This window comes from Physella acuta, unplaced genomic scaffold, assembly GCF_028476545.2.
Source record: "Physella acuta isolate Inbredline_101_S28 unplaced genomic scaffold, ASM2847654v3 ptg000387l, whole genome shotgun sequence".
Lineage (NCBI taxonomy): Eukaryota > Metazoa > Mollusca > Gastropoda > Physidae > Physella > Physella acuta.
This window is the reverse complement of record NW_026731906.1, coordinates 248,062-392,240: the sequence shown is the minus strand read 5'-3', so window position 1 is coordinate 392,240 and position 144,179 is coordinate 248,062. Positions and strand designations below refer to the sequence as shown.

The 144,179-nt window shown below is 36.1% G+C and overlaps 7 protein-coding genes across 15 annotated transcripts in view; 6 read left to right on the top strand and 1 right to left on the bottom strand.

Annotated features, from left to right (window-relative positions):
- The window catches only part of LOC131942093 (uncharacterized), a gene marked incomplete at its 5' end in the record, with an annotated part of 27,410 nt that extends 983 nt beyond the window's left edge, over window positions 1–26,427 (top strand). The window contains 39 exon segments of the mRNA XM_059301804.1: window positions 476–644; window positions 949–1,128; window positions 1,337–1,485; window positions 2,968–3,219; window positions 3,564–3,702; window positions 4,337–4,513; window positions 5,049–5,150; window positions 5,454–5,585; window positions 5,759–5,896; window positions 5,978–6,219; window positions 6,377–6,636; window positions 6,879–7,112; window positions 7,300–7,448; window positions 7,873–8,000; window positions 8,118–8,327; window positions 8,440–8,658; window positions 8,815–8,894; window positions 9,065–9,267; window positions 9,400–9,584; window positions 9,779–9,942; window positions 10,109–10,200; window positions 10,486–10,695; window positions 10,863–10,958; window positions 11,249–11,427; window positions 11,689–12,014; window positions 12,227–12,366; window positions 12,858–13,025; window positions 13,886–14,119; window positions 15,143–15,266; window positions 15,584–15,792; window positions 16,067–16,208; window positions 16,305–16,467; window positions 16,613–16,782; window positions 16,950–17,185; window positions 17,511–17,619; window positions 18,085–18,274; window positions 18,751–18,907; window positions 19,665–19,826; window positions 26,228–26,427. Coding sequence (XP_059157787.1) covers window positions 476–644; window positions 949–1,128; window positions 1,337–1,485; window positions 2,968–3,219; window positions 3,564–3,702; window positions 4,337–4,513; window positions 5,049–5,150; window positions 5,454–5,585; window positions 5,759–5,896; window positions 5,978–6,219; window positions 6,377–6,636; window positions 6,879–7,112; window positions 7,300–7,448; window positions 7,873–8,000; window positions 8,118–8,327; window positions 8,440–8,658; window positions 8,815–8,894; window positions 9,065–9,267; window positions 9,400–9,584; window positions 9,779–9,942; window positions 10,109–10,200; window positions 10,486–10,695; window positions 10,863–10,958; window positions 11,249–11,427; window positions 11,689–12,014; window positions 12,227–12,366; window positions 12,858–13,025; window positions 13,886–14,119; window positions 15,143–15,266; window positions 15,584–15,792; window positions 16,067–16,208; window positions 16,305–16,467; window positions 16,613–16,782; window positions 16,950–17,185; window positions 17,511–17,619; window positions 18,085–18,274; window positions 18,751–18,907; window positions 19,665–19,826; window positions 26,228–26,380 — 6,772 coding nt within the window.
- Window positions 26,428–27,762: 1,335 nt separating this feature from the next.
- On the bottom strand, window positions 27,763–32,673 carry LOC131942087 (1-acyl-sn-glycerol-3-phosphate acyltransferase epsilon). Its single transcript, XM_059301798.1, has 9 exons — window positions 32,566–32,673; window positions 31,644–31,871; window positions 31,057–31,141; window positions 30,559–30,674; window positions 30,249–30,338; window positions 29,976–30,066; window positions 29,347–29,511; window positions 28,889–29,012; window positions 27,763–28,466 (listed from the first exon to the last, which is right to left on the bottom strand). Exons 2-9 carry the CDS (start codon window positions 31,857–31,859, stop codon window positions 28,244–28,246), a joined length of 1,110 nt encoding a protein of 369 aa, XP_059157781.1. The 5' UTR covers window positions 31,860–31,871; window positions 32,566–32,673; the 3' UTR covers window positions 27,763–28,243.
- Window positions 32,674–40,453: 7,780 nt separating this feature from the next.
- On the top strand, window positions 40,454–41,017 carry LOC131942092 (uncharacterized). Its single transcript, XM_059301803.1, has 2 exons — window positions 40,454–40,799; window positions 41,010–41,017. Exons 1-2 carry the CDS (start codon window positions 40,454–40,456, stop codon window positions 41,015–41,017), a joined length of 354 nt encoding a protein of 117 aa, XP_059157786.1.
- A 4,000-nt stretch (window positions 41,018–45,017) lies between these two features.
- Window positions 45,018–52,182, top strand: LOC131942090 (kynurenine/alpha-aminoadipate aminotransferase, mitochondrial-like). The gene is made up of 13 exons (XM_059301802.1): window positions 45,018–45,122; window positions 45,852–45,979; window positions 46,213–46,303; window positions 47,255–47,323; window positions 48,350–48,482; window positions 48,604–48,678; window positions 48,802–48,961; window positions 49,125–49,231; window positions 49,467–49,546; window positions 49,709–49,805; window positions 50,546–50,672; window positions 51,758–51,960; window positions 52,132–52,182. Exons 1-13 carry the CDS (start codon window positions 45,097–45,099, stop codon window positions 52,180–52,182), a joined length of 1,347 nt encoding a protein of 448 aa, XP_059157785.1. The 5' UTR covers window positions 45,018–45,096.
- A 14,818-nt stretch (window positions 52,183–67,000) lies between these two features.
- On the top strand, window positions 67,001–93,949 carry LOC131942089 (uncharacterized). The gene is made up of 26 exons (XM_059301801.1): window positions 67,001–67,199; window positions 68,013–68,215; window positions 68,386–68,450; window positions 75,415–75,602; window positions 75,980–76,070; window positions 77,596–77,626; window positions 78,159–78,233; window positions 79,631–79,790; window positions 82,502–82,608; window positions 82,821–82,900; window positions 83,032–83,128; window positions 83,311–83,437; window positions 84,366–84,568; window positions 86,124–86,182; window positions 86,926–87,056; window positions 88,047–88,137; window positions 88,764–88,832; window positions 89,096–89,228; window positions 90,014–90,088; window positions 90,466–90,625; window positions 90,897–91,003; window positions 91,862–91,941; window positions 92,144–92,240; window positions 92,874–93,000; window positions 93,286–93,488; window positions 93,637–93,949. The coding sequence occupies exons 1-26, from the start codon at window positions 67,001–67,003 to the stop codon at window positions 93,676–93,678; spliced, it is 3,000 nt and encodes a 999-aa protein (XP_059157784.1). The 3' UTR covers window positions 93,679–93,949.
- A 2,337-nt stretch (window positions 93,950–96,286) lies between these two features.
- LOC131942088 (kynurenine/alpha-aminoadipate aminotransferase, mitochondrial) lies at window positions 96,287–106,328 on the top strand. The gene is made up of 13 exons (XM_059301800.1): window positions 96,287–96,478; window positions 99,002–99,132; window positions 99,921–100,011; window positions 100,296–100,364; window positions 100,614–100,746; window positions 101,436–101,510; window positions 102,178–102,337; window positions 103,105–103,211; window positions 104,597–104,676; window positions 104,884–105,010; window positions 105,361–105,487; window positions 105,744–106,069; window positions 106,278–106,328. The coding sequence occupies exons 1-13, from the start codon at window positions 96,456–96,458 to the stop codon at window positions 106,326–106,328; spliced, it is 1,500 nt and encodes a 499-aa protein (XP_059157783.1). The 5' UTR covers window positions 96,287–96,455.
- A 5,023-nt stretch (window positions 106,329–111,351) lies between these two features.
- LOC131942096 (cytosolic carboxypeptidase-like protein 5) lies at window positions 111,352–135,130 on the top strand. Of its 9 annotated transcripts, none has more exons than XR_009386708.1 (20): window positions 111,352–111,541; window positions 113,850–113,981; window positions 114,284–114,418; window positions 114,607–114,730; window positions 115,466–115,637; window positions 115,951–116,117; window positions 116,432–116,612; window positions 116,846–118,042; window positions 119,403–119,521; window positions 120,027–120,285; window positions 120,879–121,048; window positions 121,578–121,713; window positions 123,404–123,594; window positions 124,304–124,476; window positions 125,766–126,025; window positions 128,199–128,458; window positions 129,072–129,160; window positions 130,149–130,197; window positions 131,101–131,235; window positions 131,488–131,520. XR_009386708.1 is itself a non-coding variant. In XM_059301813.1 (20 exons), exons 3-20 carry the CDS (start codon window positions 114,316–114,318, stop codon window positions 133,250–133,252), a joined length of 3,795 nt encoding a protein of 1,264 aa, XP_059157796.1. In that variant the 5' UTR covers window positions 111,352–111,541; window positions 113,850–113,981; window positions 114,284–114,315; the 3' UTR covers window positions 133,253–135,130. The 9 variants fall into 9 exon arrangements, 7 of the variants coding, with proteins under 7 accessions (XP_059157796.1, XP_059157794.1, XP_059157797.1 ...); XM_059301813.1 differs by lacking the exons at window positions 131,101–131,235; window positions 131,488–131,520 and adding exons at window positions 132,602–132,671; window positions 133,175–135,130 and having other exon boundaries at window positions 114,610–114,730; XM_059301811.1 differs by lacking the exons at window positions 131,101–131,235; window positions 131,488–131,520 and adding exons at window positions 132,602–132,671; window positions 133,175–135,130.
- The last annotated feature ends 9,049 nt before the right edge of the window (window positions 135,131–144,179 follow it).

Below are 144,179 nucleotides of genomic sequence, written 5' to 3'. Positions count from 1 at the left end.
AGGGATTTGGCAAATTAAACTTTTATAAAGGGAAATAACCAAATTTGGGAAGTGATGTAAATTATCTACCCTGAATACAGTAGGCCTTCATCCACATTCACGTAGCGATGTTATGCTTTAAAGTTCGCATTTCTGACATAAAGGAAAGAGTGGATAGATTAACAAAAGTAAAGATATTTTCCCCCTTAAATTAGACCATTGACAAGAGCCGTTATAAAAAACAGAAAAGGAATGATTTACCTTGACCAATTCCTAATGGCAGAGATAGCTAATCATTAAGAAATGCTGTAGTCACTAATATTTAGTAAAATATTAAAATTATATTTATTATTTATTACTAATGATGTAATGTTAAAAAGGATTTAGATTATTTTATATATGGAACAGTGATTAAAAGACTTAATACTTTTAAAGAGTGCAAATTACACAATGAACTTATTTTTAAATGTTGATTTATTATGGAATTTCATTTCAGAAATGACATTGCTTTTATGTACAATGAAGGGGAGGTAGTTAACTACAAAATAGTAATTTCTAACTTAGAGCCACTTCACATTGTGAATATGAAGCGTGGAATGGTCTCACTTATTCAGCTCAACATTGATTTGGACCAAGAATATTTAAGTAACACAACAGTGATGCAGGCAAGTTGACTACTTTTCAATAAATATAAACTGATATAATATATCTTTCATTGTTGCAATCTAATACTTGTATATAACTTTTAGGATTACTATGAACACAAAAAATTGCTGTTCATCAAAAAGTATTTTTCAAATATTAATAATGAGTGTAAGTTAGATTTAAGTATACCATACCATATATGTTCATTGATTCAGTTACCACCAGTGGACTACCTTTAAAAATGCTTAAAATTTTAGGAAAAAAAAAACAAACCTACAACACCTCTGTAAATTAATTATTGATGCATTTCTATTCAAATTTTAGCATGATGTGCTAGGCTCATGCAAGACAGATGTCAAGTTCTTGGAGAACAAAAGGCAGGAGGTGGTCTCACATAGGGATCTTGTTACATGCAACTTAAGCCATGTAGACAGCAAACAATCTGAGTTTCTTTCATTCATAAAAACTCTCAAGGGAGGATATTCATTATCTCCCATCACAGAGGCAAGACTTTTTTTTATATATATATAGACAATTTTTGTAACAAATCTTTCTTGCTGCTGAATTTTTAAAATGAATTATTTAGTTTTACTAGATCTATCTAAATTCAATACAAAGCTAAAAATATAATAAACTTTTATTTATTGATATTTTCAATTTCAAAAAATTGAATCACAACTGTGAATGTTTTTTTATAACTGAAATAAAACAGCGGTCATATCCATTTGAATCAAGCGTGAACTGTCAGTATTCCTTCACTACCCACAATATGTTTAAGACAGCATACTGCAAGCAGAAACAATCATACTCTCCTCTGTCCAGTGATGATAAGGGGCATGGGGCTGCAATGGCCACTATTAGGTAAAGTCAAGACTCTTATAATAGAAATGTTGACATACAGTATTGTTTCAACATCAAAGTTAGATGCAGAGACATGATGTAATCCTAGAAAAGACACCAGTTTTAGCTAGACGGGATCAGAGTCTACTGAATTACTCACTTATAGTGCTTAAGGTCAGAAGTGTAAATACTTCAACCAGTTAGATCTACAATAATAGAATATTCCTGAGCATCCACTTTTATAGCATGTACACATAAAACATGGGTAGGCATGACCTCTGACCCCCAAAAGAACCAGTTGACTATTAGTCGTTGATACACAACAAATACTGTTTTTCAAATTCTAAAATGTTCCTTAATTACAACTTAAATAGTTAAAATAAGTAAAATATCTGTATTATGCTTTAAATTTGTTATGTAGATTTACAAGTTACTGTTTTATATTAACCCTTTGAGCCCGCCAGCCCGGTAAACCGGCTTCAACAATAGGCATATATGTCCGAAAAGCCGGTTTTCCGGCCCGATGATCTAGCGCAGGGGTCTCCAAACTTTTCAGTCCGAGGGCCGCATTAACTATTAAATTTCAGTTCGGGGGCCAGTTTCTTCTAGGCATGTCTCTGATTTTCTGGGCAAAGTTCCTCAGCCATCACCAACAAACGTTTTTCCGTGGACAAAAAGATCTCCGGGGGCCGGATGCGGCCTGCGGGCCGTAGTTTGGAGACCCCTGATCTAGCGTGATATTCCTAGCGGCTGGTATACCGTCTAATTAGTAATTAAATATAATTAGCGGAAGACTGACTAAAATTGCGCATATTTCTTTTTGGTGCGCGATTATGATTCTAAAAATAGATATTAGGAAAAGTGAAAGTGAAAGTGTTTACATTTCGTTTACAATGCCGCCGAAACGAAAAGCTGAACCACAGCCATCGACTTCAGCACATAAAGTTGGTGCAAAAGATGAAGCAAAAGACCAAAATATCAACAAAAGAAGTAGAATGACTGCATTTCAGGCAATACAACTACTTAATCAATGTTTCTGATGAAGAAGATAATATTCCTGGTCTATATTGTGATCATATAGCGTTGAATTTTTAGACTGAACAGTGACATTGAAATTGACAGTGACAATGAAACTGTTCAAGTACGTTCTGATGCACGTGGTGCTTAAAACTTCAGTCTCCTTGGCGTGTTGATAATAATTATGTGTTTGTTTTATATACATTGTTCTGTTCATACATTGTAAAAAAAGAAAAAATTTCAGAATCTTTGTGCATTGTTGTTTGATCCTGAGTCTGGACATCAAATTTGGCTTGATTATCTCAAACTGTTCAAAAGTTATAGGCAAAGTTAGAAGCAGATAAGTGAAAGTTGGTTTGGCCCTGAAAGCTCAGGAAATGGGAGAAACTAGGCAAGGGAGGCCAGGGCTCAAAGGGTTAAGGAAATGAAGTTGGTGAAATATATATATATAAAAACAATGCAATGTTTTAAATAATATTTCTTCAGCCAATATATGAAGCTAGTGTCCAGATCAAAGCTTAAGTCTCAGACACATGATGGGTCAGTCGTAGATGATGGGTCAGTAGTAGATGATGGGTCAGTAGTAGAGGACAGCCGCACAGTGGATCTGGCCATGGAGTTTGACACTGGCAGAGTATCTCGCACTGGTCAGGACATTGAGAGAGAGCTTGAGTTAACCATCTCTTACTACCTGTCCCAAGGCCAAGATGACAAAGTGAAACCAGATTCTGCTCAAAAGTAAACACTTCATTGGTTAACTATTGCATTATGGTTAGATCTAATTCTATGTTACCTTTTTAAAGTAAAATTTAAGTATCTAGATTTTAATCATTTATTTTTTACAGAGGCACATTATTTAATTTTTAAAAAAAGATATCAATTTTCTAAAAATATATTAGTCATTGCTAAAAAAATAAAAAATAAACAGGATAAGGTTTTAGAAACATTTTGACTTGATTTGAAGTGTTACAAAAATATTATCATATTAAAAAATTTAAAATCCATTTCAGTTTGGCAAATGAAAAGCTGTTTTAAAGCTATAAAGTTAAAACTAATCTAATCTAAATGTAACCTATGTTCAGTTTTAGAAAACTAATCCATATAATGAGAGAAACCAAGGAGCAAGAAATCCATGCCATTAAGGATGCCATTTTTGAATGCAGACATTCCTCTCTCTGTCCTAATGATATGTCACATACAGTTGAACCAAAAATGTGGCAGGTAAACTTTTTAAAAATTTTATAACTGCAGGTATAAAAATAATTTTATGAAAATAAAAACTTTACCTTTGTTACTACTTATAAACAAGTTAATTAAAAAGTCTAGTGACATTTATGCGCAATTTCCTTATGTTATCTAAAAATAGCTCTGACTTATAATGCTGGGGTGCGTTCAAGCTAGAAGAACGATCGGTTTGTAGGTGTTTATGTAATTTTAAAATTTGTGACCGAACGAGAGGATATTTTTGAAAACTTTCTTCGGCAATATTGTTCTAAATTATGGCAGGAATCGATTGGTACATGTTTCAAGTCGCTAAGTGGTCTGGTTGCCGAGATATGGGCCAAAAACTGAATTTTTCCAAGTTTTTTTGGCTTTTCCGGGAAATACATGAAAGAAACCCGGAATTTTTATGGCCTATGCTCATTCTCGTAACTTGCTTAACATAATTGCTTTTGGAACTAGTCATCGATATTGCTTCGTTGAGGAGGAGATACGACTTAAAGCCCGGACACACATTCATCCATACATTCATTCATTCATCCATCCATTCCCAGAAATGACGAGTTAATAAACGCAATTCTCCAGAATGGAAATTGCGCTAAAAAGTTATAGAGTAATAATTTACAATTTTCAGTCTATAAAGGAACGGGTGTTCACAAATGGCTTGATGTCTTGTGGTACAGATGCATGCCTCATTGTTCTAGCTGAATGTTTTAGGGATCACCAAATTGACGAAACTGAGGCGCAAAGTGTTTTATTTAACATAGGCTTATTTTATGACCCTTCTGCTAAATTTGCTAACATCATGCTGGTAAGTAGTTTGTTATATTGGTTATTGTAATTTAAATTGCTCAGGTACTAAAAATGTTTTTTACAACAAGCAAATATTGCAACCATTTTGTTTATGTCCCTTTTGACCTTTCAACTTGAGAAATCTTTTATTGGAACAGATTCATTTATGGAACATCAGTCAATTATGTCACACTATTGAGTGTGTGGAGAGGTGAGGGATGGGCCAGATTTGCAATAAATGTGTGAAGGTGGAAAGTTTTGTAAGGGGAAGATGGTGGTTTTAAAAAAAAATTATTGCAAGGTGTGGGGGTCAGAATAAAGTTAGTAGAGGGGGGAGGGATGAATTGGCTGACTGTGATGATTGGTTGTAGGCGTATAGTGATACAAAAGAAGCATGTTGTCTTGAATGGACTACCCCCTTTTCATTTGTAACATCCTGATACTGCCCAACTGGTGCACCGAGATTTACCATGGAAAAATAGCAAACCTTGTATCAGCAATTGTGTCGCCTACTGTTTTCATAACATAATCTAATCAAGTTTACTATTTTTTAGAATTACTGTAAAGAAAATAGCAAGCCAGACTGCTGGCTGTCTTTATCAGCTATGATAAGTCGACTAAACGATACCACAGAAAGGAGCAGTAGAAAACAAGAGGTAATTCACATCACAGTGTTTGTGAATGTAATTTGTGATGATCACTTGATAAAAATGAGGTTAAAATCTCCTAGATCAAAACAAAATCAATTTCCTAATAGTTTTAGATCAACAAGCATAGAACTATTTGACTGAAAATATTATATATATATATATATATATATATATATATATATATATATATATATATATATATATTTATATATAGCCTATATATTACAATTACCAATAAAATACATTGAAAAATGTGTTGCTATGACATAAAAGTCTTTGAGAAATGTTCTCATTTATAAAAATGTCTAGATTGGGAAAGTGTTGCATGAAACAACAAAAACACTTCATCAAATGCTTGACAGGTCTTGCCAGATAAGCAGACTGAAATTATCTCCACATGAAAGTGCTAGAAGGAGTGATCAGCTGTTAATTACTCTTAAGGTACTACAAACACTAAATTAAATACACATTTTAGTATTGCAAACTGTACATATGCAAATATGTATACTTAATTTATTTACATAATATATTATTTAAAGGAAAGCTAATTTTCTTTCTGAATGTGTTTACGCAAATATTTTAAAGTTATTTACTTAAGGTATTCACATTTTTAGGCTATAACCAACATAGGAATGCATGTGGAAAAAGTATATAACAGATACTTGGAGGAAGACAAAAGTCTTGATTCGTCTTTGCTGCAATGTCTAAAAAACAAGCAGCATCATGTAACTATATCCAGAGCTGCAATAAAAGTGAGTTGTTCATATTTCTATTTAACTGTAATATCAAATTATAATTTTTTTTAACATAAAATTATATATTTTTTTATGAAGGCACTTAGTACCATTGGAATCAAATCTACTGTATGGTATAAGCTGTTTGGTATCCTGAATGATGACCAAAAGCCCTTGGTTCTTAGAGCTGCTATTTTTGATGTTCTGTTGTCACCTCCTGATGAAGTGTTGTTGAATGAGCTACTTAGTGTGCTCGACAGGACTAAAATTGAAAATATGCAGTCTTATATTGTATCCAGAATTTACAACATATTGGGCAGCTTAGATCCAAAAGAAAAAAAGTAAGTGCTCTTTCAGATTTTATACTTTCTAAAAAAATATTTTATAAAAAACATCACCTTACAGTAATTTCTTAAACCTCTTCAAAATATGTAAATTAATAATATTATTCCAAAATTGGTTTAATGATTTTTAATAAAAATAACCTGTTTGAAATAGGTTACAGGAAGCAATGAAGAGGGCCCTAGAAAACAGAGTTCTACCAGATTTTGATGAAAATATACTATCCAAGTCCCATTACTCTGAACATTCAATCAATTTTACAGTACCCTTAACATCATTGGAAATTGGAGGATCCCTAGCTCTAAATTTTATCTACACGCCTTCCAGCAACTTGATACAAAGTCTCACTATCAGTGTCGATTGGTTTCTTGATGACAAGCTTGTCAAACTTGTTGAAATTACTGTAGACCTTGAAGGTTTGTAAGTTGTTTTGAATGATTATTTATTAAATTTATTGTTAAAGCCTAATGGCATGTTAAAAATGATTTTGAATTTTTGAAAAGTCTGTTCTGTTTGTTTATTTATTAACAGAGCTTTACATTTTTCTTTGAATTTTTTTCCACTCTGTTATTAATTAAAGAAATCTATTGCTAAATTATGACATCATTTATAACAAATCCAATGGACTAAAATTATTTTTTAATTGAATTATACTTAGGGATTGATGGGGTTCTTGAACTTATGACTAAAATAGGAGAGAATGGACGCCATAATTCCTTTATGGAGGCTTTTAACATTTTGGCCAAGTTCATTAAATCTGGAGCCAAATCAGAAATGCCTAACTTGGCAAGTTTCAGTCACAAAATTAAAGAAACACTTAACCACATTTTTCAAGTGGTCAACATTAAAAAGAACACGTTCCCGCATGTTTTTATCTCATATAAGTTTAAAGGTAAGTTATAAAAATAAGTTTTGAATTCATTATTTAAGCCTACTTTTGAACATAAACATACTGTTGTACTGATATTACCACTAAGATCTAGAATGATGCAATTATTAAAAATTTAGATTAGCTCAAAAACACAGTACAAACCATAATAAATGAATTCTGTCAAATTTTATGGAGCATATATTATCAGGTTATGAAATGGGAACTATTTCTTCAAACTCCGTGTTAAACTTTATGCATCAGATGAAGAAGAATAACATGTATGGGAGTGTAAGTAACATACTAGCTGGTGGAACACAATTTCTGCTACGAGCTTTCACACTTTTTGATTATCATAAGGTGAGCAAGCTTTGTATAACAAATAAATATTTACGCAGTAGCAGTTTTTCCTAGTTTATTTTTCAAGACTTATGAATCAAAGCCATTAAAGGGTCAATAAATAATGAATAAAAGACAATAATATTACATGTAAATATTTAAACAGTAGCACAGTGTTTCTTAGTTTATTTTTCAAGACTTCTGAATCAAAACCTTTAAAGGGTGAATAAATAATGAATAAAAGACAATAATATTTCAATAATGCAAGTTTCTTTATTAATAGCTTCTTTAACATATCATTTCTGTTTTAAAAGTAATTAGTAAAAAATTTATATTTCTAATTTTCACATCCATTTTTTAATGCCTCTGAATATTTAAGTTATGTTTTTAAAAGTAACATTGAATAGGTAAAATAAAAGCCCATTAACATTTGGTCTATCAACAGTTATTACCCACTCTCTCAGGATACACACTACACACTGATATTGATTCTTCTGTTCTTACCAAAATGGTTTTAAACATGAAAACCAATGACCATGCCCATAAAGATTCTGCTTCTATAATAAAACCAAGGTAAAGTAATAAATATTGACAGGATCAAATTATTTTAAAATATAGTTTTTATATTTGTATTGATTTGTGTGTTTATTTTTCTATTTTATCAACAAAAATGTATCATTCTTTTTAAAGTGCCTCAGCCTATTTCCAAGGGAGCATGCAGATATCAATTGACAGGTATATCCAATCAAGGCTTGCAATGAAGACTTCTGGTTTTTTCATCATTGACTGGTCCATCATTTATAAATATTCACAATTTCTCAATCAGAAATTGGATTGGGAACATAATCTGGATATACTGTGGAAAGTTGCAAAACAACAGTTTACTTTTGTAAAAATTAGGTAAAACCATTTTTATACAAATTAAACTAGTTTTTGGCCAACAATAAATTTGTTTTGAAATTGCTTTTTGTACAAATGAATTTAAAAATTTATTTCATTCTTTTTTTCCCAGGAGTGATATCTACCTTCTACACAATGACTATGAGGCAAAAATAAATGTCCCAGAGAAAGAACATAAATATGTAAAATGTCTTCCCGAAATTTATGCAACAATTACTGGAAGAAGTCTTTGTGGTCTGTCAAATTACCATGCTGCTCCCAACAGTGATGGTTTTCCATTTGATATTCTGAACTCTTTTAGGTTCGAGGGAACTCTTTTACCAGACGATGAGTAAGTTTTATAAAAATTTAATAACTTGATTTTATGAATCAACATATAAAATTTATTACTCTTTTCAATATAAAAAAAATGATTTTTAAGCCGTGTTACAAATATTGACATATAAACATCGATTTAATCTCTTTGTTTTTTTAAAATGATTGTCAGAAATCTGAAGATGTATTCACTTCAAGTCCAATGGTATAAGAGAACTGGTCATCATATTTTTATGAAACTGGATGGATCAGGTTAGATAACTCATGCTATGAATGTAATGGTTAAATAATGTTGCTCCTACATAATATTGCTAGAAGACCTGTATTTCAAAATAAACAATACAAAACAAGTGAGTTAATTATGTATTATTTATTTAAGATAATTTAACTGCCCCTTTGAAGTTATTTGTTGCGTTTTACAGGTAAAGATTTATCCCGACAAATTAACATTGAGATTAAGACAGATGATCTGACTGGTGCCATAGATCTGACTTGTCAGGTACCGGATGCTTCCATCAGTTATATGTTTGGATACAACCGTTTTAACAATGGCTCACATTATAATTATACTCTGGCCTCTGTGCTGAGACAGGAAAGCAAAACATTGAACTCTCTAATATTTGAGGTAATTATTACCTATTCTTATTTTCATTTTAGTTAAACATTGTCTTAAAACTAAAATAATCTACTCTGAAATGATAATTTTGTATACATGCTATTCTGTATTTTATTAATAAAGCATGTATATTCTAAACAGAAATTTGGATATCACAGGATAAAGAATGGGATATTGCAGTTTAATAATACGGTGGTTTTTCAAGAAATTGAGCAAACATTCCATCTTAATGTTAGTCTAGGAGTTTTGTCTGTGGATTTCAAAGTGATAGATAGCATACCCATTCCTACAAACCATGTTAAGGATATAGTCTTGAAATATTATTGGTAAAACATAAATATTATTTTTTAGATTATCCTATAATCTAATTATTAATATATTAATATATTTAAATTCCCTAAGCAATTATTATTATTCTTTGTAAATAATTGTTTTTAAAATCAGAAAAATAAATTTTTAGAAATTACTTTGAACTTTTTTTGTGAAACACATTTTTTTTTATTGTTTCATTCATTTAAAGTGAGCCAATACTCAGGCTATTTTACCAGCTACACCCTTCTCCTCAAACTGCTGAAGTCAGTGACCACACATCAGCATTTTCATTACATTTAGAGATGAGTGACTCTCAAACACCTTTGGAAAAAACCTGGAAAGCCTTCTTCAAAAGCATCTTATTATTGCCAGGTTAAGCAAGCAGTTTTAATTACTTTTGGCAGTTTCAGCACACAGTTAAAATAACAATAGTCTGATGAAATAATTGTGTCTATTTTAAAATTTCTGTACATATTTTTAAAGAAAAGTATTCTGTAGATTAAAAATATATAAGCATATTTCATACTTTCTGCTTTAGATCACAACATAACACAAACAACAGAAATGATTGCAGACACAAAAGCAGCTGATAGATTTACCAATGTGACATGGACTCATAGGGACAAACAGGTATGGTTAAACATACCACTTGTATTTTAATTAGTTTTATAATCTAAATATTAAACATTAAATTTACCTATCTATTTAAACAGTTATTCTACAACTGAGTCTTTGTACTGCTTTTACTTTGTTTAAAAAAATAGTAATTGTTCTTTACAGATGAATTTTTATATTTTATTTACTTATTGTACATAATCAGTTTCACAAACAGATTTTTTTTCATCATTCTAATGGTTGACTTTAAAATTAACAAAAAGACTAATCATAAAATATAATTTTATTTCATTTCTTAAGGACTTCTACCAAATGTACTCCCATGTTTCCAATGTGTCAAGCCCAGGCCACATGAAATACAACTATAGTCTTCATCTTGTTAACAAAGAAAAGTTTGATGTGCTGTTGCATGGTCAGGTCATGGAATCAGAGCCTAAGCCATTAAAAAACTTGTTGATTCATTGTGACATCATCTATGAATGTTTAGATAAAAGATGCCAAAAAAAGAATGTAAGTTTTTTGTGTTTTAAGATTTAAGTTTAATATTATAAGTAATGCTTAAAATAGAACTGTTATCTAAAAATTCAAAAACCTTAGTATAATTAGAATTAAGTTAGGTTTGATTTGGTTGACCATTTTGTGCAACAATTTAATTTTTTTAGCAACTTGTTTCACAGACTCAAAAATTAAGCAAAATAGAAAAACCCTTTGGGAGCAATGAACATAATAAAATAACAACATCAGAGACCAATAAACTTCATAACAAAAAGAAGGTAGTGAACAGTTTTTATAGTGTAGGACCACTCAATTATTATTTATATGTAGTGGCTGTAGTAAAATAATGTGTTTCATCAAATATCCTTTCTGATTTAAAAAATAAAAAGAGGTCAGTGTATAATGACTAAATATTTTTAAAAATCTTTATTGGAAGCAAATCTCATACCTATAATTTAATACAATTTTCAAAACTAATTTTTGAAAATTGTCATTTAAAATAATTATGATCTTAATTGCTTTACAATTCCTTGGTGTAACTTTTACATTTTAATATATAAATATTCAGGTTCCATTCTGGTTTTCACCCAAATGGAGTTTAGGCATTGATTTTGAGGTGAAAAAGCAATTTTACAAAGTAGGAGGAAAGATAGCTGGACTAGAGTTTCAGTGGTTGGGTGAAGTCAAGGCTCCTAGAGATGGGGACACTCAACTGCTCACAAATGGAACTGTGTTCATGGGGCAGAGGTAATTTGTGTTCAATAATGTTACTCATTAATTACAATTTTAAAAACCCCCACCTCAATACTCATTTTTTTCTTCTCATTGTTAAAGATAAATTTTAAAAAGTTGAATGCACAGAAATATATTGAGTAAATAAGAATTGTTTTAAGCATCCAATTTCTAATAAGTTTGCTCTAATCTTTTAATAAAATGGTTAAAATAAAACAAGAAGTGTGACTGCCATTTATGGTAAATACTGATCTAACAAATTTTTTTCAACAACAGAAAGTGGATAAGTGGCTTCATATCAGACAACATATATGATTTGAACTTTAACTGGCATGTAGATCACATGATCACTCCAAAGGTGATTTATCACCAGCACAACTGGACCCTGATAGAAAGACGGGATCATACCCTGGACAGGTCTTTCAACTTTCGTCTAGATTTTGAGCACTACCAGCATTTTGAGTATGATGTTTTACTCAAGTCACCCAGAACCAACTTTACACATCATATAAACTACACCAAGGTTTCTGAGTTCAATCATATTGTACGTGCTCATGCTTTGTTGCACTCTAATATTCCTAACTTTGATTTAATATATCACGGTAAGTTGAACATTTCTAAAACTATGAGTGCAGTCACTTCATTTGTAAATTTAAACACTGTGCACTTTTTATTACTATAAGTTTTAAATTTAAAAAAAAATGTCTTTACGTTCATTTTGTAAAATTAAAAAAATTAAAAGTAACAGTTTAATATTTTGTTTTAGTTTTTTATGTAAGTCAAAAGATATTTGTTGTTATTGTTATAATTTTAGAGTCCAGTGATGTTAATAGCACTGACCTGATAACAAAAATGAACATGAGCAACACATTTGTGAACTATTTGATTCTTCTCAAGAAGCACAATGATGTCAATGGTATGAAGATTTTAGGGGATGTAATCGTGGAAGGAAAGGTAACAAATTGTTGAGATTTACATTTTTACACACTATAAAAGTTTATTATGAATGATGGATCAGAGTTAGTTTTGTTAGTCATATGTGTGATGAGGGATTTGGTCAGCTGGCATATAGTAGAGAACACTTGTTGAAAAATTTACAAAAATTTGTTCCTTTTTGTATTCTGTTTTCTGTATTATTGTTTTTAATTTAGAGTTTCCGCTTAATAAATAAAAGTTAAGATCATTGTGAAAATTGTGAAATATTTAGTTTTTTTTACAAAAAGAATATAACAGCTTATGCTCATCGAAAATACACCAGTGTTTTTTGTATGCAACATTATTTACTTGTTGAAAGTGTTGATAGTTGAATTTTTAATAAAATGATTAATAACTTATTTCAAAGGCTTATAGCTTTTTTATTTATTTATTATAATTGGTGTATTTCTATGTATTTTAATATGTAAATTATTCTATTATCATTAATTAATTTAATTACCAAATTTAAGAGTCTATCATTGCTTGGAAATATCAAGTTGGCAGCCTCAGTTAGTTTGAAAAAAAATCAGCCTCCAAAATTTGCTCTAACACTCCTGTACAGTGATGATTCTGGATTCCAACTACAATTTACTGTAATGAGACCTACAAAAGTACAGGTTGAAATGAAGGCAGTATCAGTAAGAGCATTTTTAGATGTCACTTTTAGTTTTACAGTAAAACTTCATTTATTATAAATTCTTTTTATCTTAAGAATTGTCAATAGACATTAAGAAAAAAAATAAAAACTTTAAAATGTAATATATCGTATATATTTTGCAAGTTAAAGATACCGTAGATTTATATTTAGCTTTAGCTTACTTGTTTCTTAAAATATGTACTATTCTAAAAAAAAGCAAACTAAAACATTTTTCTAGCAATTAAAAAATATTTTTGATAACATTATGTTTTTTATTCATGCAGCATATAACTCATCCTATAACTTAAGTGTCAGTAATTTTCTTATTCATATATATTTCCATCTATAACTTAAACATCAGTAGCTGTTTTTATTCATCTATATTTCAATCTATAACTTATGTTTCAGTAGATTTCTATTCAAATGCATTTCAGTCTATAATTATTCTATTATCATTCATCATCATAATCATCATTCCTTTGTGGCCCCTGGGGAGCAAAGGGCTGCAACCACACATTTCCAGCGGACTCGGTTTTGGGCTGCTCATTAATCTGTGCCCATGTGAGCCCAGCTGTTTTCACCTCTTCTTCAACTGTTCTTCTCCTTGTTTTCCTTGGCCGGTCCACCAGCCTTTTTCCCTGGGGATTCCAGTCCATAGTTTGTTTTGCGATGTTTTCTTTTTCTCTTCTTAATTTGTGTCTGATCCATCCCCATTTACGGAGATGTCTTTCTCTATTGGCTGTTGCAATAGTTTTTTTTAATTTATGTATATTTCAGTCTAGAACTTAAGCATTCAATACTATGACTAATTCTGAAGAGAAACCATTGCACTGTTCAGAGCCAGCCTTATTTCATCCCCAGCCTGACGGAAACTTGACTGAAACAAATAACCTTTTAACTGGCACTGTGGAGGTGACTGGGGGTCAAACTTTGACCCTTGCCCTACATTTGTCTGACCAGATTCTACAGCAAAGTCACCAGGTTGAAGAGTTGCTGCTCAGAAAACTCAGCACTGATGTCACCTATTTAGGTCAGATGTTAGCTTATAACATAAGGGCAGAGTTCAAGGACAAAATCATACCTTTTATAAATCAGGTAAACAGACTCACCCGTAACAGTTATAAGATCAAAATGCAAACTTGTAAAAGCAATTCTCCAACACTTTTTACATTAGTTTATTACAGTTGGGTGACCCTCCCTTAACTCCAAGAGCATTTTCATCAGTAAATTTACATTGTAAGGGATAATGCACATATAATATAACAATTTTTAAAAATGACTTTTTTTGGACAAAGTCCAATCAGACATAATTTTTTATATTATTTTATTTTTATAGACCACTACCCTATGTTACACTTCTTAAAACCACCCACTATGGCCAAGATACCATTTGATACTGCTACAACTATCCACAAAAACATGACTTTAGAAAAAATTATATAGGCCTATCATCATATAAAATCTTCATAGGAAACAAATGCAGTGTGGTATTTTATGATTCAAAGAACAAAAGAGTAAGCCAGTGCTGTCAACACACTCATCCATCCATTCTACATAGCAGAATTTTTCAGAAGAAATAAGGAAAAAGTTATTTAAATGCAGTGTTATATGCTCTGCATCACTTTACATCATACAATACAACAGATGATAAGCCACCCTGTTAAGACTGCTGTGAGAGGGCTTCACCTTTCCATACCATTATAGTGGGCATTTCACTCAAATATACCAGACAGGATACTTATTTCTTTATTTTTTAAAATTCAAAGTACTAACATTGTCAGTATATTATATAGTATCGAAAAAACTGTGTTCGCACCAATTTGTACTCACAGAATATGCATCACAACACACCCTCTGTCTCTATCTATGTGTAAAGTAGGCCTACGCAATCCCTTGTGACATTTTCTTATTCTTTAAAATTTCCAATGTTTTTATACTGCTGATAATAGCTTGCACCCTCTTATTTAAAGCCTACAAATCTTTAAAATACTGTGGTATGTTATTTTAAAGTTACGAAATGAAAACAGTAATAGAAATTTCATCCCCATGCATAAAGTGGTTAAGGAAAGAAGGATTAAAAACATACAGGTGAAATTAAATACTGATAATTTTTTTCAGAGCTTTGAAGGCCTTGTAAAAACCAAGCTTCATTGTGCATCAAGAACAGGCATGCCTCCACTGTGCAAGCTAGGCCTTGGGTTGGTAGATAGCTTGAATAAGATTTGGTCAAACTTACCTTCAGGTAAAAATTGGCAGGCTTGAAGTATAAAATTATATTCTTCCTTATTGTTGTCTACATCTGTTGTTATCATGGGAACAAAGGCTTTAACATGGAACAACTCAAACTTGCAATAATATCTTTTTAAATCCCTAATTATTAATGAAATGAATTTCTAGTGTTTAAAAAAAAAATTTACAAAAAAAAATAATGGATATTACAGTCAGCAAATTAAAAAAAAAGTTTTTTTTAAATAACCTAATAAATACAGTTTTTATAAACATTGTTGTTACATTGCCATTACAAAAAAACAACAACCCATTTTGCTACAATAAACACAGTTCAATTCATCAAATCAAGCCAAGTTGATGAAGGCCTAGCTTCTGCTGCAGTCACACTCTCAAAGATGTTGTCCCAGTTAACTCTACACCCGCCCTACTTCGCTCGCCAGTTTGCAAAGGCCTATGTTTACCCAACTCTACAGACAGTCAGGACAACTAAAAATATCACATTCTCTGCTCCACTGTACTTTGTTTCACCATTGTTTTCAGTAAGTTTTTCAAGTTTAAAACTATAACAAATAATTCTGGCCTAAGATACATACTACATTGTATGTAGAAGTTTGTAAAGATAAACCTGAGTTATATCAATCTGAGGATTTATTTGCAGGGATAACAGTTAAGCTATTCCAGTTATAAACTGTCATTTCATATACATAAGGCTGGACCTTTCAATACTGTACATGTAAATATTTTTGAGTCCAAAACAAATTAAAATAGAAAAATGGCATGATATGAAATTCTGATTGTTTTGTTAACAAAAAGAGCACACAAGGGAAACCAAATATAGTGATGATAAAAAAAGAAATACAAGGAGTGATGGATCGCAAAGTAAAAAAGGATGTTGGTGTTATTATGGATGGATACAGAATCAAAACGTTTGATGGCAATGTTTATGATATACAAGGTAATCTAGTACTTTATTGCTTAAAAGGATTGTTTAAAATAAGGTCAAGTTTATACATTGATCTTCAAATATGGAAATCAAAATTGCTTTCATCAGGTCCTCCACACACAAGCTGTACATATTTACTTGGAGCAGATTTCAGACATGGCCAGTTTGGGTTACTGTACACTAAAGATGGTTTAACTGCATTAACAAGAAAATATGGCATCACTCTAGCCAGGGATGGTACTATTGCTTCCATAGGTCATGAAGTTATCAAGTCAGTATTCTCTTTTGTAAATCAAAAGTATTTAATATGTCTATTTAAGATGTTTTAGTCAGTATTATCTTTTGTAAGTCAAAAGTATTTATTATGTCAGTTTAAGATGTTTTATATATTAAATGGTTATTTTTGTGCATTTTAGTCATATTCCTTACACGGATTCCGATGGTCAGATTTCTCTTGCTTTACATGATGGAGAGCTCCACCTAACACTTAGGTCTGGACTAGCTAAAGTGGTTTTCAATCTAAACCATGATTTTTACATTATCACATTGGACAGAATTCTAAACAATGCTTCATTGGGTTTGATGGGTAAAGTTTGTTATATTTTCTTAAAATGTTTGAATACTGTTAAGATAATAACAATAATCTGCAATAGCTTTCTGCTTAAAAAAAATTACATTTAAAAAAATGCTGATATAGCCAACAACATAATGTTTATGAGTGACTTCTCCTACTTAATATGTTGTTGAACACAGGCACCAACAATAAAGAAATAGGCGACGATTTTGTTTTGTACAACGGAAGTATGGCTGAAGATGTGATCAGCTTACAGAACAGTTATGAACTGACACAGAATGAAAAATGTACCATCAACAGCTCTCAGACCTCAACAATTTGTAATGGGTCTGCTGAAAATATTTGTCAAAGTCTCACTGATCTAAATTCAACTTTCATGCCATGTTTCACGGCTCTGGACCCACAACCATTTCTTGTGAGTTTTTGTTATGTAAAGAAGTAAAGATTCCTCTTTGATCCTAACAATCCATTGGGCAGATGTTTTTTCACATTGGCAAACAAAAGGATAATTTGGTCAGCACTATGCCCAGCTGTCTGCACTTTCCCTAACATGAGTCAGTTACCGATCAGAGCTGGCTGGACTCAGGAACATTCCACTGACTTAAACCTAGATTTAAACTTGAGACTTTCGGGTTAGTAGTCTAGCGCTCTTCCGCTAGACCACGCTGTCCCATTTTGTTATATACAAGTGAAAAGCAGTTAAGTGTACAATTAATTTTTTCTTAATTAATTAATTCCAGCTTCAGTGTCATACAGCTATTTGTCAAGGTAAATCTGGGTGTAGCATAATAAATGCTTATGTTACTGCATGCCTGTATAAAGGAATCCAGATCAGCTTGCCACAGACTTGTAAGTTTTAGTTTTATTTTCTCCATTATAATTCTCATGTGATATGACATTAAACTACTAATTCCATACTATGTCTGCTCTGTTAATTTTCTTGCTGACTTGTTTTCACTGATGTTACATTTAGTAGCTAACCAAATTAATTCCATTGTTTGACACTCCAATTGTATTATATTTATATTTAATTTTTTTTAAGTTCAAATTTTAAAAAGTAATTTAGAGTTATAAGACTTATTCGAGTGCGAATCCGGGTTCAAATAAGTGGAACATCTGCGAGTCCACCCAGCTCTGATGGGTACCTAACTTACTTAGGGAACAAAGGTGGCTGGGCATAGTGCTGACCACACTATCCCTTCATATGCAGAGGTCAATGAATCATATAAACTTTAACTCTCATTATTATGTTGTAAAACCAGAAAAAAGTAAGTATTAAAATGAATTTCATATAGGATATAAATATCTTTTCAGGCAAATGTTTTAAGAAATCTGGATTGGATATTGTTTTTGTAATGTCTCTGCACCATTCAACATTCCATAAGCAATTCATTCCAAGCCAGTTACTAAAAAACATGACTCACTTGGATTTAAAAGTTGGCATTGTCACTTTTGGTGGAGAGGGAGAATGGCAAAATCCTAAATCTCATATTTGGAATGGAAAGTAAGGTTCTTGTTAATATAATTTTAAAATCTCCATTATTTCTTGGTTTAAGGTTTACAAATGTAGATGTACATTATTATAAAAACCATGGGAACAGAGTTTCTTGCTGGCATCCAGTGTGAGTGTCTGCCCCCTATAATTTTGTGCCACTTCCATTGAAAATTCTAAGTTCCCCCTCCCTCCTCCCAGAGAAAAATATCTAAATGAAACACTGCCTGGGAAGGATACAGCAAGTGGAATTACAATTATAAAAAAAATCTTAGATTTTAATTTAAAATAAAAACATTGTGACTTATCATGACCAGGCAGCGAAACAGAATAGAAAAAAAAAACAATTCTCTGTTTTCTCATCAGTTATTTAAAACTTAACTGTTTTGCTTCTCAATAGATACAGTTTATAAACAAACATTTGTATAAGTAATTATAAGTATGTTTTGTCTAAAGAAGTAACTTTAACCCAGTCACCTCCCCTGCAGGATCATGGACACAGTGAAAGTGTCCTCTCACTTCATGAGACTGAAGGTGAGGCAGGGCTGGACACAAACCTCAGCAGACTCCGCTCTGTTAATGGCCAGTCAGTATCCCTTCAGGGATGGCGCAACTAAGGTCATCTGTCTCTTGTCTAAACAAGAGGTAACTTAATCTTCAGGCCTCTAAAGCAGTGGTTCTCATCCTGGGTTTGATCGAACCCCATGGGTTCAGTAAGACAGTCTTAGGGGTTTGGCAGGGGTCAAGACACACACCTGACTTATAAGATTCACCGTCAGATTTTGTCATTGCATATGATAGAACTATAAAGAAGTGTTCGCTGAATATAAAACTAGTGGGGTTCAGTATTTTCAAAAAGGTTAAGAACCACTGCTCTAAAGCTATTTTTGGAGTTTAATTAAATTTATTTGAAAATAATTAAATGTTTATTACTAATTAATAGGCCTACTCCTGCATCTAGAATTTTTTTTTTAAAATGTGAAATGAAATTTCAATTCTTTTAGTTGCTGTTTTATAAAACAAATGTATACACATATGACTAACTTACTTAGTTTCTCTGATTTCATACTCTTTCATTATATGTTATGATTTAAAATAACTTTTGTAATAAGATGGCTTAAATTTTAAATATATTTTCTTTATTAAGCTAGTATATCTTTTTGAAACTCTGATGAAACCTTATATCTGTGTGCTAGAAACTTTACATTATTAAAATTAACTCACTCCTTTTAAAAAAAAAATATTTTTCTTTTTTTAATTGGCATTGCACACTTTTAAAACAAAAACTAATAGGGCCTACACTTAAATATTTTACTTCCTCTTTGCAGGTTCTATTGTCCCCACACATAAAACTGTTTATTTTGATGATTCATTGTTCTGTTTTTTTTTGTTTTCTCAATAGTCAGCTCCAGTGGACAACCAAGCAGTTTTAAGCACTCTACAGAAAAGATCCATCACTTTTGTGTCAGCATCCACCTACAGGGACCTGTCCTCTAACCACATTGTTGGTGTTTCAGCTGGTGGTAGAGTCATTGGAGAGAACCAGACATTCCCAGCTCCAGTGGTAAGTTTTAGCCAGTTAGCCTGTAGAGTCATTGGAGAGTCCACACATTCCCAGTGGTAAGTTTTAGCCAGTTAACCTGTAGTCATTGGAGAGAACCAGCTCCAGTGGTAAGTTTTAGCCAGTTAGCCTGTAGAGTCATTGGAGAGTCCACACATTCCCAGTGGTAAGTTTTAGCCAGTTAACCTGTAGTCATTGGAGAGAACCACACATTCCCAGTGGTAAGTTTTAGCCAGTTAACCTGTAGAGTCATTGGAGAGAACCACACATTCCCAGTGGTAAGTTTTAGCCAGTTAGCCTGTAGTCATTGGAGAGAACCACACATTCCCAGTGGTAAGTTTTAGCCAGTTAACCTGTAGAGTCATTGGAGAGAACCACACATTCCCAGTGGTAAGTTTTAGCCAGTTAACCTGTAGAGTCATTGGAGAGAACCACACATTCCCAGTGGTAAGTTTTAGCCAGTTAGCCTGTAGTCATTGGAGAGAACCACACATTCCCAGTGGTAAGTTTTAGCCAGTTAACCTGTAGAGTCATTGGAGAGAACCACACATTCCCAGCTTCAGTGGTAAGTTTTAGCCAGTTAGCCTGTAGTCATTGGAGAGAACCACACATTCCCAGCTCCAGTGGTAAGTTTTAGCCAGTTAACCTGTAGTCATTGGAGAGAACCACACATTCCCAGTGGTAAGTTTTAGCCAGTTAACCTGTAGAGTCATTGGAGAGAACCACACATTCCCAGCTCCAGTGGTAAGTTTTAGCCAGTTAGCCTGTAGTCATTGGAGAGAACCACACATTCCCAGTGGTAAGTTTTAGCCAGTTAGCCTGTAGTCATTGGAGAGAACCACACATTCCCAGTGGTAAGTTTTAGCCAGTTAACCTGTAGAGTCATTGGAGAGAACCACACATTCCCAGCTCCAGTGGTAAGTTTTAGCCAGTTCGCCTGTAGTCATTGGAGAGAACCACACATTCCCAGTGGTAAGTTTTAGCCAGTTAGCCTGTAGTCATTGGAGAGAACCACACATTCCCAGCTCCAGTGGTAAGTTTTAGCCAGTTAGCCTGTAGAGTCATTGGAGAGAACCACACATTCCCAGTGGTAAGTTTTAGCCAGTTAGCCTGTAGTCATTGGAGAGAACCACACATTCCCAGTGGTAAGTTTTAGCCAGTTAACCTGTAGAGTCATTGGAGAGAACCACACATTCCCAGTGGTAAGTTTTAGCCAGTTAGCCTGTAGTCATTGGAGAGAACCACACATTCCCAGTGGTAAGTTTTAGCCAGTTAACCTGTAGAGTCATTGGAGAGAACCACACATTCCCAGTGGTAAGTTTTAGCCAGTTAACCTGTAGAGTCATTGGAGAGAACCACACATTCCCAGTGGTAAGTTTTAGCCAGTTAGCCTGTAGTCATTGGAGAGAACCACACATTCCCAGTGGTAAGTTTTAGCCAGTTAACCTGTAGAGTCATTGGAGAGAACCACACATTCCCAGCTTCAGTGGTAAGTTTTAGCCAGTTAGCCTGTAGTCATTGGAGAGAACCACACATTCCCAGCTCCAGTGGTAAGTTTTAGCCAGTTAACCTGTAGTCATTGGAGAGAACCACACATTCCCAGTGGTAAGTTTTAGCCAGTTAACCTGTAGAGTCATTGGAGAGAACCACACATTCCCAGCTCCAGTGGTAAGTTTTAGCCAGTTAGCCTGTAGTCATTGGAGAGAACCACACATTCCCAGTGGTAAGTTTTAGCCAGTTAGCCTGTAGTCATTGGAGAGAACCACACATTCCCAGTGGTAAGTTTTAGCCAGTTAACCTGTAGAGTCATTGGAGAGAACCACACATTCCCAGCTCCAGTGGTAAGTTTTAGCCAGTTCGCCTGTAGTCATTGGAGAGAACCACACATTCCCATTGGTAAGTTTTAGCCAGTTAGCCTGTAGTCATTGGAGAGAACCACACATTCCCAGCTCCAGTGGTAAGTTTTAGCCAGTTAGCCTGTAGAGTCATTGGAGAGAACCACACATTCCCAGTGGTAAGTTTTAGCCAGTTAGCCTGTAGTCATTGGAGAGAACCACACATTCCCAGTGGTAAGTTTTAGCCAGTTAACCTGTAGAGTCATTGGAGAGAACCACACATTCCCAGTGGTAAGTTTTAGCCAGTTAGCCTGTAGTCATTGGAGAGAACCAGCTCCAGTGGTAAGTTTTAGCCAGTTAGCCTGTAGTCATTGGAGAGAACCACACATTCCCAGTGGTAAGTTTTAGCCAGTTAACCTGTAGAGTCATTGGAGAGAACCACACATTCCCAGTGGTAAGTTTTAGCCAGTTAGCCTGTAGTCATTGGAGAGAACCACACATTCCCAGCTCCAGTGGTAAGTTTTAGCCAGTTAGCCTGTAGTCATTGGAGAGAACCACACATTCCCAGCTCCAGTGGTAAGTTTTAGCCAGTTAGCCTGTAGAGTCATTGGAGAGTCCACACATTCCCAGTGGTAAGTTTTAGCCAGTTAGCCTGTAGTCATTGGAGAGAACCACACATTCCCAGTGGTAAGTTTTAGCCAGTTAACCTGTAGAGTCATTGGAGAGAACCACACATTCCCAGCTCCAGTGGTAAGTTTTAGCCAGTTAGCCTGTAGTCATTGGAGAGAACCACACATTCCCAGTGGTAAGTTTTAGCCAGTTAACCTGTAGAGTCATTGGAGAGAACCACACATTCCCAGCTCCAGTGGTAAGTTTTAGCCAGTTAGCCTGTAGTCATTGGAGAGAACCACACATTCCCAGTGGTAAGTTTTAGCCAGTTAACCTGTAGAGTCATTGGAGAGAACCACACATTCCCAGTGGTAAGTTTTAGCCAGTTAACCTGTAGTCATTGGAGAGAACCACACATTCCCAGTGGTAAGTTTTAGCCAGTTAGCCTGTAGTCATTGGAGAGAACCAGCTCCAGTGGTAAGTTTTAGCCAGTTAGCCTGTAGAGTCATTGGAGAGTCCACACATTCCCAGTGGTAAGTTTTAGCCAGTTAGCCTGTAGTCATTGGAGAGAACCACACATTCCCAGTGGTAAGTTTTAGCCAGTTAACCTGTAGAGTCATTGGAGAGAACCACACATTCCCAGCTCCAGTGGTAAGTTTTAGCCAGTTAGCCTGTAGTCATTGGAGAGAACCACACATTCCCAGTGGTAAGTTTTAGCCAGTTAGCCTGTAGTCATTGGAGAGAACCACACATTCCCAGCTCCAGTGGTAAGTTTTAGCCAGTTAGCCTGTAGTCATTGGAGAGAACCACACATTCCCAGTGGTAAGTTTTAGCCAGTTAGCCTGTAGTCATTGGAGAGAACCACACATTCCCAGCTCCAGTGGTAAGTTTTAGCCAGTTAGCCTGTAGGGTCATTGGAGAGAACCAGCTCCAGTGGTAAGTTTTAGCCAGTTAGCCTGTAGGGTCATTGGAGAGAACCACACATTCCCAGTGGTAAGTTTTAGCCAGTTAGCCTGTAGTCATTGGAGAGAACCACACATTCCCAGTGGTAAGTTTTAGCCAGTTAACCTGTAGAGTCATTGGAGAGAACCACACATTCCCAGTGGTAAGTTTTAGCCAGTTAACCTGTAGAGTCATTGGAGAGAACCACACATTCCCAGCTCCAGTGGTAAGTTTTAGCCAGTTAGCCTGTAGGGTCATTGGAGAGAACCACACATTCCCAGTGGTAAGTTTTAGCCAGTTAGCCTGTAGTCATTGGAGAGAACCACACATTCCCAGCTCCAGTGGTAAGTTTTAGCCAGTTAGCCTGTAGGGTCATTGGAGAGAACCACACATTCCCAGTGGTAAGTTTTAGCCAGTTAGCCTGTAGTCATTGGAGAGAACCACACATTCCCAGTGGTAAGTTTTAGCCAGTTAGCCTGTAGTCATTGGAGAGAACCACACATTCCCAGTGGTAAGTTTTAGCCAGTTAGCCTGTAGAGTCATTGGAGAGAACCACACATTCCCAGTGGTAAGTTTTAGCCAGTTAGCCTGTAGTCATTGGAGAGAACCACACATTCCCAGCTCCAGTGGTAAGTTTTAGCCAGTTAGCCTGTAGTCATTGGAGAGAACCACACATTCCCAGTGGTAAGTTTTAGCCAGTTAGCCTGTAGTCATTGGAGAGAACCACACATTCCCAGTGGTAAGTTTTAGCCAGTTAGCCTGTAGTCATTGGAGAGAACCACACATTCCCAGCTCCAGTGGTAAGTTTTAGCCAGTTAGCCTGTAGTCATTGGAGAGAACCACACATTCCCAGCTCCAGTGGTAAGTTTTAGCCAGTTAGCCTGTAGGGTCATTGGAGAGAACCAGCTCCAGTGGTAAGTTTTAGCCAGTTAGCCTGTAGGGTCATTGGAGAGAACCACACATTCCCAGTGGTAAGTTTTAGCCAGTTAGCCTGTAGTCATTGGAGAGAACCACACATTCCCAGCTCCAGTGGTAAGTTTTAGCCAGTTAGCCTGTAGGGTCATTGGAGAGAACCACACATTCCCAGCTCCAGTGGTAAGTTTTAGCCAGTTAGCCTGTAGGGTCATTGGAGAGAACCACACATTCCCAGTGGTAAGTTTTAGCCAGTTAGCCTGTAGTCATTGGAGAGAACCACACATTCCCAGCTCCAGTGGTAAGTTTTAGCCAGTTAGCCTGTAGGGTCATTGGAGAGAACCACACATTCCCAGTGGTAAGTTTTAGCCAGTTAGCCTGTAGTCATTGGAGAGAACCACACATTCCCAGTGGTAAGTTTTAGCCAGTTAGCCTGTAGTCATTGGAGAGAACCACACATTCCCAGTGGTAAGTTTTAGCCAGTTAGCCTGTAGAGTCATTGGAGAGAACCACACATTCCCAGTGGTAAGTTTTAGCCAGTTAGCCTGTAGTCATTGGAGAGAACCACACATTCCCAGCTCCAGTGGTAAGTTTTAGCCAGTTAGCCTGTAGTCATTGGAGAGAACCACACATTCCCAGTGGTAAGTTTTAGCCAGTTAGCCTGTAGTCATTGGAGAGAACCACACATTCCCAGTGGTAAGTTTTAGCCAGTTAGCCTGTAGTCATTGGAGAGAACCACACATTCCCAGCTCCAGTGGTAAGTTTTTGCCAGTTAGCCTGTAGTCATTGGAGAGAACCACACATTCCCAGCTCCAGTGGTAAGTTTTAGCCAGTTAGCCTGTAGGGTCATTGGAGAGAACCAGCTCCAGTGGTAAGTTTTAGCCAGTTAGCCTGTAGGGTCATTGGAGAGAACCACACATTCCCAGTGGTAAGTTTTAGCCAGTTAGCCTGTAGTCATTGGAGAGAACCACACATTCCCAGCTCCAGTGGTAAGTTTTAGCCAGTTAGCCTGTAGGGTCATTGGAGAGAACCACACATTCCCAGTGGTAAGTTTTAGCCAGTTAGCCTGTAGTCATTGGAGAGAACCACACATTCCCAGCTCCAGTGGTAAGTTTTAGCCAGTTAGCCTGTAGGGTCATTGGAGAGAACCAGCTCCAGTGGTAAGTTTTAGCCAGTTAGCCTGTAGGGTCATTGGAGAGAACCACACATTCCCAGTGGTAAGTTTTAGCCAGTTAGCCTGTAGGGTCATTGGAGAGAACCACACATTCCCAGCTCCAGTGGTAAGTTTTAGCCAGTTAGCCTGTAGTCATTGGAGAGAACCACACATTCCCAGCTCCAGTGGTAAGTTTTAGCCAGTTAGCCTGTAGGGTCATTGGAGAGAACCACACAGCTCAAATGGTTTTAGAAGTAGTAGTTTACCATTCATTCCAATGAAACAGGTCACCAATATGAGATTTCTAGGCTGTGCTATCCTAGGCTTGTTTCTCCAACTGAATCTAATAGTAAACTACCTTTCTTCCAACACAAATCCCTTTTTTATATACCCATGTATTATAATGCTGAATATATTGCCATAGATAGTAACATAAACACATAAATACACCAGCACATTTGCTGCCCATGTGTCTGGGGCTCAAAAAGTTGATGATGATATCAGTAACAGCAGCATTTAGGATGAAGTTTAAACCAGGTGTAAGTCTAGGTTTAAAACAGGCAGTTAAGGATTTATTTTCCTATATAGAAAACTCTTACCCCATCTTTAGATTTATTCAGATAAATTTGCCATACATCAATAATAAAATAACCAACTTTCATGTTACTATTATAAAGAAAATTTTACAAGTGTCTTCCATTTCTCTCTAAATTTTTATGCATAAAAATATTTCATTATAAAAATGTCTATTTTACCAGCAGAAGGAAAAAAAAACCCGGCCAGAATTGCAACAAAATGTTATTTTTATTATAATTTCCAAAAATGTGCTTCTTAAGTCATATGTAAATTCAATTATGCTATAGAATTAAGAAGCCAAATATTGTTTTTGCAATAAAAACTCCATGTGCAATGTTCAGATTTTTCCAAACTCATAAAGACTAAATGTACTGCAGGATACCTACAGCAACATTGTGTTGGCCACAGGAGGGATGTGGCTGGACCTGGACACAATGCAGCATGACAAAAAAACTGGAATCAAAGATGTGGTCTATGAGTTTGAGCAGCTCATGAACAAAATGGAGCCTGGATGTCCCCCACCAGTTTAACTAGCTTTTTTCTTTATGTATTCTGAGTCCCCCATCTACTTGTATTCTGTGTGTTCCATCAGTTTAACAATCTTTTTGTATTCTTAGTCCCCATCAATTTAACTATATTTTTTCTTTTTGTATTCTGAGTCCCCCATCTACTTATATTCTGTGTCCCCATCAGTTGAACTATCTAATTGTATTCTGTGTTTAACAATTTTGTGATAATAAATACATTGCATTTTACTGCACTAATTGTAAATTTTTAATAAAATTATAAAATCATTTAAGTGTTGCCATGTTCAAACATTAAAAAAGTTTTGGCTTGGTCACAATTACATACAGAACTTTACCTTCCAAATCATTTGATAAGTGATTTAAATCACATGACTACCCAACCTTAATGATGGAGAGTGCATGTATTTCTACAAATCTTAAGCTAGTACATATTGGAAGTCCATAATGCAAGATTTGGTAATCATTTATTCTAATCAAAATTCAATATTTTGCTTGATCATAACAATGTATCAAATTCATACCAATAAATAGTTATATTTTTAATGATATTGTTAAAATACTGTGTATAATAGCATAACAAAAGTTGGACTGATCAGATTTTAAATGATAAAATAATATATTAAACTGTAAATAAGATAATTATTACTTAAATAAAACATGGCAGTTTTATGGATAACATAAAAAATAAAACATACAAAAACTAGCAGTTAGAATAACATAATCCTTGATAGTTCTGTCTTTATCTACTAACACATGCAATACACGTAGTGATGAATCAGATTAGTGAATGAATCTACCATAATTTTAATTAAAGCCTTTAGAAATAAAGCTGTTGATTTGTATAAAAAAAAATAAGCTATTTACTTTTATGTATATGCTATATTTCAAATTGTAAATCAACAATTGTATACAACTTTTATCAAAACTATGCACATCTAAAAAGGGAAAATATATATCTATGTATTACAATTATTAGAAACAAACCACAACAATAAAGAAACTGTAAACCATACATAAACAACACATATATTCAGGTAATACAGCATATATAGCAAGGTAATCAAATATACCAACCATACACAAACAGCACAATCAAATACATTAGCAACAAATCAATTATAGGCTGACATTAACATTTGATTAAAAAATCTTGAACAATGATTGGAAGAGATTTTCTAATTGCAGCAGTAAAAGGCACTTCTATGATATTTACATTGATATGCAAGTACAAAAATATATATATATATATATATATATATATATATATATATATATATATATATATATATATATATATATATATATATATATATATAAATAATTTGAGAATAAAGTTAAAAAAAAATATTTCAAACAATTTCTAAAACTATAAACAGAAGAAGCAGATAAATATTTGATGAACATGTAAATCTTGTATTTACAGCAGCTCCTCGCCTTTACAAATGTTATCAGCAACAGTACAGTCTGATCAGTAGACTTAAATTACATACGCTCAGCCAACAAAGTACCCAGTTAATGTTTCAATACTTGCATTGAATTGATTTTTTAACATAAATAACCCCAAAGGACCTATTAAAATAAAATCAATTAAAACACAATAATCTTGCACCAAAAACTGGTGTCTGGCAATTATTACATTAATTGTAGAATTTAACAACCTTATAATTTTTCATAGAATCTATAAGAAATGTTACCAGCACATAAAATGTATAACCTTGACATTAACACTTTAATTTATCCACCTTAGAGATCCCTACAACGAAAAGAAAACGTACACAAGACCTTCTCAATAGTAAGATACCCTTGACACAAATTTGATTTTAAAAACACTTTCAAGACTTCTAACAGAGGTACCATAGCAGATCCTTAAGGTCTAACAGCCATCCAAAAAATTCCAATGCAAGCAAGGCCTAGCCCAACTGACCAGTAGCCCTGCTGACCAGTTCTGAATGAATTGAAAGCAGCAAAGGTTCCACTCCATAAGAGCACAGATGGTAAAAGTGAATACATTGACAGTGGTTTGATGATACGTACACCAGGAAACCTGGCCTCACTTTCAGATTCAGCTGAATAAAACTCCTCCAACAATCTGAAAATAGGAAATAAAAACTAAAATTAAAAATGGCAGGTTCAGGTTTTTATATTTTCTTCTTAGTTCTTTATTGCAAATATTGGATGGGATTTCCTCCAACATAAATTAGTATAACATGCCAACATGTAATGTACTAATGGGCAGTTGGCTCCAATTTCAGCCTGCTTTTCTTTCTGGTTTGCTTCCAAAGCCATTGCCCACCCTAGAACAATCTGCAAGAAGTTGTTTGATTTTTGAGTTATCTCTCCTAGATGAGCTGCTGCCCCCTTCTAACAAGCCTCATCTGCCTGAGGTATGTTCTCTGGACTGAAGTTACACACAACTCTGTTTCAAATGTATCTTTCAGTGACACATTATAACATCTCCAGCAACACCTAACAAGTATCAGATGCTATGACCTAAGTGTAAATGAGACCAACCTGTCTTTCAGCTGAAACCTGGAATAAAGCCAGCTTTTCAATTCTTCCTTTTCTACAGGTACCTCTGAGATGGGAATTCTGTTAATGTGAATATGGACTCTGGGACTTGATCCCATTAAAAAATCTGAAATTGATGAATAATTCTAATGTCATTATTTTCAATTTTGCTTTAAAAAAAAAATTTAATGATTAGAAAAATATAAAACTTTCATCTATTATTATCAATCTGTTTTAGTAACTCACAAAAAGCTGCTTTATTCTATCACTGCCATCAGAACAAACATTATTCAATAACAATTTGTATTTACATTATCATAGATTAACTTTAAATGTTCAAGGCCATACAAAGTTTAACACTTAGGCTATTATTGTGCTGTGAGTCACAGGCAAAACAAAAAAAAAAAACAACTTATAACACATGCAGGAATGCAAGACTAAAATTTTACTAGTTTACATACCCTGCATAGGTGGAGCAGGCAGTCGTTGCTTAGTGCTGAAGTCGTATGTGTTTCCATATGCTATTGTAACATCATAGACGGAATCAACACTTTTTCCTAACTGTTCTATACAAACTTGTACGGCTCGAATTCTTGGAAACAAAACATTCTCAAGGGGCTGTAAGCCTGAGGTAACAAACACAGTTCAAAATGGGGTAGGTTAAAAAATGTTTATGGTTATCTGATGAGGCACGACAAGTGTGGAGTATTTAATGGGATATGGTATTTAAAAATGACACTTCATTATGTTTCATTCAGTCTGTTATTTACGGTGAGGTGAAGATAAAAAAAAATAACAACTGAGAGTTTTTCACAACACACAAAGAGAAGACAATCACTGAATCTTCTTTTTCATTCTTTATGGTAATGTTGGAGGAGATTTCCATCAACACAATGCGTCAACTTGTTATGTGCGAGAGGACATTAACTTAGATTTCAGCCTGTTTTCCCGAATCAATGTCGTGGTTTATAAAGAGGTTTGCCCTGATATATATAACAAGTTGACACATAATACTCAATATTTTTTCTAGGTTAAAGATTCGAGGTATTTTGTAAAAAAAAATATAAAACAACTATTATTAAGCTTTTACCTTGCTCTGTAGCAAAAACTTTACTACTTTCTATTGTATTTATTAGTTCAGGGTTGAAGCGAGTCCCTTCAGGAAAAACAACAAGCCACATCTGTACAAAAATATTTATCACAATTACTATACATCAAGTTAAACAATTGACAATAATGATCCCACTAATAAATCATGCATTCTCACACATTAACTTTTTCTCTAAAACGTAACCAATTTAATAACTTTGAACAAGTTTTTCCTACATCTAGAAGTTAAAAATTTGTTACTGAACCAGCTTACAGGTTTTTTATCATGGGCATCTCGACTGAGCTGCTTTTCTGCCTTATCTTTTCTAAACTTTCCAGCTCGTTTAACGAACAATGATCCATGCTGAAATAAATTTAAGAAAATAGAAAAACACAAATTTAGTCAAATTAATTCCTACTTTGGTCATTGCCACATAAGCTGATCATATCCTAATTATGCACAAGAATCTTGTTCCATATAGTAATTCTTTTTTTTAAATACAAAAAAATAATTTAATTGTGAAGTTACCAGACTATATCGAATCTATGCATGTAGCCTATTTAAAACACAAGTTTCAAATTACCATTCCTAAGTAAAACCCATAAAAAGGTAGAAATTTAAGTCCATCCTTTAAGACATAGCGGGTTCTACCCAAACTTCCACGACGCATAGATATGCAACTAGCTATTACCCAGTCCACTGCAAGTAAAAAAAAAATGAAATACTATTTAAAAGTTAAAAATTAGGTATTTGAAACTACACTATTCACAGATTAGCTTAGTTATAAAGATTTTAAGACCACAGCAACTGCATATTATAGTTTCAAACTATTTTCTAAATGTTTATTCTGTAAAATAAAATTATTTCTTAATACAAATTTGTAATGAAAGCTTCAGTTGAACGAAAGAACATAAAGGTTAAATAATTTTTAAAAATAATTTAAACAGCACATTAAAAATTTTACTTTGTGTGAAATTATGTGCAAAATGTACACACTAATTGCTAGCAATGTAAGCAATCTAGACATTGACAATGTAATTATTAAAATGAAAATGATAGAAAACTATAAATGAGACCTTACATGTACTTTGATGGTTAGACATGTATATACAGTTCTCTCCCTTTGCTAACTCTTTAAGGGCTGTAAGGTCGCCATAAAATATTAACTGAAAGAAAGATAAAAAAAATAGTGAGCTAATAAAACAACAATTAGATTCTGGTTGTTCAGACAAGGATGAACAGGCAATAAAAATACAGGCATCATTTAGGATAGAAGAAACTGAGTTCACACATTGATGCCCATGGCATTATTCTATCTACCAGTTAAGCAGCAACCAAACAAACTGTTAATATACATCACTGTGTTTTCTGTTAATACGTGACAATGGGGTAGGATGAAAGAGAATATGGAAAATATTTATAACTAAGAGTTTTGAGTTTGGACTTAAGTCTGTATGCCATCCTTGAGTCCATCCAGCCTTGATGGGTACCTAACTCTAGTTTGGGAAAGGTAAAAGTGACTGAGCAGAGTGCTGACCATGCTATGTTCAAGAAACAGATGAACTCTACTTCATCTGCCATATAAATGTAAATGTGCTAAATTGAAGATTTTAAATATGACATAACAGGTATTATAGGTGATGCTTGTAGTAAAAAATGAAACCTCACCTCGACACCAGTTATTATTTCAAAAAAGAAAAGCAGATTTCTATGATAGGTTGAAAACAAGAAATCATCTCCTTTGACGTAGACCCATCTGGGGAGTACTGATGACACAAGCCTCCACGCCCCCCACACACTGATGTATGCTGGGGCAGCTCCCAGCATAAAAACTGTGGGAACCATCCATCGCAGGTTCTCAATCAAAATGATTGCAGACAGCATCTTTAGATGAATCTGTTTAATAAGGTTACAGTGGTTGTGATTATAAAGTAAAGTTTTCAGAAGAAATAACTTCAAATTACATAATACATAGCACTTAAAAAAATAAGAGGCTAGGCTTAAGTTATTTTCACATTGTGTTGTTCATGGTACTGCCTTGCAATATATTAAAAGATTGAGAATTGGTTGTACAGTAGTACTAGATCTAGATAGATAAGTAGTAGTAGGTAGGTAGACTAGATTCTAGAATGTCACTGGACCTATACTATAGGCTTACTATTTACTACTTTAATTTAGATCTAGATTCTAGATCTAGATATCTAGATTCTAGATATCTAGATCTAGTTCTCAGAGAGACGCTGAGCTGGCTGAGTGGCAGATATGGCATTCATCAATAAACTTGAATAAACCACACATAAATTCTGGAAATCTAGATTTTAGCTAGATTTTGTCTAGATACTAGTAGACTAGATAGGCTCATCATCAACTAACTCAGAGACAACAAACATTTCAAACAAGATTCAGAGATTCATCATTTCTCACTTCTCAGTTTTCTGACATCTGACATTTCTAATTTCTTTCTTGTTTCTTGATTTCAGCCTTCGGTCATTCCGTCCCGCTCCGCTAGGTGGATATACGATAAAAGTTCCTAGCATATCTTTATAAAATAATGTATGGATAAAGAATTTAAATTTTACAGGCTTCTTACCGGTGTAATTTCACTCAGTCATTTAGAATGATTTAGAGATCTAGATCTATCCTCCTTTCACTTTCTTTCTTGGACCTGCTTGTAGTTTTTGCATTGGGAAGGTGTGTTTCCGGTGCCAAGGTCAAATTTGTTTTGCACATTGCACAGAAGAGCTCAATAAATGAAAAACAGCATTAAGATAGGCCATAGTTGTCGAACTTGTTTGGCCTGCTTCTTATAATCTTACTAAACCAAATTAAATTTAAAAAAAAATTAAATAAAAAACCACATAGTCAAACAACAATATTATATGCACAATGTTTATTCCGATACTATTTAATAAGAAGCCTAAGACAAACTGTTCATTGTCAAATCCCCACTCCTCATTCCCCAACCGCAGAACTGCTAATTTCCATTGTGACCATTTTTTAAATTCTAAAAAATAAAAATTGCGGTCTAGATCTACATACTTCCCAGTCTCACATCTGTTTAAAGTTATGTAAATTGTCGCGTTTCTATTTTTAAAAATTTACACGTAACATTGTACTTGCGAACGATATACTAAAAAAACATTAATATATTTAGATGTTGAATTACATGTCGGACTTGGTTATTCACATAGTACACACATGTAGTTAATTTATTCTTTTGCAAGGAATTTTTTCCGCACAGGCGTCGATGTTGCTATAAGGCCTAACAACTTCAAACGTATCTTTAGTTGATTGTCAACATCTATTAAAGTTTCGTTGTCTCGGTAGCGAATTACTTATTGGGCAACAGCTGTACACTCAAGAGAGTTCTATTTTAGTGAACAACTATTAAAGCAGCACGCTAAATTTTTAACCAGGGTTATATTTTAGGTGACAAATAATATAGTAACAATAGTAACATGCTGTATTTTGAACGAGCGTACTATCTCAACAAACAACCAACAACGCTAAACAGTTATTTACGTTTAATAAACTTTACATCGTTACTAAGTAAGGGACATAATCTGTTGTAGTGTTATATCTGGATTGCGGGTCCTGTGGGTCTGCATTTTCTAATGTTTTTTTTTTTTTTTTTGTATTTTGTTTTGCTCTGTGAGCGAAATGAATGAAGTTTTCGCTGTTATTTGTGTTATGTGACATCCGGAGTATGGGGTTAGGCATTGCTTTTCACTGGACGCTTAATCTAGCCCGAGCCCTTAACACGATCTGTGATGTCTAGAAATAAAGTCCATGGTGTTCAACATAGAAGTGTCATGTAGCGTTGAGTTTAGGCATATAAGAGGGCTATATGTCGGCTTTTTAGACCTAAATGGTATTGTTTACCTCACTAATATTTTATACTACACTGGCATTCTATACAACATTAGCATTGTCTACCACATTGGCATATATATATATATATATATATATATATATATATATATATATATATATATATATATATATATATATATATATATATATATATATATATATATATATATATATATATATATATATATATATATGGACCTATATACAGTTGCAATTGGTGTCACCCCCCCCCTCCCATTTTGTCAAATGGCGTAAATTTGTGCACATTATTTTAATCCACCAAAAATTTCAAATGTAAAAAAATCATATTTTTCTACATATTTTGCACTTTTTTGTCTTGGTGTCACCCTCCCCCCAAAATGGTGTCACCCGGTGCTGTCCGCAGCCCCTACCCCGCCTCGTGACGCCTCCGCTCATTGGCATTGTATACCACATTGGCATTGGTATTTTATACCCAATCGGCACCGTATACTCGAAGACAGTAAAGAGTGTTTTTATTTGGCAAAGCAGAGCTTTCTAATGTTTGAAAATGCGTTTGTATAACGTCCAGTAGTCCGTCAGTAGTATATTAGGTCCCTTTTGGGTATCATTTTTGGCGCAGGTGGTGGTGGGAAGGCGCAAAGGTTATATAGTAAAATACTCGGAGCAGGATGCCTGCCGCAGCCTGCCGCAAAGACATATAGTAAAATACTACGCCAGCTGCCGCAGGGTGGTGGAGCAGGATGCGCTGCAGGCGCAAAGACATATAGTAAAATACTCACCCACCTGGCGTTGGCGCAGGTGGTGTGGAAGTAGGTCACCTTTTGGTGACCTTGTGACGTAATCATTGACCTTGTGACGTAATCAGTGACCTTGTGACGTAATCATTGACCTAGTTACGTAATTTTAATGTGTTTTTTAATGAGTTTTAATGAATTTTTAAAATTTTAATTAATTTTTGACCTAGTTACGTAATTTGATTATTTGTTTTTATTACATAATTGTTTAATTTGTTTGTTTACTTGTTGTTTAATTTAATTACTTTGTTTATATTGTGTAATTTTTATTAACGAGTTACATAATTTGATTATTTGTTTACTTTTTAATTATTTTTATTTTGTTTATTTTTAATTTTATTTTATAATTAGTTTGAATTTAAATAAAAGACTAACACTAGCGTGGACTTTGTATAGGGACCATTCACCAACACAACGAACGGTTACCGAAAATAGAACATCCATTTAACCACATCTGTTACATATCGATCCGCAATCCTTTGTTTTTTAGAAGGCCCGTACAACGGCCGAGTTAATATCGATCGCACCCACTGGGCCATCACAGCATGATGTCCCACCTAATTAAATTTTTGTTAGGCTTCTCCGAGTTTCCCCCGCTCGATTTGACGGGTCATGATGATTTATGTGGGTTCGCGAAGCGATCCCACCGGGGGGTATGGTAATTAACGACGTACATTAAGTGGCTTTCCGCGAAGCACTTAGGTCATTATGCAACAGCTGTTGTGCGACAGCTGGTGGTGTAATTACGCTGAGCAATCGTATAAATGACCGCGAAAATTGTGTTCTAAACACTTCGACTTCGGACTTCACACCAAGCTTCACCGCGACTTATCCAGCCTGCGACCTCTGTTGACTCCTGAGACTAACCCACGCCAGCTTTATCAACCATCACATCTACCTAACCCTCCACGGACCACCTCTTTTGTGTGTGTTTATTCTATTAAAGGTAAGGTTAATATTACTTTTGTTTTAAGGGTGCTAACCCTATTAAAATACCTTTTAATTAATTAATTTAATTTTGTATCGTACACCGAGGTAAGGTTAATAGTATGAATTATCCTTTACATATCCTTTAAATAAATATGTATCTAAATAAGCAGGCAACTGTATTCCTTTTTAGTGCACAACCGACCCTACGAGACAGACTAACCATCGACCGAACCTATTGATCTACCTACCCATCCCCGAGGCATCCACTGAACCAAACGATCCAGCTACATCCAACTACACCATTTCGGATCTCCACACACAGCTAACTTCACGTTCAGCTTACACATTCAAACCCATAGGTACGTTCAGTTTTAATTTTGTTTTAAGTATGTAATTTATTTTATGATTTTTATTTTATGTATTTATTTTTATTCTACAGCCACCGACCTACCCAGTCATCCAACTACTAGACACTTCGTCAATAATGCAAACCGCCCAGTCTACCACCCATCCAGCCATGAGCCGTAACAAATGTGACATATGCGAGCGGGTATTCACCCGCAGAAACGATTTGACAAGACATCAAGACTCTGCACACGGACGACAAAGACATCCCTGCACAACATGCGGGAAAGTATTTACAAGACTAAGTAATTTAACGAACCATTATAAGACAGCACACAACAACCAAACATCACCGACCGACACCCCATCAGCAACCAACAGACAAACACTCCAACCCACATCTGTGACCGACACACATACTGTCCAACTCCCTTCAGCGAGCCAAACAGCTTGTACCGCGACCAACACTAGCCCTTTAAAACGACATACGACGTATGACGATATAGCAAACAACAAACGCGTAAAGACTAACAATGACAGTACCATTTATTCAGACACCACTATGTTTCCTGTAGACGACCTTAGGGGAGATGCAGTAGACTTACACACGACCACAGACAATCATTTACCCACATCCCTTCTCACAGACATTCCTGACTTTATTAAACATAATCACGCCATTAACATGTTACAACACGATTCACATTCAAAACCCTACACAGACAATTTTTCCTTTTTTAGATGTTTAGCCACACATTTAGGAACACCCTTAAAAAATCTTAGAAAGCCAACATTAAAACTCGCGAAACAGTGGCAGGCGTACCAAGGTCTCGGGACCTTGGATAATTTTAGTGGGGTTAGGTTGGTCGAAATTCCCCTCTTAGAGTCCTGTTTTAGTGTAAATATTGAGCTTTTTGAATTTAACGAAAACCAGATCCTTTCTCCGAAAATTAGAAGTAGTGATAGGTTTAGGGAGACTGTGTATCTTTTATTTTTTCAAAATCAGTTTATGTACATAAATAATATAGGTGGGGCGGGTCACGCTTTCGCGTGTTCTGTGTGTAACAAATTATGGCCCACCGTTAAACAATTAAACAGACACGTGAAAGGGTGTAATGGGGGGAAACCCGTAGATAGGTATAAGGGAGGGGTTTATCAGACACAGCAAACAATCTGGGAGTTTTTAGCGTCCTATGGGTTAGATGTAGATAGTAACTTTGTTTATCCCTTCCGAGCAACTTACGATTTCGAATGCTATTTCGACCATACCGCGTTACCCACGTTAGGTAGAGTTACAAAAAGCGTTGCCAAACACGTGCCTTTGTCTTGCTCTGTCGCCTCAAACGTAGATGGGTTCGTCGAACCCATCTGTTTTATTTCGACTGGTGACCCTCAAGAATTAGTGACTAGAGTTATTGACAGACTCCACATAATTGCTGAGGCAGCTTATGGAATTTTGAAAAAACAGTTCGAGCCTGTTTTTAAGCAAATCAGGAAGTTATTTCCACCTAAAGCTAGGGGTAGTGATAATAAGTCGAACGACAAAGGGTTTGATAGGTTTCTTAGCGGTAGATTAGACGAGTATTTGCGACAAATGCCAGTTATAGGGTTTAATTCAGGAAAATATGATATAAATCTCGTTAAGCCGTATTTTATTCAGTACTTTTTAGCTTATTCAAACACAGAAGAGGGGTTAGAGGAGGGACCTAGATCTAGTTGTAACGATGATGAAGACGACGTAGAAGATAAACAAACACCGTTTAAATATGTAGTTAAAAGAAATAATAATTTTATGTGTATATCGACAAATAAATTAAAGTTCTTAGATATAGTTAATTATCTAGCACCGGGGTTTAGTTATAGTAAATACCTCGCCGCATATAATGTTAAAGAGACCAAGGGATTTTTTCCGTACGAATATGTCAAAAATTTAGCCGTCTTAGATGAAACGTCTTTACCTCCGCATTCGGCCTTTTTTTCATCATTAAAAAATTGTAACATTTCAGACGAGGAGTACGCGACGTGTAGCCAAATTTGGGTAGAGAAGGGGATGCAAACGTTTAAAGATTATCTTATTTGGTATAACAATATCGATGTAAAACCGTTTATCGAAGCGCTCGAGCAGCAAACTAATTTTTACAAAAATTTAGGGGTTGATATTTTTAAAGACGCGATTTCTGTCCCGGGGGTAACCTTAAAATACTTATTCAAAACACTTCCCGAAAACGTTTCTTTTTCTTTGTGTTCCGAGCGCGAATCAGAGTTACATAAAACAATCCGAAATAATATCGTAGGGGGCCCCTCCATTATTTTTCATAGACATCACGAAAAGGGTGAAACGTTCATTAGGGGGAATAGTAAAAAGGTGGTACAGGCAATTAAGGGGTACGATGCGAACGCGCTTTATTTATGGTCTTTAATGCAAAAAATGCCGACGGGATTTCCGATTATTAGAAATAGTGAGGAGGGGTTTAGACCGCGTAAAACGAATCATTACGGGGAACAGGCTTTTCAGTGGTTATCGTGGGTTTCAAAAACAAAGGGGGTAACTTTAAAAACGGCATTTAACGGGGGTGAAGTTAGCTTAGGATCACGCCATATAAGAGTAGACGGGTGGGACGCGAACAGTCGAACCGTTTATCAGTTCCATGGCTGCCTCTTTCATGGACACCCTGACTGCCCTTTAACTAAAGACAGAACAGTAAACCCCATTAGTAACAGACCCTTGACAGAGTTATTTAAAAAGACAAACGAAATTACGAAGTACCTTACCGAGACTGTTGACGTTAAAGTCGTAGAAATGTGGGAATGTGAGTGGGGGAACCAGAAAAAAATGAACCCAACTATTAAAGACTATTTAAACTCTATTGACAAATCACAAAAGACACCGACACCGACCTATGGTAAGAAATGGCCCCTGACTGAAAAACAGATCATCGATTCTGTTTTAGACGACTCGTGTTTTGGTCTGATAGAATGCGACATTAAAGTACCGGATAGTTTAAGAGAACATTTTAGTGAGATGACACCTATTTTTAAAAATACGGACGTTACGCGCGACGACATCGGACCGTTTATGAGACAATACGCGATCGATAACAACTTATTAACTAGCGGTAGACGGACTTTAATCGGTAGCTTTACAGGGGAGAAAATTTTATTAGCGACCCCCCTTTTAAAGTGGTATTTAAATCATGGGTTGGTAGTCAGTAAAATTTATCAAGTCGTTGAATATAATCCAATTGCATGTTTTAAGACATTTGGGGATACAGTTTCAGACGCGCGAAGAAAGGGGGACATAGACGACAAATACGCGATAACTAGTGAAACAATGAAATTGTTAGGAAACGCGGCATACGGTAAAACTTTGACGGATAAAACACGACATGCGGACATGACCTACTGTAGTGATAGGGATATAGGGGATTGTATTAATAATCCACGATTTAAAAAAATGACAAAACTTACCGACGCTGTTTACGAAGTAGAAACGTTAAAAAAGAAGATAGTTTGGGATCTCCCTCTTCCGATAGGTTTTTTCGTTTATCAGTACGCAAAACTTAGAATGTTAGAATTTTATTATGACTTTATAGACAAATATATAGATAGAACCGACTTTCAGCTATGTGAGATGGACACGGACAGTTTATACGTAGCCTTAAGTACCGATGACTTGTTAAAAACCGTTAGACCGGGACTAGAACACGAGTTTTTTGACATTTACGATAAATGGTTCCCCTCAGAAGTATGTGACTCACATAGACCACAATTTATAAGCGGCAAAGGCACGGTAGATAGTCATTGTCTGGGGTGTAGGGCTAGGAAAATTTATGAAAAAAGAACACCGGGGTTGTTTAAATTAGAATATGAAGGGGATGGGATGGTATCTTTATGTAGTAAGACGTACCACTGTTTTGGCGAGTATAATAAAACATCAACCAAAGGATTATCTAAAAATCACAACACATTAGGCAAAGAATCTTTCATGCAGGTCCTCACAACAAAGGAACCAAGTGGTGGGACAAACACAGGGTTCAGAGCATACAACACGGGGATATACACTTACACCCAACACAGAAACTCACTTTCTTACTTTTACATTAAAAGACGAGTAGCCGCAGACAATGTCACAACATCTCCCCTAGACACATAAGAACCTTTAGTTTACCAACCATGACTTTAACGAGACTTTAATGTAAATATGTAAATAAGACAGAACCATGACGGTATGCTGATGGGGTTGTTTTTATTCAATAAAAACTTATGATATAAACGGTCTTTTTTAAATTTTTGATGTGAGTTATTGTTTTGTTACTTGTCCCTGAAAGTTATGTAACTCGGTATCCTGTATAAGAGGCATGACTGAAATCAAAATCAACCATTTAAAATACTGGATCCGAGTTGGAAACAGTTCTTTACGGCATTGATCGATAGCCCACCCAGGCGTGGTATTCAGGGAATACTATAAACACCGCCGTATAAGAACCCTATACCATGTCCGGTGAATGTTTTTGTCTTCAGTGCTGTGGATGGGATTCCAGTGAGAGCACGGGAATGTCGGATCAAACGGAAACGGGTCTTGATATTGGACCAGATGAAGTGAGATTGTATCCTGTACAGATGATCAATACCTTTCATGAGACTAATCAAGGGGATATGAATCTAGGTTATGAGAGAGTGTTTGTACAGCGACCTATAGGTGGAACCTTTATTGAACCCCTTGATGAGATACCACCACCACCCAACCCAGCTTCTGACAGGGACAGTGACATCAGGTTCCATGATGAGGAGGAAAGGTTGCAAACATTTTCAGGGTGTTGGTCCGACTTCTACCCGGTCGACCCTATCAGTTTGGCTAAAAATGGTTTTATCTTCATTGGACCTGGTGACCTTGTCAAGTGTATTTTCTGTTTGAATACGTTGGGGGGTTGGGAAACGGGTGATGTGGTAGAAGAAGAACATCGACGCTATTATCCAGACTGTCCTTTTGTACGGGCTGCACATTCACACACACACACACACACACATACACACACACACACAGGAGTTGTTTTAAGTAAATACAATTTTTATATACATTTAAATGCTCTTTTGTGATTTATTGTAATAGCTGATTAAAAGGTGTGACAACTTTCCCATCCAACTTTGAAATCCTACGCAGTCAAAACATCGGTGTCTGTTATACACCGCAAACCAAACTTTTTTCACTCAAACCAAAAAGCTCTCTCTCTCTCTCTCTCTCTCTCTCTCTCTCACACACACACACACACACACACACACACACACACACACACACACGCAATCACAAAACGAACTTGTAAAGACAAAAACAATATTGCATCGGGAAAACTTCACCGACCCTAGTATAAACCATCCACCAACCGACTCTAAGACATGGATGGACCGAATTTGAAACCTGTCTTGTTGAAAACTTCACTGACCCTAGTATGAACTCACACACACACACACACACACACACACACACACACACTCACTCACACTCAAACACACACACACAATCACAATCACAAAGCGAACTTGTAAAGACAAATAATCTTGCCTCGTTGAAAACTTCACCGACCCTAGTATACATTCTACCCACAACAATTCCAAGAACATGTATGCACCAACATGCCTCAGTGTTAACAAAACTCCCCCGACCCTAGTATGAACTCTACCCCTAACAATTCCTAAACATATATGGTCTAGTTTCGAACCCTGCCTCGGTGAAAACTTCACCGACCCTAGTATAGACTCTACACCAACCCCTTCCAAAACATCCGTGAACCAACATCACTCGGTGAAAACAAAATCCTTCCCACTCTAGTATGGATTCGGCGCCTAACACTTCCAAAACATACCTGTATCAACTTTGAACCAAGCCATGGTGAAACCAAAACCATACCACCCTAGTATAAACTCTACACCTAGCAATTCCTAAACATGCATGGTCCGAGTTCAAAACCAACCTCGGTGAAAACTTCACCGACCCTGGTATAAACTCTACACCAACCAACAACAAAACATTGCCTAGGTGAAAACAAAAAACCTATGATACTGTCCGTATAACTGTTAGTGAAAAGCACGGGACCCAACCGGGGGAAAAATCGATTAACGTGGTAACAGGTGTTCCCACACTTAACGCTGGCTTTGCGATAATTACCATACCCCCCGGTGGGATCGCTTCGCGAACCCACATAAATCATCATGACCCGTCAAATCGAGCGGGGGAAACTCGGAGAAGCATAACAAAAATTTAATTAGGTGGGACATCATGCTGTGATGGCCCAGTGGGTGCGATCGATATTAACTCGGCCGTTGTACGGGCCTTCTAAAAAACAAAGGATTGCGGATCGATATGTAACAGATGTGGTTAAATGGATGTTCTATTTTCGGTAACCGTTCGTTGTGTTGGTGAATGGTCCCTATACAAAGTCCACGCTAGTGTTAGTCTTTTATTTAAATTCAAACTAATTATAAAATAAAATTAAAAATAAACAAAATAAAAATAATTAAAAAGTAAACAAATAATCAAATTATGTAACTCGTTAATAAAAATTACACAATATAAACAAAGTAATTAAATTAAACAACAAGTAAACAAACAAATTAAACAATTATGTAATAAAAACAAATAATCAAATTACGTAACTAGGTCAAAAATTAATTAAAATTTTAAAAATTCATTAAAACTCATTAAAAAACACATTAAAATTACGTAACTAGGTCAATGATTACGTCACAAGGTCACTGATTACGTCACAAGGTCAATGATTACGTCACAAGGTCACCAAAAGGTGACCTACTTCCACACCACCTGCGCCAACGCCAGGTGGGTGAGTATTTTACTATATGTCTTTGCGCCTGCAGCGCATCCTGCTCCACCACCCTGCGGCAGCTGGCGTAGTATTTTACTATATGTCTTTGCGGCAGGCTGCGGCAGGCTGCGCATCCTGCTCCGAGTATTTTACTATATAACCTTTGCGCCTTCCCACCACCACCTGCGCCAAAAATGATACCCAAAAGGGACCTAATATACTACTTCCGTCCACACAGCGGTCTGATTATCTTTATTTAGTCTTTAATGAGATCTGGCACTGCGCATAATCTGTGTTTCTTTCAGCCACCTCTTTGCATACTTGAGTGAGGGGGGGGGGTGAGGGGTGAGGGGTGAGGGGTGGGGTGAGGGGCGGCGGAGAACGTCGGACCAAATAAAAAACACATTATAATGTCTATTGAAAATATATACTTGAATTACTGCCCCCCGCCCCCCCCCAACACACACGCACACACATGGACAGTGTTTCTTCCAGACTATTTTCTCCGGGGGGGGGGGGCACTTGAAATTTTCGGGGGGGGGGGGGTAGACTTTCTTCGGGGGGGGGGGGGGGGACGGACACTGTTAAAAGTATATATTTTCTATATAAATTATATACATTTCACTTATTTCGTTCGTTTTGAATTTTATTGGGGCTTCCCCCCCCCCCCCGAAGAGAAACTCTGCACATAGAGCATGTCTGAACGAAACCCTGTGAATAGTCTAGACAGCGAGGAGAGAAATCAGCCTCATTTATATGATTGACCCAGACGGCCTTATCAGATGGGATACCAAATGGTCCTACCAAGCAGACAGCAAGCGCTGGTCAGATCTGAAGACAATAACAACATCGGTGTTTTGACTATAATACGAAACTGAGGCTACAAAAACACGGATATACAGCTAGTTGTGAGTGAAGAAACTCGCCTCACTCGCGACAGCCTCAAACCCTTGGTCTACAGAGTGACGGTGATATGATGTTGTGATCTCCCTTGAATATCCTGATATGAGCAGATCCGTTAACTTGTAATTTATATTCAGACAAGGGAGGCTAGAATATCGATTACTGTCATTGGACTGGTTGGATACGAATTGAAGTCAGGTTGGTGGTGTAATTACAATTGTATAAATGATGCTTTTATTGTTGTTTTAGCATTTTGGTATTTTTTAATTTAATGTATATTTGACAATTTATTAGTATAAATTACACTATAGATCCTCAAGGAAGTTTGATAAAATATAAAAATCGGAATTAATTTTTCTAATGCATACATTTGTTCAGTGTGTATTTGTGTGTGATGAAGGGTGTGTGCGTTTGTAAATGGTATGAGTGTGTTCGAAAGGGGAGGGGGAGGGGTTGTAAGCGCGTAAGGTAATATTTTCACTCAAATCAATAGACATTTTTGTTTAAAAACTTTTCTTCAACATTGTTTTGGAGTTGCTGTGACGAGTAAGCTTAATGGCAAGAGTTAATTCAACTGGCTCAGCTTTATAACGCTTTTTCCGTATAGCTTGAGTTTAGATCAATTCGAGAAACTATAATTTGTTAAAACACTAATTTTAATATAGCGAGACATAAATAATTATTTAACGAAACAATATTTATCATTTAACTAAACACTAAAATTCTAGTTTCTCCACAGGTACTGTGACCAGCTTTGCACTATCTTTTTTATTGCTACATTACAATTAAATATAACAAATTAAATGCAAAACGTTTGTTGCAGAAAACATGTATCCTTATGCTGTTCATTATTTTTTCCCATGACTTGAAAATAAAAAAAATATCTGAAAAATGTATTCAAAATTAAGAAAATAATGTGCATATTTTTACAAAAATTATCTTTATCTTATTAATGTGATACTGCATTCATGTCGTGCAGTTATTCATATTCCTCACATTTTTGTTACAAAATGGAGCACACAAGATGTTTCTTGTCTCCCTTTCATTTCATTGGATTACATTTTTAAAGATGTCCATAAGAGCAAACAAAATACATTTAGTTTCATAGCTCAGCTAACTTAAACGTTACTCATTTTTACTTGTATTATTTGTAATCAAATCACATGTACATAACTGTTTTAGCATATATAAACATATATTCATCTCATTAATTTCACAGATCAGCTCTCTACGCGTATGACAAAGAGAGATAGAGATATAGAGATAGAGACTCTCAAATTTTGTTATATTATGTGACAGCTGGCCATCAGACGCGCTAATTTAATGTTAACCTCTTCAAAAGTTGAATCGACCCTAACATAAATGCAAGCAGCAGACTTGCTAAAGTACTGACTTAATTCACGACTCTATAAAGTGAAGCTGTAAGTGGACGAAAGAACTTACGACGACGTGAGAAATTGTGTGGCCACACCGCAGATGATGGCTGGAATCGACAGCAGCATGTAAGTTACATTAAGTTAAATTGTTATCGTGATGTGGTATTATATATGTGTCACCATAGGTTAGGTTAGGTTTGCCTGTCGTCCCTCCTGGGACATAGGCCGCTGACAAGAGCTTTCCAGGCGTCTCTGTCCTGGGCTAGTCTCTCCACCTGTCCCCAGGTGTATCCTGTCCTGGGCTAGTCTCTCCACCTGTCCACAGGTGTATCCAATCTTCTTGGTGTCTTCTTCCAGGTCACATGTGTCACATTAAAGGTATATATATTAATGCAAAAAGGCAAATATGACTAACATATACAGTGTACTCTAAAAGCAAAATAAAGAAATAGAGGGAGGGTTATGGTTAGGAATAGGGTAAGGGCTGTGGTTATGGTAAGCGTTAGGTTTGGATATCAGCATTACGTTTTAGGTTCCGGTTGAGGTTCAGGTTAAGGTTAGAGTTAGGGTTATGGTTTGCGTTATGTTTAATGATAGTGCTAGGGTTATTATTAGATTTGAGTTTAACGTTCAGGTTAAGAGAGAAAAGAAACAATATATTACCGGCCGTTGCATTTTGCCTTCAACGATATATATATATATATATATATATATATATATATATATATATATATATATATATATACATATATATATATATGCAAATATTTCATAAACTGTTGTATATGCGTTCAGTGTTTAATAAATTAATTTGACCTGAAAGAAACAATGAAGACAATGTTTTCTTTAATTTAGCAATGGCTGCACCACAAGTCTCGAGGATCTCCTAACCTCACCCGTCTCCCTGCCTGACTATTCTAGTGCCCTAAGTAGAATGGGCAGAGATGTACAGGACAACAGACTTCGCAGGCTCTACTCTGAAGGTGAGCCAACAACTTCCTCCCCATCCTCCCTAGTTAAGGTTATCTGTTGTCATGGTAACCCGACAATCAAGCTGCGCCTCTGACTATCACTATACTATAATAACAGCGCACACTAACCCCAACTTAAATAGACATGCTTACATCAATAACACTATACTTCACGAGACGGCTACCGTAACTACCTTGGTACTCTCTAACAGAAAAGATTGCATATTTTACTGTTACACTTTCAGCGTGTAAGAGCGATCAACCCAAGATATTTTTGTGTAACGGTCTACCGAATGCTGATACATTGCCCGTTGTAGGGGCCTCATTTCTCTTAAGGTAAAGTCTTCTTGAACTTTTTCTTTTCGTCATCTCTTCAAGGAGAGGTGGGGAAGGGGGGGGGAGAGAATGTGGAGAGGGGGGGGGGAGTGGACGACGATGACAAAACCACTCCAAGACGGAAAAGAAGCAAATACATTTTAACCATTGTCACCGTGGTCCCAACGGTCATTTTAGGTGCCCCTCCCTATCTGGAGTTACATATATGAAATGGCTCTCTATTGATGTTATAAAAATTAGCGTCATCGTCATCAGAATAAGACCTGACCAAACATGTTATGTTAGAACAGGTTTAAACAAAGGCGCAATAAAAATTTGTGCCAACAGGAAAATACAACCTCATTATACTATGGTTATACTAAAACAATTTAAGTGTTTTAAATACCCTTACCAGAATACAACACAACACAACATCCTTCCCACAATACAACAAACACCATTCCTACAATACAACACAACACCCTTCCAAAATACAACAAACACCCTTCCCACAATACAACTACACCCTTCCCACAATACAACAAACACCCTTCCCACAATACAACAAACACCCTTCCTACAATACAACACAACACCCTTCCCACAATACAACACAACACCCTTTCAAAATACAACAAAACGCGTAGTTTAAAATCATTTACACTCAATAGTTTACATCAAGTAGTAAACAATGGAGTAGCCTCAAATGCCTGGGACACAAAAAACAAAACAAAACAACAACGAACATCCTTCTTTACAAAATATGTGGTGAAATGTTTGACATCTCACAAAAAAAAATAATGTGAAAGAGACTGACATCCCAACATATATATATATATATACATATATATACTACGTAGACACTTATTGATCTAGTCATTTGTGACTTTAAATGTGACGAAGTTAAAATGTAAATGTTATTTTACTATTGTAGACGTGGTTATAATAGTTAAATAATAAAATAATGAACAGAGATGGATCCGTTGTTGAACTGGACAGGACCGACATGGCGGCTGTTGGAATCTATGGACTATGTGAAGGGTAGGTGAAGTAGAACAGTAAAGATACGTCTCGTTAAATTCCAATATTTCTTTTTATTTGATAACACACACACACACATATATATATATATATATATATATATATATATATATATATATATATATATATATATATATATATATATATATATATATATATACCTGACTCACGTAAAGGGAATAAAGGAGGCGTCGCATAGTACTGACTTTACTATCCCTTCTTCATCTTCCAAGGTCACATAAACTCTATTTCAACTGCTATCCGGATCGCCAGGTCCGAAAGGGTAACTATATTTAAATACCCTAAAGTGCAACATTAATAAAGTTGAACCGTTGCCTTATGGTTGTAGCCTTGGCTATGGTGGAAGATAGATTGGTGGCAGTGGCGTAGCTAGGATTTTAGGGTCCCTATGCAAAAAGTGTTAATGGGCCCTTCAGAGGCGTAGCGACCCTTCCCCGCGACCGGCCCCCCTCAGACATTTGATTTGCACCCCCCCCCGTCAGACTTTCGATTTGCACCCCTCCCCCCTCAAACTTTCGAAAAAGGGCCCCTAATTGCCTTGGGCCCCTATGCCTTGCTTACGCTAGCTTTACGGTAGCTACGCCACTGATTGGTGGGCAGGACATAAGTCCACATGCTGGGAGAAAAACGATTTGACGAGAAGTTTTTTGGAGGCGTCTTTAGTTTTAATATCAAAATCGGTAGAAAATATTTTATAGAAGACTGGCCTGTTAATATCCTCTACCGATGTGTCTGGCATATTTCTTATAAATAAGTAATTAATAATTAAATAATATTTGAAGTTAAAGAAATTCTATTGTGGAAAGTGATTTGACTGTTATTGTATGGCTACTAGAGTTGAATCTGTGTTTAAAAATCCTTGTGAATTTATTGTGCACAAACTGTACGATACTGAACTGTAAAGAAACACAACACAGTAAAATATAAGCATGTAAACACGTAAAGAGAATATTTGTTAGCGAGTTATCCTTTCTCTCTCTCCCCCCCCCCTACCATGACCACCAGACTACCAGAACTACGGGAATGGCTAACAGAACTTCACCGAGTAGAACACGAGCCGCCACAGCTTATCAGGACTGACCACCCAGAGCCGTTCATGTTGACCATAACCAACGGCATCACAGACGGCCTCAGAGGGGTCAGTTTATGTTCATTTGTTACTTTACTTACATCCCCTATAACGATGAACTTAAAGCATTAAGTAATTAAGTATCTTGTATATTTATTTTTAAATATATATATATATATATATCCTTCAGATGTTTCACATCCTACTGGAAGAAGGTGATCACCTGTTGGTAGAAGACGTCATTTATCCAAACACCATAGGCACTGTGAGTTTTAAAACTTTTGGGAATTTTTGTTTACAATAGGTAAAATATTTTGATGGTTCATTGTGCTTACATCTTTTGTTAAAGTTCTAATAAATGTCATAGCATTTACACATCCAATTTCAGTTCCAACTGTTCGGGGCGAAACCTCAGATCGTGTCGAGTGACGAGGGAGGGATGTTGGCTCAAGATTTAGAAGATGTTCTAGGAACCTGGGCAACGACACATCCCAACACGAAAAGACCACGAGTTTTACACACCATCACATTCTGCAACAATCCAAAGAGTAATCATATTATATATATATATATATATATATATATATATATATATATATATATATATATATATATATATATATATATATATATATATATAATTTTTGGTGTTATATTTGATCTTTTAAGAAAAACTACTTGACAGCTAGTAAGCTCTTGTTTTGTATCTAGGTAACACGTGGGAAATAGAAAGAATGATTGACATATACAAAGTATGTAGAAAGTATGACGTCATTATACTTGAGGATGCAGCGTACTACTTCATGCAGTTTCAGCAGGTAAATTGACGGAACTTTATTTTGATAAGTTTTCTAATTTGTTAAATTACCATTTACGAAGTAAATACAATAATAAAAAAAAACTTTTTTACCGTAGTAATTTTTAATGTAATTATGACGAATCGTTCAGATTTAATACTAACACTGCCGTAAGAAAACAGTGAATAATGTATGTAGTATTTAACTCTTCTTCAATCACCTAACATTTCAATTATATAATCCTAACATGTAATAGAGGCGGCGCGGCTTCCAGTCCATTGATGTAGATGGTAGAGTGTTGAGGTTCGACACCTTCTCTAAGATACTGGGAGCAGGGTATGTACATTGGCGTATATGGTACGGTGCTGAGGTTCAAACTATTGACATCTTCGTTTCTATTTTATTTATCATATTATCATATTGTATACTAAAGTTGCAAGAACATTATTAAAATTTTATATTATTGTTTTGACAGAGTAATCATTCATTACATTCTAGATATCGGCTAGGCTGGTTGAGTGGACCCGCTAATCTCGTACAGAAGTTTGTGTTGAGCATGTCACAAAACACTGTTCATCCTAGCCTTCTATCGCAGGTAAAATTAGCCTCTATGAAACCCCGTCCATCCTCTTATCATAGGTAACCTTAGCCTCTATGAAACACCGTTCATCCTCTTCTCATAGGTAACCTTAGCCTCTATGAAACACCGTTCATCCTATTCTCATAGTTAACCTTAGCCTCCATGAAATACCGTTCATCCTCTCCAGAGTTTCTTCCAGGCATCTCTCCCGAAAAAATTCTACCGACCCCCCCCCCCGCGAACGAAATGAAATTTATATAATTTATATAGAAAATATATACTTTTAACAGTGTCCGCCCCCTCCCCCCGCGGAAATTTCAAGTGCCCCCCCCCCCCCCGGAGAAAAAAGTCTGGAAGAAACACTGTCCTCTTCTCATAGGTAACCTTAGCCTCTATGAAATACCACCCTAGACTCTCGAAGGTAACCTTGGCATCTAGGAAACACCGTTCAGCCTACTCTTGCATTTAACCGTAATCTCTATGAATCACCTTTAATCCTAGTCTTCTCTCGCATGTAGCCGTAGACTCTTTGATGATAATCTGCATTGATCTTAAATCGCAGGATTAGTTTGTTAGTCAAACACAATATCATACTAATTTCAACAACTGTTTCTTAATTAATCATATGTTTTACTGATAACCCATACTTTATAAAATCGTATATGTGACTGTCGATGTTTTTGTTTTGTTTTTATTCCGTCAATTCACACATGGTTTAACCGGGAGTAGTATCGAACTTTTTTGTTTCTCCCCAGCTGATGGTGAACAAACTCCTACACCAGTGGGGACTGGAGAAGTTCCACAGCGAGATGATCAAGTTGGCAGACACGTACCAACAGAAGGCTCGGCATATGGAGGCGGCTTTACAGAGATATATGGGGGGTAAGGGGGTCATATGGGGGTTATATGGAGGCGGCTTTACAGAGATATATGGGGGGTGAGGGGGTCATATGGGGGTTATATGGAGGCGGCTTTACAGAGATATATGGGGGGTAAGGGGGTCATATGGGGGTAAGGGGGTCATATGGGGGTAAGGGGGTCATATGGGGGACATATGGAGGCGGCTCTACAGAGATATATGGGGGGTAAGGGGGTCATATGGGGGTTATATTGTGGCGGCTTTACAGAGATATATGGGGGGTAAGGGGGTCATATGGGGGTAAGGGGGTCATATAGGGATTATATGTAGGGGGCTTTACATAGATATATGGGGGGTAAGGGGTCATATGGGGATTATATGTAGTTTTTTTACAGAGATATACGGGGTGGGGTAAGGGGGTCATATAGGGGTTATATGGAGGCGGCTTTACAGAGATATATGGGGGTAAGGGGGGTCATATGGGGGTTATATGTAGGGGCCTTACAGAGATATATGGGGATAAAGGGGTCATATGGGGGTTTTATGTAGGGAACAGAAATATGGGGGGGGGTAAGGGGGTCATATGGAGGGTAAGGGATTTATAAGGAGGTAACGGAGTTTTATTGAGGTGTGGGTATGTGTCTGGAATTAATGCGGGGTTAGATATTGGAATAAGGGGTAAGGAGACTTATATGATGTTGGGGGTTAAGGGAGTATGCAAAGATATATATATATATATATATATATATATATATATATATATATATATATATATATATATATATATACATATATATATATATATAAATATATATATCTGGTATGGAGAATAGTCATGGAGGGGAGGGGGTGGAGGAGGCTATGAAGAAAAGAAACTTATGGAAGCAGTAATTGATAGAAGTTAAAGCCACTGTAAATTATTGTATTGGATCTATGACTGGACTTAAGCAAATCACATGAGTAGTATTAACTAAAATTAATCATTACTAGTTGTAAACAGAGAAATCATTTCACACTGTCCATGGTCACATTTAAAAAAACCCACTACATTAGACAACTTATTTTTGGTTGGATCTGATTCTTATTGACATTAGCTCCGACTTTCCAGATGTTGCGACATGGAACTTCCCGAGTGGAGGGATGTTCTTCTGGGTGAGGATCAAAGGCGTGTCAGACACGAGCCAGCTGATGGAGGAAGCTCTGGCAGAGGGCGTGGCCATTGTCGCTGGGCGGCTCTTCTCACCTGATCAAGCTCCAAAACCTTTCATACGGTTATCTTTCTCGGTCGCTGGAGTGGAAGAAATGGACAGGGTAAGTTGTTTATTGTACTATAGGAGCAACAATACGTTACTTTTCACAGTATTTTTTTTTCATGGAATTAATTTGAGAGGAACATGTTGAATGTTTCTTAATAAAATTGAATATATATTTGTATTACATTAATGTGTGTTCTACATGCACTAATGAAATTATTTTTTTCAGGGTATTGAAATCTTAGCTGAGGTTGTCAAAAAGATTCAAGGAAAATTATAATCAAGCTGTTGTCGTGTAGGAGTCTTAACAATTAAAGACGATGTACTTAAAAATGATTTTTTTTATATATCTCGAAATACTTAGCCTCATTCTGTTATCTAATGAACATAAAAAATGATATAGTACTTGTTCAAGTTAAAAAAAAATTTCAACCTTGTTAACGGTTTCACTCATATTGGGTAGTAGACGATTGTTAATAGGAGAGTTGAATTATAACATATCTGACAAAGCAATTATTGTTGTTCTGAGTATTGAATGAAAATAATATCTTACAGTAAATCTGTTAGGTCACTTGTGAAGAATGCTATTAGAATTAACTTTAATTTTTTTATTGTTGGTGATATACATTGAGATATGAATTGGAATGTTTAGCATAAACTGATATAAATTAAATTTCAAGATATGTATTTTTTAAGTGTATTACATTATTTTTATATGCTTTTATTCAATTCACAATGCCTCTTTGTATGTTTGTTTGTGGTGGGTTTGTGGCAAATATTGTAATTCAATTTTAACCCATTTCTAATGCAGAGTTTTCATTCGAACTTTCCAGAATAATTAATTTCCGATGACAATTCAAGAATATTAATTTTTTAATCTAGTTGATAGGAAGATGATTTCATAATATTGAGAATATCATATAAGAATATTGAGAAAATCTTGGTCAAATATTTGGAAAATCCTGGTCAAATATTGGGAAAATCTTGGCCAAATATTGGAAAAATCTTGGCCCAAAATTTTGAAAATCAGATCACTGTATTGATACATTTTGATCCAATATTGGGGAATTTGTGGACAACTTTGTTAAAATCTTAGCGAAATATTGGTAAAATATGAGCCCCACATTGAATATTCATGTACCAACAATTTTAGACAATGACCTTGTGTTTGCTATTGATATACAGTTTTAAACCAATCATAATCAGCATGTTCAATTCGTCATGTGCAGCATCATTGCCCGCCACCACAGATAGTTAATGGGCCGACATCCAAAGATATCCAAAGAGAGCTCTGTACTGTGTCATCTTCTCAAATTGACTCCAGATGTATTCCATCTTTAGGTCCAAGGTCGCGCCGCTTGTTGTTTGTTGCTCAACATTTTTTCACTACCCCTTGCGGATTCCACAGTAATGCTCGCTTCGTGAAACTGGTCAGCGGTTTGCGTTGGGCGTACCCTATCTAATCTGATCTTCCCTCTCTCCTGATTTCCTTATCATCAGAAAGCTGTTCTGTTCTTTCCCATAGGTTTGCATTGCTGATGGTGTCAAATTAGCAGACCAATTCCGAAATCAATCTAAAAACAAATACAAAAAAATAATAATTTACAAACCATAGGTTTGCATTGCTGATGGTGTCAAATTAGTAGACCAATTTCTAAATCAATCTAAAAAAACAAATACAAAAAAAATTAATAATTTACGAACCAACGGCTTTTAAAAATACTTGTCAACTTACCTTGAGAAAATAGTTTGAGACTTGCTTGTGTTTTAAATGTTGGACTTGACCCCATTCATTATCATCGTGATGGGCTGCTATCTCACGTACAAATCGAATCTTATCGGGATCAATCACTTATTTCAATTCAGTACATCCATCCTATCATAACTTGCCCGATAATATAAAAGTATAATTGTCTAAGTGATGCTCCCATTCCAACCACGAACTTGAAGCATACATTTCTCATCTCATATTTCAAACTGTAACTCAAGAAAGACTCTCTGTCTCGAGGTTATTATAGCTTTTGAAATGAAATCCTCATCAGATGGTAACGTCGATATTTGCAGGTAACTTAAACAGTTTTTTTTTGCTGAGAAATCGTAATTTAATAAAGAAATAAAAAATAAGGTAAACTCCCATCCACGTGAGATTACTCGGATAATAACCCGAGCAATCTAGATTTAAACTAAAATTGTTTTATTCAAGCATTACGAATAATTCTATCCTAATAAATAAAGAAGAAAGTTGTATAAGAAACATAATAACAGATGGGTTTTAACAATATAAAACAATGATTTCATCACCCCCCCCCCGTATAGCCCCACCCCTCTTATCATTCTTGAAGCCAGAACACAAAATCATCGCACCCATATCTAAATATTGACAAACATACAGAGCAAGGAAAGGAGATACCACATAGTTCTAGCCCCACCCACTTTAGCTACACATACACGTCACATAATTACATACAGAGATATTAAAATAAAACATATTATCTTTTGTTAATCTATAAAACTAAAATCCATTGTCATCTTTTAAAAAAAAAATAAAGTTTGTCATCACGATTTACCGTTCGTGTAAAAATTCATGGAGCAGATGAAGTAAAGCTTATCTGCTTCAGAGACTTCGGCATATGAAGCGATAGTGTGGTCAGCACTATGCCCAGCCACCTTTGTTTCCCTAACGTAAGTTAGGTACCCATCAAAGCTGGGTGGTTTGAGGGACGTTCCGCTGACGTGAATCCGGATTGGAACTCGAGACTCTCGGGTTAGCAGTCTAGCGCTCTAGCGATAGTCCATAAAATAACATTACATTTTTTTCAATTTGTCACAGTCTTGAAGATCTTCTATCCTCACCAATTTCACTACCCGACTATGCTGGGGTATTAAGTCGGATGGGCAGGAATATTGGAGATTACATGCTTAGCAGACACTTCACCAGCGGTAAGATACTGATATTTCCAGTTGCTTTGCATTTGTAAAAGACGCAGGCAATAATTTTATGGCAATATCAATGTTAATCATACAATCTTTAAAGAAATAATTTAGTTGAACATCCTTGCTTTCCTATCATTAAATACTTACCACGTAATACAATATGTAATTGAAATCATTGAGCTTATGCGCTGTATAACAGCTATGAAAGTTTTATTTTCTTATTTAAAAACAATTTATGCTAAACTTCATGCAGATTCATTTATCTACATCATTTCTAAAACCAAGTGAAAAAAAAAATCTATTTTTGTCTGGGGTTGTAATGGCACGTCCATGGTTGAAATCAATTTAACCCCATCCCGCAATACTCACACTTTATAAAACACAATTCAAACCAACTAAAACGACTTCACAACAAGCAGCCTCCCTCTACTTTGTAATTTTAGTAAAAAAAAAAACAAAAAAAAAAAAACAGTTTTTTTCTACAATTTTAATGATTTGGATCGAGATTAGGTAAGTTGGTCAATTTTCATAACTATTTACAAAAGTAATGAATCCAAAAAAATTTAATACTTTCCAGTTGATTAAAGTCATATCTTATGAACACACCCCCCTCTTTCTTTTCGTTACACATCGTCATCAAAGTACTATCTCCAACCCTCCTGGAGCGAGTTATGGACGTCCCTTTAAACAAGGCTTTTCTAGGTTTTGACGTCCCCTCATTTAAGGAGCCGAGATAGGGATTCTAGCAATTACATTGAAAGCTGGTTGCACGATGAATCCATTGATACATAGATGTATGCAGCGGTTTCTATTGAGACTTTTTAGAGATGTTTGCCAACTCAGTATGATGGTTGCATTACTGATAACAGTCAAAAGAACTGTTAACCGATTGATTAAAAAAATTATCTTATAAAAAATCTTGCATACTAGGTCCACTAGATTCCCGATTATCTTTTCTGTCGCCATCTGAAGTGGTTTCGTTGCTTTGATGAACTTACTTGCCCAATATTCAAACCTACTTTCTTCGCCTGAATTAAGAAACATTTAAATTAATTCTACTAGATCTAGCGGATATTTGAGAAATCTGGTCACTTTGAAGAGATTCATAAATTTTAAGGCTCCCAAATTGTTTATATGACTACAACATAACATTACCCATAATTTTTAAGTCGCGGTGTCCCTGGATTTTCAGATACTTTGTTTGTGCTGGTAATTTTATATTGTCTTAATTTCAACACAATCTTAAAGCTATGTATACATTTTTCTTAAAGTAAACTACTAAGGGCAAAACAGGCTTTCAATTCTGAAGAAACGCTAGCAGCAATCACTTGTATCATAAATTTCAAGAGTAGAAGTATCTAATAGATTACAGTTGGTGAATAAATTCACATATAGTATCCGAGAGAAATTATAAATGTTTTGATGTCGGTTTTACACACATAGCAACTATAAGCTGAAAACCTGATTTCACCTCTGCCAGTGATAAAAACAACCATTGATCTGGTGACTATGCAGCTTCATCGCTGGTCACTTGTAACATTTCATAATTTCCAACAATATAATACCATGATTGGGAGCCGGACATTTTCCCGAATGCCACTTGCCCGAAGGTCGATTTCCCGAATGACACTTGCCCGAATGCGACAAATGCCCGAATGGACACTTGCCAGAATGCGACAAATTCGGGCATTTGTCGCATTCGGGCAAGTGTCCATTCGGGCATTTGTCGTAGACCCACCATGAACAGGTACTTTATTAGCGGGTACCTCCCATTTGCCTCTACCCCATATTGCATGTATCACATATTATAAGTACCACATATTCTTTATAATCCATATTGCCTGTGCCCCACATTTTATGTGACCCATATTTCCTGTACCCCATATAGCAGGTACACTTATTATAGGTGCCTTATATTGCTGCACCCAGTAAAGAAATAATAATTTTTTAAAACAATTTTAGCATTAGCAAGTGGTCAGCCTATGGTCTACTTTGGTAGCGGCCCACCCAATGCTGATACATTGCCGGCAGTCGGAGCTACATTTGTTTTTAGGTAAAATGTCCAAACAATTTTGTCTGCGTGAGATCCATCTCCCGTTACTTTGTACATTTTTTTGCGATATACATAAGAATGCGGGTTTATATTTTGTATTTTGGGTAGTGGGGTAATGATAAGAATTTATCAATATATATAGAGGTCGCTAGGCCTTAGTAGCCTTTTCATGATCCACCTATAGCTCTATAAATAAACAAAAAGGAGTATTAAAGAACATATCTGTTTCAAATAAATATACAAATTACAAATCAGCTGAATTTATTAACTTTTGGTGAAGTTGGACAATCATTTTACCATCAAGGAGTTGGTAAAATTTAATCACACACATAAAATAAAAGCAAAAAAAACATCAACAGAGACGGCACTGTGGTCGAGCTGAACAAAGAAGACATGGCAGTTGTGGGAAACTATGGAGCGTGTGAGGGGTAAGCGATGTTAAACACTTGTATAACGAAGGTTGTTAGTATTTGTTCGTATTTGTATTATGAACTGTTTTTTAAAAATTATCTGTCGAAATCTGTAAGCAATACTAAAATAATGAAAGGCCGATTGAAATTTTTTACTTTAGTTCTATTATTTAAAACTGCTTCACAGTGGCATAGAGAGGTCGGGTGTCACCCGGTGCGACACTTAATGGTGTCACCCCCCGCAGAGGCGTAGCGACCCTTCCCGGGGACAAACTTTCAATTTGCACCCCCCCCCCCCCTCGAACTTTCGATTTGCATCCCACCCTCAAACTTTCGATTTGCACCCCCCCCCTCAAACTTTCGATTTGCACCCCCCTCAAGTTTTTCTCTATATATTTTACTATTTTTTGCCTTGGTGTCACCCCCCTAAATGGTGTCACCCGGTGCGGTCCGCACCCCCGCCCCCCCCCCCCCTACCTCGCTATGCCTCTGCTGCTACATATTCCAGATAAATTCGTTTCAGATGACAATGCGAGAATATTTAAAATTCAAAATAATAATTTATTTAATCAATCAAAATAATTAGTGTAAATATTGAAGAAAATTGAAGATAACACAATTGATCGGTCTACTTTGTAATGTTGTAAGTGCAAAGTTTATTTTTACAATGGTCTTATTCAATTTCTTTCTCAGACGCCTTATAAGTATAAGTGAATATATTTTTCTCCATCACATTTGAAAGTGTTAGCTTCATTTAAAATTGACATTACCGAGTTCACGAGAATCCTTCCATGATTACTTTTGACATGGATTAAAAAAAAACTTGTTTTTTTAGATTTTGCGAAAAAAATAGAAATATAAAAAAAAAACAAATAAAAACTTAAGTTAAGCCTGAAAATAATTCAGAATTTATTTTGTTTATAAAATATTTTTAAATGTAAACATGTAATTTTTTAAAAAAGTTTGCTTAGTTACCGAAAATACTAAAAACATTAATTACATCCAAGCTTTAGTAAAGTCTAACAAAAATCAAACAGTCACATTTTTGTAACCATCTTTATTTAAATAACATCGTACACAATTTAAAAATATTTAATAGGCCTTTGGAATACTCTTGAGACTATTCTCTTCAGAGTCTATCTATAGACACATTTCACATTATATATTACTGTTAAATCTAATATATAAAGCTCAGTTCTGTATGTAATGCATTTGTATGTCGTTGGAATTGTACGAATTTAAGTGTTAGAAAATTACCGTGCGCATTTGTCTAAATTTATGAGCTAAAAAATTACTATTGAAAGTGTTGGGAAATAATTTTCATTTTTCAAATTATAGTAATAATTGTCGGCATGTTCATTAAACACAAGTTTTAAAAAAAATATCATCTTTTACAAAAATTCTAATTATGTCTTTATTTAGTCCTATAGCACTTACTTCCCTTTGATAAATTAGGAAAAACACAATTACTTCCCTTTATAAAACCATTGCATTCCGTGAAAATAATTTACTTTTTAATTACTTTGTTTTGGTGTTGGGAAAAAATAATTACATAATTAGCGGGGATTGATCAAGTGCAAATGTTGTAGGTATTTTACGGATAAGCTTGCAGTATTAAAATTGTTTATTAAATTGAAACAGGCGCGTTCGTTTAAGTGAGTGCAAAAGACTGTGAATAAGTTGGGGTACTATAGTCGTTCATTAAGCTAAAACAGGTGATTCCGCCCCGGGCGTTTATGTTCGCGTTAGTGTTTTCTTTGTGTTTAGGTGGGTTTGCGTTAGTGGTTGCGTTTTAATTTGGTTCGTTTTTGTTCTTTCTTTTTTCGTTTTTGTTTGTGTTTTTTTTGTTTGGGTTTGTATTTGTGATTTTGGTTGGTTTTGCGTTTGGATTTGGTTTGTTTTCGTTTGCTTTTTTCGTTGATTTTTTTTTTGTTGGTACTGGTGTTTGTGGTTGGGTTTGTTGTTAGGTTTTTGTTTTCGTTTGCTTTTTTGTTTGTTTTTTCTTTGTGTTTGTATTGGTGTTTGTGGGTGTGGTTGTGTTTGTTGTTAAGTTTTTGTTTTCGTTTGTATTTGTAATTGTGTTAGCGTTATGTTTGCGTTTTGTTGTTTTGGTTTTGGTTGGTTGTGGTTTGGGTGGGCAATGCCGGGTTTATGATGATTACTAAACACACAGGTAATGGTCTTTAACAGAAAGGTTTTTCACAGAAGCCAGAGCAGGGCCTGGCCGGGACGGCTAGTACAACTATATGAACCAGGTATCAATACACATTCGAAGCAACTATTGATAAATGTTTGTGTGTAGCAATATTAAATTGTTAACTTTCTTGGGTTTTATGTGCTTTTGTGCATGTTCAAGGTTTATACAGCAGTTTATTTCAAAGCGTGATGGAGTCGGTAAAGCTAATGGTTGCTAAACCGAAAAGTCTCGAGTTCGAACCCTCTGGCAGATGAGGCTTGTTAGCTGGGGACAGCCACTCTTCTACGAGAGACAGCTCCAAAATCAAACAACTGCTGCCTTGTAGTTTGTTTTTGGTTGGACAAAGGCTATGGAAGTAAATCCAAAGAGAAAAGCAGGCTGAAATCGGAGTCAACGGCCACAATGGCGCATAACCAGTTGACATGTATACTTAACTGAGCTGGAGGCGTGTTCGAGTTGGCAACGCTCTTGGTTGTTAAATTCGAAAAAAATTCGAAAAAGTCTCGAGTTCAGAAAGCGCTGGTAGATAAGGCTCGATCCCTTCCAACACTAAAAATTAAGAACGAAGAAGTCCATTACTGACTTTTGTAGCGCTGCTAAGACTTGACCACTCATATCCGAATGGCATTGAAAAATCTGTTTTATTTAAATCTACGTAAAATGACTTGCACAGAAATGGTGCATGAAAATATCACTTATAAACATTTGTGAAACGACGTGGTCGAATCGTAGAACATTTGTCTGCGACCCCGAAGGTCTCGTTTCAGACTTGTGACTGTAGGTTGTCCCTGAGTCCACCCAGCTCTGATGGGTACCTGACTTACGGTCAAGAAACATGTGAACTCTATTTCATCAGCCCAATGGTTTGCTAGGTCTAAAGAGAAATCTTTACTTTTTAAAAATAAATATGTGTATATTTGTATATTTGTATATTTGTATATTTGTATATGTATAAATAATGTATTTGCTCTCCCCCCCCCCTCCTTCTACCATGACCACCAGACTACCAGAACTACGGGAATGGCTAACAGAACTTCACCGAGTAGAACACGAGCCGCCACAGCTTATCAGGACTGACCACCCAGAGCCGTTCATGTTGACCATAACCAACGGCATCACAGACGGTCTCAGAGGGGTCAGTTTATCTTCATTAGTTACTGCGTTAGTTGCTTTCTATGTCTTTTTAAAAACGATATTTCAAGTTTGTTGAAAGACTTGTAGCATTATTGTTGAATTTTACTGACCTTGTATTTCATTTCAAAATTAAACTTTAAAAAAAAACCTTTTTAATTAATGTTTCAGATGTTTCATTTACTGCTGGAAGAGGGGGATTACCTGTTGGTAGAAAATGACACGTACACAAATACTATAGGCACCGTGAGTTTGGATTATTTAAAAACATTTTTATTCCTCCAACAACGAATTTCTTAATTAATTACCATTACGTCGTTAACATGTTGTTGATAGCTGTTGGATTTTCGAAATTTTATTTTATTTTATGGAAACATGTGTAAAATTTATTGTGAGTAGTTTGGAACCGTTGTTAAAAATAAACCGGGAGTGATCTCCCCTAAACTCTCTCGGATATTCTACTATAAAACTACGAGGGATGGCAACTCAGGACATAGACAGTATTTGTAATCCATTTTTAATTACTTAAACTTTTTATAATAGCATGGAATCTCGTAATAAAAAAAGAATTGCACACTAAGTGAACGCCTAATAAAATGTGCATAATAGTGCGCAATATTATTTGTTCTTTATAAATTTACGTGCGTTTTTTTGAGAAATCGGAAATAGCGTAAATTAGTACTTCCGGTCAACGGAAATTACTCAAAGTTGTAGGCTTTTGAAAAATTCAAAGTAGAAAAAGTACCACTTCTGGTTATTGGAAATCACTCAAAAGTTGATACGGATCTACGATTTTAATAAAATACTTATATATGAAATTTCATCAACCTAGATGTAACGGTACTCAAGTTATCGTGTTTACACACACACACAGACACACAGACAGACAGACACACAGACATACGGACAAGATTGCAAAATTATGTTTTTCCGTATCAGTGAGATGTAAAACGTCGAGATTTGTAAAAATCTCGATTTTTTCTTTTTTGCACGATTACAAGACTTTCTCTATACTTCGTATATACGAGAAAGTAAAAATGTTAAAAAAATATTACGATTGTATTTTTTGGTTGTTTTTTTTTGACACGTCAGCTTAGTAGAATTTTTAAACAATATTATGGAAACTGAATTCCTTATATTTAATTACGAATGTTAAAGTTAATTTAGTAAAATTTGAAATTTTTAATTTAACGCATCATGTTCATGCTTGATGATCTCTAGTACATTCGGCATTAGGTTGCTTGTGGGTCATTTAGGATTGAGAATAGTAAACAATACTCGCATGAGCTATAACGACGATCTTATAATTAGCCTTGTTTTACAGTTCACTTTACTTGGAGCAAAACCAGCCGTAGTGTCGAGTGACGAGGGAGGGATGTTGGCTCAAGATTTGGAAGATGTTCTAGGATCCTGGGCAACGACACATCCCAACACGAAAAGACCACGAGTTTTATACACGATCACATATTGCAACAACCCAAAGAGTAATTATAAACACATAAAAAAGTTTAACAAAAAGACTTTTATCACTACAGTCGCTTTTCTTGACTTTTGGACAGTTATCCTGCGATTAAAAAATCCCATGTATGATTATGTTTTTATGTTTTTATCGAGGCTAGGTTACACTTGGGAGCAAGAACGATTGGCAGAGATCTACAAAGTGTGTAGGAAGTATGATGTCTTTATACTTGAAGATGCAGCGTACTACTTCATGCAGTTTCAGCAGGTTGGCTAATAGAATTAAAACAAACAAACAAACAACGACATATTACATAGGTAAGCAGAGCTATACTTATATTTAGTAGTACTTTACATAAATTATGTCCGAAATCACATCATGTAGCAAAACTATTAGTTTTTCATTTTTGTAAATATTACAATTTTGTCTCGACGTCATCAATGAAGAACACATTTTTTATTGAAACAATTACATTACATAGTTTACAAGGGAATTCTTCAGGCTTTAAATATATTTTCGACATTATTTACAGAGGCGGCGCGGCTTCCAGTCCATTGATGTAGATGGTAGAGTGCTGAGGTTCGACACCTTCTCTAAGATCATGGGAGCAGGGTGAGTATGTATAACAAAAAACACATTTTGAGATTTATTTATGTAAAGTTAACACTTTTTTAATATTAAAAAATACCTTAGATATGTTCGCTCGTACGACCATTATTCTCTTTAAAATATATATATATATATATATATATATATATATATATATATATATATATATATAAATATATATATATATATATATATATATATATATATATATATATATATATATATATATATATATACTAGCGTACCCGTCCCCGCGCGTTGCCGCGAGAATAGAAGAAAGTCCGACGAAATATATAAGAAGGGTTTCATCCATGCGTTACCAATCCTATATTCTTAGACTCGTGAACTTGTTTTCTAAAAGTGAGTTATTTAAATTTAAACAATGTCTGCGTTTGGATCATAAATATCGGGACACGGGTTTACCTACACCACTGCATGAAAACCTTGAGTGTACATTAATCACTCACCGAAAAAATATGGTAGGGCACACTTCGGTAACCGTCCATATGTCAAAAACGTAGAGGGGCGTTCTCAGGAGCCCCCCCCCCCCCCCCCGAGGCGTATCCAGGTTTTCGTTGTAGGGGGAGCGAAAAGAGCAAAAAAAGGCGCCGATTATATATATATATATATATATATATATATATATATATATATATATATATATATATATATATATATATATATATATATATATATATATATATAATTACTAGCTGTATGTCATTACTTCGCAATGATGTAAAATAAATTGAAAGTAGCACTCTGAAGAAATAAAAAAAACAACACAATGTAGGCCGACAAAACAAAAATTGTATCAATCTAGAACAAAAACAACAAAAAAATCTACACACACTACAACCAAAAACAATGAACGTAACACAATCTGTTTTTTAATTCTCGTAAACAAATTTCTTACATAATAATTCCTGGGAAATTATTTAAGACACGTGAAATAGGGGAAATAATCACTCTCTTAATATAAATATGTATATATCTACACCTTTAATTATAAATGTCAAAACAAATAAATAATTACTTTAGAATATAATCAAATTGTTTAACACTATTTGTGTTTACAAAATGTTTTTGTCTATAATCATAATTTAATATATAGTCATCATAAATGCTAAAGTATTACAGCATAATCAAAGTTTTTAAAATCAGAGTTGGTATAAAACCACGCTTTTCGATAGAATAGAAGGCATTCGGAATAAAAGCCTACATTTAACTAAATATCCGTCTTTTAGTTCAGATCATATATTTTAATTAACTACTGCTTCTTTGTGTTCTTTAAAGATCATTTTTAACATAGTGATAGCTATGGGTTAGATCACTGTATTGATCACACACCTTTTTACTGGTAATTGCAAAAACAATATTCACAGAGTTTTACGTTTAAAAAGCTAAATTTTTTTTGGCGGAATGGTACTTTGGTACATCACTACGCGTTTTTCTACATGTACTTAACAGATCAGTTCGGGGTGGGTTGGGGGGGGGGGGGTGTGGGTTCAACTTCATTCACCACTGTCCGATCACTTTAGGTCAATTATCCAACCCAGTGTATACCTAGGTGTGACATTAATGTCGCTCTACACAATTGTGATGGTGAGGTGTGTGTGGGGGGGGGGGGGGGGGAGAAGATAACCAACTCAGAGTGAACATAGAGTCAGTTTTTAGATGACTGTTCTAAACATACATATATATTACACAAATATATATTACACAAATATATATTACAGAAATAGATTTAAATAAGTAGCAGTGGTATTATGACAATATTGTTTTTTACAGAGGGGTCCATGGGGGAGGGGGGGGGATTGTAACTGTTTCATATAATTTGTAATCGTAATCACTATCGCCCAAACTGTAAGAATACTACTACTTCATAGTGTTCACGTTGTTGACCTTGTCAAAATTTCCCCACCACTACGCAGTTTGCTCATCAGTAAATTTAAATAGAGGTGCCACATCAGTTGTATTTGTTTCTGTATTGTAATTTTTAAAAATGTTATCACACGATTCAAACTGTATATATAAAGTAATTATGTGTGACGTTTTATGTATAACATTTTCTAATTCAATTATTAAAAACTTAAACTTAACACCCCTCTTGCCAAGTGGTACTACCCGTAGAGGTTTTTTAAACATTGCAATGCATCGTAATGGTTATTTTTAGAATGGCAAACTGATGCAGCTTTAATACGTGTTGTAAACGTAGACACTACTAGACTAGTACAATAATGCTTAATTGCTGCATGAAAAGAAATCTTGTGATTTACATAGATGTGCCGACCAAAAATATTTTTTTAACAAATATCATTGTTTAAAACTTTGAGTTTAAAAAGTTTCCAAAAAGGCGCCACTTTGCTGAAATTGGCCAGAGGGGGAGCGGCCGCTCCCCCTGCTCCCCCCCCCCCTGCGTACGCTACTGCCCCCCCCCCCCCTCGATTACACTACCGCATAGGCGCGGCGTACCACCCCTGGCTCCTTAAAACTAACAGGCGCCATCGTGCCAAATAGCATCCTGTTGACAATGATGCAGATTGCGTCATTCACTAAAGTGACCCAAATGAACAGGATTTGTTGTACATTTTTTTAAACATCAGTGTGACTGATGCAATATGTTAGCGTTACTAATGGTCTATTCTTAGATGCTCTATCTCAATTTCTAATTGGATTATCTAAAAATCGATGCTAATTGCATAATTCGCAAAACGAAGAAACTGTTTTGATTTTTTAATGGACAAAATGAAACATGAAACCTTGGTTATTTTTTCAGATTATTAAAATATAACGTATTACTTGGCCCTCAGCGGCCCATGTGAGTCTTTGGGGGCCGAAACATTTTTATTTGCAGCCTAATCGCACCCTACCAGGGCGCCAGAGGACACGCTTGATTCAATTTAGTAAGCGTTTGTAATGCCCCATCTTATCCATTGTCTATCACAATGTTTTGACCGAACTGTTTAGATCCCTTCCCCACCACCCATCCACCCCTATTCCTCCCTCCCACCCCAGAAACCTTCTCGGGAGTATTCATCAGCTCCCTAAAGTTTTATGGCACCGGGATAAACGGTGTCAAACCGCAATCGTCTTTTATTTTTATATATCGTATATAGAGAAAAATCCTAACATTCCGCTGTTGATTGTCATTTGAACTTTATTAAATACTGTTTAGTACGTTTTAAGTTAAGCTGAAACAATGCGGAATGAATATGTCTGTCAGTTGGAAGACACTAGAATGTACCATCCTCCGGAAGGGTATGCAAGCATGTCGGCAGGCAGACAGACAGACAAAATTGCAAAACTAAGTTTTTCTGAATCACGGAGATTTTATAAAACATAGAGAATTTTTTCAAAATCTCAAGTTTTTTTGTGTGGAAATATCTCGATTTCTATTTTTTTTGCACGGCAACAATACTTCCTTTACACTTCATATACGAGACAATAAAAAGACAAACGCAACAAGAACACAAGACATAGCAACGTAATAAGAATACACACAAAAAAAAACCAACACAGCATTTGTACTACTACATTTAAATAATTGAAACAATCTTAACGCTGAAGTCTTTTCCATGCAGATATCGGCTAGGCTGGCTTAGTGGATCTGCCACGCTTGTGCAAAAGTTTGTGTTGAATATGTCACAAAACACCATGCACCCTTGTCTGCTGTCGCAGGTAATCTATAGCCCGATTGTTATTCTATCCAGCCTCCATAATTCAGAGATTTTCAAACGTTTTAGCTATTTACCCCATTTGAAAATAAATCACGGCGCCTCTACAGACGCTCTTAAAACCCACGAAATCTTACATTTCCGCTAAAATTTGTAAAGTTATATAAACGTAAATAATCTGAAGATCAAAGGAGCGTCCTGTTTGTGGCCGAGAAAGATTGAAACTAAGAAGGGAATTATCAAACGTCGACGGGCATAGGAAAATTAATACATTGCATACTTGTTTCAACTCTGCGAGGACAAAACGTCTATTTTGGAATATTTAATTATGTGAGCTAGCATACTATATCAATAGAGCTTGTACATTTCTGTAGAAAATTTCACACTTGCCTTCGTAGCAATCTTCGCTGCCATGTTTGGGAGGAGATGCCTTAAATCACAGATATGTCAGGCAATTTAAAATTCTTAAACAATGTATTTATATTTTTCAAACTCGTTGTTTATAGGCTACATTTACATTACATTTGCGAATATTTCTCTGTGTGTGTGAAATAAAAAAACCCAAGTGATTGTAATTTAACATCCGATTTACACGTTGAATCGAACGTTTTTCGATTCTCCCCAGCTGATGGTGAACAAACTCCTACACCAGTGGGGACTGGAGAAGTTCCACAGCGAGATGGTCAAGTTAGCAGCCAAGTACCAACAGAGGGCTCGGCATATGGAGGCGGCTTTACAGAGATATATGGCGGGTAAGGGGGGTCATATGGGGGTAAGGGGGTCATATGGGGGTTATATGGAGGCGGCTTTACAGAGATATATGGAGGGTAAGGGGGTCATATGGGGGTTATACGTAGGGGGCCGTACAGATATATATATATATATGGGTATGGGGGTCATATAGGGGTTGTATGGAGGCGGTTCTACAGATATATATGGGGGGTAAGGGGGTCATATAGGGGTAAGGGGGTCATACTGGGGTTATATGTAGGGGGATTTACAGAGATGTATGAGGGGTAAGAGGGTCATATATAGGGGGCCTTACAGAGATATATAAGGATATGGGGGTCATATAGGGGTTATATGTAGGGGAGCTTTACAAAGATATATGGGGGGTAAGGGGGGTCATATGGGGGTAAGGGGGGTCATGGTTATATGGAGGCGGCTTTACAGAGATATATGGGGGGTAAGAGGGTCATATGGTGGTAAGGGGTGTTATATATGGGTAAGGGGGTTATATAGGTGTAAGGCTTTATATTAGGGGTTTTGGTTGTCATGTGTGGAGGTTATACACAGAATAAGGGGGGTATATTTGGGTGGGGTTTTAGGGAGTATGTACAGATATATAGCAGGCAAGGAGAATAGCAAGAGATTGGATTTGCTGGGGTTTGTAGAAATGAAAGTTATGGAAGCAGTTGTTAAGGAAATTAAAGACACTGTCAATTATTGTACTATTATTGACCTATGAGTGAACTTTAGCAAACTACATGAGTATTATTGCATGTGAAAATAATCATTGCTAGTTGTAAACAGCGAAATTATTCCACACTGTCCATGGTCATATTTAAAAGTAACACTACATCGGCCAATTTGTCTTTAGTTAGGACTGATTCTTATTGACATTTGCTTCAACATTCCAGATCTTGCGACATGGAACTTCCCGAGTGGAGGGATGTTCTTCTGGGTGAGGATCAAAGGCGTGTTAGACACGAGCCAGTTGATGGAGGAAGCTCTGGCAGAGGGCGTGGCCATTGTCGCTGGGCGGCTCTTCTCACCTGATCAAGCTCCAAAACCTTTCATACGGTTATCTTTCTCGGTCGCTGGTGTGGAAGAAATGGACAAGGTAAGTTGTGTATTGTGCTATAGAAGAACAATAAGTTACTTTTAATATTTTTTATTTTTTAATGGAATTAATTTTAGAGGAAAATGTCAAATGTTTCTAAATAAAATTGAATATATATTGGTATTAAATTAATGTGTGTTTTACATGCACTAATGCAATTATTTTTTCAGGGTATTAAAATCTTAGCTGAGGTTGTCAAAAAGATTCAAGGAAAAAATAATCAAGCTGTTGTCGTGTAGGAGTCTTAGCAATTAAAGACAATGTACTTTTAATGTGATTTTTATTTATCTTTTTATATATCGTAGACCCGGATTAGAAAAAAACTTAGCCCCAATCTGTTATCTAATAAACATAAAAAATGATTTAGTACTTGTTTAAGTTTTTTTTAAAAATTATATCCTGTTAACGGTTTCAGTAATATTGGGTAGTAGACGATTGTTGATAGGAGAGTTGAATTAAAGCATATCCTACAAAGAATTTCTGTGTGTATACGTCTAGTATTGACATGAGTATTGAATGAAAATAATATCTTACAGTAAATCTGTTAGGTCGCATATGAAGAGTGGTATTAGATTTTACTTTTAATTTTTTTTTATCTCTGGTGAATATAAATTTAGATATGAAATGGAATGTTTAGCATGGAATGTTTCTAGAAAAATTCATCTCCCACAACAATCCAACAAAATATTTTGTAATATATTTAGGCATTGGATCAGTTATTAAAATTTGTTTTAAAATGACCAAATTTAATAATAAAAGGGGAGATAACAAGATTAAATACTAGCGATCGCTTGATCAGCTAACCGACAATGGTGAATTGTATCTCGGCTGGTTTATTTATAGTTCGAGAGTCGACAACTGACCTCTAAGGGGCAGATAATTGTGTTTTAGTGATCGCAAGATGCTGATCGGGTTTTATTGCAAATATTTTTAATCGTATTTGGCGTTGGCTTCATTAATTAAGAAGGAATTACTGAAAAGTTGAAATAAAAACCAATATAAAAAACTTTTAATTAATAAGCTTTTAAATGCTTCGAGAATATATACTACAAAGATAAAATTGACTGCTTATCTGTTGATGGCGGACGGCATTGTGAATGACTTGCATATAGTAAAAAACTCCGTTATGGTTTATGTGGTGTAGGTGGGTCTTGAATATTAAATATAATATTGGTATGTGGAAAAGTTATGCAACATTACACGAAGAAAGATTTTATAGAACATTTGTTTTTTATTAGTATTGTATTTTTATGTGTTTATAGCTTAACATGACAACACATGTTTCTCAGTCTTTACTATTTTCAAATGCATATATTACAAATCCCTTTAAAAAATGTTATAACAAATACATGGATATTAAAAAAAAAACAAATCCGAACTAAAAGCATATCGGTTACAATGTAAATTTTATAATACTACAGTAAATATTAAATTCAAAGCTAATAAATTCTGATAGTAATCTTGGGATTAAGTTTAAATACATTTAATAATTATCCATACACAAAAATTAATACGTTTATTATGACCGATACATACATTCTTTTACGGCTTGGGGGGGGGGGGGTGCGGACCGCACCGGTTGACACCATTTAGGGGGGTGACACCAAGGCAAAAAATAGCAAAATATAAGAGAAAAACTTGAGGGGGGGGGGGTTGCAAATCGAAAGTTTGAGGGGGGGGGGGGGTGCAAATCGAAAATTTGAAAGTTTGTCCCCGGGAAGGGTCGCTACGCCTCGGGGGGGGGGGGGGGGGGGGTGACACCATTAAGTGCCGCACCGGGTGACACCCGACCTCGCTACGCCACTGATTCTATACTCATTCAATGATTTCTACCCTAGTATCAATTAACAGTTTTAAAATTTGGAAATTATTTACATTCGCCTTTTTGTTTGCTTTCTCTCTTATATCTAATAAAAATAAAAATATTTTAATAAAATAAAACGGAAGAATGATTTTCTTTCTGGGAGAAATATTTTCTTGTGATCTTGTCCTTCTTTTATGCAGCGGTTTTCTTTCTTTTGTGGTATGTGAATAATCTATATAGAACTTTTCGATATGGACCCTGATTGTCTTAATGAAATTTAAATGAACAATTTTTTGTGTATATCTAATTTAAAGAACAAAGAATTAACTTTAGCAAATAAAACAAGCATACAAATAGAATGGTGATTAATTGAGCATAACGCTTTTCAGACTAATCAACCTGTTTAAGTAATCCCATGAAGAATATAAATTAATGTACTCTATAACGTTGGAAGTTTTGTTAAACTATGTTACACTTAATATTCCTTAATGCAGTGTTATTTATGACTAAATACTTGCAAGCTGTTGCGCGCTAGCCTGCTCTTCCTGAAAGAAGAATTACCAGCATTTCGTGCAGGGCTGGTACAGTTTTACCTGCCTGTCATATTGCTGCAGGGCTAGTACAGTTTTACCTGCCTGTCATATTGCTGCAGGGCTAGTACAGTTTTACCTGCCTGTCATATTGCTGCAGGGCTAGTACAGTTTTACCTGCCTGTCCTTATATTGGTACAGGGCTAGTACAGTTTTACCTGCCTGTCATATTGCTGCAGGGCTAGTACAGTTTTACCTGCCTGTCCATATTGGTACAGTGCTAGTACAGTTTTACCTGCCTGTCCATATATTGCTGCAGGGCTAGTACAGTTTTACCTGCCTGTCCATATATTGCTGCAGGGCTAGTACAGTTTTACCTGCCTGTCATATTGGTACAGGGCTAGTACAGTTTTACCTGCCTGTCCATATTGGTACAGTGCTAGTACAGTTTTACCTGCCTGTCCATATATTGCTGCAGGGCTAGTACAGTTTTACCTGCCTGTCCATATATTGCTGCAGGACTAGTACAGTTTTACCTGCCTGTCCTTATATTGGTGCAGGGCTAGTACAGTTTTACCTGCCTGTCCATATATTGCTGCAGGGCTAGCAGAGGCGTAGCGAGGGGGGGGGGGCGGGGGGGGGGCGGACCGCACCGGGTGACACCATTTAGGGGGTGATACCAAGGCAAAAAATAGTAAAATATATAAAGAAAATATATAGAGAAATTTGATAGGGAGTGGGGGATGCAAATCGAAAGTTCGAGGGGGGGGGGGGTGCAAATTGATAATTGAAAGTTTGTTCCCGGGAAGAGTCGCTACGCCTCTGGTGGGGGGGGGGTGACACCATTAAGTGTCGCACCGGGTGACACCCGACCTCGCTACGCCACTGAGGGCTAGTACAGTTTTACCTGCCTGTCATATTGTTGCAGGGCTAGTACAGTTTTACCTGCCTGTCATATTGCTGCAGGGCTAGTACAGTTTTACCTGCCTGTCATATTGCTGCAGGGCTAGTACAGTTTTACCTGCCTGTCATATTGCTGCAGGGCTAGTACAGTTTTACCTGCCTGTCCTTATATTGGTACAGGGCTAGTACAGTTTTACCTGCCTGTCATATTGCTGCAGGGCTAGTACAGTTTTACCTGCCTGTCATATTGCTGCAGGGCTAGTACAGTTTTACCTGCCTATCATATTGCTGCAGGGCTAGTACAGTTTTACCTGCCTGTCATATTGCTGCAGGGCTAGTACAGTTTTACCTGCCTGTCCTTATATTGGTACAGGGCTAGTACAGTTTTACCAAGACTTTATTTAATTCGGCAACTTTTTTTTACTTTATCGAATACGGAATTTTAAAAGTTGTATTGTAGGCTTGCAAAAATTCTAAATCGAGATTTTGACGAAATTTGACAATTTACAATCTTCCGGTGCTGGAAAAACTTAGTTTTACAATCCTACCAGTCTCTCTTTCTGTGTGTATGTAAACACGCTTTGTTGAGTACCGTTTCAGTAGTTTTGCCCAAATTATGAACATACGTAATTTATCAACCGGAAGTGATACGAACTCTACTTCGGTTCTCCCAAAGCCTATAATTGAATATCATACTAGTTAGGTAGACAAAATTTCACATAAAGTATAAGATTGTATGCGCAGTTTTCTACAAACTTTTGAACGATTTCCGGTAAACGGAAGAGGTACTTAACTCTTTTTCTTTGAGAACAAGACAATTTAAGTAGAGTTTCAGTAGGGTAGACGAAATTTTATATATAAATAAAATAAAATAAAACTGGATCGCTTAAAATTTTTGAGTGACTTCCGAACTCGGAAGTATTACTTCTCTCTATTTCTGGTAACTAAAATACCAAATAACTTAGCTGGACGAAAATTTCATACATTGGTTTATGATTTTATAAGTTGTTTTCTGACTAATTTTGTGTGATTTTCGGTGACCGGAAGACGTACTTTACGCTATATCCGGTTTCTTAAAAAAAGGTAATCAATGTTTTCTTAATAAAGTACTATTTTTTCGTTCATTTGGTGTAAAAATAATTCTATTCCGTTTAAAAAAAAAGTTAAGTATTTTAAAAAAATTAATTATAAAAAAAATTATACAGCCCTTAAAGTTATGTAAGAATATACGAAAAAGTCAACTTGGTCATGTTCGAGATGGTAATCGCTGAGTAATTTCATTAACTTCCTCAATCCAGGCCCATGCAATTTTTTAAGAAGTTATAAAAGATTTCATTTATATGCATTTTTACAGTTTTTTCTCTCCCAAGGACAGCAGGTCTGCTGACGAAATGGAATTGTTAATGAACTATTTGAGATAATGCGCGTGCTATTTAAATAACTCTCACGTGAGATGGGCCATATTCCAGATTAACCGTGTATAATTACGAAGCTGGGGATTATGGTTTGATACGATATATCATTCTTTATTTGCATTTCATTAACTAATTCACAGATTTTGCAACATTCCAGTTGTTTTTTTTTTGTTGTTTCAAGGTAGCATGATAATTTTAGGTGACAACGTGGCATGGCAGTAGATAGCTAGACTTCTAACCAGAGAATATCGAGTTCGAATCTGGGTTCAAGCCAGTAGAACGATCTTGAGTACACCCAGATTTTGGGAAACAAAGGCTGCTTGGCATGGTGCCGACCACAGTTCTCTTCTTGTATGCCGAGGTCATTTTAACAGATGAACTTTACTTCATCTGCCCCATGTGTCTTGGGCACAAACTGGAAACGATGATGGTGATGATAGTTTAAGCCCAGATCGTGGGACTGAAGCCGTGCTGACCATGTCTATTTGAAGTCCTTTTTTAAAGCAGATGTTCTATAGGATAGATGAAGTTGAGCTCTGTCCTCAGTATATTAAGGGATAGTCAGGTCAGAGGCATGCCTCGCCGCAGTTACTATTCCTCGATACTGTGAGCGGACCTCGATTCTTTCGCGTTTTTTGTTCGTGCACTCTACCGTCCAATCTCATCATCTTTAATTACGCTTTTGAATTCAATGTAAAAAGGTCGTAGACGATAATCATGATACCGGGAGGGGGGGGGGGGGGAGGGGAGGGTAGTTTTAGTCTCAACCTAGCACATTTGTGACAATTTTTAATTGTGAGAAAAATGTGAGAAAACACAAGCTTTACAGCGAGTAATACTGACATAATGAAATTGAGATAAAATAATAATGATAACACCTATGATGTATATATATATATATATATATATATATATATATATATATATATATATATATATATATATATATATATATATATATATATATATATATATATATATATATATATATATATAATGACAACACCTATAATTTATTATATATATATATATAAATATTATATATATATATACATATATACATATATACATATATATATATATACTATATATATACATATATGTATATTTAAATATATATGTATATACATGTATATATAATTATATATATATATATATATATATATATATATATATATATATATATATATATATATATATATATATATATATATATATATATATAACATTTTTTACCTGAGTACATGCTGCCATGTATTAAGCTCAGACTCTCAGTAAGTTCTTATCTGTAAAAAATGACATAGACTTGTCTAGTTTAACAAAAAGTAATTATTCCTGTGTATTAAAAAGTACTCGTCACTTTTCTAACGTAGGCCTACCCTGCGCGAGTTAAAATTTTTTTGATGATCGCAGCAAATTGTCAGCAGTTTTATGCTAATATCTTCCCATATTATAATTAATTTTCTTCTTAATGCATAACGAAATCACACCATTTTACATTCGCATTCTTCTATTGAAACTATAAAATCTCAATTTGTTCACATGGAGTGGTGCACCTGCTCATTTGCTCACTCCGTTACGGCAATAACATCATTTGATATTTGAGGTTTTTAATACACCAGACATTTCAAGCCTGATATTCTGTTCAACGTCTTTAATGGGAACCGCAGCAAAGGTTGTAGACTTGTACAGAACAAGGTAACTTCTTTTAGTGGTCTAAATTTGGTCTTGCTGATAAATAAAAAAAAATTAATATATAGTCCTATATATATATATATATATATATATATATATATATATATATATATATATATATATATATATATATATATATATATATATATATATATATATATATATATATATATATAAGCGAAGAGATCCTTGTGATCATTTACAAAATATGCTGATATTGCAGCATTAATTTTGATAAAGTAAAATTTACATCATGTTTAGAATTTACTTGCGTGCACGCAATAGTTTTAGAGAATTTCTCCAAAGAGTACACGATACAAATGATTTTATTTTAAGACGGGTGACCTTGTTTTCTAAAACTGATTTAGTGTGAACAGCACCGGCGCTATATTGGATTTTAGATGTTGGGCCGCAGGTTTGTTTACACTTCCACCCAGACGCCCTGGTGTACATTAATCACCCTCCTGTATAGCGAGGTAGATCCCGCCCAAGTATCAGAGGCGTCCCGTGCCGCGCTCTCGATATCCGACCAGGCTTAACCTTGGTTAGATATACTGGTTATGTTAGGGTATGATTACTGTTGCGTTATGTTAATGTTATGTTTAGGTTTAGGTTTTAATATCAGTGGTTTTTTTTCAGTGTTTAAGTACGTGTTAAGGATTAGGTTTTTTGTAGTTTTGCGTATCTGTTTCTTACTGTAACGATAAATATTTTTTGTACGAATTTCAAAAGATGGGTTCAATGAGCACCTCGCTTAATTGGAGATGTAGTACAGCTTAATTAAAGATACATTAACGTTTAGAACAAGACCATACAATTGCATTCAACTAAATCATTTTTTACTCGTTTCAGTAACTTTCTCACTAAAGGTCTCGAAGATTGTTCACAATGTTGCAATGAATGTTCACCTTTAAATGTGTGTACAAAATCTACCGAAGATCTCCTAACCTCACCCGTCTCCCTTCCTGACTACATTGGGGCACTGAGTCGTATGGGCAGACTTGCCGAGGACAACTCGCTTCGTCAACTCTACTCGAAAGGTAAGACGCGATATTGTCTGTTGTTATACTGTAACTTGACTTGGAGGAGCTTTTTAAACCAACAATGTCTATCTAATAACAGGTCGCCAATTAGAACTCATCTCTATAAAATTGAAATTTACATTAAAATAAAACTATGTTTAATGAAGAATACAGTTTATATCTATGAAAAGCGCTGTTCATAAATGTAGTAATCGGTTCGTAAGTATGACAAGCAAGTCCTTAAATTTTACTGACAAACAGGTCCATAATTGTGACAAACAAGTCCATAAATTTGACTGACAAACAAGTCCATAAATATGACGAGCAGAGACGTGGTACAAATGCAGATCAGTCGTGACCCCATAAAGAAATGTTTATGTTAAAATGACTTTCAGCCTGCTCCAGTGGCAAGCCTGTCATCTTTCTGGCCAATGGTCTGCCCAACACCGATACATTTCCTGTTATCAACGCTATGTTTACTTTGAGGTAAAATTTCTATTGATAACATTGTGAATCCTCAATTTTATCTGAGTCCCCCCCTTCCCCCCCCCCCCCCCCAATTGTTTTATTGTTTGTCTAAAAGTTTTGCTGCTAGACGTATTATTGCGTTTTTATTCTAAATATTATATCACATAGCTCCTTTTTTTCATATGTTAAAATACATCACAATGTTTATCCCTACACTGCTACACAGCTACAAACAAATCATAATCCTATCATATGCCTCGTCTGTGATTCCAATCTTATAAAACTTAGATTATGACTTTACAAACTATTCCTGCGTCTTACTAAACTGAAAGCTTGTCTCAGTCACTGTTTCTACAATAACTACCTCATCGACTGAAGTATTCCTGGCCAGGCTGATAAAGCGCATGGCTGCTAAACCAAAAAGTCCCAAGTTCAAACCCTCGGGCAGATAAGGCTCGATGGTTGGGGATATATACCCAGCTAAGAGAGACAACTCCAAAATCAAACAATTGCTGCATTGAAGTTTGTTCTAGGTTGTACAAAGACTATGGAAGCAAAAGCAGGCAAAAATCTGATTCAAACGGACCATTTGTCACATAACATGTTGACACTTAATACTTACTAGTGCGTAGGAAATCCCGTCAAACTTTACAATTAAAGAAGAAGACTAAAATTACACAACCACCCCAATACTTGCTCTAATATCCGTAGCTTGGACTTCTGTCCACCTGACTATCAGTCCTGGTGCGGTGGTACGTCATTACCTTAAACCCAAAACCTAATTTTGAAAGCGGTTAATGATGAACCCCCGACACCTTGCTAGCTTTCCAATCGGATAATACAAAACAACGTTAGAGTGATTAATTCAATACGAATTGCTGCATCACACATAAGATTATTATAACGGTGCATCCTAGTGTGCGTGTTTCTGTTTGTGTGCATCACACATAATATAAAGGTGCATCCTAGTATTCGTGTGTGTGTTTGTGTGTGTGTGTATTATATTGATCGACAAAAAAAGACACAAACACCCATAGGTCCATGAGAATAGATTCCACATAAAGTAGGCCTGTATACAATTCGGGTGTTGATAAGTTGATGTAAATTTAAACAATCACTAGAGATGGTTTGTTGATTGAACTGGACAACAAAGACATGGCGGTTGTTGGAAACTATGGGCTGTGCGAGGGGTGAGTATGTCATCAATCTAAAATATAGTTAGTTACAGTCTCGTAGTCGTAAAGTAGGAAACAGAAGTTTAAGGAACAGTTGATGAATAGCTTATTTGGACATATAGGTTAAACGAGCTTTTTCTATATATATATATATATTTATTTTTTAAAGAAAACACAATAACGAAACCATTAATGTTAAAAATTGTTTGAAAACAGCTTTAAAAGTTTTTGTAATATCAATAAAATATTTTTTCTATAAGTCATTTCTTACGAGCGAATACTTGTACTAAACAAAGAACCACCTGTAATTCATGGCTAAACAAAATAATGAGCATACTAAAATTCATTCATGTGGTCATATTTTGTAGGAAAATGTTTTATGAAGCTAAAAATGTACATGTAAATTTTCGATAAAAAACAACTCCTAGCGCTTTCCGTTCCTCTTTTCTTTTCTGGCCATCAATGACCGACATTTAACGATTTCAGTACAGCTAATGCAGTTATTTAAATATCTGATTTTCGTCGAAATAGAGTTTTAAAACATAAACGCTAAGGGATTGCAGGAGTGTATATATGTGCATCATGTATGCAGACAATTATGATTGAGATCTGATTTCTCCCCCCCCCCCCTCTACCATGACCACCAGACTACCAGAACTACGGGAATGGCTAACAGAACTTCACCGAGTAGAACACGAGCCGCCACAGCTTATCAGGACTGACCACCCAGAGCCGTTCATGTTGACCATAACCAACGGCATCACAGACGGTCTCAGAGGGGTCAGTTTATGTTCATTAGTCAAACTTAATATGCCACTAAGGGGAAGGGGGTGGGGGTGATACAAAATAAAGAACCCCCCCTCTCCCCCAAAAAAGTCCCCACAAAAACTGAATTTTTACATTTTCTTAAATATGCTAATACCTGTTTCAGATATTTCATGTACTGCTGGAGGAAGGCGATTATCTATTAGTGGAAAACGAAATTTATGCAAATACTATTGGCACGGTGAGTTTTCTTAATTTTTTAGAAGCTGTAGAAGTGTTAAGTGAAATTTTTCTTTCGAACCTGGCGGTCCATGTTGCAGATGAAATGGAGTTCATCTGTTCATGAAGATTAATATTAAATCAGTAGTATGCCCAACCGCCTCCACTATCCCTAACGTAACTCCGAGTCGAGTGAACTCAGGTACGTTCAACAGACTCATAACAGGGACCCGAACTCGAGACTTTCAGGTAGGCAATGTGACGCTCTACTATACTGCCACTGCGTCTCATTAAAGTGTTAAAGCGTGACAAAAAGATAATGATTCTAGCGAAACTGGTGCTTTTTTAGGCTTTACCATAACAATAACCAACACATTCTAATAATCTTTTTTTCTTTTGGTGCCAAAGAAATATGGGGCAGATGAATAAATTTAAGTTTCAGGTTTTAGCTTTTTTGGTTAATTATTATTTCCGGCTATTTAAAAAAAATAATTTTAGGTTAAAGGTCAGGATTGAGTTAAAATGTCGGTTCAGAATAAGGACCGCTTCCTGTTAAATTTCTTACCTGTTAAGGTCCGTTTTCGGTTTGTTTTCCTCTTCAGTTAAAATTTTTATTTATGGTCAAATTTTGGACTCGGAATAAAGTTAAGTTTTCGGTTACACTCATTTCCGGTTACATATCTGTTTCTTTCTAAATGTCCGAATCCGGCATTTTAACCAGATCCGGTTTTCAATTAAATTTCGTTTTATATTGCATTTTCCTTTTCTGCCTAATTTTCCAGATCCGGTTAATATGCATATTCCTGATAAAGTACAGTTTTCGATAAAATTTCGTTTTCCTAAATTTCCGTAACCGGTTTAATTTCAAGATCTTGTTAAAAGCCAGTTCCGGATTTCCCGATTAAATTCCATTTATTGTTGAATTTTAATTGCCTGGTTAAATTTAGGAATCCGGTTAAAATTTCTTTTCCGGATAAAGTTCTGTATCCGGTTATATTTCATTTTCAGTTAAATTTCCGAATGCTGTTTAAAGTACCGGTTCTGGATAAAGTTCTGTTTTCTGTTAAAGAACATCCTCCGGTGAAAGATGCTGTTCCGATAAAGTTCCTTTTTACTGTTATTTATCCGTGTCCAAATTAAGTTCCTTTTCCAGTTAAATTGGTTCCAGATCCACTTCGGTACCGGCTTGAGTGTTTAGATTTATTTTAAGTTTTAAATATTTGCTTTGGATTAAAAAAAAACAAAAAAAAAAATCTATTAGCCTACCGCCAGTTGTATTCCCCCCCCTCGACGGACCATATATCTAGTATGTAAAGATTGTCAGTATCTCTGCAAATTAATAACGTTTAGAGCTTCCTTTTGCCAGTTGCTTTTGACTCAGTTGGTAATCAGTTGTCCCATCTTTCATGACATTTTCAGTCCAGACTGTACGGTGCCAGGACAATCACGGTGCCCAGTGATGAGGAAGGGATGTTGGCTCAAGATTTGGAAGATGTTCTAGGATGCTGGGCAACGACACATCCCAACACGAAAAGACCACGAGTTTTATACACGATCACGTTCTGCAACAATCCAAAGAGTAATCAGCACTATCACGTATAGGCATATATATATATATATATATATATATATATATATATATATATATATATATATATATATATATATATATATATGTGTATATATTTCCGGTCCGTGAATGTGACTGTCTGTCTGTAAACACGATAAATTGAGTGCAGTGTTTCTTCCAGACTTTTTTCTCCGGGGGGGCACTTGAAATCTTCGGGGGGGGGGGGGCGGTAAACTTTCTTCGGGGGGGGGGGGGGGGGGGGGGGCGGACACTGTTAAAAGTATATATTTTCTATATAAATTATATAAATTTCATTTCGTTCGGGGGGGCGGTAAAAAAATGATTGAGTGCCATTATAGCTAGCTTGAAGACATTTCATGTATCCAATTTGAAGTTCAGTATCAATTTTTTTAGCGATTTCCGGTAGCTATAAGTGACACTCATTCTTCTTTCGGTTTCTCAAAGGCATATAACTAAAGTACTGTTCTAGTTACGTAGACACGATCTATTGTTTTTTGTTTCGATTAAATATTGAGTGATTTTCCGATGACCGAAAGTAGTACTTTGTGCTATTTCAGATTTATGAAAAGAATTTATTATTGACTTGCTTTCTCCGTCATGGTGGAAAACTTGCGAGAAAAATTTCGAACACTTATACTGGACCGATTTATTTCAAACGTTTTACATAGGTAAAGACTTGAATACAATGTATTTTGACACAAAACGTTACTTAATTAGTTGATTAATCAACTCTTTGAAAAATAATTAATGTTCCGCACTATTATACACATATTATTTTGCTGTTCATCTGGTGCGCATTTTTAATGCTATTCTATACTATTTAAGAAAATTTCAGTATTAAAAAATGGATTAAAAAAAAACATCTCTATATACAGATTGCACTGGAGTTGCTATCCCCTTAGTGTTATAAATATACTAGCCGTCCCGGCCAGGTACTGCACTGGACTCTGTGAGAAATCTATCTGTAAAGGGCCATGACATGTGTGTTTAATGATCAGCATATACCTGGAATTGCCCAACCTAACCACAACCAACCAAGGCCAAAACACACAAAAAAAAAACGCAAACATAACACTAACGTTAACACAAATAAAAACACAAACCCACCCACAAACTCAAACACAGACACAAAGAAAACACAAAGGCAAACATAAACGCAAAGTGTTCACAGTCTAGTTCGGGGCGCATAATAGCACCATGCTGGGTCGCCGGCGGAACCGCCTGTTTCAGCTTAGTAAACGACTATAGCACCCCAACTTATTCATAGTCTTTTGCACTCACTTAAACGAACGTAGGCGTTAAAGCGAACACGGGAAGGCCCCGGGCCCCAAATAGCACCCTGTCGGGGCGCCGAAGGACAACCGAATTTGATTCACGTAAAGACTATAGTAACCTTTCTTATCCATAGTCTATCGCACAGTTTAAAACGAAATTATGCACCATAACGCTCATAGGATAGCCCAGGGCACCTAATCGAACCCTGCCGGGGCGCTGGCGGACGCGCCTGTTTCAATTTAGTGAACAATAATTATTATAATACTCCAAGCTTATACGCAAAGGGAAAGTATTAAACAATGAGTACATTTAGGAGCTGGCTTCTTAACTGTTATTGATTTAAAAAAAAATATTAGGAAACTACGTTCAGTGTATAAAAGAAATAAAAAGCGGTATTTAAAATACCTACAATATTGCACTTGATGAATAGCCGCTAATTATGTAATTATTTTTTTTCCCAACACCAAAACAAAGTAATAAAAAGTACCCCCCCCCCCCCCCCCCGTGTAATGGTTTTTAAAGGAAAGTAATTGTGTTTTCCTAATGTGTCAAGGGAAGTAATGCGCGCTAAAAGGAATAAATGTAAATAATTTTCAGAAATAATTAGAATTTTGGTAAAAACTGATACATTTTAAAAAAAAGTTTGTTCAATAAACATGCTGACAATTATCATTATAAGTTCGAATAAGAAGCTTGTTTTACAACACCTTCAATATTAATTTTTAAAATTAATAGTTTAGACAAGAGCACTTTATAACACTATGACAACAAATTGTTTTATATTCTTATATTTCTGTGTTGAAAACATCTAGTGTAGAGCGGGAACTTTTGTATTTCTTTGATATCCGAAAAAAAAAAAAAATAAATAAATAAAAAAAAAAAAAAAAAAAAAAAAAAAAAATATCCGCGGTCCGCGGTCACATATAGTATTGAACTTTATATATTAGATTCGATTTATTTTTAGAGGAGATTACTCCGGCTTATGGACATTTTTTTTTACAGTATCCTAATATGGGTAATACACTGGAGTTGCATGACTAGAATCTATTGCGCACTTAATTAACACAGCACATGTTCGTACAATAGCGCTGTAATTAGTTCTTTATATAGGAACATTTAATTAACTATTTAAAAAATAATTAAGCATCCAATTAAGTCAAATTTGATGACAGATTGCACTGTCATCGTGTCTTGACGCGCGTGTCAAGTTTCGGAAAAACTTGTGGGTTAGATGGTTGAAATTTCGCCCGTCATGACAACTGACAAAAGATAAAGGGGCCTACAGAGGAAGCTGGTTAAAACAAAAGTTTTGTAAAAAGACAGACAGAGAAAGCAAGTTATATAAAAGCTTATAAACAGGATATTATTCTTATTATATTGTTATATTATCATGATTATATTATTATGATTTTATTTGAAACAAGGTAACACATGGGAACAAAATCGATTGAAGGAAATTTACAAAGTTTGTCGGAAATATGACGTCATCATACTTGAGGATGCAGCATACTACTTCATGCAGTTTCATCAGGTTGGATAAGTTACATAAATTCTAAATTAAAAAAAATGATAGTCTATGGCTTTTATCGCTTGGTATTTAATTTTCATGCAGGTTAGTGATGAAATAATTTGTTCGTATAAAAAACAAGATAAAAATGAGCTAGTTTCATAGCATGTATATCTATATAATATCCATAGTGAGCAGACCTATATTATGCGAACACACTAATTTGATCTTTACAGAGGCGGCGTGGCTTCCAGTCCATTGATGTAGATGGTAGAGTGCTGAGGTTCGACACCTTCTCTAAGATACTGGGAGCAGGGTAGGTGAAGGAAGCATAACACACACATTCATTTTTAATTTCTTGTAATTTAAAAATTTAGTGTAATTTTTAAACAGCAGTAATCCAGGAGTTTACAAAATGTTCTGATAGCAATGTCTTTAACACGCTAGCTATCGCCTCGGCTGGTTAAGCGGACCTGCTATGTTAGTTCAGAAGTTTGTCATGAGCATGTCCCAAAGCACCATTCATCCCAGCCTTCTCCCTCAGGTAACGTAAGACTATCACAAACATCCTATATTTGAGCTAATTTACGTTATATTTAACTAGTCCGTCTCCTATTCACCAATAAACACGCGTGTAGACTAATGCGTTATTTTCTTACACATTGACTCACCATAGCCCAGTTGCTGTGGATTAAAAAATAACATACTGTAAATTTTTTCCCCCAGCTGATGGTAAACAAACTCCTACACCAGTGGGGACTGGAGAAGTTCCACAGCGAGATGGTCAAGTTGGCAGACACGTACCAACAGAAGGCTCGGCATATGGAGGCGGCTTTACAGAGATATATGGCGGGTAAGGGGGGTCATATGGGGGTTATATGGAGGCTGCTTTACAGAGATATATGGGGGTAAGGGGGTCATATGGGGGTTATATGGAGGCTGCTTTACAGAGATATATGGGGGGTAAGGGGGTCATATGGGGGTTATATGGAGACGGCTTTACAGAGATATATGGGGGTAAGGGGTCATATGGGGGTTATATGTAGGGGGCCTTACAGAGATATATGGGGGGTAAGGGGTCATATGGGGGTAAGGGGGTCATATGGGGGTAAGGGGGTCATATGGGGGTAAGGGGTCATATGGGGGTTATATGTAGGGGGCCTGACAGAGATATATGGGGGGTAAGGGGTCATATGGGGGTAAGGGGGGTCATATAGGGGTTATATGGAGGCGGCTTTACAGAGATATATGGGGGGTGAGGGGGTCATATGGGGGTTATATGTAGAGGTTTTAAAGAGATATATGGGGGTAAGGGGGGTCATATCGGGTCTTATGTAGGGGGCTTTACAGAGATATATGGGGGGTAAGGGGTCATATGGGGGTAAGCTTTATAGAAATAATTTTTATTTAAGTAAAATGAAAGGAGAAAAGCAAAAGGGAATGTGACGGGGCTGTTTAAAAATATATGATGAGTTCTATGTTACATATTACTCTAGGAAATATAGGGTTTACTGGGGATATTAGAACTGACATAAATTTAAAAATAAAATTACCTGCAACATAATATGTTAGCAACTTCTCCTTATTGTGAAAATACAAGTTCAAGTGAAAAATTATTTAAATAACGCCGAAATCAATATTAGTTTTCCTTTTGAATTTTAAGATAATATGAGTTTACTTTTAACTGTAAATATTGGAAATATATTTACATAAATAAATAACAGGATTATCACATTGTAAGTTAGGCCTGCATAATTTTGACCCCTGCCCCGACTTTCCAGATGTTGCGACATGGAACTTCCCGAGTGGAGGGATGTTCTTCTGGGTGAGGATCAAAGGCGTGTCAGACACGAGCCAGCTGATGGAGGAAGCTCTGGCAGAGGGCGTGGCCATTGTCGCTGGGCGGCTCTTCTCACCTGATCAAGCTCCAAAACCTTTCATACGGTTATCTTTCTCGGTCGCTGGAGTGGAAGAAATGGACAAAGTAAAATATTTTACTTAAAGTTTATTCTACCATCATTATTATACTTAGAATACTGGTATATTAACTGATACTTTGTATTAATGTTGCAAGTGTTCTGTGTATACGTAAAATACTATTGCACATGTTTTTTTTTTAATTTCAGGGGATCAAAATTCTTGCAGAAGTCGTGAAAAAGATTCAAAGAAAAATATAAAGGAGCGAACGATTGTTGCGGTTTTAACCATTTTAAAAAATGTTCTTGATTTCTAAATAAGATTTAGTAGTAGCGTATTTAATTTTGGGTGAGAAAAAATATTCATTAATGCTCCAAAATACCCCCCCCCCTCCAAATAATGAAAATTTAATACCATAATTATATTTTGTTTAACGTTTGATGAAGCACACACCACCAGCAGCAGTTTTCTAATGACTTGTGGCGAAAGCACTTTAACATTCTTTGATATATGATAATATATAATCATAAAACTAAATTTAAAAAATAAATAATGTGTACTACTTTTAGATTATTAGCGTTTACCATATTTAAATATATCCCTAAAACAGACTTCTGCGAAATCCGCTTATATCTTAAAGCATGCGTAAAATAAATTCTAACGCGCGGTGTGGACATGACTTAAATATATTGGTGGTGGGCTGATGTTTATAATTTTACTTGTATGTTAACAATTTAACAGATTTTAAATGTATTTATTTTTCACTAGATTATTCGAATTGCGTGCCAATTGAAGGTAGGCCTATATTGTATTTTTACCCAATCTTATTTAAAGATAAAAGAAATAAAAAAATGCAAATTTTTCTTCGTGTTAATTTTTACTTTCTCGTATATACGAAGTATAGAGAAAGTATTGTGCAAAAAAAAAAAAATCAAAAAAAAATCGAGAGTTTTACACCTTATTGATACGGAAAAACATAATTTTGCAATCTCGCCGTATGTCTGTGTGTCTGTGTGTGTGTCTGTCTGTCTGTCTGTCTGTCTGTGTGTAAACACGATTACTTGAGTACCGTTACAGCTAGGTTGATGAAATTTCATATATAAGTATTTTATCAAAATCGTAGATCCGTATCAACTTTTGAGCGATTTCCGATAACCGGAAGTGGTACTTTTTCTACTTTGAATTTTTCAAAAGCCTATAACTTGAGTACTTTTCCAGATAGATAAATTGAAATTGCACACGTAAGTAAAAGATCCAATTCTCTACCTTCTGTCAAATTTTGAGTAATTTCCGTTGACCGGAAGTACTAATTTACGCTATTTCCGATTTCTCAAAAAACGCATATAAATTTATAAAGTACTAATAATATTGCGCACTATTATGCACATTTTGTTTTGGCGTTCGTTTGGTGCGCAATTCTTTTTTCTATGAGGTTCTATTCTATTTTTAAAAGTTTAAGTAATTAAAAATCATGTCTACATTCCAAGTTATATAAGAATATTCGAGAAAGTTTAGGGGAGATCACTCCCGGTTTATTTTTTACTCGTATCTTGTGAAAAATGGGCTCGTCAAGGAGAGAAATAGTGTCATCATCATCAACGAATCTTTTTTGTGTGCACCAGATCAACTTTGTTCTGGAAGAACAATTTCATATCTTTACCAGCAACATCTACAATTATATGTCAGCAAAAAAAAAATTTTTTGGCCAGCATCAAATCTATATCAGCAAAAGTAACAAACCTATATTTGGGTGGACATCACATATACATTAGGAACAAGAACAATTCCATATTTGGACCAAAAAAATTCCACAAAGGCTTACACTTTGATACCATCAACAATTCATTCCATTGACTGTAGGAAATCTTTGGTATGATTACCAAAAAGGTTTGACCTATTTTAACCCTCATCAACCTCAGGAAAACGCTGTATCATGTCTTAACACCACCAACCACGATACAATCACGTAAACTAATTCACCATGCATTCAAATTAAACATTACCACGTCCAATATACATACGTTGGACACACATTGCAGTAGGTAAAGCGTATCTAAAACCCTGTTTACTATCTCTGTTCAACGTTAGCTGGATGATTGTCGACTTGGAGATTTGAACTCACATACTTTTATACTTTTAACATTTCTTTTTCAGAAAGTGTAAACAGAACTGGAGAATAAAATGGAGAATAATTTTAGACAAAGGTAGGCCTACTGTAGATCCTCATCCTAGTATGTTTAATTTAATTCTCTATTGTATATATATATATATATATATATATATATATATATATATATATATATATATATATATATATATATAATAAAGCCTGAAAAAGTGTTTATTTAATAGTACATATTCCCAGTTAATACTTTCCGAGAATGAACTTGAAAATATAACTTGCTTTGCGTTTTATTTTTTCAGTAACGGCCCCAACCCACAATCTCTCAGGGATCTCCTGAATTCTCCCGTCTCTCTGCCAGACTACGCCAGTACTTTCAGCCGTACAGGCAGAAGAATCGTCAACAATATCCTGCGGCGCATGCACACGAAAGGTGAAGCAGAGCTGTTGTATTGATTTCCATTCTCACTCAATTTTTCAGAGCCTGACTTTGCATTGCAGAAATATCATTCAGAAATATGAAGCTGAAGGCTGTAGAAAAAAGTTGTGAGAGAAAACCACAGAAGTTTTGAATTCGGTTTAAGGGAATGACGTCAAATTTTTTACGAAAATTCAGTTACTAACATCATTTTTAAAATGCAAAAGTGTGTCGTCACACTACTGAACCTCTCCACACCTACCCTTCGCGTCTCATGTCTCAGTTATCCGAATCCTTCTCTCCCATTAGGTGTGCAGTGTTTCTTCCAGACTTTTTTCTCCGGGGGGCACTTGAAATCTTCGGGGGGGGGGCTGTAAACTTTCTTCGGGGGGGGCGGACACTGTTAAAAGTATATATTTTCTATATAAATTATATAAATTTCATTTCGTTCGGGGGTGCGGTAAAAATTTTTCGGGGGGGGGGGGGGGGGGGGGGCGAAGCCCCCCCGAAGAGATGCCTGGAAGAAACTCTGTAGGTGTGTGACATCGTTTATGTACGACCCTTTAGACGTAGTCTCTGATTGGTACTTAATTATAGTCAGGGAAAGTAAATGTGGATGGGCTAGTGCTGACCACACTATTTCTTTCTGGACAGAAGTAGGGAGATTAGATCATCTCTACTTCACCTGCCTCATTGACGTCTGTTCCTAAAGGATACTTTTTTTTTAAAAATTAAATTTATTTGGAAGTTTTGCATCACACTAGAAAATCATCTGCCGCGCCTATGTTAGAGAAATCACGGATAATTGAAATTGGATTGTTTTTATAATGTTAAAATCCTTTGCTCGGCCTTAAAGCGTGTGTACCAATTATTTCCCTGCAGTTTATGAGAGTGGTAAACGTTTACAAATTGTTTCCCTGCAGTGTATGAGAGTGGTAAACGTTTACAAATTGTTTCCCTGCAGTGTATGAGAGTGGTAAACGTTTACAAATTGTTTGCCTGCAGTTAATGAGAGTGGTAAACGTACAGTCCTCATGTCGGGCGGTCTACCTGATGCCAACACTGTACCAGCAATACAGGCCAAGTTTTTCTTGAGGTGACCGTTAGAGAACTTGTGTGTATTAGCGTTAGGATTTGTTTTGGGATGAGACTTTAACAATTTAGGATCAGAACTAAATAGTGTAATGTATTGGATAATTTAATGGTACGGCGAGAAAGCGCTAGACTGCTATCCCAGTAATCTCGAGTTCGAATCCGGGTTTAAGTCAGTAGAACGTCCTTGAGTCCATCCAGCTCCTTACTTTCATTAACTCATGTTAAGAAAAGTAAAGGCGGCTGAGCAAATTGCTGACCACACTTTCCCTTCATATGCCGAAACATTATGAATTCTACTTCAATGATCTGAAGAGGAATCTTTATTTACTTCTTTTTATCTTACTGGATAATTTAAGCTTGCGATGTGTTGAATTTAAAAGTAGGCTTAAGGCTAGAATTAGGGTAAGTTTTAACTTTTTGATCTGGACTAATTAGCTTAATGTATTATATAATTTAAGCTTACTATATATACAATTTAAAAGTAGGTTTAAGTCTAATATTAAGGTTAGTTTCAATTTTTTGACTTGGGTTAAACTAATTTTACGGCTAAGCTTAAGATGAAGCTTACAACGTATTACAGTTTTTATAATGAAGAGTAACTTGATACTAAACTCTAATATATACCAGAGACGGCAATGTGATTGAGTTGGATAAAAATGATATGGCGGATGTTGGAAACTACGGGCAGTCTGAAGGGTAAGAGATTTAGAAAATTTTGTTGAATAATACAATGTGGGAAAATTTAACTTTCTTATTTCACTGAACCTCAACCCTCTTAACGCAGCATTTGTTTTCTTAGTATTTGATTTTATCCACGCAATCTAATAAACCAAATAACTCAGAATAAAAAAAACAACAACACTTTATCAGTTATAATGTGGTCACTTTTCCAACCTGAATGTGTATAAAATATTGTTGTTTCTCTCTCTCTCTCCTCCACCCCCAACCATGACCACCAGACTGCCAGAACTACGGGAATGGCTAACAGAACTTCACCGAGTAGAACACGAGCCGCCACAGCTTATCAGGACTGACCACCCAGAGCCGTTCATGTTGACCATAACCAACGGCATCACAGACGGTCTCAGAGGGGTCAGTTTAATCCAGTTGATTATAAACCACGCAGAGAAATCTTTCGGATACGAACTTTAAAGACAGGGGTCATCACAAAATAACGTCACGTTTTTTTTAACCACTTCCTTCCTTCCATCACACATCGTCACCAAAAGCCAGACCCCCTCAAATGACCCACACATTAGTCTACTCCCTCCTCAAATTTGCAGTTTAATTTCTTTCTAAAATATTCACTGCGCTCGGTCTTAGAGTATATCAATAGTTTTCTTTTACAATTTACTAAAATCTAATGCAATTTTTCTAAAATGCAAAATAACGACTAAAATTTAATTTCTAGTATTGCTATTTTTTAATGCAAAAGTGTGATGTCACACCATCTGAACACCCTCCCCGCTAATTTCCCCTTTATCACACCGCCACAAAATTACGAGTCCCCTCTCCCTAGGAGTATGACGTCATTTACGGACGATCTCAGAGTTAAAAAAAAATGTTACTGCAATAATGAATTATGAAATTTGCACCTAAACGCGACCTGATATTTTAGATCTGTGATTTAACACATTTTAGTGCAATCAAATTTGGATCACTGAATAAACCTCCCCACGAGTAGTTCACATCGATTTCTGTACTAAGCTCTTAAAAAATTATACTACAGTTTAAAGTTACTAAAGATAGTTACCTGGTGTAATTTTTAATCTTTTAATTACGTTTAATTAATTACGTTCAATTAATTAAGTTTAATTAATTACGTTTAATTAATTACGTTTAATTAATTATGTTCAATTAATTACATTTAATTACAGGTGTTTCACGTGTTGCTTGATGAGGAGGATCACGTGCTGATAGAAGACGAAGTCTACTCCAACACCATCAGTGCTGTGAGTCAAGATATTTCGATCAACCCATGTGAACTAATATCAAGATTCAATTTTACTTTACCTCTACTAAATATATTAACTTTAAAAGCCAGTTAGGTAATTTAAACTTTCTCTGAAGCAAAGTTGCCGCAATATTTTCCAACCCACGTGTAGTCGTTTTTAAAAAAATTGTTTTCAACCACTCAAATGTTTATTTATCTAAAGAAGTTTAAAAAAAAACTATAACTAATGTCTACAGTTATCATTGACTGTAAAATGAGATTCATCGTGGATTTCGATTACTTCCTTTTCTTTTTTCAAATAAACCTAAAAGAGCTACTATCACCTACATAAACAATATCTAAGTCTGTAATGTGTAATCTTATTTTGTATTTCAGCTCACATTGTTTGGAGCAAAGCCAGTCACGGTGACAAGTGACGAGGGAGGGATGTTGGCTCAAGATTTGGAAGATGTTCTATCATCCTGGGCAACGACACATCCAAACACGAAAAGACCACGAGTTTTATACACAATTACCGCATGCAACAATCCAAAAAGTAACTATATATATATATATATATATATATATATATATATATATATATATATATATATATATATATATATATATATTTCAATAAAACATTGTATGTTAAAACACACGCGCATAAAAACAAGTATATATAGAGACCAACGGATTACGCAATATTATGTTATAGTAGAGTGGTTGCTTTAAATTTCTATTATATTATCACTCTTAACACTGTCTAAACCGCGAGTATATACAATAAGGTATTGTTGATTTGTGGTCTATTTTCTCCGAGTTAGGCTATACCATGGAACAAGAAAGACTGATAGACATTTACAAGGTGTGTAGAAAGTACGACGTCATCATACTGGAAGATGCAGCATACTACTTCATGCAGTTTCAGCAGGTTTGCAAAAGAAAACAAAATATTAAACAAATGAAGAAAGAAAAATATAATTATATATATATACATATATATATACATATATATATATATATACATATATATACATATATATATATATATATATATATATATATATATATATATATATATATATATATATATATATACATATATATTATATATATATATATATATATATATATATATATATATATATATATATATATATATATATATATATATATATATATATAAGTAAGTAAAAAGTAAAGTTTCCCTTTCAAACCTGACGGCCTATGGGGCAAGTGAAGTAGAGTTCACTTGTTTCTGTGACCTCGGCATAAGAAGAGATAGTGTGGTCAGCACTATGCCCAGCCGCCTTTACTTTTCCCTAACGTGAGTTAGGTACCCATCAGAGTTGGGTGGACTCAGGGACGGTCTACTGACTTTAACCCGGATGCGAACTCGAGACTTACGGGTTAGCAGTCCAGCTCTCTACCGCTAGACCACTCCGTCCCATATATATATATATATATATATATATATATATATATATATATATATATATATATATATATATATATAAATATATATATATATATATATATATATATATATATATATATATATATATATATATATATATATATATATATATATGCAAGTTGTGTTGAATTCTACAAAAGGGTGATAGTGCAATTCGTGTAGAATAATAGTCCATAGAACAATAGAACAATAGAAATTATCATATTGGTAAACCGTGTCTTGGTCACACAAACTAATTAAATAATTTGCATATAAGTACTCGAGCATCTCCATCGTGGTAAAAAGGTGTTAACATAATTGATTATCTTACAGAGGCGGCGCGGTTTCCAGTCCATTGATGTAGATGGTAGAGTTCTGAGGTTCGACACCTTCTCTAAGATTATAGGCGCTGGGTGAGTTAGATTACACTTAACAGTATGAGAATCAAACAACACCACATCTTTATTGTTTAAATTATAATGTGAATTTGTTAGATTACACTTTATAACATACGACGACTCCAAACTCTGATTAATTCCAATGAAGATTAATAAGATCACTGTTAATAACTTAGACTCAAATTCTCACTAATCCGGAACCCACCTTATGTTTTAGGTATCGCTTAGGCTGGCTTAGTGGACCAGAGACAATAGTCAGAAAGTATGTCGACAGCATGGCACACAACACATCTCATCCTTGTATCTTATCGGAGGTAACTACATACGTACATTCCTTTGCCTGTACGCTACCAAAATACAGCCTTATTTCTCCTGTATCCTGCTACAATTAACTACAAACTTACATTCCCAGTACCCTACCACAATTAACTACAGCCTAATTTCTCCTGTATCCTGCTACAGTTAACTACACACTTAAATTCACAGTACCCTATCACAGTTAACTGCAGCCTTACTTCTCCTGTATCCTGCTACAATTAACTAGAAACTTACTTGCCTTGTAACTACCACAGAAAACGTAGCCTAATTGTATAGGCCTACTTGGTAATTTAGTGACAACTCTAGTAATAACTTAAAACACCTTTGTTTAAAAACATGCTGATCCGCCAGGAGTGGGTTCTGTCGTGCAACTATTCACATTCAGTGAGGTTTAACCCGTAAAAAAGCTACTAAATCGAGCACAATGGACAACGTTTAGACCAGTATCGAGCATAGGTTAAAGGTGTCTTTAATACCTTAGCTTTTTGTATTCTAACCAGCCTATTAGGTTGAGACCTAAGCTACATTAACCAGGAATATATATCTGAATTTCTGGTTAGAATTCGAGAGCTCAGCTTGATCAAGCAATCTAAAATCTCTAGAGTCATATTGTTTTCCCTTAACTTCAGATCCTGATAAGTAAAATCCTGCATCAGTGGGGACTTGAGACGTTTTACAGCGAGATGCGCAAGTTGGCTGCCGCTTATGAAAAGAAAGCTCAAAACATGGACCGGATTTTAAAGAAATATTTGTCAGGTAACGGTATTTAGAAGCCCAAGTGTGAAACTTTAGGACACGAAAAACAATAGAGAGGACGACCCAAGAAAGTGTGAAAGTGTGTGTGTGTGTATGAGGGGGGGGGGGGGTTGCTTTTCCCCACAAAGTACCCAAAGATGATTATATTGGTGATGAAGATGATAATGGTGCTCCTGAAGATGGTGCTGCTGCTGATATTGGTTATCAGTGGCACCGCTAAGTTAGATCGCATCCGAAACGGGCATCGCCCATTACATAGTTTTGACTCCTGCTCCGACTTTCCAGATGTTGCCACATGGAACTTCCCGAGTGGAGGGATGTTCTTCTGGGTGAGGATCAAAGGCGTGTCAGACACGAGCCAGCTGATGGAGGAAGCTCTGGCAGAGGGCGTGGCCATTGTCGCTGGGCGGCTCTTCTCACCTGATCAAGCTCCAAAACCTTTCATACGGTTATCTTTCTCGGTCGCTGGAGTGGAAGAAATGGACATGGTAAAAATTTATTGTACTGAAAGTTTACCATAGATGCTACACTTAGTTAGAGTACCGGTATATTAACTGATACTTTCTCTTAATTTTACAAGTGTTCAGGTTGTATATAATGACATGCAATAAAGAACATGGTTTTTTTTTATTTCAGGGTATCAAAATTTTAGCAGAGGTCGTAAAAAGATTGAAATAAAAATATAAGTGAGCTAATGAAAGTTGACGTCTTAACTTTAAAAAAAAAAATATGCACTCGAATTTTTTGCATGTTATGCCTGAGCACGGTGCCATATTTGATACTGTGTGCTTTGACCACAGGTGCTTTGACCAGGTGCTTTACCACAGGTGCTTTGACTACAGGTATTTTGACCATCGGTGGTTTGACCATTGGTGGTTTGACAATAGTAGCCAACCATAGAAGCTTTGACCACAGGTGCTTTGACCAGTGTTTCTTCCAGACTTTTTTCTCCGGGGGGCACTTGAAATTTTCGGGGGGGGGGGGGGGCGGTAGACTTTCTTCGGGGGGGGGGGGGGCGGACACTTTTAAAAGTATATATTTTCTATATAAATTATATAAATTTCATTTCGTTCGGGGGGGGGGGGGCGGTAAAAATTTTCGGGGGCGGGGGGGGGGGGATGCCTGGAAGAAACTCTGGCTTTGACCACAGATATTTTTGAAAAATAATAAAGTGTTGATTAATTTAAATTAACAATGCATTAATATAATTTTATAGGAGCAGTTTTCTTTGAGATTCTTAATAGAATCTACTCCGTTCTAAAATTACATTAAATTACAGTATAGTAATAACAAATTAAAAAATTCGCAAATAAAAATTGTAGATCTACTTGAAAATAAAAAGTACTTACAAATGATAAAAAGCATGCCTATAATATAGTTAAGGAAGTAATACGTTTATGATAAACTTAATAACAAATGTGCAACGGCACGCAAATATGTCGGTAGACCACATCTGCTTATCTCTAAGGCATAACAATATTTATCGAAATAAATTAAAGAAAAAAAATGATATTAAATTATATTATATGTTATATAAATGATATAAATTATGTTGATCGAGTTTTAATTTTATATACATGCAACTTTCGACTTGAGAGGTCTAGATGACTTGCACTTAAACATAATAAATTATCATATTATTAATAAACTAGCCGTGCCGGCCAGGCCCTGCACTAGCAATTGAGGTAAAAGTTATTTGTAAAGGGACGTGACTTATGTGCTCATAAAGCAGGATTTTACAAAGTATGAGCTCAGTTTCTGAAAATAAAGGTTAAAGGTCGGGAGTGGAGAGAGTTGAGTATAAAACGTATAGACCATAGTCAATCTTGGTCAGTTTTGGGTCACTTTAAACTCGATTATTGAGATGACTAATTTTCCCGGTAAAAATAGAGTGAACAGCAAACTTTGGCAAGAACAATTTCCCTGCATTTTATCTGCAAGTACCCGATCTAATAGGTGTGAGTAACAAACAAACCAAACATCACTTACTTTGCTTTTATAGATATAGACAATGACGCACCCTGAAAAGGATAAACCACCTGTGATCATAGACCCTCTATGGACAAAGCACTTGCTGTCAGAGGTCCTCGTACCCAATATTTACTGTCTGGTGAGAAAGTATTCATGAATGCTCCAAAAATGAAACTCACAATATTCATCTGTTTAGTAACTTTAGCACAAGTTTTTTGTCTAATGGCTTTGATTACAGTTTCAATGTTTTAAAATTATTGTTACTGGATCATATATATTTATATATATATATATATATATATATATATATATATATATATATATATATATATATATATATATATATATATATATATATATATATATATATAATTTTGATTTTAAAAACGGTATACCAAATGAAGGTATGTTGCATTTTTATCCAAATATTCATAATGCTAAAATAAATAAACGCCTGAAATGTTTCTTCATTTTTATTTTTTGATTATATGCTTGTGAACAAAGAGCTTGTTAAGACAAGATAAGAGCTTTGACGGTGTTTAAAAAATTGTTCTCAATCATCAATACGTCTTTATTTTCTTGGGCACCAGATCAACGGCCTGTTCATCAGCAAATTAATTTTTACAGGAAGACCTAGTCTACATAAACAAATCTATGTTTGGGTCACCAAAAAATCCATTTTCGGTCTAAAAACAAATCCATATTTGGATCAACAACAGAACCATAATTGGACCAACAACAAATCTATAATTCGACCAACAACAAATCTATATTTGGATGAACAACAAATCCATATTTACAGCAACCAAAAAATATATATTTGGACGAAAACAAATCAACATTTGGGTCAACAACAAACCAACATTTGGACCAACAACAAACCAACATTTGGACCAACAACAAATCCACATTTGTGTCAACAACAAATCCACATTTGGACCAACTATAAATCCATATTTAGACCTACAACAAATCCGTATTTGGACCAACAACAAATCCACATTTGAACCAACAATAAATCCATATTTGGACTTACAACAAATCCCTCTTTGTATTGGCAACGAAAGCTATCTGTTAGCTAAAGCCATGTTAGCATCAGAATATCATGTTGTATCTGTAGGCAAAAGCCCTTCTAACTTTTGAATATAATGTTGTATCTGTAAGCAGCTGTATCGATCAGATTACAAAAACGTTGACCCATTTTAAACCGACGTCACCTGTAGAAAACGCTGCATCATGGCCTAACACCATCAACCCCGATACAAACACGTAAACAAATTCACCATGCATGAAACACGTCTAATACATTATCACGTCCAATATGCAAATAGTGGACACACATTGCAGAAGGTGATCATTATCTTAAATCTTCCTCGTCATCTCTGTTCAACATTAACTAGGTGATTGTCGACCTGAGCAATTTGAATTCAGCCACTTTCAATATTTCTCTTGAAAAAAAAGTGTATACAGAACTGAAGAATACAATGGATAAGAACTTTAGACACAGGTAAATCAGAACCATATCTTATTGTTTTGTTTAATTCTCTTGTATATTATAATTGTGTATATGTTACGGTCAAAGCCCGAAGTCGGCCAAAGTGTGCAATGACCGGCCAATGCGCGCACTGGCCAATATTGCCTCTCGTTGACCGGTCAAAGTCCGAAACTTAACTTGATTTCGGCCTTTGGCCGCAATCCGCGGACTGGCCAAGGTGGACCGGCCAAAGTCTGAAATGGCTCTTGATTTCGGCCTATGGCCGGCCAGTCCGCGGACTGGCCATGGTGGACCGGCCAAAGTCCTAATTAGAAGATCATTTAGATAGGGACGATCAAAAGAATTAGAAGATCATGAGCAGATGTAGGATTTTTTCATACCGTAAGGATCACGAAATTAAGTCTATATTGATTATTAATTAAAGTAAATGACAGAAACATTCAAAGTATTTTAATGTCCTATAGGCTCTATCAATATTATCACTTGTTACAACAAGTTGAACTTGTTTGGCATTTAGAATTACATAGTAGCTTGTTATTTTTACACTTGCAGCGATTTGTTGTGCATTTGGTTGTGCGATTGCAGCAAATTAGCCTTGCCCGCCGGTCAGTGATTGTGAAGATTTTTCCCCAGTGCCAACGGACGATAATGAGAGCAGTTTTTCGTGAAGAATTGAAAACTCACTTCTAGCATATAGTTGTTTTAGAACATCATGTTCCTTTCCTAGCTTGTAGAAAGTTCCCTCGACGCTCATAACGACTGCAATGACACTTCGGGGATCACCGCGATCTCTGTCTACATCTGGTATATAGATGCGAATATTATCTCCCAAATCAGCTTGTTTAAAATTTGTATCTGATTTTTTTAGCGTCTTGCACCTTGAGTTTGCAAGCTAGTATGAGATGTTGACCTGTTGTCCATGGTTTCATGTTTATTGTGACATAATCTGCAAGTAATGTTCCCTACGTAACCTTCGTCTGCTTCATTGGCTATTCCGCATATTGCATGGACATCGTTGCCACAGGATCCACAAGAATGGGCTGCACTACATTGTTTTTCACAAGCTATACAGAATCTATTGGCCTCATTATTGTCACGCAACTGGTCTGGACGTTCCGCCACGGTAGAATATGTGTTAGCTGAGAATGTCGTTGCATTTATGGCAACCTCTTGTTCAATGTTCTCAAGATCTTTCTCAGTAACTAAATTATCGAGAGCATCTCTTGGTAGATTCCCACTTTTGTCCCACTTTTGTTTTGCATCCAAACAAGGCTTTGTATGGCGATTGTTGGTATACTTTATTAAAAGAACGGGTTTTCATAAATTTGAGACTCTCAACCCAATGAGCTGATTCATTTGTTTGCATCCCTGTCATTATCATGTTTTGAACATCTTGGTTGGCACGTTCTACTGAACCTTGGCTTTGGCTATGCCTTAGATTTCCGTGAACTAGTTTAAGTTCAGACCACATGTTATTTAGTTCAGAAATAACTTGATTCAGAAATTCTCTTCCATTAGGATTTGGATAATTTATTTTGGCAGCCATCTGGTATGTTTGTCACTTGGTCTGACGGCCTTTTTGTCCATGTCGCATTGCATATAGAATGCTAGACAAAAAAAAACAGCCAAACAATACGTTACTCACAATGAAACCTCACCCAGAATAATGAAAACGCGATCACAACTTAGTTTAGATAGAACATCCCGGCCAGTGCGCGCATTAGCTGGCCAATATGTGAAATACTTTGTCAATTTTAAACTTTTCGGACTTTGGCCATTACATCCCGGCCAGTGCGCGCATTGGCCGGCCAATGTAGGAAATACGCTGTCAAGTTAAAGGTCTTCGGACTTTGGCCAGTACGCCCAGGCCAGTGCGCGCATTGACCAGCCAATGTACGAAATACGCTCTCAGTGCTAAGCTCTTCGGGCTTTGGCCAAGAGAGCCGGCCAATGCGCACACTAAATTTTTATTTTTCAACTTAGAATTTCGATTGACACACCATGAAAAGAACAAAATTGCAATAAATGTACTACCCTTTACAAAAATTCCAATTTCGTTTGAAAAAAAGGATGCAAATTACGTCCCTTTGTACCAAACGTTTGCGTTTGTGTTCGCGTTTGGGTTTGAGTTTGCGTTTGTGTTTTAGTTTTGGTTTTTGTTGTGGAAGGTTGTGGTTAGGGTTAAGTTTATGGTTAGAATTAGGTTACGCGTCCATATTTGCAGACATACATTTAATTGGAAAAGTAGTATATTTCTTAAACCCGGGAAATGCTGGGATATGGTACTTAAGCACACACAAGCAACGGTCCTTAACAGATAGGTTTTCCACAGAGCCCAGGGCAGGGTCAGTCCGTTCGGCTAATATATATATATATATATATATATATATATATATATATATATATATATATATATATATATATATATATATATATACAGTTTTAAATAGTTCTATTTTTGAAATCTATTTCCAGTTAATAAATTCCGAGACTGACATTTAAAACGTAACTTGCTTTGCGTTATGTTTTTTTCAGTATCGGCTACAGCTCACCATCTCTCAGTGATCTCCTAAAGTCTCCAGTCTCCCTGCCTGACTACGAGAGTGTATTCAGTCGTACGGGCAGGAGAATTGTTTACAATATTCTGCGCCGCATAAACGCAAAAGGTGAAGCAGAGCTGTTGTAATGATCGTTAAATAATTTTTATCACAAAATTCTCTAGAGGCTTGGTCATTGCAGAAAAGTTATTCAGAAATATGAAGACAAAGGTTGTAGAAAAAAAAGTATCTAAGAGAGTTTTCTGATATCCGCACGTATCCACGTAACAAACTTCTTGATTACCCAAATAGTAGAAGTTGCAAGCACACCACTAATATAACTTACCTACCAGGTTGTATAAAACTTGCAAATATTGTTGTGCTGAGCTATGCTGTACAGATTTAAACACATGGTGCGTCACCAAATGGCAAGGAAGTTATTGGAGGCAAAATAAAAATAAAAAAAAAACAATCGATGTTTTTTTTTTTGTTAGAAAAAAACTTGAGTCATTTGAAATACTGTAGGATGAAATGTTGTACGTTTACTAACCCTCTCAGCTGTAATAGGTACTTAACATTTGGGTGGGGAAATGTAAAAGTGGCTGGGTTTAGTCCTGAATACACTATCTCTTCCTGCTCTGATGTCAGAGAAACAAATGAACTCTTCGCATTCCCCAAGAACTTTATACATATTTCACTACAATTTACCTTAATTTTAAGTACTTAATTTTTTTTTAAATACAATATTTTGAAATGTTTAATATAAAGCGACACGTTTAACGTTTTATCTTGGTGGTCCATGCAATGGAATACCCCCCCCCCCCCCCAATACCTCTCAAAAAATGTCACTCGTGTCATTGTATTGTTTTTATTATGTTACAATAAATTGTCTGGTGATAAAGTGTGTTTTCATGTAGAATGTGCGACTGGTAAACCGATAGTCACCTTATCTGGCGGCCTGCCTGATACAAACACGGTACCAGCTATACAGGCTAAGTTTTTCTTGAGGTATTCCAAGTGCATTTCTTATAAACGACTTAACGTATTAGGGTTAGGATTAATTTAAGGCTGGGGATTTTATTAGTTTAGCGTCAGGAGCAATCAGTTTAAAGTAAAGGATAATTTAAGGTTTATATTGGTATATATTAAATTTCTAAGTAGGCCTACGGTTTTTATTCATTTAAGACAAAGTTTAATTTTTTTAAAATTTCGGCCTATGAAGATTAGCATCAAAACGTATTATAATTTTTATATTGAGGAATAACTTGATACTAAACTCTAATATATACCAGAGACGGCAATGTGATTGAGTTGGATAAAAAGGATATGGCGGCTGTCGGAAACTACGGGCAAGCTGAAGGGTAAGAGATTATTGTTTAATAAAGTTCGTTTAATATATACAAGGAGTGGAAATTTAACTTTATTATCACAGGTTCATCTAAACCCTTTTGAATAAGCTTTTTTTTAAAAAAAAATTGATTATATACACGCAATCTAAAATCCAAATAACACAGAAATTAAACTTAAAATTATTTATTTAGAAACAATGTGGTCACTTTTTTTTTAATCTCAACCCGCTCCCCCCCCCCCCCTCTTACCATCTCCACCAGACTACCAGAACTACGGGAATGGCTAACAGAACTTCACCGAGTAGAACACGAGCCGCCACAGCTTATCAGGACTGACCACCCAGAGCCGTTCATATTGACCATAACCAACGGCATCACAGACGGTCTCAGAGGGGTCAGTTTAATCCTGTTCAGTTCAACTGATCCAAAACCACGCAGTGATTTTCATATTCAAACATAAAACAAAGGGGGCATCAATAAATGACGTCAAGAACTTTTGACGATTTTTACCTGCACATCTCTTTGTCATTCATCGGCAAAAAAATAAAAATAAATCCAGAACGGCATCTAAAATATCGTCACACCTCTGTCTGCAACTCCCTCTCTAGTCTCAAAATTTCACTTTTTTTTCATAAAACATCGACTTCTTTCTAAAATATTACTGCGCTGGGTAAACAGAGAATATAATACAATTTCTATTGCAACATACTAAAACAGATTTCTAACAGATTTTGATCGGAGATTAGTGTTCCTTATCTTTTAGAATTCGTGTTTTAACATAATTTAGTGCAATCAAACATGGAGCACTGCATAGTCCTCGACACAACTTTTCCAATCATTTTCTCGACTTATCTTTTAAAAAGTATATTACCGTTTAACGTTATAACAAATAGTTTAGAATGTTATACAAACTCATTTTCATTCCAATTTCAGTTCAATCCTTGAGGAATTCTTCTTGCTTTCAAAATTTGAAATTTATTTAAATAAACCTAATGTAATATTTAAATTACATTTTTTTAAACATTAAAAAAGCAACTTTTTATTATGTTTAATTACATTTAATTACATTAAGTTTAATTACAGGTGTTTCACGTGTTGCTTGACGAGGACGATCACGTGCTGATAGAAGACGAAGTCTACTCCAACACCATCAGTGCTGTGAGTGCTTACATTTTTCAAACAAAACTATCGTAAATATTTTTTTTTCAATGTTAATGTAAGGCAAAACAAATCAGAAAATAGCAGTGGCCAACGAAGCACATGCAGTCGGAATGGCATCGTCCTAACTAGAAGGAGTCCTGCTAATACGAGCGAGATGGAGAAATGTGGTTGCGTCCCATTGCTGTACAAGTGTTCAACAGGACTGATGATGACATGTAAAGCTAACAATGAATGGAAAGTATAGGATTCGAGAAGTCAAGATGTTTAGATAAACGCATGTGAACTAATATGAAGATTAAATTTAAATCACACTTTATCTCTATTAAAAAAATACTAACTTTATAAGCGTATTTGATAATTTAAACATTTTTTCTGAAGCAAAGTTTTTCCAACTCGCGTTTTGCACATTTGTGTAGCGTGAAAAGTGGTTCTCTTTTTTTTCCTAGAATTTTCAACTACTCAAATATGTTTATTTATCTAAAGCAGGTTTATGTAAAAACGGAAACTAATGTATCTTGTGCAACATTTATCATTAGATGTAAAATTAGATCCATCGATATTGGATATTTATCTTTTCTTTTTCACAAATAAAACGAAAAAGAGCCTCTATCACTACATAGACAATATCTATGTCTTTAATGTGTAATCTTATTTCGTATTTCAGCTCACATTATTTGGAGCAAAGCCGGTCACGGTGACAAGTGACGAGGGAGGGATGTTGGCTCAAGATTTGGAAGATGTTCTAGCATCCTGGGCAACGACACATCCCAACACGAAAAGACCACGAGTTTTATACTCAATTACGGCATGCAATAATCCAAAAAGTAACGATATATTATATCTATCTCTATCCATCCATCCATCCATCCATCCATCCATCCATCCATCCATCCATCCATCCATCCATCCATCCATCCATCCATCCATCCATCCATCCATCCATCCATCCATCCATCCATCCATCCATCCATCCATCCATCCATCCATCCATCCATCCATCCATCCATCCATCCATCCATCCATCCATCCATCCATCCATCCATCCATCCATCCATCCATCCATCCATCCATCCATCCATCCATCCATCCATCCATCCATCCATCCATCCATCCATCCATCCATCCATCCATCCATCCATCCATCCATCCATCCATCCATCCATCCATCCATCCATCCATCCATCCATCCATCCATCCATCCATCCATCCATCCATCCATCCATCCATCCATCCATCCATCCATCCATCCATCCATCCATCCATCCATCCATCCATCCATCCATCCATCCATCCATCCATCCATCCATCCATCCATCCATCCATCCATCCATCCATCCATCCATCCATCCATCCATCCATCCATCCATCCATCCATCCATCCATCCATCCATCCATCCATCCATCCATCCATCCATCCATCCATCCATCCATCCATCCATGTATATACGCACACATATACGCACACACATATATAGACCCACAAATTTGGGCGCATTGTTAATTAAAAAAAAATATCACCCCTAAAACTGTCGACACAGCAAGTAAATACAATAAGGTATTGTTGATTTGTGGTCTATTTTCTCCGAGCTAGGCTACACTATGGAACAAGAAAGACTGATAGACATTTACAAGGTGTGTAGAAAGTACGACGTTATCATACTGGAAGATGCAGCATACTACTTTATGCAGTTTCAGCAGGTTGGCAATAGAATAAATTATATTCTATTTTTTTTAAAATATAAGTATTTTAAAATCGACTTTTACAAAAATGTCTATATCCCGACTGCACTGCCATCCCCCTTTAGTGTTTTCTAAGAATATTCGAGAAATTTTAGGTGAGATTACTCCATCTTTATCTCTTCTTGTTTTGTGTTTGTTCTACACATATGTTTGTGTGCTTTAGAGGACACAACTCGCTGTTAGATTTATTTTTAACTTAGAATAAACGTTTACAGAAGGTTATCCGAAACGCGAGCTGGCACATACAGCTGTACAGATGAAAACATGTTTCTGTCTTTTATACATTACTAAACCATTCATCCGATCGCCATGGAAAGTTGGGAGGCTGTTGAGTACAGCCCCGCAAAGGTTTCTATCATAGGCCAAACATTTGTTTACATAGTAGAGTGGCGGCGCCCCACGGAAATATGTGATCTAGCGCCACGAAATCCCCAGTGGCTATCTTTTCCCCTGGGATCCGCTTATACAGGGGGATTGAGTTACTAATGAAATCCACCGGCAGCAGTGTCATCCTGAATGCATCTCATACGAGTGAGAAGTCTGGCACCTATAGTAGTTTAAAGTTACACAACACTAGGGATAAGTCTCGCTAATACATTCGATGACTTAATCTAGCCAGGTGTTGCGCCCATCAACCGTGCAGTAATGAACCCGGTGGGTCTCAAGAGCCCTGACCACTGTGCCGTCGCCGAGGGATAATCAGTGTAAACTGTAGCTTACAGCATGCCCTGGGGTGTCTCGTTGGTAGTGTGGACAAACCCGCGCCCAACAAATAAGATCCAAGAAATGAAATGCCGACACTGTTCACATTTTATTAAGCTTCTGGAAAACGTCCAAAAATACTTGATTGGTAACGTTTTGATGAAAACCTCATAAAATCTGCCTCAGTTTGGTGTGGTGGAAGGGAGGCCTTTTTTCTCCGTCCGCCATAGGTGCCATGTCAAGATTTCCATTAATTCAAAATAGAACAGACTATATAGTACCAAATTGTATCATAGTTTAGGGGGAAGGTTCCTAGAAATTTTATAGAGCATTAATTTTTATTAGAGCATGCTTCTGAAACGAGTTTATATTAAACTTGTTCTATACGTAGATAATATAAGTTTAAAATGTTTTCGGCTGTTCGTCACTTGCTGTAGATACTAAAGCAGGCTAGTCGTATGAATTACAATTGGGCCGATAGCACTAAAGCCAATCACATTAGTCACGATATAACTAACGACAACAAGACACTTTTATCATTTTGGTAAATGGGGTCTAGGTAACGCAAACTAATACATAATATAAAATTACTTGAGCACCTCCATCGTGGTAAAAAATGTGTTAACATAATTATCTTACAGAGGCGGCGCGGCTTCCAGTCCATTGATGTAGATGGTAGAGTGCTGAGGTTCGACACCTTCTCTAAGATTATAGGCGCTGGGTGAGTTAGATTACGCTTAACAGTAAGAGAAGCAAACAAGTACACATCCGTCTTATTAAAAATATAACGTGAATTTATTAGATTACACTTTAAAACATACGACGACTCCAAACTCTGATTAATTCCAATGTAGATTAATAATATCACTGTTAATAACTTAGACGGCCTCACACTCTCACTAATCCAGAAGCCATCTAAATGTTTTAGGTATCGTTTAGGCTGGCTAAGTGGACCAGAGACACTCGTCAGAAAGTATATCAACAGCCTGTCACACAACACCATTCATCCCTGTATCCTATCTCAGGTAACTACAAACTTACTCTCCCTGCCGCAGGTAATGTGACCAACGTGCATACTTGGTAAATTAGTGACAACATAGTAATAATTTAACATTTAAGTCGCCCCTTTTTTAACATGCTGGCGCGCCAGCACTGGGTTGTGCTTTGCTACGATTCAGAGAGGCGTCCGCGTCAGACAGCCGTTAAGCTGAGCGGTAACAGATACGAAATAAAGCACAGAGGACAATGCCGACGCTAGTTCATGTGTCATTAAGCACGTAACTTTTTGTTATCTAACCAGAATAATTTAACCAAGAATATTTGCTAATATCTGTTTAGACATCGAGAGTCCAGCTTGATCAAGCAGTCTTAAGCTTTGGATTAATCTTGTTTTCCCTTACTTCAGATCGTGATAAGTAAAATCCTGCATCAGTGGGGATTTGAGACATTTTACAGCGAAATGCGCAAGTTGGCTGCCGCGTATGAAAAGAAAGCTCAAAACATGGAAGGGATTTTAAAGAAATATTTGTCAGGTGAGCTAACACAGGTGTGAGGGAGTTAAGAATAGAAACCCAGGTAGGGAAATGTAGTACCCCCAAGGCAAACACAGGACAACCCAAGAGAAAATGGGTATTGGATGAGGCTAAGATAAATAGGACAGAATAAAAAAAAATACTATAGATAGCTCGTGGGGGGGGGGGGGAGGGGAAACGGCGACGTATGGTCTATGTTCCACAAGGAACCCAAAGAAAAGAGTATCATGATGACGATGATGATGGTGTTTGAGAGCTGGTGATGATGAACATGATGTTGATGATGGCTATGACAATGGTGATGCTGATGATAGTGGTGTCCGCATCCGAAACGGGCATCACCCTTTACATAGTTTTGACCCCTGCTCCAACATTCCAGGTGTTGCGACATGGAACTTCCCGAGTGGAGGGATGTTCTTCTGGGTGAGGATCAAAGGCGTGTCAGACACGAGCCAGCTGATGGAGGAAGCTCTGGCAGAGGGCGTGGCCATTGTCGCTGGGCGGCTCTTCTCACCTGATCAAGCTCCAAAACCTTTCATACGGTTATCTTTCTCGGTCGCTGGAGTGGAAGAAATGGACAGTGTAAGTTGTGTATTGTGCTATATTCATAACATAAGTTTACTTAGACTTTATTCAAGAACCGCGAAATAAATTTAAAAAAAAACTGTTCGTAACCAATATTGGAGCATTGCAGCTTGCTTTCTTAGTCAAAATTCTAAGCGTAAACACTATTAAAATGTTGAATTATGTCTGCGTAGTATTAAAATATACCTTGTTATTTTTATTTCAGGGCATCAAAACTTTATCTGAGATTGTGAAAAAGATTCAAAGGAAAATATAGTCAACTCCTGCCGTTTGCAGATTTTATAATCGGGCTTGTCAATCGACATTTAGTTATCTTTTGGATAACATGGTCGTCTAGTATATATTCTTTATTTTTTTGTTTGTTTAAGTAAATATTATTGGGGTTTAGTTGTTACCACTGGTCAGAAGGTTAATCACATGTATGCTAGAGCGACCAGCTAATATATTCATCGAAATAATTTCGTCTACTGAAATTCTATCATTTCGTCCTTAAGGGGAAATAAGCATGGACAAATTCACTGAGGATGTGGAAAATTAAAAAACAAAAACAAACAAAAATAAAAACAATTTTGAACAAAATGTTAGAAATGGAAGAATTACAGTAAAATAGATAACATAATAAATATGCCTACCAGTGACGTCACTGTGTCGGATTTGGTATCACCCCTTCTTCACTGTTTAACTATTTTACCCTCTACATGGTGTTAACGGATGCTGAACGCCGTCTCGCCCCCGCATTGTGACGCTACTGATGCCTACACTAATTAATAGTGTTGTGGGCATGCATGGATGACTTGGTGGGAAGCCTGCTACTAGCTCTACAGGAGAGAGTAAACTTCCCTTTTAGACCAGCTGGCTCAATGGACAAATGAAGAAGTTCAGAGGGGTTGTGTGATCATCATTAGCAAAACTTCTTTTCAGTCTTAATTGGTTAATAAGTTCTTATATTACGCTGTTCTATTTTCTAAGAGGATCATGGTATATTTTTAGTAAACATGTTTCCTCTTGATTAAATATTATTTTTTTTTATATGGTTAATAAGTAATTTTTAGCTCTCTCTCTCATATTCATATTTGATTATATATATATATATATATATATATATATATATATATATATATATATATATATATATATATATATATATATATATAGGCTTATATAATATATAAGCCTATATATATATATATATATACATATATATATATATATATATATATATATATATATATATATATATATATATATATATATATATATATATATATATATATATATATATATAATCAAATATGAATATGAATGAACGCATTTTAGGAACAAGAAATTTGTTAAATTATTGTTGAGGATAATAATAAAGGCCAATATTATAAAAACGTATACATAACTCACAAGTTTGTTTTTCCGGCTGAGCATTTTGACTGTTTGTGCAAATAAAATAAAACACTCAATGCTTTATAATTTTACTGATTAATTAATAAAGATGTCCTAAATGCAGTTTTTTCTTGTTGATTCTTAATTCTAACAATGAAGGGAATCCAGCACAATTACGCATTGCATATTATGTTATGTGTCTTATGGCCCATTGGTTCAGAATACAGCCTGCCTTTTTTTCCGGATCTGCCTTTGTCGATCCAAGAACAATCAGCAAGGCAGAAGATTTTTTTTTCATTCTTGAGCTTCTCGTCTAGCATGGAGAAAGAAATAGCCACCAGAATAGCAATGGCAGCACAAGCTTTCAACAGACTTGCTAAGATCTGGAAATCATCCTCACTGCAGCAGAGAACTAAAATAAGGATCTACAAGTCTAATGTACGTTCTTTACTCCTCTATGCTGCAGAGTCATGAAAACTAAACAAGAAAGAGCCGACTCAAAGGCTTTGAAAGAAGATCCCTGCAACTTATCCTCAGAATAAAGTGGGACGACAAAGTCCCGAACAAGGAAATACGACGAAGGACAGGATTAAACGACATTGTTTCAGAAGTTCGAATGAGGAGATGGAGATGGCTGGGCCATGTCCTACGCATGAGCAAAAAGAAGACTCCCCAACATGGCGCTGAAGTGGACTCCGCCTGGAAAGCGAAAGAGAGGAAGACCACTGGGAACATGGAGGAGAGAGATGGAAGAAGAAGTGCAGGCTACTGGCAAGACCTGACATGAACTGAAGTGGCTCGCCCAAGACAGAGTGGAATGGCGGAGATTTGTTGCTGCACTATACTCCACAGGGAGTGATGAGGATTTAGTACGTAATTATCTAGATGGGTTGCTGTCCTTGGCTAACGAGCCTCATCAGCCCGGGGTTGCGAAATCGGGACTTTTTGAGTTAGCTATCATAAGCTCTCCCGCCCGACCATTCACCGCCTCTAAACTCAGCTTTCTCTATGACATTTTAAAAAAATTGAGCATTCTGGGGGCACACACACATTTAAAGGTTGAGGTTATAATTTCTAAAATATAAATATACTATAAATATATGAAGCTGACATAAAGGTTATATGGTCCAGTAAAAAGTACTCGTGTTCATACTGAATTTTTTGTGTGACTCGGGTATTTATCACCGAGTCAATTTGCATTGCCTCGTTGTTCGCGGTAAAATTACAGTACTACTTCGAGACACGAGTTTGATTTGTTTCGTAGTATTGCTCGTAAGTCAAATTGTTCGTATCTCAAAGCAGTTTTTTTCCATTGAAATTAGTAAATTTCCATTAATTTGTTCCAGCCTGCCCCAAAATTGCTACCCAACGTGTTTTTGTTACGTATTTTAATAACTTTTTAAATGAGAAAAATGCGTTTATAAATAACAAATTTTGTATAAAAAATAATAAAGGAGAATGTGAAGAAATAAACAGGTTTTATATAGGCCTTGTGTAAATACTTTGGAAATCGGCTTACTTGAACTTATTGGAGAACATGGCGGAGGTGTAGGGTGAAGGAGATTTACTTCATTCACTTACTCTCTACACTGTCGAGGCTACACTCCTTCGGTCACTTTAATTAACGTACTGGTTACACTCTTAATGCTACACTCTATCCATAAACTTAATTAATTTAAATTTAACTCAATTTCTCTGATTTTTACTTGATAATTTATTATTACTTATGCTTAATTTTCGTGATTGCTTCTCTAGTCTTAGTCTTTTGCTGTCAAGATGCGGCTCTCCAGCTCGTTGCACAAATATTAAGTTATTTTATTTTCAAAACTCGCAGCAAATATTATACTGTAAAGATACTCAACTTTAAACAGGATACAAACACTCACCAGAAAACAGTGAGAATAGGTGCAATAGAGAGTACACGGACAGCTGACAGCCGCTTGGGCACCAGGCCCATCCTTACATCCGTGCTGTGGCCAGTCCCGTGGCAACACTTCCATGCTTGCCACTACCCAAAAGCCGACTTTTTTGAATATCGTTAAATGGGGAATGTTCTTTTATTCAGAATGCATTTCTCTATCTGTCCGTCCGTAATCATTAATTTGACCAAAGTGACGTAGTTTGCATTAGCTTCCTACAGTTGAGCCAGGTACTGTACTCTGGAACTATAAAGAAAAGCGTGGTTCACTTTAGTATCTATTGGATACATTTACTAATGTTTAGGAAGAGACCCACGCTTTTCTTTATAGTTATTTAAATAGTAGTGTATAATTTATTGTCTACTTTTTAGTGCATAAGTGCATAAAAGCTTGTCATTAAAACGTTTTTTATTAAATTTTTCTTTAGTACTTTGCATGTTTTTATTTACAATAGAGTTTCGTGACTAAAAACCATTGCGCGCCTATTAAAACGTGATGACGCGTGTGGTGAGGTTGGATAGACACAGGGGAGTAGCGAAGAGGGGGGGGGGGGGTGCGGGGGGTGCGGACCGCACCGGGTGACACCATTTAGGGGGGTGACACCAAGGCAAAAAATAGCAAAATATATAGAGAAAAACTTGAGGGGGGGGGTGTGCAAATCGAAAGTTTGAGGGGGGGGGGGGGGGGTGTGCAAATCGAAAATTTGTCCCCGGGAAGGGTCGCTACGCCTCTAGGGGGTGACACCATTAAGTGCCGCACCGGGTGGCACCCGACCTCGCTACGCCACTGGATAGACATGCCTACTAATTCGGTCCAAATTTTAATTAATTCATAAAAAAGTAATTAGTCATTCAATTAATTTCAGATTGCATTGCCTTCATGTCTTGACCCACGTGCCAACTGTGAATCGTATCGGTCAAGTAGAAGTGTCAGAATTTTCACTCCGGCGTTTTCGATCTAGACCAGGGGTCGGCAACCTTTTGAAGCAAAAGAGCCAAAAGTTACAATGTTCAAAATTTCCCTGGTTTTAAAGAGCCACTAACATTTTTTTATTTCAAATAATTTAATTTTTTATTAAGATTATTAGTATTTGCGCAAGGAGAGCCGCATCTTGATATCAAAAGAGCCGCATGCGGCTCGCGAGCCGCAGGTTGCCGACCCCTGATCTAGACAGACAGACTGACGACAGACTGACGACAGAGGAAGTGAGTTAAATAAAAGCTTGAAAAAACCAAAGGGCATTGAGTAGTAAATAAATGATATTGTTATTTCTAAAAATAAATTTAAGTATTTATCATAGCTCATGGTTTTCTAATTTAACTACAGTCTGACCTATATTAAAACTGCAAAGAAATTCTTAAAATGGATAAAGACTTATACAAAACATGCAATGTGTGGGTTTAGTAAAAGTAGAAAAACGAAACTTCATTTTTTAGTCACTGTATCATTTTTCTACTATAAAATCAGTTTTGGGGGACTTCATTATTTGTTGTCTCCCCTAAATATCAATCGGTGAACCCCACCGCACATGTATACCGCACCCCCCCCCCCCCTCCGGACGAGGTAAGAAAATTTAAATAGGGAACATTAGCTGCAACTAGATGTACATCCCAGAAGTTATATAAAATATTTGCCTAACAATAAAATGGCACATTATTGTTCACTTTCCACGCCACGTACCTCGATAACTTGGTTACGACTCTGCACTCTGCACTAGCCTTACAATTTGAAAATGGGCTCTTTCAAAATAACAAAACAGCTTTAGAATCTATATGCTTAGTAATAAATACATTTCTAATTTTATAGCTGATTTTTTACTTAATTATACATAGCTAATTATTGTCGTGTGACCCAAGTTCATCTGATCTCATTAATTTATGAATGATAAAAAATTGCGAAAAAAAAGTTAAATCATAAAAGTTGTAAGAAAATTTTCCTAGCCAATTGTTTTGTAGCATTTTGTCACATGGAACAGCAACCATGATAGTTTACAATATGTCTGACATGCTTTTACTCGTTAAGTTATGCTTGTTCTTTTAGCTACTTAAGACTTAGGCATATTGATGTTAGTCCAACAAATCATTCATCTGATATTAACTTTTTAAATAGTAAAAGCATTTTGTATTTCAAGAACATTTTTAGGTTTAGACACGCTAAACTCAAAGAATGAAACAACGTAAGACCGTAAGACGTAAGAAAATAAAATTAAATTAAAAATCAAAGTTTTAGGCCTAATTTATATATTAAATTTATGTAGGCCTATGTTATAATTTTTAGTATACTCTTGAATAGGCCTAGGCCCTAAAAATAAAATTGAATATATTATTTTTATATAGGGCCTAGTGCCTAGGCCTAAAATTAATCTAGAGCAGGACATTAAATTCATTGGTAATCTATCGTTTTGGGTACGTAAAATCGCCCGCGGCTAGAAATGCGCGAAAAAGTTGCCTCACTGTCAAGGCTTTAATAGAAGTATATTGTGATATATTTGGGTCAAATATTATAGATAAATGAATAATAAACCTAAATCAATGGCTAAATATATCAATATAGACCAGAAATTAACTTTAAATAGCAGTGTTTGCGAGCAAGATTTCCTATATAAACAGCAGCCATTTGTAAAATAGAGTTGCCTTCCCCTGAATCTGGCGCTTTAAGTTTGCAAAAAAAGAACTTAAACAAGATGGCTGCTATAGTAAATGAGCATGGTTGCATCTGTTGGAAACATCGCTAGTCTTCATTTATTACTGAAAAGTTTCAATTCAGTTGTTTAAAAACAGGTACATAAATGAAACAAGGAATCATTTTTGTATTTTTCAAAACATATATCCTCCTCAAAATGTGAAATAATTATTAAAATTCAAGGAGTCACCTGTCTTTCACATTACTAGTCGCGGGCGATTTTACGTACCTAAAACGATAGATTACCAATTCATTAAATTTAAAGCATTGTACTTGTAGTTACAGGCCTAGATCTAGGTAGGCCAGGTAGGCTATAGGCCTATAAAAAATATTATTATTGTATTGTCACAACAAGAACTTTTAAAAAATGTTAGGCCTAAGTATTAAGTAAAGATTAACATTATTCATCATATTCTCTATCAAGTGTCAGAACATCTCACATTTAGGCCTAGATTCTATTTCTAAATTAGATCTATCACACACGATGCTACAATATTAATAATATTATTAATATTCTATACTACTGTCACGTACTGTCAGTAGGCCTATATAGTTTATAGTATGCCCCTATATTTATATGATGCCTAAGTAGGCCTATATATCATGTAGGTCTATTATATGAATTAATATAATAATATATAGGTCTATTGCTATAGAGTAGTATAGAGTCTATATGCATTACAGTCTATAGTATTGGTATTTGATTGGCTGTTTTGAATAGTGCATTAGGATAGGCTTAAGTTAAACTGATTTATTTTAAAAAACTACATGTTTTACCACATAATGCCTAGTGCCCTTCTTTATCATAGTTTACCCTATGCCCTATAACCTATACACAAGGCCTAGGCCTATAGGTGTTAATTAAAATATAAAAAAAAAACTTTGCACCCATTTCTTGGTTATATAAATTATAATTTACAGATCAGCACTCATCAAATTATATTTTACAATCTGTTTCAGTTCACAGCAGACAAAATATTTGGATGGCTTAAAAATTGCTACTAGTGTATTCTATTTCCCCTACCTCTTATGATCAAAATTTTAAACATTGGCCAATAACTGTATAAGTTAATATTCATATTATTTGCTATAGCCAAGGCTTACATACTTTTACATATTAGTCCTACTACCTATGCAAATATTTAAACTAAAAATATAAGCAGCTAGTTTGATAAACATTTCTTTTCAGCTACAATATTCTCTGTAGAAGTACTAATTATTTACAATTCAACAGGGTCCACACTATCTTCGTTCTTAATTTTTAGTGTTGGAGGGGATCGAGCCTTATCAGCCAGAATTAAAAATGTTTTAATTCTGGCTATTTATGAAACTAGAAAGATAAATATGACCATATAGATTTCTTATGCATTTTATTTTTAAAAATTATATGAAAATTGCTAATAGTAAGCACATATTATTTTAAATCACTTTGTCATTTAAGGAACAAATAAAAGTGCTGGATCTTTATAATATTTAGTTAATCTGATAGATTTATGACTCCAAACGTCACACTTAGGACTAGTGGTTTTATTTTCATTTTCTGACTTATCTGTTTTATGTTTCTGGTCTCTTCTTGTTCTAGTGGGGAAATTAAATGTAAATGGTGATAAAACCCATGTGTGTTGTATGTGCCATAACTACAGAAACAAATTATCTTTACCTCATCTGTTCAATAAACAGTCACATCCACTTTAATTGTATTGCTCTACTCTTTAAATAAATATTTGATTTTTATTAACACATGTACATTATTTTAATTTTGATTATACATTTAAAAAAAAATTGCTAATCTTTTCTTTTAGCAGATGCTAGTGAATCTTAAATTATGGACTGAGTGAAGAGGGATGATTGCTGCTAACTACTTTGAACACGAATGATATCAATAAAATGAATGATATCTTTTGTCTTCTTAATGATGCAAGTAAAAAAAGAAGGTAAATAGGTAAAGAGTAATGTATTAAACCATATGGAAAGAAAGATTAAAACTTAAATGATTTAAATTAAATTTTACACATCATTGATGTATTTTAAAAAAATAATTCACAATGTATAAAATGTATGAAGACTTATACAAATATTGTTGCAAATTTAATTAAAAGCCATTTAAATGTTAATGGAAATCTAATAGCATTATTATTTTTGATAACTTTAGCTATGTTTTAAGTAAAATGAATATGCCTTTCCTTTTTATTTATATTAATGAAAAAAATATTGTATTGTGTGTATGCCTTTCTAGATGATCTAGGACGCGACTACTGAAGTTAAAATATGGAAATAAAAATTGGTGGCTTGTGCTTTACGTCAAACTTTGACTCTGGAAATTTAGCACGTGTTGAGAAGGTCTTAAAACCTGAAGAAGAAACAGAAAATGGTATTTAAAAATATTTTTTTAAGATCATGAATTTTCTAGAATACTTAAGATAACTTTCATTTTAGTTCACATTTTTGTATAAGTGACCAAGTCTTAGTAGGCTATTTGTAAACTCCATTAGTTTTAAAAAAAATTACTGCTAATCGTTGTATATTTTAACCAGTTTAAACAAAGTTTAACATTGATAGCAGGCACAACAGCTCCAGCAGGCAGTTTGTACACTGGCCTTGGCATTGAAGCAAAGGTTGATTATGAGTTTAATGTGTGGACTAAGCCAGACTGTGAAGGTACACCATATGAAAATCCAAATCGGTAATCACTCAACTCATTTATAATCTAACAATCAAATTGAACAAAAATAATTCAATAAACTATTTAAAGATTGTAAGTTATGACATAGTAGGGCTACATTTTCCCCACGTTTTCTTTAACTTGCTTTCGCGTCTGTTTTTCCAATCAAATCTTGCGATCAAAATTTCGGGCACTTCCCAGTTAGCTAGCGCGCTGAAATTTTCAGGGAAGCTTTGACAATACAATGTTCAATTATTTCAAGCTAAATTAGTTTGTTCATTGATATCAATGCAATTATACTCAATACAGTTCATAGGTTACCGATTATATGCTATTATATTTCATTTCAATGTCTCCAAATGTAGCCTACATTTCTAGCAAATAAAAATTAAATTTTTATAATGGACTTAGTTTGAATTACTAGAGTGGATCAGTAAATTGTCATATATATATATATATATATATTTAAATATATGAATTTGTTTTCTTTTAAATTATATTAAACCCAAGTGGTAACATTTTTGGCCTATAATTTGTATAACTTTAGTAATAGTTGATTATTCAAACTTAGGGCGCGCATATTTTTGAAATACAATTATTATTATAGTAAATTAAAATATTGAACCTATAGTATCATCCTGTAGATAAGTCATCGTAATATAGAAGATTTATTCTGCAATGTTATCTAGTTATATTATCTATAGTATCTGTTTGTTATCTAGTTATATTATCTATAGTATCTGTTTGACTCTGTAGATCCTGGTTTTACTTTGGTGTGCGAGGCTGGGCCAGCAGCAGGGTCATTAAGATCAACATCATGAACATGAATAGACAGGGTAAACTGTATAGTCAAGGTTTGACACCAATTGTTAGGATAATGCCAGGGAAGCCCAAATGGGAAAGGATCAGGGATAGACCATCTTTTGAAGTACGCGCTTCTATAGTCACAAACTATTTTATATATTTTATGTCTTTTTTTTATTTATTCAATAAATAGAATCAATTACCAAAGAAAATTACTTTTCTTTTAATTAACAATTTTAAACTATAAAAAAATTATCATTGCTGTTGTTAAATCCCGGATTTATTACTTACAGTATTTATAATTAATGACACAAAAACTATAATTCTCAGTTTAAAAAAATCAGTGTCTATTCATGTGAATACAGGTGCAAAGAATGCATGTTTTAACTTAAACAGATTGAAAATATAATCTTTGACTTGTATCTTCTGTTCCTCAGAATATTGATGGTCAGTTTATTTTACGGTTCACGTACAGATTTCCTGACCTTAAAAGTGGCACAGCCTATTTTGCCTTTTGCTACCCTTGGTCTTATACAGAGAGCCAAAGCCAGCTAGAGGAGCTAGACAAAAAATTTTTGCACTGCCAGAACTACACTCCAGAAGTGTTAGTCATGTTTTATAACTTGTCATTTTTAAACCTATGCTGAAAAACGTGGTTGAAAATAATTTGAATTTTTTTTTGATAGATTGATTTATTACTTATATAAAAATAAGACTGTATTGTAGGATATATACTGATTTTAAACCGTAAGTTTTCCTTTTGATTATTAGGGATCCTGAAAATATTGACTACCACTTATAAAAAGTGTGTAGGTATTCTAAGTAGGCATTTTTTCCCCTATACTATCGTTCATAATATTCTTTAATACTGCTTTGATAAGCTGTTGAGGTTTATGTTAAATGTAAATATTCTTTCAGAGATCCAGATAATATTTACTACCATCGTGAACTGCTGTGTCACACTTTAGACAAGCTGAGAGTCGACCTAATTACAATCTCGTCATGCCATGGACTAACAGAACACACAGAGCCCAGATTTGACCGGAATCTTTTTCCAGACAAAGATAAACCCAGGTGTAAAAGATTTGTAGGAAAAAAGGTTATTGGCCTTTGCTCTGTTTTTTATCATCATTTCAATAATAATATTTTTATCTTTAAATTAGATCTGTCTAAAATTTGTGATTTAGAAACTAGGCATTTAAGTTTTTTTCTAAAGAAAGCAAAATCGGAGTATGTAAAATTTTATTTTTCACCAGGTTTGAAATAAGACTTTTATGGTAGAAATTTTTAAAAAATATATATCGAGCACTGAAATTAAATTTTTTTTACCAGGTGTTTGTATTGAGCAGTCGAGTACACCCAGGGGAAACACCAGCCAGCCATGTTTTCAATGGGTTTCTCAACTTCATCTTACGCGAGGGCGACCCCAGAGCACAGCAACTCAGGCAGCGGTTTATTTTCAAACTCATTCCCATGCTGAACCCCGATGGCGTTGTGAGGGGACATTATCGGACTGACCCGAGAGGTGTGAACTTAAATCGTGTCTATCTTGACCCTAGCCCGATAATGCATCCGTCTATCTATGCGGCTAAAAGTTTAATTATCTACCATCATGTTCAGGAGAAGGAACCTTGCGAGGGAAGTGTGAACAATCTAAATATTCAGTTCCCTTGCGAAGGGGGCGTAAACAATGTTAATATTCAGTTCCCCGGTGAGGGGAGTGTGAACAATATCAATATCCAGTTTCCTAGTGAAGGGAGTGTGAACAGTGTAAATATTAACTTCCCAAGCAAGGAGCAAGTTCCTACACAATTGTTTCAGACTGGTCCACACAATATGTCTGGAAATTTTTCTGATTTCACCACTACCACCCAGTCACAAAGCAGCTTAGACCAACCTTCTGAAGTCATCAATATGTCTCAGGCTTTATACGAACCGTTCATCACCCTTGTAGATAGTTTAGCTGTTCATAGCTCTGATGCCAACCAAACCCAGAAGATAACCACAGATACATTATACAACACTGAGTATGGTGAAACCCAAGCTGATATTCCCTGTTGGCCAACTCACGCTTCTAGTACCAACCTTCCTCCTTTGTCATCTAGAAGATCTGTTGATGCAGGGGACAGTGGTCAGCCAAAATACAGCACCCATTCCTACCAGCAGTTCCACCAGGAACACCAACTCAGAACTTCACTAGCAGAGCTGGATAAAACAAAGAGTCATGCCCCTTGTGAGGATTCTCCTGCTCTCTGTTCACTGCAGCCCATACCAAAACAAAACTACAAACACAACCTGGAGCTGCGGTCTGCTGTGGAGGGGGATGTCAGAACTGTCTTGCAACCAGCCCGCTCAGTGAGTCCAGTCCGTGGTCAGTATAATCAGTCTAACATGATGGACAGCCTGACCCAGGGGTACCCTGCGGTACCTGTGCTTGTTGAACCGTTAAACCTAGCTGGTCTGAGAGACAGCGAGTCTTCGGTTAAACATGAGAAGGATGCTCATCTCTCATCATCAGACAGTAGTGGTGTAAGTCATCTTTATTTTAGATGTTGGTGTAAGTGGTCTTTGTTTTAGATGTTGGTGTAAGTGGTCTTTGTTTTAGATGTTGGTGTAAGTGGTCTTTGTTTTAGATGTTGGTGTAAGTGGTCTTTGTTTTAGATGTTGGTGTAAGTGGTCTTTGTTTTAGATGTTGGTGTAAGTGGTCTTTGTTTTAGATGTTGGTGTAAGTGGTCTTTGTTTTAGATGTTGGTGTAAGTGGTCTTTGTTTTAGATGTTGGTGTAAGTGGTCTTTGTTTTAGATGTTGGTGTAAGTGGTCTTTGTTTTAGATGTTGGTGTAAGTGGTCTTTGTTTTAGATGTTGGTGTAAGTGGTCTTTCTTTCTTTTAGATGTTGTTGTAAGTGGTCTTTCTTTTTTTTTTAGATGTTGGTGTAAGTGGTCTTTCTTTCTTTTAGATGTTGTTGTAAGTGGTCTTTCTTTCTTTTAGATGTTGGTGTAAGTGGTCTTTCTTTCTTTTAGATGTTGGTGTAAGTGGTCTTTCTTTTAGATGTTGGTGTAAGTGGTCTTTCTTTTAGATGTTGGTGTAAGTGGTCTTTCTTTTAGATGTTGGTGTAAGTGGTCTTTCTTTCTTTTAGATATTGTTTTAAGTGGTCTTTGTTTTAGATGTTGTTGTAAGTGGTCTTTCTTTCTTTTAGATGTTGTTATAAGTGGTCTTTCTTTTAGATGTTGTTGTAAGTGGTCATTCTTTTAGATGTTGTTGTAAGTGGTCTTTCTTTTAGATGTTGTTGTAAGTGGTCTTTCTTTCTTTTAGATGTTGTTGTAAGTGGTCCTAATTTTAGATGTTGTTGTAAGTGGTCATTCTTTTAGATGTTGTTGTAAGTGGTCTTTCTTTTAGATGTTGTTGTAAGTGGTCTTTCTTTCTTTTAGATGTTGTTGTAAGTGGTCCTAATTTTAGATGTTGTAAGTGGTTTTTGTTTTAGATGTTGTAAGTGGTCTTTCCTTTAGATGTTTAAGAGACCTGTCTTATAGATGTCTTATTGTTTTTGTGTGTTGAGTCTTATTGTTGTAAGTGTTAATATGTGTAAGTCTGAACTATGTACAATATTGTTGAAGTTTTCCATTGTGATAGTTCTAATAAGTTTTTTAACTGAGTCATTAATTCATTCTTATATTTTATATTCATTTTTACTTTAAATTCAAAACTTGAGTTCAAATACCAGTTAAAACTTGTATATTTGCAACTGCCCATACCCTGTTGTTCACTAAACTCATATTGATCTGGAAAGTAATAGTAAGTAAAGTCTTAATGTAGGCCTTCTATTGAAATAAATAAAAAGGTATTACTTTATCTAAATATTATTGTTTACATGCTATAATTTAACAAAACAGATCAGTTTATTTGATCCAAATGAAAACAATGGGAAGTATTTGGAAGTGAAAAGGGTTGATTCGGATCTGAGACTGAAACTGTCTTCACTAAATATGTCTGAGGAATATCATAAACATAGGCAAGTTCATTTTTTTGTCACTTTTGTTTTTTAACTTCATGTTTATTATAGGTTGCTGTTAAAAAACTTCCAAAATGTCAGTGATATTTCATCTTAAATCTTACTTTATTTTTATTGGCCCATCCAGCTCTGATGGGTATCTTACTCACATTAGAGAAACAAAGGTTGCTTGACATAGTACTGACCACATTTTCCTATTTTATGCTCAGATAATTAAAACAGATAAACTCTACTTCATCTGCCCCATGTGTCTTGGGCATTTACTGTAAAAGCAAATTTTATCACTCATTTAATATCATAAGTAGGCCTGTGTAAATTACTATTCTGATTATTATTATTATTATTATTTGGACCTATGTATATTTATAAATTATTATTATTTTTAAAATATTATTATTGTTATGTGTAATTATTATAAAATATTACTATTATAAAAATGGTACATGCAATTAAAAAAAAGATGAAGCTTTCAATTAGTAAGCTCATTAATGACTGCTGGTTGTAGTGCCCTAAGCCTGGGTGTTGACACTGATGATGAGGACACACAGACAGACCAGCTGGGCAACGAGGGCTCCGAGGGGGAGGACGACTACGATACTTCAGATGTGGGGGATGGGTCCAATGCCCCGCACTTGCGTGACCCAGAGCTTCTGAAGATCCCTCCACATGCTAGTGGCATTGCCATGTACATTGATCTGCACGGGCACGCCTCCAAACGCGGATGTTTTATTTATGGGAACTACTTTGAAAATGAAGAAGCGCAGGTGATTGATTTTATAATGTTTTGTCAATTCAACTTGTCAAACTGTATTTTCCATTAAAAAGTTGATTGTTTACATGATTGATAGTTTGTTTAGTGTTATGGGAAGTAAGGTTGAATGGAAATTTTGTAACGGTTAACATGATAGTTTAGAGATAGTCACTGAGCTTGTGTTATTAAGTCCACCCATAATGTATATGCAGGGTGATTAAGATTGCCTGGGGTGTAGTTTTGACCAAATCATCCCTTCATATGCCAAGTTAATAGAAATAGATTAACTATCAGTCAATATGGACTGTCTAGTTTAAATCATACAGTCCAGATACACAATAATTTCCCCTTGTATAAATTGTCTAGAAATTTGATCTCACTATTTCATTAGTTAATTTTGATAATTAAAATATAAATTGTTCATTTATTTTTTTCAAATAGCTTAAATTTGTGTATTTTATATAAGCACATATTCACTTTAAAAAATAAAAGAAAATCTAAGCTATCTATATATATTTTTTCAATTAGTTAATCTGAAAAGTTCTAATTTTTATTGTTTATCTAATAAGCAAAAACATGCCCTCTATAAAACTTCATCATCTTTAGGTGGATAATATGCTTTACCCAAAGCTGGTGGCCATGAATACGGCCCACTTTGATTTCACTGCCTGCAACTTCTCTGAAAAGAACATGTATCAGAAAGACAAAAGGGATGGCATGTCTAAAGAGGGGAGTGGTCGGGTGGCCATTTACAAAGCCATTGGCATCATTCACAGGTGGGTGGAATGTATTTCATAGTGAAAATTGTATGTAATAAAAAAAATCAATGGTCTAACCTTAATCCAAAAGTCAAGCTCAAACCCAATCAGCCTCAATCTAATCCAATGAGTCGTATCCCAAATAGCCCGAATCTAAAAGACTAGCCTTAATCCATAGTTAAACCCAGCTTAGCCCTAACATAAAGAACCTAGCCTAAACTCAAAATCCTAGTCCTAGCCCAAATCCAAAAGCTTAGTCCTTTCCCAAACAGCCCAGCACAAACCCCAAAACCTAGCTTTGGCCCAGAGAGGTTAACCCAAACAGCCTAGCCAAAATCCCAAAAACATAGCCTTGCTATATAGAACCTAACCTTATCTAAGACAGCCAAGCCCCAACCATATACTCTGACTGATTTGAAATTTTTTATAAATTTTACCCTAAGCTCAAAGCGTGCTGAGCTAAAGCATTACTGCATGGTGAAGAAAATAACTAAAGTGGTGAACACTGCATGGGTTGTCTGAAAATTTATTTTATTTTTATCATCAGTTATACCCTGGAGTGTAATTACAACACTGGGCGCATGGTAAACCCAGTCCCTCAGGCGTACGGAGATGAAGGCAGAGCTACTCCACCCCCAGCAGCAAGCTTCCCACCAAAATACACCCCATTACACTTTGAAGATGTAAGTTCAGTGAGCTAAAGAAGCCTACCTTTGCACTAGACTAAGAATGATGTGTAATTGAAATGAATACAGCCACTGCAAGCATTTATTGTCTGTATTGACAAGTTTTGTTTGATAACTAGGACAACTAATATTTGTATGGACAACTTTTGTTTGACCACTTCTTTTGTACTGACAACTTTTGTCTGACTTCTGTTTTGTATAGAAAACTTTTGTCTGACCACTTCTTTTATACAGATAACCTTTGTCTGACCACTTCTTTTGTACAGATAACCTTTGTCTGACCACTATGATAACTCATATTTATACATACAACTATTCTTTTGTTTGAATGTACAGTGTATGTGTGAATGTTATGACCACCAATGTTCTTATAGACAACTTTTATCAAGGTGGGTAAAGCTCTGGCCATTGCTTGTCTAGAATGTTCTTATAGACAACTTTTATCTAGGTGGGTAAAGCTCTAGCCATTGCTTGTCTGGAATGTTCTAATAGACAACTTTTATCTAGGTGGGTAAAGCTCTGGCCATTGCTTGTTCAGAATGTTCTTATAGACAACTTTTATCTAGGTGGGTAAAGCTCTGGCCATAGCTTGTCTAGAATGTTCTTATAGACAACTTTTATCTAGGTGGGTAAAGCTCTGGCCATTGCTTGTCTGAAATGTTCTTATAGACAACTTTTATCTAGGTGGGTAAAGCTCTGGCCATTGCTTGTCTAGAATGTTCTAATAGACAACTTTTATCTAGGTGGGTAAAGCGCTGGCCATTGCTTGTCTGGAATGTTCTTATAGACAACTTTTATCTAGGTGGGTAAAGCTCTGGCCATTGCTTGTCTGGAATGTTCTTATAGACAACTTTTATCTAGGTGGGTAAAGCTCTGGCCATTGCTTGTCTAGAATGTTCTAATAGACAACTTTTATCTAGGTGGGTAAAGCTCTGGCCATTGCTTGTCTGGAATGTTCTTATAGACAACTTTTATCTAGGTGGGTAAAGCTCTAGCCATTGCTTGTCTGGAATGTTCTAATAGACAACTTTTATCTAGGTGGGTAAAGCTCTGGCCATTGCTTGTTCAGAATGTTCTTATAGACAACTTTTATCTAGGTGGGTAAAGCTCTGGCCATAGCTTGTCTAGAATGTTCTTATAGACAACTTTTATCTAGGTGGGTAAAGCTCTGGCCATTGCTTGTCTGAAATGTTCTTATAGACAACTTTTATCTAGGTGGGTAAAGCTCTGGCCATTGCTTGTCTAGAATGTTCTAATAGACAACTTTTATCTAGGTGGGTAAAGCGCTGGCCATTGCTTGTCTGGAATGTTCTTATAGACAACTTTTATCTAGGTGGGTAAAGCTCTGGCCATTGCTTGTCTGGAATGTTCTTATAGACAACTTTTATCTAGGTGGGTAAAGCTCTGGCCATTGCTTGTCTAGAATGTTCTAATAGACAACTTTTATCTAGGTGGGTAAAGCTCTGGCCATTGCTTGTCTGGAATGTTCTTATAGACAACTTTTATCTAGGTGGGTAAAGCTCTGGCCATTGCTTGTCTAGAATGTTCTAATAGACAACTTTTATCTAGGTGGGTAAAGCTCTGGCCATTGCTTGTCTGGAATGTTCTTATAGACAACTTTTATCTAGGTGGGTAAAGCTCTGGCCATTGCTTGTCTGGAATGTTCTAATAGACAACTTTTATCTAGGTGGGTAAAGCGCTGGCTATTGCTTGTCTGGATCTGGTGGATGCCAACCCCTGGTCTCGTGTTGTCATGTCAGAGCACAGCACCCTGTACGGCGTCAGGGAGGCAGTCAGGCGTTACCTGCGAGGACTCCGTGGACAGCCGAAAACAACAAGAGTCACGGCCTACAAGATCACAAACATTAAAACTTCTGGGTGCGTTATTTTAAACTTACAACTAGATTAATGAGGTTACATGTTACTTGCTTTAAAAACTTGAAATACTTTTTCCACAGTTTAAAATTTTGTGAAAACATTTTGCTATAGTTTGTGTACTGTAAAAGTAAAATATGGTTATGAAGTTGATAGGTAATAATAAAACTGAAGTAGTGTTCACCTGTATCAAATAAAACTTGACCTAACATATGAAGGGAAAACATGGTCTATGCCAGTGTACTTTGCCCTACTGCCTTTAGTTTCTTCATTTTGAGTCACATACCCATCAAGGATGTGTAGATTCAAGCACATCAAGCAAGTGATTTGAAGTTTACTCTTCTTCTTCTTTGTTCTTAATTTATAGTGTTGGAAGGGATCCGATTTCAGCCTGCTTTTCTTTTTGGATTTGCTTCCATAGCCTTTGTCCAACCAAGAACAAACTACAAGGCAGCAGTTGTTTGATTTTGGAGTTTTCTCTCCTAGAAGAGTGGCTGTCCCCAGTTAACAAGCCTCATCTGCCCGAAGGTTCGAACTCGAGACTTTTCGGCTTAGCAACCATGAGCTTAACCACCTCGACCATGCTCTTATTAGCTAACTTTTCTCAGCCACAGTCAAACATTTTTCAGCTTTTTCCAGAAATGTAAGAAAAATTCTTTGTCGTTATCAGTGAAATGTTATTCAAATGTTATACAAATGGAGTTTGTTGCAGACCAGTCACCAACCAGGTTAGGAGAGCAAGTACCTCTGAGATTGGAACAAGTTCTGGCAACTTAAGAGCCAAACAAGTGGTGGAGGTCTCGAGTCGTTTGTACCCACGTCCACACAATGCTGGCTCAGCCAACGCTGCCCACTTGAAGCGAGAGCTGGCTCCTGTAAGAGAAGGTGGGTCCAGGTCCAGGGTAGGAAACTCTTTAAAATAGTAACTTAGAACAGGGCCTGTAAGAGAAGGTAGGTCCAGGGTAGGAAACTCTTTAAAATAGTAACTTAGAACAGGGCCTGTTAGAGAAGGTAGGTCCAGGGTAGGAAACTCTTTAAAATAGTAACTTAGAACAGGGCCTGTTAGAGAAGGTAGGTCCAGGGTAGGAAACTCTTTAAAATAGTAACTTAGAACAGGGCCTGTTAGAGAAGGTAGGTCCAGGGTAGGAAGCTCTTTAAAATAGTAGCTTAGAACAGGGCCTGTTAGAGCAGTTAGGTCCAGGGTAGGAAACTCTTTAAAATAGTAACTTAAAACTGGGCTTGTTAGAGAAGGTAGGTCCAGGGGAGGAAACTCTTTAAAATAGTAGCTTAGAACAGGGCCTGTTAGAGAAGGTAGGTCCAGGGGAGGAAACTCTTTAAAATAGTAGCTTAGAACAGGGCCTGTTAGAGAAGGTAGGTCCAGGGGAGGAAACTTAAAATTTTAAAAGAGTAAAGTGTTTACTTTTATTAATTTTTCCATGTAAGGCAAGTAAGGTAAAGTTGTTCTGTTTGACTGACCTGGGTAATTGGTCACTTCTATGCCCAGCCGCCTCTACTTTATCTTTCATGGGTCAAGTAATTTATTTGAGATGGGTCGTCTCAGCAACATTCAACAGAGTTGAGTTAGTATTTGTGTACTGTAATGCCTGACCACACTTCTTCTTCTTCTTCGTTCTTAATTATTAGTGTTGGGAGGGATCGAGCCTCATCTGCCTGAGGGTATGAACTCGAGAGCTTTTTGCCGACTCGACCACGCCTCCAACACAATTAAGCGTTACGTGTCAACTGGTTATGCGCCATTGAGGCCATTGACTCCGATTTCAGCCTGCTTTTCTTTTTGGATTTGCTTCCATAGCCTTTGTCCAACCAAGAACAAACTACAAGGCAGCAGTTGTTTTAATTTTGGAGTTGTCTCTCCTAGAAGAGTGGCTGTCCCCAGCTTACGAGCCTCCTCTGCCCGAGGGTTCGAACTCGAGACTTTTCGGTTTAGCAACCATGAGCTTTACCGACTCGACCACGCCGACCCCTGCCTGACCACACTGCACCATAACATTTTAAAATAGAACAAATAATAATTAAAGATAAAAAAAAATTATTATTAAAAAATTTTCTAGTAAGTTAATTTAGATAGGAATAGTGGTTATTTTTATTGTATCCTGGTTTTTATATTTGAGAAAAAAAATTCTAAGTTTAAAATTCTGGATTTTTTTCTCCAGCAACTAGAAACCCTCAACCCCTGCTGAGACGGACATCCTTCACCCAGGCTCCCACCCTGAGAGCACGGGCTAAAAATAACATCTCTCCTGTCACACTGACCATGTCCGCTGGGGCAGATGACCAGAGGACTGGACATGTGCAGGCTGCGGAGCCGAACCTCAAGTGTATGGAGACTGAGGGGTCTCTGGCGTCTCAGCTCCTGGAGGTCAACCCAACGGTTAGAGCCAGGGAGGAGAGTAAAGTTCTTTTACCAAAACAGGTGAGGTCATAGATTGGTCAGGGTTAGGTGAGGTCATAGATTGGTCAGGGCCAGGTGAGGTCATAGATTGGTCAGGGCCAGGGAAGAGAGTAAAGTTCTTCTACCAAAGCAGGTAAGGTCATAGATTGGTCAGGGCCAGGTGAGGTCATAGATTGGTCAGGGCCAGGTGAGGTCATAGATTGGTCAGGGCCAGGTGAGGTCATAGATTGGTCAGGGCCAGGTGAGGTCATAGATTGGTCAGGGCCAGGTGAGGTCATAGATTGGTCAGGGCCAGGTGAGGTCATAGATTGGTCAGGGCTAGGTGAGGTCATAGATTGGTCAGGGCTGGGTGAGGTCATAGATTGGTCAGGGCTAGATGAGGTGATAGATTGGTCAGGGCTAGGTGAGGTCATAGATTGGTCAGGGCAGGTGAGGTCATAGATTGGTCAGGGCTAGGTGAGGTCATAGATTGGTCAGGGCCAGGTGAGGTCATAGATTGGTCAGAGCCAGGGAGGAGAGTAAAGTTCTTCTACCAAAGCAGGTGAGGTCATAGATTGGTCAGGGTCAGGTGAGGTCATAGATTGGTCAGAGCCAGGGAGGAGAGTAAAGTTCTTTTACCAAAGCAGGTGAGGTCATAGATTGGTCAGGGCTAGGTGTGGTCATAGATTGGTCAGGGCTAGGTGAGGTCATAGATTGGTCAGGGTCAGGTGAGGTCATAGATTGGTCAGAGCCAGGGAGGAGAGTAAAGTTCTTTTACCAAAGCAGGTGAGGTCATAGATTGGTCAGGGCTAGGTGTGGTCATAGATTGGTCAGGGCTAGGTGAGGTCATAGATTTGTCAGGGCAGGTTAGGTCATAGATTGGTCAGGGCTAGGTGAGGTCATAGATTTGTCAGGGCAGGTTAGGTCATAGATTGGTCAAGGCTAGGTGAGGTCATTGATTGGTCAGGGCTAGGTGAGGTCATAGATTGGTCAGGGCTGGGTGAGGTCATAGATTGGTCAGGGCTAGATGAGGTGATAGATTGGTCAGGGCTAGGTGAGGTCATAGATTGGTCAGGGCAGGTGAGGTCATAGATTGGTCAGGGCTAGGTGAGGTCATAGATTGGTCAGGGCCAGGTGAGGTCATAGATTGGTCAGAGCCAGGGAGGAGAGTAAAGTTCTTCTACCAAAGCAGGTGAGGTCATAGATTGGTCAGGGTCAGGTGAGGTCATAGATTGGTCAGAGCCAGGGAGGAGAGTAAAGTTCTTTTACCAAAGCAGGTGAGGTCATAGATTGGTCAGGGCTAGGTGTGGTCATAGATTGGTCAGGGCTAGGTGAGGTCATAGATTTGTCAGGGCAGGTTAGGTCATAGATTGGTCAGGGCTAGGTGAGGTCATAGATTTGTCAGGGCAGGTTAGGTCATAGATTGGTCAAGGCTAGGTGAGGTCATTGATTGGTCAGGGCTAGGTGAGGTCATAGATTGGTCAGGGCTGGGTGAGGTCATAGATTGGTCAGGGCTAGATGAGGTGATAGATTGGTCAGGGCTAGGTGAGGTCATAGATTGGTCAGGGCAGGTGAGGTCATAGATTGGTCAGGGCTAGGTGAGGTCATAGATTGGTCAGGGCTAGGTGAGGTCATAGATTGGTCAGGGCCAGGTGAGGTCATAGATTGGTCAGGGCTAGGTGAGGTCATAGATTGGTCAGGGCTAGGTGAGGTCATAGATTGGTCAGGGCTAGGTGAGGTCATAGATTGGTCAGGGCTAGGTGAGGTCATAGATTGGTCAGGGCCAGGTGAGGTCATAGATTGGTCAGGGCTAGGTGAGGTCATAGATTGGTCAGGGTCAGGTGAGGTCATAGATTGGTCAGGGCCAGGGAAGAGAGTAAAGTCCAATTACCAAAGCAGATGAGGTCATAGATTTTTTAAAAAGCTGCACTGGCATACGGTCGGTGTTTGAAGAATTGTTATATTTTAATCGTATTTATTTTTAAAAAATTAGTTGTTTAGAATTTTTAAACAATATTTGAATTAATTAGATAAATAGGTTTTATAGTTTTAAAATTTCTATACTTATTACTTAGATCATAGTTTTAATTTAAATGTGAGTTAATCATAGAAATCTAACATTTTTATTGTAAGTAACAGAATTTCTAAAAATTAGTTTTTAATAGCCAGCTTCTAAGAATTAAATTGTTTTAGATAAACTTTTATTTGTTGTCAGATCCACAAAAGGCCAATACCCAGTCGCATCCCACTTCCAACTGGCAAGTCACAGTTCCGTTTGCCAGCCTCCCCCATCGTGGACCTGGCAGGAAATCTACGCCAGGGTTCCCGTGCCAGCCAGACCTGGTCAGGGTCTGCCTCAGGCAGGTTCACCCAGTCTGAGGGCATGCTGGAACTGGAAGGTGTGCCCAAAGTTCCAGAACCTCTGAAGGCACTCAACAACCCAGAAGGACCATCAGTGAAAAGATCACAGATCAGGTAAATGTGAGGCTAGCCTCAGCAAAGCTTTTATGTACCAACAGAAAATTTATAGTTATTAGATTTTTTTCTTGATAATTTTTATTTAAAAAATTCTTGTTACATTTGAAACAAAGACCAGATCAATAGCCACATTGTAGTTAGATATTTTATTTATTAATAATCTAGCCATTTTTACCTGTTCCTGTATGGATAATCTTCTGGAATGTATAATCTTTTGTCTATCTCCAAACTGACCCCTAATGCTTTCAGTGTTACTAGCCTGTGTGTACATAACTTTAAAAAAATACATGAAGTCACTGCTGACTCAGTGCTTAAAGAGTGGGATTTAGAAAAACAAATCTAATAAAATATTTAAATATCCTCTTTGCATTAATATTTCTGATTCAGATTTGCGAACTACTCTAGCTTTTTCTGTAAAATTTGAACGATTGCTGATTGTTTTGTTTGCGAATGTCAGGATAACACATGTATTAACCTTCTCCCATAATTAAATAATTTGTTTAGTTCATTTCTTCTGAATCTATGAAAAGTAAATAAAACTATGTTCAATATTATCTTTTACTTTAAGTGTTGTTATATTTTTTGTTATAGTTTTTGTTACCTTCTTCAGTGACAACATCAAGAGGCGGAAGAAGGTCAACACCCTGACACGACGGAAATCAAACTCTGTCGTCAGCAAGAACAGTTCAAGTGTCAAAGGTCAGAATGGGGCTGGGGTAAACACAAAATGGTTGCACCGACGCAGAAAACAATCCCAGCACAGGGCCATAATTTCAGACGCGGCAGAGATGGGTGAGCACTCTCTGCAGGCCCAGGCAGGCGCGGCCGTCTCTCAAAGTGAGAAGAGAAAATTTAGGTTCAGATTTCGCCTGTGTTCAGTGGTGTGACCACTAACTCCCGCTAAACATGTAGTTCTTGGGCTTTGAGTGAAAACATATCTAAAGCAACTAGCTGCTTGATTCTCGCTCTCCTCTGCCTCTTGAGTGTGTGGTCTTACCACTTTCAGCATGTTTTTAGTGTGACCACTAACTCCCACTAAACATGTAGTTCATCGGCTTTGAGTGACAACGTATCTAAAGCAACTAGCTGCTTGATTCTCGCTCTCCTCTGCCTCTTGAGTGTGTGGTCTTACCACTTTCAGCATGTTTTAAATTGTAAAAATCAAGAGCAAATGATTTCAATGCATCTCTGAATAAGTCACTAACTGTTTAATCTTTTGCAGTTAACCTCTCTTTGACCATGTTTCACTATGAAATAACTTATTGAAAGAAATTACAGTGAAAAATATAATTGGCTGTATATTTTTTAAACAAATAAAAAATTGATAGTTAACAGATAGCTGGTGATTTAGATTTACTGAAAAAACACAGACATTAACAAATCAAACAGATTAAGGAACTGCAACATCCTTAGATAAATTGGTTGGGTACATATTTCTTACTTATTCTTAATTTTGAAGTTGAATTATTTAATTAGTAGTTCTGTGCAACACTACACAAGTAATTTCCTCTGTCAGATTAATTAAAAATTTAATTCTAAATAATTTTTAAAATCCTACTTTTTAAATATTTTTTCCTATTTGATGAAACGACCATCAGTTTTATTGAAAGTAGATTTGGTAGTTACGTTTTTGAATAAACCCCTGGCAGCTCTAAAAACAACTCTCCTTTTTCTGTGTCATATTTAGGCTTGAAGGGAAACAATTTGAAAAGTGCTGCAGTTGTACTAACACCCAGGTACTCAGCGTGCCAGTTTGTCATTCAAGTCTCCCGGCTGGGGGCTTTAGCTCTGGGATTGTTGAAAAACCTGTACAGAGCTGTGTCTTTTTTTTAAACTCTGTGTCTAGTCTTTATAAAATTAACTATTTGTCTGCGAAATGTATTTTATATTTAAAAAAAAAATCATCATAAAAAGTGGCAGTGCATTCAAATAATAATTAAATTAAATAAATTGAATGATTCTTTAATATTTCATGCCTGCTAAAACATTTAAATAAAGTGGCTTGACCCACTAAGAATGATTATGTACATTTAGTTGCTTTTTAACATTCCCACAATACATCAGAAAACTATAGATAATTTTTGTTTGCAGTTTACTAACAAACTAGTGCATGCTTCACTTAGTGCCTGTCTAGAAGCTTGATACTAATTTTTTTTTTCTGTTTTACAGTTACACTAGTCTCAATCTAGAGAACAAAATATATGACTCCAAATCATGCTCGTTTCTTTAGTAAACTTGTATGAATGTGTTGTATCTCTTGTCCACCCACTGAGTGACCTATGACCCTACATGCTTGGGTGTACTTGACCTGCATCAATCCTTGCACCCTCCCCACAAATAAAATTTGTTATCAGGCCACAATCCATCACTACCTTGTACACATTGAATTAGTAGTTTGGCCGCTATTCATCCTTACCCCTTGTTACAAACTAAAGGAGTTAATTGGCCACAATCCATGACTACCTCCTACAGATTGAATTAGTTGTTTGGCCTTTGTCCACCTCTACCCCTCTACTTATCGAATTAGTTGTTTGGCCACTGTCCATCTCTACCCCTCTACTTATTGAATTAGTTGTTTGGCCACTGTCCATCACTACCCCTCTACTTATTGAATTAGTTGTTTACTTTTCTTCCCCCAGCTGTAAATTTCTCATTTTACAACAGGACAGCTGGTAAAGCTTCGATAAAATCGCATAGAAACAGGACTAAACCATGTAAAATTTGGATTAAACCAACTAAATTACCCAACAAAGAAAAATCTTCAAATAATATTTGTAAGTTTTTGAGAACCATGTAAACTAAATTTAACTTTAAATCAGTAGACATGTCCATTTCCTCATTATTAAAATAAATTTAAATTGTTCACAATAACGAATTTGAAAATTTCTACAGCAGTCTTATTGTAAAAGCAGAAAAATCTTTGCCATTTTCTAGATGTGATAGTTTACCCTTTTCCCCATTTTCTGGGTGTCACAATTTAACTTTTCTCCCATTTTCTGGATGTGACAATTTACCTTTTTTCCCAGGTAAATGTTGCTACAAGATACTATAGCCTGGGCCCCTTCATTTGGACTCGGATTATATTGCATTGTAGTTATTGAATTGGAATATGACAAGGAACCTGTGCATACAATAATTTTTTTAGTCCACACGAATAAAATAGTCAGCTTTGTAGAGAAGTGAATGAGTTTTACCTGTATGATTTTCTTAGATATTAATTAATTATAATGTTAATGTTATGAACTGATTTAATGAGAAAATCAAATGAATTATTTCCATATGAATTTTTTCTATATTAAAATTTTTTTGAATAGAAAATGGTTTATTTATATTTTAAAATGGCAATCAAGGCTGGTTGATTTTTTCTTATGTTGTTTGAATTAGAATTTAAAACGTTGACTATGTTACGATTAAATCCAAATCAGAATTCTGCTTATATATAGGCCCTAAACAAAAACAAGTTGATCTAACTTTTAACTTAACCAAGTGTTAATACAGATGAAATATAATAAATAAAACAAACTTACCTGAAAAAAAAGAGTATTAAATCTTCTGTTTTAACCTATGAATTATTTCATAACATTTTCAGTTAATTTGATTCTGTATGTAATCTTCTGTTTGCTTTTTTATTCAAATATCTTTTTTAACTAATAGGATTTTATAATTTTCTTTTTTACTGTTCATTTTTGCTTTAAAGCATAACAACTAACAATTTTCTTTTCTATATTTTGTTAAAAAGGAATTCTTTTTTTTTGACAAAAGAAGCTTTCTATATTTAAAAAGTTGCACACATTTTCATTGATGACTCTCTTTTAGTAATCTCAAATTACAATTGTAATTTAATTTAATTTTGGATACTTAAGGTGACTTAATATATTTATTTACTTTAATGCTGCAGAAAGATATCATTAACAATGGTAGGTAAAAAATATATAACTCAATAGTTTGAGCAATAGCATAAAACATAGTTTGCTGTGTGTTTTTTTTCTTTTTAAATGATTCTTGTATTTTATCATAAAGGGATACACATAATTTAAAAAATGAAAATAAGATTTTAATGTTGTAAATAAAATTCTGCCGATGCATGTTACATCCTACATTTATTTTAATAAATTGTATTAAAAAACCATTTTTTTTTAGAGTCAGCATCAATACTGGGCTACACCGCCATCCCCCCTCTTACAATGCAGATCATCTGATCCCAATACAGGCAAGTTTAAAATTGGTTTTAACTTTCTATCAATTGTTTGAACCTTTAGATCAATTGTTTTAACTGTTACATCAGTTTTTTAACCTTTACATCAATTGTTTGAACCTTTACATCAATTGTTTTAACATTTACATCAATTGCTTTAACATTTACATCAATTGTTTGAACATTTACATCAATTGTTTGAACCTTTAGATCAATTGTTGTAACATTTACATCAATTGTTTGAACATTCGCTTCCTTTGTTTTATCCTTTCTATCAATTGTTTTAACTTTTCTGTAGAAATGAGTACAACATACTTAACTCCATCTCAACCCACAGTTTAATCTTTCTGTTTTTTTTTTGTCTAGTTGATACACCAGACTGAGCTGGCAACACAAATCATTTTCTTTCTTTTTCTGTTTGTGTTTATCTTACTGCATCATGGCAATGAAGTATTTAGAGCAAAATATATGCCAATTATTATTTTCATTTTTAAGATTTTTAAAATTGTTTAATTTAGAGTGAAAGGGAGATTATAATGAAGACGAGTGAATACATTCCTCCAAGGCTGCATCAGATTTTTTGGGTGGACTTTTAAAGATGAGGGAGGAAAAGCTGCTTAGTATAATTTAAACAATTTGAAGTAAAAGTTGCCAGATATAATTTAAACAGTTTAAGTTTCCCTGAATTAAACTTTTATCATTTTGATGTAAAACTTTGTTAAATAAATTTTTTTATTGTTATATTTTTTAAAACTAAAAGCTAGCTTTAAGTTTAAGCTTTTAAATTTAATGCTAGGTCTAAGATCAACAAGATATGTTTTTGTTCAAAATGTCATAATGTAATTTGAAAAATAAAATGTTGACATCTTGAATTAAAACAATGAATTTAAAAACTGTAGACATTCCAAAATAATGCAGTTTTAGACCTTAAAAATCACCAAGTACATAACTAAAATGTTAGTCCTAATTGTTTTGATGCTCCACACGTAAATTATGTTTAAACTGCAGAATGACCTTCAAATGTGATATTTTGTACATTGTAACTGTTGGTAAACCTATACAATTCTCTCACATTTTTACAACCTTTTAGTAAGTATACAAAGCTGTTATTTATTATATTTTCAACTTTAAGGATTTGAATTAAATTTGCTATGGGCAATTAGCCTAATTAATAATATGGAACTCATTTCTGTAATTGTGTCAATAAAGAACTGCCTTCAAGCAAGTAACACAGACATTGATTTTAAAACTATTTTAGAACTGCTTTAGAATGCATTTTATTGATTTTTTTAATGTCCTGACTACACAATTTCTAGAAGGCGTAGTTAATTCAGTGCCAAAGATTTGAGTCACTATAAAATTAATTTTTTTTCCTGTTTTGAGAACACTGCTCATGTTTAATAATAATTTAGGCATTAATTTAGGCATTTTTTTGTCCATATTTACTTAGTTTTTTTTTTAAAGCTGAATACAATAATTTATTTAATTAATTTGTGACTTATTTTTTGAGCCTGTTAGATTTTGTTTCTTGTTCATTATTTAAGATCTATTTTTAGGTCTTTCAATTGTACTGAAAATTGACATCAACTTGGTATGTCCATTGTAAACTTCCTGGTTTGTTTTATGATGTAACAAGATCACCCATGTTAATAATCTAATGTGAAACAGATTATTTTTTTTTTACTGCTGCTAGCTACCAGAAACAGTATTGTACTTTTTTTCAGTATTATGATACAATTCTGACTTGTATGACTCTCTGCCATATGATTATTTGTTCCAATTTCTGATTGTAAATAGGTATAAACTTATAGATTTTAAAAAAAATTTGAAGTCACTTGCCACACGTTTTTTTTAATGCAAACAGGTTCAGCAAATGTAACCATTTTTACTGATAAAAATATTTTTACAGTTGTCTCCCTTTATAATATTAGTGTCATATCTCTTATTTAATAGCTGTCAGTCTTTTAAGTAGCTAACCAAACAGCATATCCTCCCAGAGATGCTTTTATTTTTTGTATTAAAAAATAAATAAATATGTGAAAGATAAACAGTTTGATCAACATACTGTTTTTTTTTCCTGAACATTGTATAATGTTGCATATTTTGATAGTGTAGTGCAGGTTTAAGATTCCATTTAGATAGGCTTTGATGTGGTTTGTGTGGTTTATTGCTCGTGGATAACACATGTTACATCTTTTTATTAAAAAATATTTATATAATGTGTGATATAGGCCTAAGTTGTATGAGAAATGTATTGAAGTTTGCAGTGCTGTGAATGCTTTTCAGTTGTTTTTTTTTTGTTGTTTAGAATTTGTCTTACACAGGGAAGTGGAGTAGACTCAGTCTAGTTAACATTCAACTAAAGTAGAAAAAATATATGTTGAATGCTATCATCGATGCACATTATTTGTAATTTAAAATAAACTATTTAATCTTAAAGTTAGCCATGATGCTTGACCCTCTTCATTAAGCATTAGCTGACTATCTAGTTTTTTTAAAAACAATTTGTAAATAAAGTATTATATATATATATATATATATATATATATATATATATATATATATATATATATATATATATATATATATATATATATATATATATTATCTGAGCTTAATCAGTTTTTTTGCAAGTTCTAGCACACATAACAAACTCCACAGTCCTGGTTTTATAGCATTTTACAAAATTTGTCTCTAGAATTCTCTAGAATGTGATATGACAATAAACATTTTAAGTCAAAAGCCTGGTTTGATTTATTTTTCTTTCCTGTTGTTTCTCTTCGCCAGATCCATAAATTTTTTTTCTAGCAACAAACAACAGCAAAAAACAAACAACAAAAAGAGAAAATCTAAAGAGAATTGTGTACAGTGTTTGTTTCAACTAACAGCACAGATAACTGAAAGTAAAAGCAATCCATTGTCAGGGTTTCTTAAAACACAACTGTACAAAACTGGGGGAAAGGTGCAGTAGAGTAGCGAGGGGGGGGGGGGGGGGGCGGGGAAGGACATATGTCTCCGGGCGCTGACCTTAGGGGGTGCCAAAATGGGTTGGAAAAATAAATTGAGAGGTCGAGAGGTTGCAAATCGAAAGTTTGAGGAGGGGGGGGGGGGGGTGTGCAAATAAAAAATGAGGGGGGGGGGTGCAAATCGAAAAGATTGTCCCCGGGCGCCGGGAAGGGTCGCTACGCCTCTGGAAATGTGTGTTGGGGGGGGGGGGTAAGAGCAGATAAGACTGAACAGATGTCCTTCACGACCTTCATTCCAACGACACTCCCCTTAAATGGGAAGGGGAGGTACTGGTAGGTTTGGTCACGATGATATGCTACAATATGCAGTGGCGTAGCCAGGATCGTCTCAAGGGGGGGGGGGGGGGGTTCCAATTTTTACCTGGGGACAAACTTTCGATTTGCACCTCCCTCAAACTTTCGATTTGCACACCCCCCCCCCCCCTCAAACATTAGCACCCCTCCCTCAAACTATCGATTTCCACCCCCCCTCAAACTTTCGATTTGCACCCCCTCAAACTTTCGATTTGCACCCCCCTCATACTTTTTATATATATACCGAGGGGTCTATGGGGGGGGGGTTATGACCCCCCCCCCTAACCCCCACCCCCTGCCTACGCCACTGACAATATGGCATCTACCCTTTTAAATAAAAATTTTCTTTAAATATTTTCTTAAAACTGACATGTAAGTAAAATACTCTAGAAAGATGGGATGGAGACCGAGAACGGCTGAGTACAAACACGAGCTCAGACATTTTTTAACGTGGCAAGAAGAGACGCCTATGATTCGGGTATGAAACATTGCGTATAATTTCGATAACAAGGCAAGGAAGTCACATTTTCAATTACAAATTAAATCAGCAATTAAAATTAATTTTGAGATAACTCTATTTAAAAACGAAAAGGGAGATAACTACGTAGCAGTGATCATCCCTAGATCAGTCAGATGAGCTGGTGTTCGCATAGAATGTTCACAAAATCTTAGAGGCTAACTAAATAAGGGCAGATAAATTTAATGTTTGTAAGTGAATATTAGTGATATTAAATCAACTGAGTGCAGAAGTCTTTCCTTACAGATATGCAATATTGATAACCAACAAACTTCTGCATTTAGAAATCAGCATTTAAATTCCTCAAACATACACTAACGATTAACACATTTTCCTATCTGGATGTTTTTGTGCTTTAGGCCTGTTAACTTTTAAAAGCAAAAAAAAAAAAAAAAAAAAAAAAAAAAAAAAAAAAAAAAAAAAAAAAAAAAAAATTTAGGCCTGTTAACACGACAGGTAACTTGGCATTAAAACTATTTGATTCATTCGACTTACAATGTTATAAAAAGTTATTCGATTCCACATTCGCGAAATATAAGTCATAGGTTTTATTATAACAGACATTCTTCTCTAATCGTCAATTGTTGTAATTTATCCGGTTCTAATATTTCTGAAAGTAACGATATAGATATTTTACACCGACTTGCGTAACGAAAACAACAATTATGATCAGAAGACGGTTGGTAACCTCTTAAACGTTTTATATCCACCAAACCCCGTGAATCTGTATCGGTAATTTAACCGCGCTCCTACAATAATATCACCGACACCCGCGGGGGGGGGGGGGGGGACGACGGGACGGACACCGCCCACTTTGAGAACCACTGCCGTACACGGTACTTATGTTACTATCTAAACAGATTCCTTAAAAAAAAAAAAACAACATCCCCTCGAAGATATCAGCTTACACGTCAGTCCCACGAGTACCTTTACAAAATTGTATCTTTTGTTTACTAGGTTTTTTTTTACCCGTAGCACAACGGGCAGTCAAAAAAATCTAAAGTATCCTAGTTGTAGTTTTGTTATTTCTAACCATGCTCAGCCCACCGCCTCTTATTAAAATAAGCGACGCCCTGCTTATAATATAAAAAGATGGGTTAGGAAGTGGGGGGGGGGGGGGGGGGTGGAAGGTAAAAAAAGGACATCAACTCTGGCTATAAAAAAATGCAGCAGGGATCAATGAACTTTTTAAGGTAAACGTGACAATTTGCATCTGGGGACGACCCTTCGCTTCCACGAGCAAGTTAATAAAAAGTCTAGTGACAATTTAAGCGCAATTTCCTTATGTTATCTATAACAATTTTTAATTTTTTGTGACCGAACGAAAAGATATTTTTTTGCGCTAAAAAAAAAAGACAAATATATTAACCTATATCAACGGAAATAGTTTTATTTTAACGAGTAGGCCTACACGATGCTCAGTTTAAAAAAGTAGTAAATATCCTAGGCCTACACGATGCTCAGTTTAAAATATATTAACAATTTTTTTTGTGACCGAACGAAAGGATATTTTTGAAAACTTTCTTCTGCAATATTGTTCTAAATTATGACAGGAATCGATTGGTAAATGTTTCAAGTCGCTAAGTGGTCTGGTTGCCGAGATATGGGAAAAAAACTGCATGTTTTTCGAGGTATTTTGGCTTTTCCGGGAAATCCAGGAAGGAGTTCCGGGAATTTTTTTGGCCCACAATCATCCTCGGAACTTGCTTAAGATATTTGCTTTTGGAACTAGTCCTCGATATTGCTTCGTTGAGGAGGAGATACGACTTAAAGCTGCGCACATCCATCCATCCATCACCAGAAATGACGAGTTAATAATCGCAATTGTCCGTATGGAAATTGCGCTAAAAATACCTGAAAGAAACTCTGGACTCGGTGTCTACAAGGTAGGAACAGGATTACGGAGCGGTGTTCACAAAGGTAAGATCAGTTTTGAACCAACCGTCTTTGATGTGGTTTTTCTTTGATTATTTATCGAATAAAGTGATGTCAAAGAAGATCAACAACGAGAACCGCTTTCGTCCCTGCTTAATAAATGACACATAAACATCAACCGAACTCTTTGTGACAACCCATAACATGTATCTAGTTTCTGAATACGAGAGTATTTCTTTTGTTGGAAAAATGACGCCAATGTGCTGAAATTATCTAAAAGGGAGCGACTCCCCCTCTGCGTACGCCACAGGTATACAACCTGTAGAATACAGTTTCAAATTATGTCTAAAGTGTTAGTTTAGAGAGACTTAAGCTTTTGAAAGGTATAATTTACCACCAGTTCGTAACTTGAAGTGACTGTATGTAAACCCGTCCCGCTTTCCTCTCGATTAATCCGTTAACTAGATACGGCGGTGTAAGAAAATATTTGTACTTGAGCGCCACGTTTGAGGGGCTCGGCGTGAAGCGACCCAGGATGTCGCGCCTGCCACGTCATTTGATCCCCCGGGGCAATCGAGCGTTAGGGTAAGGTCTTCTTCCCTTAACAACAGGGCTGGGATGGGAATGTATTTTGTGGTGTGGTTCGTACGTTATCATGGGGGGGGGGGGGGGCGTCACAAATGGGGAGGGGGTGGGGGTTTGGTTCGCACCGGGTGGTACCGTTTTAGAGCGACACCAAACCGAAAAGGCACATTTTTTTGTCGGGGGTGACAGTCTCAATAACTATCCAGGCAACGGGGGGGGGGGGGGGGGGGGGGGGGGGGGAAGTCGCGGGGGAATTGTTTACTTAATGTGTGTCAAGTTTCCTTGTTATAGGAATGCAGTATACTAACACACTGAAACACTCGAGTTAATCCAAATCATATATAGACTGTCTAAAACTGTTAGTATAGTAATTTAAAAAAAAAACAGTAATAAGTTCTAAACAGCCAATTATTTGGCTTTTTAACAATAAGTCTTATCCGCAAAAAAAGACATCACATTCCTTTGGTGGAAAGGGGGGGGGGGGAGGGCGGTGGTGTTAAAATTCTGTCTCGACTTGGAAGTGGTTAAAATTCTAAAAATATATTTTTTTAACAGAATATCGTCACAATTTAAGATTTCTTTTGTAAATTTAGAAATAAAGGTCTATGTCCTCTAGTTGATAGTGTGGATTTTTTAATGGGTCGAGTGTGGCCAGTGTGGTGTGAGGTTAAGGGGTGAATGAAGATATGTCGCTATGTGCGGAATGTGGTGAGTTCGGGTATCAAATCGTAACGCTAATTTCAGTCAACAGCAATAACCATCCTTTCATATCCCCTCCTGATATTCTCAGCATCACATACTGACATCCTGACTCTACAGATATTCTCAGGACCCCACACCCTGACTCCACAGACATTTTCAGGACCGCCCCACACCCCTGACTCAACAGATATTCTCAGGACCCCCCCCCCCACACCCCCCTGACTCCACAGATATTCTCAGGACCCCCCCCCCCACACCCTGACTCCACAGATATTCTCAGGACCCCCCCCACACCCTGACTCAACAGATATTCTCAGGACCCCCCCACACCCTGACTCAACAGATATTCTCAGGACCCCCCCCCCCCACACCCCCCTGACTCCACAGATATTCTCACGACCTCCACACCCTGACTCTACAGATATTCTCAGGACCCCCCACACCCTGACTCAACAGATATTCCCAGGACCGCCCCACACCACGACTCCACAGATATTCTCAGGACCCCCCACACCCCACTGACTCCAGAGATATTCTCAGGACCCCCCCCCCACACCCCCCTGACTCTACAGATATTCTCAGGACCTCCCCCAACACCCTGACTCCACAGATATTCTCAGGACCCACAGACCCTGACTCCACAGATATTCTCAGGACCCACAGACCCTTACTCCACAGATAATCTCAGGACGGCCCCACACCCCGACTTCACAAAACTTCCTCTGGGCGTCACCAGATGATCACCAGAGATCCCATTCACAAGTCACAACAAGAGACGAACATGAATCCTGGATGCAATCTGTTCTTTCATCTCCACCTGCTGTCGTAAGATATTTAGACGCCTTGTTTGTTCAATAGTGCGCATGCAGATTAGGGAAACTTTAAGAGATATGAGGGAGGGAAAAGAGCGGGTGTTATGTGGAATCAGTCGATTACGTACAAGCTACGGCATGCTTTAGGTTAACCGTAAGGGCTAGGGTTGCAGATGTTTAAGGTTTGTGAAATATTTATATGATGTCGTTATATATGCACGGTGTGGATGTGTGAGATGAAGCGTGACATGAATGGAGGCAGGGTTGGACTGGTCGGCTGGTAAAAATCCCATTGGTCCACTAGGAAGGTTGATGTGATAAACCTTTTAGTGCTTTGATGAAAAAAATTCTTGGTTAAACTAACCCCTGTATTGGGTGCGTACTTTACGTTGTTTCCACATCCTTGTTTTCAGTGCCGTCGCCAGGTTATTTAGCGCTATAATCAAAACTTATTAAAAGCACCCTCCCCTCCGCAATTTTTCTCGTGCCCCCCGGGGACAAACTTTCGAGTTGCACCCCCCTCAAACTTTCGATTTGCACCCAGGGGCGGAACTACCATACCGCCAGAACCCGCAATGCGGGGGGGGGGGGGGGCAGGGACGTTTAGGGGCCCAGTTCCGACCAAAAACAATGATTTTTTTTTTTCAAAAATTAGGTTTTTCATGCATCTTGAAAGTGGTTTTGTAAAAAAAAAAAAAAAAAAAAAAAAAAAAAAACAGGTCTACTATAGCAGACATTGTTGCGTAGAAATATATTTTGAAATCTACAAAAGCTATAGTTTGAAAGGTAGGCAAACATCCACACTAATTCCATGACTTACTGCCCTACTTTAAAATAGGTATGCCCACGAAGCTCATTTAAATAGTTTTGTACTATGTATATTAAAAAGCAATTGATTCTCTGAATTGTTATTTAAATAAGACGTACTAAACAATGATATAGCTATAAAAATCAATGTTTTCAAAATTGATATTATATAAGCCAAAAATGAAAAAAAAAATAAACATAACGCGAGAAACCATTCACGAATCAAGCTTACGTCTTTATATATTTTTGAGCAGCATTTTTAGTAGTGGCCATAATTATTTCTAACCCAAGATGAGTTTGGACTAAATTTGTCTGGTTTGTTCTCTCAGAATGGTTATTTACTGCAATGAAGTAGACTAAATAACTCAGTTAGGATATATATATACGAGAAAAATGGCCCGTTGAGGAAGGATACACCGGGCGCTAGGTTGATAGTGCTGTCTCTTTTCTCTAAACTAAAACCAACCCACCCCCCCCCCCACACCACCCCCCACCCACACCACACACCAGCCCCCCCCCCCCCCACCCCACCCACCGCCACCCACCCCCACCCCCACCCCCACCCCCCAAAAAACATGTCTACCGTCCCATTCAACGAAATATAATTATATACTTTTTCCAGTGTCCGCCCCCTCCCCGAAAATTTTACCCCCGCCCCCGAAAATTTCAAGTACCCCCACCGCTCTCCGGGGAGGAAAAAGTCTGAAAGAAACACTGGTGTCGCGCTTAGCCACTACGCGAAGAATTGCATTAAAGAAATTGCGAGAAAACCACTTTTTAGATTAGACACATTAATTAGGCGGTAATTTTATTATAGAGTATCGATGAGGAAACCACCGCCCCACCCACCCCCCCACTCACACCTCCCCCCCACCCCCCCCAACATTCCCCACCCCCCCCCCACACACACCACCCCCCACCCCCCACCCACACACCAGCCCCCCCACCCCACCCACAAGAAAACCACTTTTTAGATTAGACACATTAATTAGGCGGTAATTTTATTATAGAGTAGTATCGATGAAGAAATTTCTTTTGAGTTGGGGAGGGGGGGGGGCTCAGACGTTCTTACGCGGGGGGTGGCGGCCTTCGCCCCTACCCGAAGAATTGTATGCAAGAAACTCTTCACGCAAATCATTAAGATTAGACAACATTTCCTTTTTATTCAATGTTAACGCGAAAATCAATGACGTCATATAACTGTGAGCACTCTCTGGGTTTGAGATTATTTTCTACTCTGTGCTAAATGTGTCGACGTCATACTTCGTTTTTCGAATTACTGTGCATGTTTTTTAAATTGCTTGTCTTTTCTCTAGAGCGTTCTTGTCAGACAGATAGATAGATAGAGAGGACAGCGAAACTATTATTATAGATATATATATATATATATATATATATACTATATATACTATATATATATATATATATATATATATAGGGGGCCTTAATTTTTTCTTTGCGGGGGAGCCTTTATTTTCTAGTTCCGCCACTGTTTGCACCCCCCTCAAACTTTCAATTTGTTTTTCCAACCCATTTTGGCGCCCACCTACGGCCAGCGCCCTAGGCCACCGCCTATTTCGTCTTATAAGTAGCGCCGGCCCTATTGTTTACATGCGTAGTGACGTAAAAATATTGCACAAAAAAAATGTACAATGAAAAACTTATGTTTGACCAGACGGGCCGCTTTCCTTTTTTCCTGGACAGCTTCGGCACCGTGTGTTTACCCTTGAATTGAGGTGAGGTGGTCTGAGTTGTATTTGTTCAAATCTTATAGTTAAAACATCTAAATCAAAAGATGGAAAAAAAAATCTGTTTATAATCTTTCTTTTCGGTCACGATCACCCGAATGTGGATCGGTGGGGTTGAGGTAACATCTTGGAATTTTTGTTTTGATAATATTTTAGCGAATTTGTTTTTCAAACTAAGTAGGAAATGCAACTCAAACGATTCGGACTTGTGTCTGTAGGAAGTACTTGAGTCGACCCAGCGCTTATGGGTACCTGACTTGGGGAAAGTAAAAGGCGGCTGGGCATGGTGCTGACCACACCATAACTTCATAATGCCGGATGTCAAGAATCATGAACTCTACTACTTCATCTGTCCCAAAGGATCGCTAGGTTTTTCAGGAGCTTTTACTTTTGTAAAAAGGGGGGATCATACAAAGTGAGTACGTGTTTGTAGGAGTGTGTATGTGTTTAGGGGGGGGGGGGGGCGGCAGGTGCTATACTTATTTCAACTTAGTTTAAAATATTTTATAATTAGGACAGTGGCGTAGCGAAGTCGGGGTGTCAACCGGTGCGGCACTCAATGGTGTCACCCCCCCCCCCCCCCCCAGAGGCATAACGACCCTTCCCGTCGCCTGGGGACAAACTTTCAATTTTCGATTTGTACCCCCCCCCCCCCTCAAACTTTCGATTTGCACCCCCCCCCCCCTTTCCACCCTTGTCGGGATTTGTCAAATTTGCTCTTAAAAGACTTTTTAACATTCGAATTAATCGCTTAATTAAGTGGAATTATCATTTTTCTCTGTATATTTTACTATTTTTTGCCTTGGTGTCGCCCCCTAAATGGTGTCACCCCCATCCCAACACCACGATCCAGGACTATGTTAACGTCCCTGATAGCTACACCCCACATGAAGTCGCTTGTAATAACACTACACACCCTACTGATTGAAATGACGCAAGGTATCTCTAGCACTACTTCAGCGCATCGTGGGACACACTTTCATAGTTTCAGCTGCTGGGGTTTGCTATTAATGCTGGGATGTAGCCTCTCTATTTCCCTCTCTTTTGGCGTATTCCGTTGACACAAGATGAGAGATAAAGCATGATTTAATGAAGGGACGATTTGCATACGCCAAGAGTTATTTAATCTCTATTAAGCTATACTGCTATTGAAAGCG

Coding starts and splice junctions, on each gene's coding strand:
- LOC131942090 (XM_059301802.1), top strand. CDS start 45,097: ATGATGGCTGGAATCGACAGCAGCAT. Junction 46,304..47,254: donor GGGGCCTCATTTCTCTTAAG/GTAAAGTCTTCT, acceptor AATAATGAACAG/AGATGGATCCGTTGTTGAAC. Junction 49,232..49,466: donor ACTTCATGCAGTTTCAGCAG/GTAAATTGACGG, acceptor AACATGTAATAG/AGGCGGCGCGGCTTCCAGTC.
- LOC131942089 (XM_059301801.1), top strand. CDS start 67,001: ATGGTGAACAAACTCCTACACCAGTGGGGACTGGAGAAGTTCCACAGC. Junction 91,004..91,861: donor ACTTCATGCAGTTTCAGCAG/GTTTGCAAAAGA, acceptor ATTATCTTACAG/AGGCGGCGCGGTTTCCAGTC. Junction 93,001..93,285: donor TTTAAAGAAATATTTGTCAG/GTAACGGTATTT, acceptor CCGACTTTCCAG/ATGTTGCCACATGGAACTTC.
- LOC131942087 (XM_059301798.1), bottom strand. CDS start 31,859: ATGCTGTCTGCAATCATTTTGATTGAGAACCTGCGATGGATGGTTCCC. Junction 30,675..31,056: donor GTCTAACCATCAAAGTACAT/GTAAGGTCTCAT, acceptor TTTTACTTGCAG/TGGACTGGGTAATAGCTAGT. Junction 28,467..28,888: donor AGGTTTCAGCTGAAAGACAG/GTTGGTCTCATT, acceptor TCCTATTTTCAG/ATTGTTGGAGGAGTTTTATT.
- LOC131942092 (XM_059301803.1), top strand. CDS start 40,454: ATGTCGGATCAAACGGAAACGGGTCTTGATATTGGACCAGATGAAGTG.
- LOC131942088 (XM_059301800.1), top strand. CDS start 96,456: ATGGATAAGAACTTTAGACACAG. Junction 96,479..99,001: donor GATAAGAACTTTAGACACAG/GTAAATCAGAAC, acceptor TGTTTTTTTCAG/TATCGGCTACAGCTCACCAT. Junction 101,511..102,177: donor ACTCCAACACCATCAGTGCT/GTGAGTGCTTAC, acceptor TTCGTATTTCAG/CTCACATTATTTGGAGCAAA.
- LOC131942096 (XM_059301811.1), top strand. CDS start 114,316: ATGGAAATAAAAATTGGTGGCTTGTGCTTTACGTCAAACTTTGACTCT. Junction 114,731..115,465: donor CCATATGAAAATCCAAATCG/GTAATCACTCAA, acceptor TTGACTCTGTAG/ATCCTGGTTTTACTTTGGTG. Junction 118,043..119,402: donor CATCATCAGACAGTAGTGGT/GTAAGTCATCTT, acceptor TTAACAAAACAG/ATCAGTTTATTTGATCCAAA.